Source organism: Cynocephalus volans, chromosome 4, assembly GCF_027409185.1.
Source record: "Cynocephalus volans isolate mCynVol1 chromosome 4, mCynVol1.pri, whole genome shotgun sequence".
In the NCBI taxonomy this organism is placed as follows: Eukaryota; Metazoa; Chordata; class Mammalia; order Dermoptera; family Cynocephalidae; genus Cynocephalus; species Cynocephalus volans.
The window spans coordinates 155,282,475-155,426,653 of NC_084463.1; the positions used below are offsets into that span (position 1 = coordinate 155,282,475).

Sequence of the window (144,179 nt, forward strand, 5' to 3'; positions counted from 1 at the left end):
CCATTGACCATTGCGTCAGGATGCTCTTCAGTTTATCTAGTAATTTTCTAGAAGAGATTTTCTAAGGTAACCAATTCATTGGACATGCAAAATGTAAGGCCTTATGACTTGTTAAAATTTGTTAAGCTTGTTTTAAAATGGTTAGTGCCTTTTATTGTAGAAAGCATTTTCTCTCAATCTTGTAAAACAGTGTACATGCTCTGGCAAGACAGTCACATGATGGAAGTGGAAACAGGGCGAGATACAATGACATTTGATGAGTTGTAAGAGGAGCCAGTGTCTGACGTGAGAGAGAAAGGGGAGGGAGGGCAGCAATTTCAGTTACCCAAGGGCCAGATTCTGAAGCAGTTGCACCTCTAGAGACTGAATTTTCACACATGGTGGTACGGGCCCTTTTCATGTATGGGGAGGCTTGGGATTCTGCTCAGTGTGAAACAGTATGAAGAATTAAAACAAGTTGTAGATCAAATAGAAAAAGCATCCCAGTTGGAGGGGAGGGCACTGTTTGAGGGCTGTCTCTACCACCAACTATATGACCTATGACTTTTTTAAACTTAGGTTTTGTATTAGTTCATTTCTCTTGCTTATAACTGAATACCTGAAACTGGGTAATTTATAAAGAAATGAAATTTATTTCCTACAGTTTTGGAGGCTGGGAAGTTAGTGCTACAGGGAAAACATCTGGTGAGGGCCTTCTTCTGGGTGGCAATACAGGGCGTCACGTGGCTAGGAATGGCCTGAGCAAGAGAGAGTTAACCTTCTCACTTGCTCTCCTTATAAAGCCATCAGAGCCATGCCCATTACTCTGTAAATGGATCAATCCATTGATGAGGGCACAGTCCTCACAATCTAATCATGTTTTTTCTTTTTTTAATTTTTTAATTTTTTTTTCCTAATATCCTCGTAAAGGCCCACCTTTCAAATACCATAATTGGATTTTCCACTCTTTTACTACTATTACAATGGGGGTGAAGCTTCAATGAGTTTTGGGGGGACATTTAATCCACAGCAAGTTTCCTCATTTAAATAATGGTCCTAATATAATTCTATAGGTTGTTTTGCCACTGTTAAAATGCTTCACAAATATTTGGGCATCTACCTGTATATATTTATATTCCAATGATATTATGACATTGAAATTTTGTGTAAACTATGGTACATCTAAACCAGTATATTTATAGAGGGGGAAATCCCTTGCTCCAGTGGCAAACATACTGATTTGAGGGTTAGAGAGCTCGTTTTATTTCTCCTATTTTCCATCCAATTTGGAGAGCTTATAATCAGACTTTTAAAAAGAGGTGAATCTTCCACTGGGAGAAGGGATGCTGGAAGCTGCATATTCATTGAGTTGTGTTTTTGTTGCATCTCAGAAGTTAAGATCCTACTGTATGGCATTTCACTAGATTTCTGCTTGTTAGTTGTTGCAGTGTTGACATGCCCCTCATTGCAGGAGGTGAGGTTGATAGACACCTAGGTTTCTTTTCCATGTGCCACTTCCTGTATATTTACTTCCACCACAGCAGGGGCCATGGTGCTGGGGCAGCTGACATCTTTGAAGAGGGAGCTGAGGTGGAACTTAATGCTTACACAGCTGTGTCTTGTGATGGTTTTCTATTTGGGAATGAAGTGCTGCTGGAAATATTTTATGATATCAACCTTGCGCAATCAACAGCCTTAAAAATGTGCAGAAATTGTTCATGGTTCGAGCTTCTGGGTCCTATCATCTGAGGGAATCAGCTAGTAAGAGCTTTTTACCAGAACATGCATCCAAGAGAAGCTCAGCCTGTCTCCTGAGATGGTGATTGCTTAGTGTGTGTGTTTCTCTCTTTGTCTCCCCCCCCCCCGCCTTTTTGTATTTCTTATGTTTCTTTGTTCTGTCTTTCTCTTCTCATTCTTCTGTCTTCGTTTTTCATTCTCTAGGTTTGTTCTCTCCCTTTTACATCTTACTTTCCTTCCTTCTTTCCCATCTTTCCCATCCTCACTCTGTCCTGTTCTCACTTTTGGGGGTAAAGGGTCTGACTGATAAAGTTGGCTGATCCTTTCCTCAGATTACATTTCATGGGTTTTCCTGGCTTTTCTTGACTCTGGTGTGAATCCTTCCAACCAAGATGGGAGAATGTATTCCTCTCAGGGATCAATGAGTATGGATTTTTAACGACTGCTTTTTTGAGATTATCTGACTATGGAAGGGGTACTCACTGGGCCTCTGAAGACCTTTAAGTCATCATCTTCCACAAAACCAGAAGTAAGCAGCTTTCACCAGGAGCTCTGCTAAGCATTTATCTTAACCCGTGGACATATTCTTCCTCTTTGGTGATGAAGGTTATTGTCTTTCTGATTATAGATTGAGGAAACTCGGCTGAACATTGACAAGATCTCAGAGCATGTGGAGGAGGCTAAGAAACTCTACAGTATTATTCTCTCTGCACCAATTCCAGATCCAAGTGAGTGTTTACTAAGAGCTGAGTCACCCATCGATGACCCTTTGCACTGGGGCTGAGCCAGTTGTGTTTTCCTCTTCCTGGTGAGCAGCAGGGACTGTACACATTCCATTGCACTAATGTATACCTCATAGCATTTCCTGCCTCCTTCACTCTACTGAGCTCCCACTGCCCAGTCACAGTCAGCTCTTCGCATGGTCCCACTTGAACCACTGAGCCAAACTTTCCTCTATTCCCAGCCAGTTGCTCCCGTGCCTGGCAGTGACTCTTATGCTTCTCTCATGCCCTGTGCTCTGTCCCATCTCTGAACCTTTGCTTGTACCATTTCCCCTGCCTGAAATGCTTTTCCCAAATCCTATCAGATCAAGGTCATTTTTATTTTTTTCCTGTGATGTGTTCCAAGATGGTTCAAGTTCACAGGAATCCCTTCTGTCCCTAAACTCCCATTTTTTACAGCAGTAGTTTTTACTACTGAGGCAAACTCTTTCCCCCTAATTGTTCCATATTTTTAGGGTACGGTTTAGGGCTATATTTTTGGTTTCTTAAGAATAGGGAACTAGCTGATTTTGCCATTCCACTCTTTACTTTTCTCCATGGCTCTCTACTACTTAAGGATTAAAGTAGGAACATTTTAGCAGAACATATGGGGATGATCTTGGTCACATGCCTTCTTCTCCACCCATGTCTCCTGCCTTCTCCCCTTGCTGCTTATACTTTAGCCAGACGAAACTCTGGCTTTTCCCCAAATTCTTCTTGTTGCCTCATACCTTTTACATATTGTTTCTTCTCCCTGAGCTGTTAGTCTCCTTCCCTACCTGGTTAACGCTTAGTTCTTCTTTGAGGCTCAGTCTATCTCTGGTTTTAGAAGCTTTTCCAGATCCTTCCAGGCTGTGCTTGGGGGCCTTTTGTAACCTCCCTGTGCACATCATGACCAGAACTTGTACTGCACTCCACACTGTATATTAGAACTGCTGATTTATGTCCCCCATTAGACTCTGAACACCTTGAAGGCAGAATCTGTATCTTCTCTCTGATTCCTAAGTTTCTAGCTCATTTCCAAGCTGGTGGTAGGTGCTGGAGGATGCTTTTTGAATAGATGGTTGTAGCTGATACTTATTTTGCTCTGTATATGTATGAGCAGTAGAACAGCTTTGGGCATGCAGTTGGTATATCATAAACTTCATTCTAAGTTGATGAACCTTGCTTGAAATCTCTTTTCCTCAGAAGTCCCACAGAACCCTCTTCTACCTTCTAAGCTGAAGTGAGATTTTTTTCCTCTAAAAGCAAGTTTCTCAACATTTTGCATGGGGGAGAATTACTTGGGAAGTCTTGTTAAAAAGGCAGATTCTAGGGCTCCAACCCTGGGTGTTTTTATTCTCTAGGTCTGGGATGCAGTGTCTGGAAAATGCCTTTTAAAAATAAGCTCTTTGAGATTCTAATGACAGGTTCTGGGGAGCGCATTGGAATAAATACTGCTTTGGCCATTGGGTGCTTGAGTAAGCTCCTCCTCTGTTGATTGTTGTAGCTCACAAAGCAGTTAGTGTTCTCTTTTCTGACTGATTCTACCTGTCTTTGTTTACCCAGAAACCAAGGAAGACCTAGAGCAGCTCACGACTGAGATCAAGAAAAGGGCCAACAATGTCCGGAACAAACTGAAGAGTAAGAATGGAGCAAGCCAGTCCCCACCACCATCTGTCTCACCCCCCTCAGGGTCCAAATCTTCTGAACTGAAACTCATCTGGATGAAAGTGACACCACTTGTTCCATCTTTGCTTGTGGTTTGGGCACTGTCCCTGGAATGACCTATTGTAGCTCCAGAAATCTACCTTTTCTTGAATCCTGACTATAGTGCAAGAGTCCAGAATTGAAGTTAGGCAATGAGAATTAAAATGTACTTTCAGCTACTGAATGATTTTGTGACTTGGTCCCTCAACTTTTCTCTTACTTGTTCTCTTTTTCCAGTACCTACATACATAAGAATAGTAATTTTAGAGATACATAGATGCAAGTTATATTATTCAGTCTACAGACGTTGCTAGGTGGGCTAGGTATATCACCCTCCTGTTGCATTCCCCCACCCAACACATACACACTTCAGAGCGTGGTTCATCATTCACTTCTCCTGGGGGCCCAAAAGGTTTATGTAGTTCCATGGCTTGTTTGCATTCTTGCCTGGTGTATTTGGTGAATGCATGCTGTTGGTCAGAGACTAGAAGCAGCATTGTTCAACCCAACTTATCATTTCTTCCCAAAAAACAAATTGCAATGCCTGTTTTCATTCGGATGGAGGGAGATTATTAGTTGCAGCATCCACTAATCATAGTAATAGTGTGCTTGCCACTGTGCTAAGCACTTCATTTAATCCTCACATCAGTATTGTGAAAGAGGTACTGTTATTTATTCTGTTTTACAGATGAGAGAACAGGAACATTAAGAGAGGTTAAGTGGCTTTCCCAAAGTCATACACCTAGGAAGTGGCAGGGCAAGGGTTTGAGCCAAGACCCACGTAGTCAACCATTATGCTGAGATCTAGTAACAGTCTAGGCTGTGGAATGCACGTCCGGTGGCTGCCCTGTGAGATGATCCTCTGAGATTGCACCCACCTGTTGTTAACATCTCCAGGGGCTGGGTGTGTGGGGATAAGTGAGAAAGTTTGTACTGGACAGTGTGTTACGTGGAAGGAAGAGCAGATGTGTTGCAAAAATAACCTTCCTCTCCTCTCCAGGCATGGAGAGGCATATTGAAGAAGATGACGTCCGGTCTTCCGCAGACCTTCGGATTCGAAAATCCCAGGTAACACTTCCCCTGGTCTGATGATCATCTAGTTCAGTCTTTTAACTTTTTTTTTCTTAGCTGTAGAGTCTATTTTTTTCTAATTTTTATTTTTTAAATAATATTCTTATTTGGAACTCAGTTTGAAGAACTGATAAAGGGGAACCATCCAGGTTGAAGTAAGGGTCAAGTCCAGCCCTTTGGTAAAAGGCGAAAGATTTATGCGATCTGAAGAGAAACCAGAGTATAAGTCCAGCCCTTTGGGCTCCTCTTTCATACTTCCTTTCTCTAATAGAAGACATAATCAAATGCATGGTGCTCTCAGCATTGAAAGATCTCAGGAAGAAGTTGGGGGAGCCAGAGGAGCCTGGGCCTTGGATGGTCAAGAGTACCAACATGGACAGGCTCAGGAAGCACAGTTTCTCCTCTCAAAGAGGCATGGGGGCAGAAGTGGGGCATGTGTGCATGTTTGTATGTGTGCGTGTGTGTGTGTGCGCGTGCATGTTTGTGTGTGTGTGCGTGTGTGTGTGCGTGCGTGCGTGTGTGTGTGTGTGTGTGTGTGTGTGTGGTAAGCAGTGGTGGTGGTGATAGTGATGGTGGGGTGGGAGTGAAGTGTTGCTTTGCATTGCTTCGCCCCCCACGGATTTGTTACCCCACTTCCCCTGGGTGACAGAGATGAAAGGATTACTCAAAGTCCATCTCTTCTGAGCAGTGAGAGGCCCCAAAGTGGTTAATCTCCCTTTGGGAATGCTCAAATAAGAGCCATCCCTTTCTTGGGAAATTAATGCCGAATTGGGGTTCTCTTCCTGCATTTATTTTCCAGACCAGGAAGTTACAGGAAGAGAACAAAGGTGGGGTTATAGTTTAACAATATAGGCTGGTAACTTTCAGTGAAATAAGCCAGATGACATTCCAGTAAGGCAATTAAGTGGTCCTATCAACAACAGTTTGATCTTAGCAAACATTCCTTCCTATAGCAATTTCTCAGTATCTTTACATAACAATCAGTAACTAGTCTGTCCTTGAGCCATCAACGTGCTGTGCCACAATCCTTATCTTGCAACAGAGACTTATAGCCTGAGGGAAATTTCCAGTTCTCTGCAAGGTCAATATTTGAAACTGCAAGGCTTTGGAAAACCAGGACCTGTGAAGTACATATGCTTTTTAGTATATTCCACAGTGAAGGGCAGATATGAAGAGAACAGCCTATTTGGAGAAAAAAGATTGTTGTGGGATAGAGGATGCTGTATTTTTGGTAGGCAGATGATATAGAGCCAGATTCCACAGATCTTTAAATACCTGTCTAGGGAATTAGGATCTGGTCTAGTAGCCTGTAAGCATTTGCTTCAGGCTGCAATATATTAGGAGGATGTTCTGGTGGCTATTTGAAAGCTGGATATAAGTGGGGAACAGGCGAGAAGCTGGTAGGTCCCTAGGTAGGTTTTTGCAAAGATTTTGGTCTGAATTTGTATGATGGTGTAGTAGGTTTGGAAAAAGTATAAATATTAGCGATTCTGCAGAGAAGAAACCAGTAGGGCTTGATGCTGAGAGGTGGGCAAGGAATAAGAATTATTATGAAGGTTCAAGCTTAGGCATCCAGGGCTGTTGAAAGAATACATCTAGTTGTAAGCAAGAAAAATTGGGGAGATCAGTTAGGGTAAGAACTCAAGGATTGGCAGGTATTACATGTGGGAGCGGAGTCTGACAGCTTTTGAAAGTGAGCCAAGGGTTGTGCCAGAAAAATGCTACTAGTCCTTGTGGTGCAGGGTTCAGATTCACAGAATTATCTCCTTTGGCCTCACAATTACCTTACCATATGAGGCTAGCAGGGCAGGTAAACAGATACTGATACCATGCTTTGGAAAGGGCAGTGGACTACCCCAATGGCGCAAAGCTAGGACACCATCGTCTTACACCTGGTCTTTTGATTCCAAGACCAGTGCTGTTGTAGGCTAGACTATGTGGGACGGGGGAAGTGCTCTATATCAGTTATGAACTTTCCCCCTCCCCCACCTCCTGGGGCTTACTGCATTTTACATTGTTTCCACAGCATTCTGTCCTCTCCCGGAAATTTGTGGAGGTGATGACCAAATACAACGAGGCTCAGGTGGATTTCCGTGAACGCAGCAAAGGGCGAATCCAGCGGCAGCTGGAAATCAGTATGTGTTTGCGGTTTGGTGTGAGCCCCTCCACCCCTTCCTGCCCTGTGGTTGTCTATCTCAGGTTGTGAGACCTAGGGAGAACCAGCAGCAACCTTGCTTGCGGCTTCTGCGTCATATTTGGTGCCCAAGCCCAGGACAGATGTAATAGCACATCCTGAATGCTGTATCTTAGGCTGAATGTGGCACAATGTTTATCAGGTCTAAGTAATTTTATTCCTATGGGATCCAACATTTCCTCATACATAGAGGGGAAACACTGCTAAACAATGCTGTCCTGTGGGCACTTTACATCTTTTTGCTGTCTGACAGCAAAGCACATTTATGAAATAAAAGATGTGGTGCTAGTTATGAAATAAAAGGTGTGGTGAGGAATAAGTAAATAAAGACATGCCCTTTAGAAATTTGGTAATGTGAAAGGCAGGGCCCTGCTGGGTAGAATGTGCTTCCAGTGGGAAGAACAGTGTAAGCAAGGACGTAATCAAGAAAAAGCAAATCTGTTTAGTAGTGGCAGGTTGGCCAGGGTGTGGGAAAATGGTGTGTTTGGAGAAGCAGTGTGAGGTTAAGATGGATTGAGGGATTCCGTGGCATAGTAAATGGGACTAATAAATATTCTGAGATGGGAAGTAATGTAATCAGGCTTTAGGTAGGTAATTGCTGATAATGATAATTGGATTAGAGAGAAATAGGAAAGATAAGTCAGGAGGCTATCAGGGGAGTGTTGTAAAGGCCATGGTCCTTATAGTGAAGTCACCATATTCCTACTTTTCAGGGAACTTTTCAAATGATGTTGTGCTTTGATTTTATATTTGATGCTCTACTTTTGTTATAAAGCTGGCAAAAAGACAACGGACGAGGAACTGGAGGAGATGTTAGAGAGTGGCAACCCTGCCATCTTTACTTCTGGGGTGAGGACTTGGGTGCTGGAGCAGCACGCCCCTCTCGTGAGAAGGGAGGCTGCTGAGGAGTTTTGCCTGGTCTAGCAGGTTGGGGCGGGGGGAGGCAAGAAGATCCGCGGGAGCATGTGAGGCTGTGTGCGGCAGGGGCGGCCTGTATTACAGGATGGCTGATGGCCTGGGTGTGTGGTCTGTTGTAGATCATTGACTCCCAGATTTCCAAGCAAGCCCTCAGTGAGATTGAGGGACGGCATAAGGACATTGTGAGGCTGGAGAGCAGCATCAAGGAGCTTCACGACATGTTTATGGACATTGCCATGCTGGTGGAGAATCAGGTAACCGGCAGTGAGTCACGGGGAGGGGGAAGTGAGAGAAGCTGAAGGTTTCCTGAGAACAGTGAGGAAGGGAATACTGGAGGCCAGTTGAGCTGGGTGGGAGGATCACTGGGAATTTGCATGATGGAATAACAGAATGCCAGTATCCCAGGGAGACATGCCTTCGTATCAAAGCTGACACTTTGGGCAATTGCAGCCTTGTCATTCTTGCCTGTTACTTTGGCCTCATAGTCATTTCTAGTTCATAACATGGTGTAATCTGCTCTGTCAAGTATCTAGTATCCTCCTCTCGCCCCAGCCTCAGTATCAATCTTTTCTTCTTCTTCTTCTTTTTTTTTTTTTAAAGATATGGACTTATAATGATGATGCCTTAAAACAGTTACCTAATATGAACTGTTTCACTGATGACATTGAAAACATTTGATCTTTTCTCTAGTTCACGGTGAAAACTTAGGTTTAATAGAGGTTTTAATTTTTTTCCATTTTTGTTTTTCTTTTGTGTGTTTCTAAAAATCTTGGCACTCTTTGCTAAGGAACAGTAGTAGACAACAGGAATGAAGGAATAGTAAAATAATATTTACAGAAAAACTTGCAACACTTATGGTGCTTAGTTGACAGCTTGCTTTGTCCCCAGGCATACTTGCTCAGGGATGGAATTCTATATTGCCTGCATGTAGTGTTAGTTTCACATAGCCAGATGGTTCCTAGTTCTTACGATAGTTAAATATGCCACAGTGTCATAGTGCTGTGCTACTATTATCCTGAACTTCCACCTGCTCTGCCACCTGGATAGGACCGAAAACTGCTTCCTCATTAGACAGACTGTAAAACCTATTTGAAGACGGAGCACTGCTTGACTGTTTTTTGACATTAGCTCCTTGCTCAGGGCCTAGTGCCTTTCCCCCAACCCTTTCTGGCCTTTGAGACCATCCCTCAAGTCCCTCCACCCCACTCTTCTTTTTCCCCCCACACTGCCTTGCCGAGGAACTGGCTTGAAATTCAAGTGATGGTAAGTGCCTTGCTCTGTTTATAGACTGCCATAAAGTGATGGGGTTTGTTGAGGAAGTTTTGGGTAGGTAAGGGGAATTCCCATCCTAAGATGTGTAGGAGTTAATTGGAGTGAATAAACTTCCCTGTCAGGAAGTAATAGCTAGAAAATGGTTGGGAATTTTATTTAGAGACACTGTCCGGAGGGGAAGATATACCCAAATAGCTTGGGTAAACCCAGAGTCTGTCATTAAGGGGCCTGGGAATATCTCTTAGAGAAAGCAAATGTTTCCAACCTTAGATACCTACTGAACACCTACTGTGTGCCAGGAATTATTCTACAGTAGTGAACAAACTCAGTTCAGGCTGAATGAACTTGGTTCAGGTCTGAATGACCAGGAAGAGGCCAGCATCCCGGTGATGCCCTAATAACATGAGATATTCTTATTTTGGGTCCTCCCCATGTGCTTAAGTAAAAACATGAAAAGGTGGGAAGGGGGATACCTCTGAGTATATTTATATGTAGTTACCAGGCATTTAGACAGTATGCTCCGGATGCCCAACACAGAGCCAGTCACAGAGAAGTAATTCAATGAATGTTTCTTGAATGAGTGGCCACCACAAAGGACTGGGAAGTCACAAGTAATCACATGGAAAATGTGAAAGTGCCCGGTAGAAGGCTTTCCTTCAAGATTTCTGGATGCTCGTCTTGGCACTGAAGATTATTAGAGGAGAATCCCTTCCCCACATTAGCTAGGACTGTTCTTGAGTGTGACTAGTGTCTGTTCTTTGCAGGGTGAGATGTTAGATAATATAGAGTTGAATGTCATGCACACAGTGGACCATGTGGAGAAGGCACGAGATGAAACCAAAAGAGCCGTGAAATACCAGGGTCAGGCCCGGAAGGTGAGACTCTCCTGTTGCCTTCAGAGAAGAGAGTCCATTTTGTACGCTGTCTCTTGCCCTTTTTCTCTTCTTTCCCTATCATTGTTTCCGCTGCCACCACCTCTTGCATCCGGGGAAAGGGAGCCATGATTGACCGTATTGAGAACAACATGGACCAGTCAGTGGGCTTCGTGGAGAGGGCTGTGACAGATACCAAAAAGGCTGTCAAGTATCAGAGTGAAGCCCGGAGGGTGAGCACCTTCGTGTCAGCTGGTCTTACTGGCTTCTCTCTCGTCATCCCTGCTGTGTCCTTGAGCCCATGCCTTTCCTCCCTGTACTGGCCTCATCCAACCCCCTACCTCAGCCCCTCCTAGAGACTAGCTGCCCGTCCTTCCTTCCCAGGTGTGCCTTGCATGGATCTGGCTCACGTGATCTCTACCCAAGAACCCACACTTGAAAGGCAGTTCTGTAGGTGGACATATGGTGCAGGTGTTCTGCTAGTCTTCTCCTGGGTACAGCTCATGAACATCTCAGATGTGACACTTGACTCCTTTGTTCTTCAGAAACACTCTTCATTGACTTCCACACCAGTAGGCCAAGCCCTGCCCCTGCCCGCCCCCTGCCTTTCCCTCTGCCTTATACCGAGCCCTGTGCTAACTGCTATGTAAATATTATCTCGTATCTTAGGGAGTAGCTATTATTTCTACTTTGTAAATGAGTCAGTTTAGCGTCAAAGGTTAAGTAATTGGCTTCAGGCCACCTAGTAAGCAGAGGAGCTGGGATTCAAATTCAGATGCCAGTCATGCTCTTTCTACTACACCATTGACTTTACCCACCCTTCTGGTGCTGTTGCTTGAGGACTTCTGAGCTTCTCTACTCACTGACTGTGGGTGTCCAGCTCTGGTGGCTTCTGCCTTTTAGACTGCTCTTCTTTGACTGTTTCTCTTGGGCTCTGATATTTTTGTTCTTCAGTTCTGTTTTTTTTCTTCTAACTTTACCTATTGCTTATGCAGGGTTTTAGGGAGCTGGGAAGTTATTTTACATGATGAATCCAGGCTGGGTCATACTTTTTGATGCCCCAATCAGTGTATTGGGTCTGACAGGTAGGAGTGTACTTTAGGGGACAGATGGACAGAGTTGGAAATTAGCACTGTGTCAAAAATGTCTTTGCACTCTCTCTTGAAAAGGAAAAATTGGTCACTTTATTGAATTTTTCCTTTTTTGAAAAGGATGAATTAGTTACTTGGCCAGTTGCTCTGTGGAGCTCCAAGATAGTGGCTCTGTTATGTCTGTCAGGACTGCAGTGTGAGCTGAGAGCTGATAGAAGCTCCATATTTCCATCTGCTGGCATTGCTGGCCAAGAAGTAATTTAAGAAATGTAAAATATCTGGAAAGAATGTCTTAATATAGAGATGGAGTCATCTTATTTGGATCAATAAGATGCTTTCTGTGTAGAGGTGAAAGGGGTTGGGTTTTGGATGAGTCATTATTTTTTTTGGTTGTTTGTAATAATGATTTGTTTTTGTTTGTCTTATTCCTCTCTCCAGAAATTGATAATTATCATTGTGGTAGTAGTTGTGTTGCTGGGCATTTTAGCGTTGATTATTGGACTTGCTGTTGGGCTGAAATAAGAGTGGCCTGAGAGGCTGCTGCACTGAAATGTAAGTAAATGATGGTTCTTGGGGACCTCTGGACTGGCTCTTCATGAGGAAATTGGCCTCGAATTTCAAATTCCACTTCTTTTCTCTATGACTGTCCTTAGACACACTGAGCTTTCTAATACTTTGGGTAGCCTGTGGATTCTTCCATCACCCTAAAATTCTATTCTCAGGTTCTGGCTGCAGTACGTGGGTCAGGTCTCCTGGTGTTCTGATCCTGTGCTCCCCACTTTAACTCCCTTTACCAAAGAAGCACACCCCTAAGTTGGGTACAATATATGTCTTGGATCTAAGGGTCTGTCTTCTGAATTCTTACTGGCTTTCATGGACATTGGACTATGCTTTCCATATCTTTTTCAATGTAAATGAAGCTTTGAATTGGGATTTGGGTCTGTAGAGTTTTGTTTGCGGCTAACTTGTTGGATCTTGGATGATCTGGCACAACTCAATACTCAAAAATGTTAGCTATAACATTATACAATGATATGTGTATAAGGTGTACTAAATACCTTATACACATATCATTGAATGCTCACAATAGCTTTAGGAGATAGTATTATGCACATTTTACAAATAAAGAAACTTAGTCTTAAAAAGAAGTAACAGGGCCAAGTTCACTACATCTTGGCTTCTTGTAAAACTGGCAGCTATTTTTCATTGTCTGCAAAGTCTAGAGAACCTTAGACGATAGTGACTTTAAAATTAGGCTCTTAATTTTCCTTAAAACTTGTTAAAAAGGATAGAGCTGACCACTGAATCAGGTTTAATAGCAGTTAGCAAGACAAGAATGATCTGGTTACTGGGACTATTAAGACTTTTGTGACTTTTAAAATATTTTTCTGAATAAAATATAGAATATATTGTTTTTTTAAAAGACCTGTAAAATACAGAAAAAATGAAAATAAATTATTGCTGATAACCTTGTGACATATTCAAACACTCAGATATAGTTTTAAATAGTTCAGATTATATTATCCATAGTTTTGTACCAAGTCACAAAATCATAAGCGTCATTGCCCATCTCTAAAATGTCTTTGTAAATTTACTTTTCAACATGAGATTATGGGTATACTCTTAAATATTTTACATTTCCCCAGTGTTCAAAGTTTATGTGACTATTGTGTTGCCATAACTAATAGTCTGACTAACCTTATATAATATTTTTCCCATTTTTATTTTCTGTTTATTATAAATTCATATAAGTTGGACTGCAGAGGTAACAGAGATAAACATTTTTAAGCTTTTATATGTACTTCCATGTTGATTCCCAGAGCTGATGCTTTATTTTTGCCTCAATGCGTCTCTTCTTTCTTCCTCCTCCTTCCATGTGACAAGAGGGTCTGAAAGTCTGCTTATTGTAGGACTAAACATTCAACTTTGCCTTGAGAGAGCAGCAGCAATGAGGTGATCAGCCTCATTGGCAATTCATTGGTTTTGGGGTTTTTTTTTCCCTCTTTTTTCTGGCATTTAGAATCTAGTACATGATGAGGTTTTTTTTTTTGCTTGTAATGTTTGAGTTTTGTTCTGACTCTTAACTGTTCTCTCATTAGAAAAAGTTAAAATAAGATGTCTTGTAAATTCATGGTGCCCCTTACCATTCCTAATTCTAGAAATTCAGAATGTAAATAAGTCATTTTTGAGGATGTGACTCCTCAAAGATGAGGAAACTAATTAATATATTCTTCTTAGTTGACTAAACTGACCTATAAGATGCTAAGTTGCTGAACAGATGTTAAGGTGCTTGATATAGTTGATTCTGTTCTCCCTGCCAAAGTCAGGGATGATTGTTACGTAGGTCTGGAGTCGCCCTCCCTTCCTTCTGGTCTCTGAACAGAAGAGAAGGAAGACAACCTGTGTTTATACTCTCCAGTTCTGTGCCAGCTGCTGCTCTAGGATAATATCATTATCCCCATTTTACAGATGGGGAACCTCACTGAAGCGTAGCAAACTTAAGAAACTTGCCCAAGCCTATATAGCTTGTAAAGTGGAGTAGCCATAATATGACCTCTGAACTTTTCCATTGCTTTTCATTGTGCTCTTCTGCCTTCTAAGAGAAGGGTGCGGTGGTTCATGGAGATTTCAGCACCAGAAATATTCTGAAGTTTGCATTCAAGAGAGGTGCTGCTGTGGGCCCTGCAGAGAACAGGTGTTTTCACCCGTGACTCTGCCTCCCACCGACAAGTCCTTCCATGCATGTGTGGGGGCCTGAGTGAAGGTGTATCAAGGCCTGGAGCTTTTTCTATTTTTTTACTCTCATAATAGGGCTTTCAGTTCTGGGTACAGTGGGATGTTTAATTCCAAGTGCTGTCTTGGGTTTGTCTATAGGACTTTTCAGGTGTAGTGCCGACATTCCCATTGTTTTTTTTTGCAGTTATTTCTGATCTCTCTTCTCCACCTTCTGTGTTAGTGGCTGATTCCTGCTGTTGCTTTTCACCATCATCCTATACGCTGATCAGCTCCTCCTTTCCCTGCCTCCCTTAGAACCTGATTTCACTCCAGCCTGGCATGGCCACCCTTGTCTTCAGATGGGAACAAAGTTTGGATGGCCTTCCTGAGAGCGAGTGGGACCCGTTCCTTGTTTTGTAACCATCCTTGGACCTGACTCAGCAAACAACCTAGCCCCAGAGGAGTCCAGTCTACTTGATGCAACTCTGAGTTCTCCTCACAACCTTCTCCTGCCCCCAGCTCTGAAGTACTTTCCCTCCTGGACTGCGTGTGTCAAATGCCTTGCACCTTGGAAGGCCCATGTGAGACCCTCCTAAGGTGCTGTATTTTCTACCTCATGGAATATTCTTCTCCTAGAAATTGCAATGTATTTTTTTAGGGGGGTATCTTTAACAAAGCGGAGGGATTCTTCTTAGTTTAGCAGTAGTAAGGTTTGTATCTGAGTCTTGTATCTGGCAGGATGCCAGTGCTTAGTTTGTTGTCCCTATGTCCTGAAAACACAAGACTGGCAGATGTGTTTACTCAAGGAGGGACAAAGATGATGCAGTCATCTGAGATTATCATTTGTAAATGCTGAGGGTATGGAATATTTGTTGCCATGTCTGAGTCTTAGAAACTGGCTATTCACTGTTAAAGGGTGATGCTTTGTAAAGCCACTGCCTCGAGGCCAAAAATAACCAGGGATTTTAAATTGGGCCAGGGATAAGGTGCTAGAGTCCCAGGCTCTGGAAATGTTTCATGAGACTGATGTGAGTATTTAGTCACTCATGTTCCAGGTGTATTTTTATAATTGTGTGTGTGAGATGTATGTACATATATGTGTGTCTCTCAGGAAGGAGGAAACTGGAAATGGAAGATTTTATGACCTCAAAAAAATAAAAAATAACATTGAGCTAGGCTAAAAATTAGGTAAAGGACACTTGCTTACCTGCAAATGAATCACCATAGAAATATGATCTTCCCATGTCATCAAGAAACTTGTTTTCTGGATGAGTACTGGGAAAATCAAATGAGCTCTTTAGAGCAAGGACTAAGGTGATCCCCGTTAGGTTTTTCTGCTTAATGTTTTGACACCTCTCCCCACCTGCTGCCTACTCTAGGCTTGTCCTGAGAACATCCCACAGCAATCTGATATTATTCATGTGACCTATAGGATGTCCTGTCTCCAGGGAAGAGTCAGGGTAGACTGGAGACTACAGAGTGGGTCTTCTTGCTACGGGGTGGCTTGACAGGCTCTTTGCCTCTCCCAATTCTTATCATGGAGGAAGCAACAGCCAGGAAATCTTCAAGTGTAGTGACTGCTAAGTCAGTAGTAAGCTCCTTAGATTCCCTGCTGGTCTCTGCCAGTCCTCCTGATTTTGGGTACCAGGTATATTTCAGCTTTGACTTTAATGCTTTCTATGCTTTCTAGGATAGGATGAGCATTCTAATCTAAGCACTACACTTTAGCTTCCTTTGCAAAGACTACTTAATCTCAGTCATCACCCCACACTCAGACAGAGCCAAGGAGATGCCCTGTTGCCCATGGCTATGATGTCCAACAGTGGATTGGCTCCAGCAACAAGGGGAGACAAACTCTAATCACGAGCCTTTGCTCTCCTCTGAGATGGAGGCCTGGGGCTTATAGTTTGGAATATAACATGTGAAGGGTTTTTTTTGTTGTTGTTTGTATTTTTTTTTTTTTAATGTAAACTTGATTATTTTATTGCTAACTTAAAAATAAATGACTCTATATTGATTGTGAAACAGTTCTGGCTGTAGCTCCCTGCAAAATACATAGTGATTTGGTGCCACCACGTGGTGATTTTTGTTCAGGTTTTGGCATGGGGTTAAAAATCATTTTAAGTCATATGCTGGACTAGATGAGGTTCAAAAGTTCAAATTTTTGAAATGGTTTAACTCCCCCAAATTGTAGTGTAACTGTATTTGAGTTTCAGATTTGAGGTACTTCCCTCAAAATAATTTGGTTCACTCACTGAGTATCTGGCTCTAGGAGGAAATGGGGGAGATCTGTTGTGATGTTATGTAGAAGGCACAACAACATACTAAAATGTCCTCTGAGATTCCAGTTGCTCTAATTTTTGAGTCTTTCACCTGGGAATAACATTTCTATTAACATTCTGGATTCTAGAAGCCAGATCCATCTCCTTTTTCCTTCTGGCGTTCCCGTTTCCTTCATACCCTCTTCCGTATCCAGATGCACTTCTGTCTCCCTTCCTTCAGAACTGTCTGCACAGTGACGTTGTTTCTCATGTTGTTTCTCATACTTTTTCTTTCCTTGTCTGGATGAGCAGAAGAAGATCATGATCATGATCTGCTGTGTTATCCTTGTGGTCATCTTAGCTTCTACCATTGGGGGCATATTTGCCTGAGCAAGGTGAGCCATCTGTGGGGAGGGTCAGGCTGCTTTCACTTACTTGAATCTCTTGTGTCCTGGGGGCATTCTTTGTCACCAGGTGCCCTAATGTGGGTGGGATTAAGAGCTGGAATAGATAGAGAAAACTAAGGAAAGGTATGTTTCTGAGAGAGAAAAATGAGTTGGCGGCAGGTAGTTCTGGGGAGGACAGGGGGAAAAAAGAAGGTGGCAATTTGTCCTATAACCAGGTCTGGTAGGAGAATGCCTTGTACAGGTTATGGATGTTGATTCCTGCTGCAAATCTTAGCCTTGGTATCTTGGAATGGCAAAAGGAGCAAGAATTAGTTCTTGTATTAGATTCACTCTGAATTCTTTGGAAGAGGTCCACACAGTAAACTCAAATTAAATTTCTTCCCTCCATTGTTAAGACAAGATAACGCAGCCTTGTGAGTAGTCCCTTACTCCTGCAGAAGAGGGACTTAGTGATCCGGGCCACAAACACCAGGCTATATAATCTATGACTTTTTTCTTCCATTCTCCTGTTATCTCTTTCAGCCCTCACGGATGGATCCTTGACTGGCATTTCTACTCCTCCTTCCACCTCTGTGGTGGCATCACTTCTCCACTGCAGACTTCTCAACTACTCTTTCCATTATGAAACTTCTTATGACAAAGGGCGTCAATCAACCACTTGTACAAGTTACGCAAAGGGAGAACAAGCTTATGAAAATTCATATGAAAATATGGCTTTGGGTAGGGAGCAGGGGTGAAGGAACAGGGAGTACAGTAACGTATAGCTAGTTAGGCAGATGGTTTAAAGGAAGGTACTGCAGGGTAGAGAAAAAAGCATAACGGGGACCTGTTTAGGAATTAAAACTTAGAGCCTGCACCGTCGGTATGGCTGTGAAGAGGCAGATATCGTAGCACACCCAATTCAACAGGATCTCGTTTTAAGTGCTGTGAGTTGATCAGGATCAGGGCACTGTTACTTCTGCCCCTCAGGTTCTTCTAGGTCTCACCTTCGACCACCCCTACGTCTGCTTCCTTCTTAGGGTCCAATAGTGGTCTTAAAAGTGAAGAGTATCTAAAGATAGACACCAAGCCTGCTTTGCTCACTGCTGTGCCCCTACTGCTTAGCACAGTGCCTGCCACTTACAGGTGCTCAAATATCTGTTGACTTAATTACCTATAATTAAACTCTGATTTCACTCATGCACAGGTCCTTGGATTTGACTCAAACTCTTTAAGGCATCAGTGGGAACATGGTTTGTTCCTATCAGAGGCTGTGTAAAGCCGCCTGGGAATGGGCTAATCTCCTTACACAAAAACACTACAACAGGCTCCCTCCTTACCACAACATATACTTTAAAGTGTTTTTCCATGTGCTTTTTCTCTGATAGCGGAGGTCTTTCTGTCAATAGACTCTCACTCTGTGGAGTGGACAGCTGGCCCCAGGATTGTGGTTCAGTGACTAAATACAGACCCAAAACAAAAGAAACGGGTTTACGTTATGACTGAACTCCCAACCAGCAGCCACTCAGTACCACACTCAATGAACCATAACAAAGAACAGATGAAGTTGTTAGGTGACAAAGGTGAAAGAGGTTATCACTGACTTCACTTCTTCCTGACTTGTGCTGCCAGCTGAAACTGCTGGCCAGCAATGTACATATAAGAAACTGTTCCAAATACTGTCCCCAATTCAAGGTTCAGTTGTGTTCGGCTTTAAAACTGCTATGTAATATGAGTTCTAATACAAATTATTTATGTAGTAATTAATTTCAAAAGGTTCACTAAAACACTGAAAATCACAGTACCCAACATTTGAAGACAACAGAACTGTTTAGGTAAGCTTGTACTTTTGAAAATATATTCTTATTTTCTTTGCTGGAAATCTTATTTTTTAAGAAAGTGGGATAAAAAAACAACATTTTGATCAGTATGCTGATTAAAAAAAATGACATTTTGACCACTTTAAAAAGCAAATGGTTTAATATTTCTATCAATTTGTGTTTCCTTTAGTTTAAATAGGGGATAGAAATTCTACTATCTCTGAAAATAGATTAATCTTCTTAAAGGTAAACAGGGAGCTAGAACCATGGAGATTTGAATCATATGGGGCCCTCATTCATCCAGCAGTAATAATTTGGATGCTACATGGCACTGTACTAGATCTTGCAGGAACGTAAAGATAGAGCCAAACACCCTCGTTCTTTGGAGAATTTCACACCTAGGAAGGGCCACACAATTTCAACTTTTGTTATCAGTTCCTTTTCCTAAAAAGTCAAAGGTATGTTTCTTGCCATACTGTCCAACATTCCCCCTTCCAAAATTGAGAGAAGATGGATAGCTGGGCATTAATAAATATCTGTTGAATCAATTAACCTATATGCATTGTTTTTTTCTTTGTTATTCCAGAAATGTTTGTGTTTGTAACCAGTAAAATGTCATAGAAACTAGCTCCTGAAGTATGTACATATAAAAGGCAGTATAGACATTAAGTCAGGCTTACATCATAGGTGAGGGATGCAAACATTTGCTTCATCCCTGAAGAAATTCATCTTACAACCCAGGAGAACCAAGAGCTCTTCACAATCCATCAGGCCTTATACTAATCTTTTAAGGGATTAAGAATGACTGATGAGAACTTATTTCCTCAAGTTATGCTCAAACTTTATATAATATAAATATAATGTGCTGATTTTAAAAAAATCAACAAATCTACTCCTATGCTCTTAGTTTTGACATAAGAAGAACTATCCAAAGACTTCAAGGGAAAGCCAAGGGGGATAAAAATGCAGATTCCTTCTCTCCATAGCCTCTGTACATTTATTTCTTACACTCTACACACGTTCGGGCATGAAGAACTTGCCCCAATACCGCCCCTTCTGGGTCAAGTCATATGGGCTCAGTACTTTCCGAATGCCCAGCATGTTGGCGGTGGCTATGCGCTCAAAGGTCCAGGGGTTTTGGTTGTTATGTTCTCTTTCCTCTTGATCTTTCCGCATCTTCTCTAGAGTCTCACGGCTCACAGCCTTTGCTGGGAAGGGTAACTTGTGGGCAACCTGGTTCAAGAAACCTTGTACCTCTTTGAATTCACAATGCCCACCCATCTCTACTAAGAGGCGGCCAGCCTTCACAGGTGTCACATAGTGATCAATGGCACCTTTGCCTCCCCCCATGCGCTGCCCAATACCCTTGCGGGTGATGGGCTTGAAAGGGGCTGGTACTCGCCATATAGCAAACATGGTCTTGGGGTCCATGGAGCGATTGATCGTCAGGCGCATCATTTCAAAATGGCCCCAACGGAGGTAACCACCACCCAGTGCCTAAAAGTGAATGGGAGAATTAGAAACACATGAGGTCTTAGATATTTTATATAGGTTCTTTTATATCTCTTCTTTTATAGTGGCTTCAACAATACACATTAAAATAAAAATATAAGTTCTAATAAGTACCACGGAGGAAAAGACTATGGTATAGTAAGAAAGGAGAGCAAGGGTAGACCCACGTCATTGGAGAGCCAGGGAAGGCCTCCTTGAGGAGGTGACATTTAAAGCTGAGGCCAACAGGCACATGAAAAAATGCTCAACATCACTAGTCATCAGGGAAATGCAAACTAAAACCATGTTGAGATATCACCTCATCCCAGTTAGACTGGCTATAATTAAAAAAGAAGAATACCAAATACTGGCAAAGATGTGGAGAGAAAGGAACACTTCTACACTGTTGGTGTGGCTGTAAATTAGTACAACTACTATGGGAAACAGTATGGAGGTTTCTTAAACAGCTACAGATAGATCTTCCATATGATCCAGCAATCCCACTTCTGAGTATATACCCAAAGGAATGGAAATGATCATGTTGAAGGGATACCTGCACTCCCATGTTCATCACAGCTCTGATCACAATAGCCAAGACATGGAACCAAACTAAACGTCCATTGATGGACGACTGGATAAGGAAAATGTGGTGTATATATACACCATAGAATACTACTTACTCTGCCATAAAAAAGAATGAAATTCTCCCATTTGCAACAACATGGATCAGTTTGGAGAAACTTATGTTGAGTGAAATAAACAAAGCACAGAGGGATAAATACCTCATGTTTTCTCTCCTAAGTGAGAGGTAAGAGAGAAAGAAGGAAGGAAAGAAAGACCACAGTGGTGTGTTGGACTTGAAGAGGGAGAGAACATACCTAGGGATACAAAGTGGAGTGGGGGAAGGGGGATGGGGAGGGAGGACGGGGATAACTGGGTGGGGGACACGGGGTATAATCACAGTTTGTGATAACGGGCATACTGCCAGTATGGATCTGGCCATCACATCTTGGGCATGAGTGGTGACAATCAGCTTTGTACCTCATGAATATTCATAACCAAAAATTAATAATAATAAAATAAAGTAGAGGCCAGAAATAATAAGAACTAGCCATGGGAAAAGAGAGGGGTGTTCCAGGCAGAGGAATGGTGTATGTGAAGTCCCTGACATAGCAAAAGGCTCGGTGTGTTTGAGTAGAAGCCAGTGTGGCTGGAGTGGAGTGAGGAACGGGGAGAGGGCACGAGGTTCTGCGAGGTCAGCAGGGGCTGATTACGCAGACTGTGGGAAGAAGACTTTAAAACATCACTGGGGCTGCCTGATGGAAAATAAGCCCTGCTGCACACCTGTTTGTGTAGCTACTGAAGTCTTCATGGAAGTCACTCAAAACTGAGAAAACAACTGTCCCACACCCTAAGTGGTGGACAGTTTTAGTTTTTAGCAATAGTTTCCAAAGATCTCATGGTGTGATTATGGGGCAAGTGAGGTAGCTTCTTCCTTCTCTCACTTTCTTACTTTTACATTATTTTCATCCTACATTAAAAAAAAAAAAAAAAGATAATGACTTAAATGTTTACTGGGTAGCCAGTAGACTCTGTGCACATCAGTTTAAAGAACAACTGGTGGCAGTTCTAATAAAAAAACTGTGGAGGAAGAGACTGGAATTAACTCAGAGAGTATGAGATTTTGTTAATCCCCAGCTTCCATCCTGTAGCTGCTTGATGCTGAACTCACCAAGATTGCAAAATTGCCTTCTGTGAACTCAGTAGCTTCAGTGGAAAGTCCACGTATATCCTTCAAGTTTTTAGGTTCTCTTCTTGTTTTTGGCACAAGTGGTACTCTTTCAACAAATTTAAGCTTGTACTTTTCAGGAATGGAAATACCTAAAAGGAGCACAGGCAACCAAGAATAAGTAAAGCTACACATCTCAAAGGATCTATTTTCCTCCTATAAAGATTTGTGACAATCAGGTGAAAGTCTTCAGGTTACCACTGAATAATAATTTCAAAGATGTGTCACATTCTGCTTGTGGATGCTTTTAGTGACTAATGTTTTGACTATGACAATGGTTAATGCAAATGTTTCTAAACCTTTGAAGATAGCAAAATTTTAACCTTCAAACCAAAATGCATTTATTAAATGCCTACCTGTGCTCAACACTATAACAAGGACTGTTTGGAAATCATTATTTCATTTAATATTTACAACAACTTTATAGTCTTGGTATTTTTTAAGGCTTCCTTTTCTAAAATTTTGAACTTTTTAAAGTTTAACACACATAAATCCATGCGCCAAATAAAAAAATACACAACTCAGTGAACTATCAGAAAGTGAATACACGAACACACAAATGTATCACTAGTACCGAGATCAAGAAATAAAACATTAGGTAGGCAGTATTTTTAATTTCCATTTATATAAGAGGAACCTGAGGCCTACAGACATTTTATAATTTTATCTAGGGCATCCAGTCAAAACAGCAAAATCAGACTGCATGACACCTTTTTAAAAAAATACTCCTTCCCTGGATGTTAATGAGGGTAGAGGAAAGAATACTATTGTACTACATTGTACATGAAAATACCTAGGTTTAGTTCTGCCACATTCCTGCTGGGAAACTTAACAACCTAGGAATCCTTTGATCAATGCTCTGTATTTTATATATGCAGGGGCTTTGCATGCTGGGACCTGCACAGATCCTACAATGTGCAACAACAGTGCCAGGTCATGGCAGGTGGCACAACTTCAGGCCAGACATGTGACATTTTCTGTATCACCTTTACTTAACAATTTAGAAAAAAAAATTAACTTGTAAGTCATGTACACAATTTCTATAGTGAATCAAGCATGGCTCTATGGTGGACACAAATATAAAACAGGAGACTTCAAGGAATTACCAAATTATTACGTCAGTTACAGAAACTACCCCTCAGCTTCTATGAGGGGGTCTTCAAAAAGTTCATGGAAAGATTTGTATTATCTTTCAATTCCATTTCTCCATGAACTTTTTGAAGTACCCTTGTATATGCAGCTACAGAGACACTTAGTAATGTTTTGTCTTGCTTACAAGTCAACAAGTACTTCCAGGGCACATAGTAGTTTAACGATTATGTGTAGAAGATAAGACCGTCAAATATCCAGGCCCCTGTCACTTTTTTTGAGGTTTCCAGTATAATAAAAAAAAAGAATGATACATTAGATTTACAAAATTGTGACTTACCTTAACGGTTTATATTTAAGAAGCCAATACTTTTCACATAATATTGTTCAATGACTGCATATATATGGAGAGAACATCAAAAGGTTCAAATTGGAGGTAGTCAGCCCTGGCTGAGTGGACCATCGCTTATACATCAGTGGTAAGCAGTAGGGGAGCTATCCCATTAGACATTTACTCCCTGAGAGCAGGGACTCTTTTTGGTTCCTTTTGTTCGTCGATTTATCTCTGGTGCTTAGAACACTGCTTGGCAATATAGTATGTCCTCAGTTCATGTTTATTGAATGAGTGAATGGGGACAGGAAGCACAAGAACACTCCTATGTCTTCTACCCTCTGCTGGGTTCCATCAGAGAAAAGACTTAGAGGAAAATGACAGATAAGCTCTCACCTTCAAAAGTTGGCACCGGGAGTAGCGTCTTTAGGCCAGCACTGGCGGGCAGGGCCGCCCAAGAATCTACGAAGATAAATCAAATTAAAAGATCAAGGCGACAAGGCCGGGGCTGGTACAACCTGGGCTAAAGGCACTTACTCCTGACTGAAGTGTAGGACACGGGTTCCACTAACTGGGCTCACAGGACCAGGCCCCCAAAGAGGCCAGCCGGGGTCTCTGGGCACCTCCCGGAGGAGGCTGTGACCCTTCTGTGACTCCCTCCAGTGGAGGTGGAGGTTGCGGGATAGCGCAGCCCCTAACCAATGCTTCAGCAAACTTATCCAGACACTTCTTTGGGTAGCATCGGAGGGTGGGGAAGGGAAAGAGGGCAAGTCTTTAGGCACCAAAGGGGACTTCTGACCTGACAAGGGCACCCGCAGGATCGGCGCACTGGCGCGAGCGAGCAGCCTCCACATGGTCACGCGCGCCCGGCCGCGCTGGGGTCCCCACTACCGCGACTAGGGCGCTTTCCTCCAGCCCGGGAGAGAGCGGCGCTCCTGACCCACGCCGGAACCCGCTCAGGACGCCGCTCAGCCGGGCCGGAAATCGTGCTCACGCCGTCCACGCCGCACAAAGTCCCGTCGGAAGCGGAAGAAACCGGAGCCTCGGCGCATCAGTTCCGGCGCTGGTGACTGCGGGTCAACGGCGCGATCGACAGAGCCAAGCCAGGTCTTCACCGAGGGCGGGAGGGCGGGGAGTTTTCTGGGCGGAGTACAACGCTGTTAAAGCCCGGGGTTCCTTTAGGAAGTTGGTCCCTTACCGTTCAGTACATGACATCCTTCTCTGGGGGGCCACTCAAGACATTAGGAAAATACCTGTGAGTCTTCATTGGCTTAGCATTAATGGGGCGCTTGCAGTGTTTCAGACATTGATTCAGTACCTCTTTGTGTTTAGTCATCCTAACAAATCCGTGAGGTAAGTCATTATACTTATTTTTCAGATTCCATCCCAAAGGCCAAAGAATTTAACTTTCACAGGGTCACACAACAGGATAACAGCACAGCCAGATTTTGAGCACAGTCTGTGTGACCCCAGAGACCCCAGTGAATGGACAGTATTATAAGCTGATAGCAAGTTAGAATGAAATAATGTATAATTATTCTGGGAGTATGTTGGGAAAACCATTTTTATGGACTTGAATCGTTCTAATTAGAATGAGAGAGGATCTTTTTCCGAGTTTCTAGGACACAATGGGATTAGCAAACTGAGACTGATGTTTGTTTGTATTTAAATCACACCAAAACTGTGTGTGGCCTTTCCCAGGGAATAATTTCACAGATGTCAACAAGTAAAACCTGTAATGCTTGCAGAGCTACTGGAAGAGCTTTCTCTGTTCACAATTTTATGACTTCTTGATTATCTACACACTGAATTTGCCTCAGAAGAGTTAATGGACTGTCATTTCTGTCCCAAGAGCAGTTCTAAAAAAGTTAAGGCGTAAACACTCCCCACTGCCCCCAGCCAGTGTCAGATTCTGGGCAGCTCTTCTGCACTTCCCCTTCCCCTCCACCAAAGTGGGAGATCCAGATGTGCTCATGCATTAAAAAATCTCAAGCTGAATATTGTGTAATGTTGTTCTGGGTGAAAAATAAAGCAGCAGTAAAATCAACTCTGATTGGTTTCTTTTCTTTTTTAAAAAAAGATGAACGGTAAGGGGATCTTAATTTAACCCTTGGCTTGGTGTTGTCAGCACCATGCTCAGCCAGTGAGCTAACTGGCCATCCCTATATAGGATCTGAACCCGTGGCCTTCGTGTTATCAGCACCGCACTCTCTCGAGTGAGCCACGGTCCAGCCCTCTGATTGGTTTCTAAGTCTTTAGGTGCCCTAAAACTTTCATCGTTTATTTTAAAAGAATTTTAAAAAAATGCAATCTACAGATTTAGTGCAATCTCTTCAAAATACTAATGTCATTTTTCTCAGAAATGTAAAAAAGCAATCCTCAAATTCATATGGAACCACAAAAGGCCTTAAATAGCCAAACAATCCTGAGCAAAAAGAACAAAGCCAGAGACATCCCACTCCCTGATTACAAAACGTATTATAAAGCAATTGTTATCAAAACAGCGTGGTACTGGCATAAAAAGAGACATATCGACCAATGGATGGGATAGAAAGTCCAGAAACAAACCCAGACTTCTATGGTCAAATGATTTTTGACAAAGATGTGAAAAATACACAATGGGGAAAAGACAGATTCTTCAATAAATGGTGTTGAGAAAACTGGATATTCACATGCAGAAGAATGAGACTCGACCTTTGTCTGACACCATATACGAAAATATACTCAAAATTAATTATATAGACCTGAAACTGTAAAACCACTAGAAGAAAAATAAGGGAAAATCTCCATGACATTGGTCTTGGCAATGATTTTTCGGCTATAATCCTGAAAGCACTGGCAACAAAAGCAAAAATAGACAATGGCAGCAAACTAAAAACCTTTTGCACAGCAAAAGAAACAAGTGTTGGTGAGGATGCAGAGAAGAGGGAACTCTTGTACATTGTTGGTGAGAATGTAAATTAGTACAGTTATGTAGATTAACACATTAGTTATGGAAAATGGTATGAAGTTTCCTCAAAAAACTAAAAATAGAACTACTATATGATCATGTAATCCTATCCAGAAGAAGTGAAATCAATATGTTGAAGTATATCTGCATACTTATGTTCACTGCAGAATTATTTGGAATTGCCAAGGTATGGAATCAAGCTAATTGTCCATCAATGGGTAAACGGAGTAGTAGGATACTATTCAGCCTTAAAGGGGGGGGGGGATTCTGTCATTTGCAAGTGAAATAAGCCAGTCACAGAAAGACAAATACTACATGATCTTGCTTATGTGTGGAATCTAAAAATATTGAACTCATAGAAGTAGAGAGTAGAATGATGGTTACCATAGGTTGGTGGAGAGGGAGAGGGGAAGGAAGGAATAGGGAATTGTTGATAATAGGGTCAAAGTTTCAGATATACAGGTGGACTAGATTTTCAGATCTATTGCACAACAGGGTGACTATAGTCTAATAATTTCAAGTGTCTCACCATAAAAAATGACAAGTTAGTAGATGATGGATATTTCAGTTAGTTTGATTTAATCATTCTACATTGTATGTGTGTATATCAAAACATCACATAGCACCCATAAATGTGTACAAGTATGATTTGTTAATCAAAAATAATAAAAAAGTAAAGTTTAAAAAAAGACCAAAAAATAAACCCAAAGTTCCCCATTTAACTAGTAACTATAATAATATCTATTGTTCTTTGCTAGAGTTGTGTTAGGTACAATGGAGGATACAAGATGAAAAAACAATGATCCTGTTCTTTAAGAATTTATATTTATGTAGAGACAATATGGTGAGAATACAAGTAGCTAATGTTGAGATAGAAAAGTGTAAATAAAGGGCTGTGAAAGATTGTGGGAGGGACCTGAGGTCTTTCCTGGCCATCCTCTCTGCCTACTGAAAATGATTTTTCCTTTCTTTAATTTCTCAGAGCTCTTTATTTATATGTCCCTTCTAATCTTTCAATGGTAGTTATTTGTAGGAAACTCAGGTTCAGAGATTAAATGATTAGCCACACAGCTAGTATGATGCAAAATAGGTATAAGAATGTTGATATTCTTACTTTTACTGTAATAGATTTGCTAAAATCTCCCAAAAGTTGGTCTTCAAACCCCCTGCCTCAGACTCTCTGGAAACACTCATTAAAAAAATGTAAAAATCTGACTTCTTAAATCAGAATTTCTGAAGGTGGAGTTCAGGAATTTCTTTTTGTTAACTAGCCCCATGGGTGATTCTAATGCCTAACAAAGTTGGAGAACTAGTGCTTGGTGAGCAGTTTGAAAATTTTAAAAATTAGAATATAGGTGCAAAGCATTATTTCTGCGTTAGCTGGGCCTACATCCTCTGGGATTTGTAATTTTTTGCATCTGTATAAAAAATGTTAGCACCTCAGTCTTTAATCTTTCTTATTTAAAATCAAGAGATAACAGAAACCTGTAGCAAGGTCTGGTTGTTGATGTTAATAGCGTGTGCGCGCGCACACACACACACACACACACACACACACTTTGGCATGTTCGATTCTAATAATAATTTCACAATGTAATAAATCACCATGAAACTTCCTCGCTCTGGGAAGACCACAGAATTTCTCAAGGAACTTGTCAGTATTAGTTTCCTCATCAATTTAGCTTCTATAAGGTTTAGAGCATTTCTAAAAGGGCAATGGTACCATCAGGTTTTGCCAGAACAAAATCTGATGTTCTCTAATACAATATTAATAATTAATATATTGGAGTCATTTACCGTTTACAGAGGACCTTAATATAGACATAGATTATTTTATTAGAGTCCTATTTCATAGATAATAATGGTGGAAATGGGGCACAGAAATGTTAAGATCATTGCACGGAGCTGAGATTTCCATGAAGGTGTTCGTTTACTCAAGAAACATCTGTTGAACATCTACCTTATTGCTCTGAGAAAAATTAATGCATCTACACATATTCCAGGGCTTTAAAGGTAAATCAGATTCAATTTCAACTTGAGGAGTTACTAAAATTTTACAAGAGCTATTTCCGACTGTTCTCTTTTATTAAGTCAACAGGCACGAAGAATGGATCAACTCCTTGTCTGACCAAGAAGAGGGAACAATGCCAACTCATGTTCTCGTTTTGTCTTGGCATTCACAGATTATATCCATGGTATTCGTATGAATGGGTTCACCATAATGGATGAATCTCTATTGTTGCATGGTCGACTTACTTACAAAACTGTTATTATAGACCATGCTGCAACGAACATCCGTATATATACCCTTTTGGTACTGTTCTGATGTTTCTTTTGGGCCAATCCTCAAAAGAGAATTTACTGAATCAAAGGTAATGCTCATTTTAAATCTTTTGACATCATGCCATTGTGCAAAATTGGCCTCCACCAGCAATATATCAAAGTGCCTTTTTATCAACACCCTTGCTGAGGAAGGATATTATAATTCTTTTAGAGCTTTGCCAATATGAAAGGTCGAAAACAGCTTCCAATGTTATGTTTATAACTGGATATTAAAATGGGATTGCTTCTGACTCAGTTTTGCCTGAGGCCCCAAAGTATGTGGTAATTCCTACACTCCAAAGTGAGGTGATGGGCTACCTAGGCAGAGTTAATAAAAAAAAGGCAATAGGAACTGGCTTAGATACCCATTCTCCTCTAGCCCATAAAAAGCAGTGGAAAAGCCAAGAAAGGAAGTAGAGCCTGGAGATTATGGTAAGATTTCTTTGACCGAGTTTTCGGTGTTCTGTTAGTTTCTTACCCTCCTCCAATGGTGAGGGCTGGGGGTGCTCCATGAAGCCTAGTGAGGGACATTTCCAGACCATTTAGACAGCTGGATGTGGTTCCTTTGCAGTTTGAGGGACATGGGGCATTGGTGTTTGATACAGGCTTGAGAAAATTCTATGTTTGGAGGCTGGCAGAAGTTGCCTATGGCATCAGAGTAACTACTGTTGGTTGCTGGATGAGTTTGCTAGGGCTGCCATGACAAAGTGCCACAAACTGGGTGGGTTAAACAACAGAAGTTTATTGCCTCACAGTCCTGGAGTCTAGAAGGTCTGAAATCAAGGTGTCTGCAGGGTTGGTTCCTCCTGTGGGTTGTGAGGAAGGATCTGTTCCAGGCCTCTCTGTAGGTAGCTGTCTTCTCCCTGTGTCTCTTCATCTTCTCTTTTCCTGTGTCTATCTCTGTGTGAGCAAAATTCTTCTTTTTATAAGGACGCACGTCATATTGGGTTAGGGCCTATCCTACTGACCTCATTTTAATTTTTGATTACCTCTGTGAAGACCTTATCTCCAAGTAAGGTCACCTTCCTTCCAAGGTACTGGGTGTTAGGACTCCAACATATCTTTTTTGAGGGGACAGAATTCAGCCTACAGCAGGTGCCATGCCTGGAGGGTTAGGAACGGTGTGGGATCAGGGGCAGGAAAGATCTTACTTGATTGGTAAAAGTGCGAAGTGAGGAAAAAGAGGCATCCTCTACCCACCATTTTTTTTTTTTTTTTTACTACTACTATTTCTCTACCTGGAGCAGGACTGAGCTTAGGGAGGAGATCAGCTTTACCTTTAAATGGAATTCAGAGTTGTGACTGTTACATAGCATTGGACATTTTAAGTACTGGAATGAGAATGTTTTCAATGATTACAAGTAACAACATAACTTTTTAATTTTTTAAAAAAAATTAGAGAGTTAATTATAAAATGCAACCCCCCCCAAAACCCAAAAAACCCACCCAAAACCAAAAACCCCAAAATAAAAAACAAACATACCACACACACATAAAACCCTTAATCAGCTTCACTGAGTTGGTTTGGTTCAGAAGTAGTAAAGTTGATTTCTGATAGCATTCTCCAAGTCCTACTTAATGTAACCTACATACTGGTTATAGGTTAGTTTGCATTTCTTTAATGATAAGTGATGTCAAACTTTTTCTCATGTCTTTGATTTAATCCATTTTTGTCTATTTGATTCCAGTATGTGTGATTTACTTGCTTGTATACTTGTCTATTTTTCAATCATACTATTCATTTTTTTCTTATCAGTTCAAAACTGCTTGTTATATATTCAGTATATTAACACTTGTTCAGATATATATGTTTCAATTATTTTTTTGTGTGCAGTATGTCTTAATTTTTTTGAGGTATTGTTGTTTGTAATTTTTATGCAGTAAAATCTGCCAGTAATTTTCTTAAGAGTTTTTTACTTTGATAATATGCTTTATATGGGCCAGAGGTTGGCATCTAACATAATTCTTTCTCCAAGTTGAAAATTCTCATTTAATATAAGACTTTATAATGTACAAAATTCTCACATAATTTTTTGGTCTCTTGATATTTTATTCCATGCCCATGTTTTCTCTGATCTGAGATTGGTGCTATACTGTTTTAATAACTGTGACTTTATTACACATTTTTAAATCTGTTTGGTCAAATTATTTCATTTTTTGCATTCTGAAAAAAAACATCCTGGCTATGTTTTGCATGTTTGTTCTTCAAGATAAATTTAGAACTATTCTGTTAAATTCCATACTTCCTGTTTTTATTTTCTTGGCTGGAATTCTTGTTCCTCTTTTTTTTTTTTTCATTTTAATATGAGCCATTTGCACTTCTGTGTAAGACTCCAGGCTTCTGTTACTTCAAAGCATTATAGGATCTCAGTTGGAAGAATCTGGAGGTGTTCACCTGTTTAGTTCCAGTTCCTTGAGAGTATGTGATCTTCAATCATGTATGTGTTATAGATCACTCATATCTAGTTATAGGCAAGTACCATTGCGTATAGTTCTTAAATGGAGAAACAATATTTGTCAGCATTCTTCTCTCCTTTCTCTCCTGCACGTCACAAAAGCAGTTATGCATAATTGACCATTTCCCTAAGGAAAGTTTAGGCCAGTAGAGGAGCAAAATAATCCCAGAAAGAAGTGGGCAGTTTGATTAGCATGGAAGGAACATAGAATTGGGGTCTGGGGAGTTCTTGTTTCTAATCTCTAGGTCACCATTTTCTAGTGCGTGTATCTGGATAAAAGCACTGAAAAGTGCTTATTGTCATCCATGGCTAGTAGAAGTCACAAAAGTGCTTATAGTCACTGAGGCCTGAACCAAATGCATGCAAGGAAGGAGTAGAAATCCTTCACCTTTGAAATAATGACAAATGGAAACCAACTAGAAAATGTATTGGAAATTTATAAAGAAAATTGAAATAAGTCTTGGGAAATAGGTGTATTTTATAAACAAAAGTAATGTGACTTCCTACTTCAAGGTACTCAAAGATGATTTTATTTTGCAATATTTTCTCATTCTTTTATCACTTATAACAGCCACCTTTATTTTTATAGTGTATACAAACATAAATCCATTTTAAGTTACTTCCTCAAAGCAGAACTGCATCTTATCATAGAGGACACAATATCAGCCTCATTCACTTGCCCCCAGCCCTGACAATACAAATGAACACACACATGCAGTTAAATCTTAGGCAGACAAGGTTTACATGTGTGAAACCAATCTGTGATTTCCCTCTCTTTATTGTCCCTTAATTTCCTATCATTAGAGCAAAAGTTGGGGTCAGAACTCCATACACACACACATACACACACACACACACACACACACACACACACACACATTTGCTTCTTCGGTTGCCCAGTTTATTGTTAAACAAACAAGTCATCTTTGTTTAAAATAATTTTTTTCCCATTTACCAGTTGCTCAATTATTATATGTTGAATGAGTAAGACAAAAAAACCCAACCACCAATAATTCTATTGCACAGAAATAAACACTAAAACATTCTGGCATGAATGATATTATAACATTATATAGTCTGCTTCGTTCACTTGGCTATACATCAGAATGCCTTTTCATGTCAGCAAGTTTTTATCTTCAACATGACTTAGAGTAACTTGTATGTATCCCCTCATATGGATGCAGCAGAGTTTATCTACCCATTGCTCTGTTGTTGGACATATAGATTATTTGTATTTTTTCTGTATTATAAGCATTATGATATGTTATGAGTGAGCACTTTATTTACTCTATGCACTCCTGAGGTTTCTTCCCATTACAGTGACAGTCCTGGCCTTTTTCTAGGATAGAGTGGTTTACCTAACAGGTGTGCTTAGAATGAGGACCTGGGCCTGTGCAGCTCACACCTCTTTCTCTTGGGAGCCAGACTGTTATTAGAGAGCACGTATTTGGTCTGAGATGCCAGGATGCAGGGTGTGTGACTGAGAAGTTCTAATTCTGGGGTTCAGTATTAGGAAGTGTATTGTGGCTGTGCATCCAAGCTTTCTTCTCTGATAGTCACAGCTGACATTTTGACTTTTGTATATCTACTTGTGGTTCTTATGATTCTTATGATTCTCTTATGATTCTTCCCTTTGTATAAATTTCAGAACTGGGACTTTTGGGGGTCAAAGACGGGTATTTTTTAGATATTTTGAATCAAATTTTCATATTCTTCTCTGGAAAGTTTCCTATCAGTGCTGACTCCTACCAGCGTTAGAGTTTTGATTGTCTTTGAAAGCTTACATTTTTTCCAAAGATCTCTGTCTATCCAATATATAAATATATACTGAATTATATATTGGGTATAAACTATATTTGTATATTAAATATATATACAAATTATATAAAAATATATTTTTTAAACTTGATTTTACCTAGAATAAATATTGGAAATGGCAGGGGAGAGTTATGACATAACATTGTTTACCTAATTCTGAACTATCTGGGAGTTTCATATGAAGTAATATTAGGTCATTTTATATATATGCATATACATATGTATATATGTTTTATTAAGTGGTTTGAAAAGGAGTACTTGGTATAAGGAAAAAATAGGGGATTCTAAACTATGTCATTTCATTTGTGGAAATAGGGAGTGTGTTGTTAAATTAATCAAGAGGATCAGAATGGTCTCCGAAAATATCAGCTGGGCTCTCCCTTTTCCCCTCACCCTAGGTTTACATGATGACTGGCAGTCATTGCGTTGAGAAGCTGGAAATTTTATTTTCATGGGTCACAGATATTGAGCTCCAGAGAACTTTGAGTCATTTATTCTACATAGTGGTTTTCCATGTTTTTACCAGAATATGATAGCACCCTAGACATCCACTTTGTAACATAGATTTGAAGTGAAGTGAAAAAAATTCCATCCATCCTTTGGAGATGTTTGACAGAAGGTAAACCCACCTCCTCCTTAGTACTGTGTGAAATTGGCTGTGATGTGCTCATGGTCGAAGGGTATGTAGTCGGCCACCCCTGGAAACAAGCAGAGCAGAACATGAGGTGACCACCATGGTGCATGAGACCACCCCACCCCCCATTAAATTTGTTAAAGAAATAAAATCATCCTAGAGGGAAATGGGCAGTTTGATTAGCATGGAAGGAATGGAACTGAGATTTTGGGAGTTCTTGTTTTCAGTCTCTAGGTCGCCATTTTGTAGTGCATGACTCTGGAAGTAAGCAAGCCTCTTTTTCCTCTCATATAAAATTTTGTTAATAATATTTACTCTGAAGAGTTATTTTCAGAATTAGGAATAATGGCTGCTGGCTGCCTAATACAGTACCTGACACATAATAATTGTGCAATAAATTGTGGCTGTTATTCAAATGGCCTATTTTGGTCAAAATTAGAGCATTTATAGGACGATCTCATATTCATTTTTGAAGATTTTGTTAAAAGGAAGGGCAGTAGGTGGAGAATTCTTGTCTTCCAGGACAGGAAACATAGATGATGACAATATCCATTATGTTTCAGATGTCTTCCAGGTAGCCAGAAAGAAGGACAATTCTAGTCTCAAATCCTTTTGAATTTCAGAGGCCTTTCCCTTAATCATCCTTTCTCGGAGAGAAGAAAAGCGATTAGCAGACTGAGAACCTGATTTAAGTTCCCAGGGCAATTTCTTGAGATGAAGGTGGTAGGAAAACTAATAATAATGATGACGAAGATGGTTAGCATTTTTGAACACATGACATGCAAAAGGCATTGTATTTAGTTATTTTAAACAAATTATTTCTAATCTTCACAATACCCCAAGAAATGGTTATTGCTATTTCCATTTTATAGCTGTCGAAACTGTGGCTCAGAGAAGATTCATTACTCATCTAACGCAGCTAGTTAATATAAGAAGGAGGTTCCATCCAAGGCTTATGTGACTCCAAGATATTCGTTATATGTTTTGCTACAATTCCACAAATTCTGACTGGCCAGATTTTGTTAAATACATGATAGACTCTAAGAAAAACATCTCTCCTGTTGTCACAGTGGGTAATGAAGCATCTTTACCAAGCTGCAGCCTTGGTTCTGCTGTTATTGTATTTGATATTACATCTCTGCATGGTAACATCATCCTTAGACAAAACTATAAATACCAGTACTCTTTAAGTTGGAGGATATTTCAATATTTGTGCAAAAACTTTAACGAATGTTAAGGTTTTGCTGAAGTCTGGGTTTTATTCTTCCCACTTTCTTCATACAAACATGAATGCACAGACATTCCTCTTTTTGGAGATTTTTTAAAAACCACTACAGCAAAAAGAAGCCAAAAATGAATTTTGAGTGAAGCTATGGTAGAAACCACACTTGTCCTAGAGTTTGGAAACCTGGGTTTGACTACCCATTCTATCACATGCTGGATGCTTGCCTGCAGAAGTCCCTTGAATGTCTCTAAGACTTAGTTTCCTTCTCCATAAAAAGAAAGCCACTAATACCTAGAGTTGATCTATCTATTGATCAACCTATCTAATGACTATATGTTATATACACATATATGTAATCACTGTATGCATAATTATTGTATGTACGCACACACACTCATGATTATTCATTGATTAAATAAATGAATGGCAAATAAAAGAATTAATGAATGTAGCCTTCAAACTATGCAAGAAATTCCCATTCCTTTTCTTCTCTCACCTTCATTCAAAGGTGTTTTGCCACTAAGGAACTCCCAGTATGTCTTGTGATTAACATTTTCAGCAATATTGTTGATAGAAGAGACAACAGGGCCCCAAGATGTCATTGTAGTTTCAAATCTGAGAAAAAATCATGTATGATTAATATCCCACTTTAAGTCAGGCAATAAGATGAAGGGATGGTGACATTCTAAATCTTTAAAGATCAGATAAAATCATGCTTGAAAGACAAAATGCAAGTGACTAATGCATATGAAATCACTTCATTTGGAATTAAATGAAATTAAATGGATTTTTAAAATCCCTATCAGTAAGCAAATTTTTTAAAATGTAAATGTCCAAAAGTGGGTGAAGAATTAGATGAGTAATGGATGAATATCCAAGACTAAATATTCTGAACTTAGAAAAATTGTATTTTTCAGTGATTTTTCAGTGACATGAGAAAATACTTATGCAATAATGTTGAATGAAAATATGGGATACAAATTTTACATGCAATGTCTGTCTGTCCCATGTATATGATGGATCACAACTATTTGTAATATGCATAGAAAAAAACACCTACAAAATTATTTTAAAAACTAATAGTGGTAATATTGTGGGTGGACTGTAGATAATTTTTTTCTTTATGCTTTTTTCCCTCTAAATTTCTACTATGTGTACTTATTACATTTACAATCAGAAAAAGGAAAACCACGTAAAATTAAAGCAGAGCTCAGAGAAGTAAAGTAGATTCAGAAGGTTTGAAAATTAAATATTCTTGAAGTGCAATTTTATCCTGACCTGTCTATAGAACTTAAGGAAATTATGGAGCTGTGCAGTGAGCAGCAGACACGATGTGCTTAAGATAACCCTGGGGAGCAGATCCTTATGCAGTGTCACTCAATTGTCAATTCCTTGGCTTTTGTTAGTACAGTAGTCCCTCCTTATCCTCTAAGGTTACGTTCCAAGATCCCCAGTGGATGCCTGAAGCAGCAGATAGTACCAAACTCTGTATATACTATGTTTTTTCCTATACATATATACCTATGATAATGTTTAATTTGTAAATTAGGAACAGTAGGAGATTAACAACAATAACTAAAAACAAAATAGAACAATTATAACAATATACTGTAATAAAAAGTATGTGAATATGGTCTCTCGCTCTCTCTCAAAATACTATAATGTTTTCGGACTGTAGCTGACCCCATCTAACTGAAACAGCAGAAAGTGACACTGTAATTAAGAGGGCACTACTTCATTCCTACTGGACATCTCTCTGCAGAATTTGTATCATATCATCTTTTCTTTGACAGTATCTCCTCTTTTCCTTTCCGTGACTTGGCACTTTCCCTCTACTCCTCCTATAGCTTAGACTTCTCCATATTTCTTTACTGCTTCTTCTTTTTGCAAATTGTAAGCATTCTCCAAAATTTAATTTCCTCTTCTGTGATTTATTTCTGTATTTATCCTTCCCTGACAGGGGAATAGAAAGAATATGAGCTTCAGAATTGATCGAATCTGGGTTCAGCTGTCAACTCTATTAGTTACACATTATGTGATCTTAGGAATGTTACTTAACTTCTTTGGGCCTAGGGTTCTATCTGTAAAATGGGAATAATAACTTGTCTCATGGTTTTGTTGGGTACATGTATCTGCCACCTACTGCACGCTTCCTTAACTTGGGTCATCACCTTTATCAGATGACTGTCCAATCTTTTTTTGCCTGTTCTGACCTCTTTTTCTAAGACTTCCTCTATACCTCCAAAAGCTTTCTAATGTTTTTATTTCAAACACCTATAATTAAATGTCTAAGAAATTAAAAATCTTTCTATGAAAGCCATTTTTCTTGACACACCTGTCAATAGTTTTGAAGCTTCTCTGTCTTGACTTCTACCTCTCATCACTCATGGAGCCCTGTGGAGTCTCCCCTTGGTATGTCTATTTATCCTAGATGAAGTCCTTGTCACTTCACACCTTCATTAATGTAGTCATGCCCTTGCTTTTCTCCTTGTCTCCTGTTCTCACAACCCAAGTAACATTTTACAATATGTATTTTCCTACTCAAAAACTTGCAATGCTTCTCTGCAAAATGAAGCCCAATGTCCTTAGCCTGGTATTTCAGGCTTTTTACGTTATCACCCAACTTACCCTTTCAGACGTCACTCAGTTAATTCAGTTGTGCATTCTCTCCTTTAGTCAAGCTACCCTACTCACTGACCCCCAATTTTTTACTCATTCCTATCTCAAATGCTTTGTTCTAGCCATTTCTTCTTCCTAGAATGACCCCTTCGTACGTCTTTCTAAATAGTACCTACTCTTTGTGGTCCAAAGCCATGGAGCCTTTGATTATTCTAATCCGCAATGGACTCTCTCCTCTGAATTCATGTTTTTAAAACTCCATCCTGTATCGACTTGTATAATTTATTTTTTCATGAAAGCTTTGCCTACTTACTAGAGTGCAAGCTCCTCAGGGGGCTATTAAGTAAAAATCTTTTAAATTACCAGAAGAAATAAAAAAGTAAGAAAATGAAGGAAGGGAGGAGAGAGAGAATGGGAGTTCTGGTTAGGCCTGGGGAGAATGGTGAATTCCACTCGTAACACTCACTTGAACATGGGATTTTTGCGCTCTGCTTCTTCTAGGACCACAAGTAGTACTGATCCACTTTTCACACTAACATCGATGGTCACATTGAACAGCAGCTCTACCCCCCTCAGCTGGTTATTTATGGTGTATGTGACAGTGATGTTGGTTGCTGAGGTGGGGACGGGGCTGGGATGGTTAGGTAGAGTTGGTTGCACCACATGATCTGTGAAGAACAAAGAGGCCAAAGGTACCCAGGATTATAGGGTTTGTATTATAGGTATAAAATCTCTGTTATTGGCAACTCGTCCTAGAAAACGTTTCAAGGAAGTAGCAAGTTTCAGATCATTTAACAGAGTTATGGACAAACAGTGCAGAATCATGGCAAGGACTCCATGGTCACCTTGTTAAAGTTGGTAAACCACTGGGAAACAGCCTAAGGAGTTAGGTGAATGTGGTAGTATTTGGTATGATTGGGATCGATCTGTTTGATTTTCATCTCTGTACATTTTGCATTGAGATAGACAAGGAGCTTATTAATCTCTCCTTGTCTTAGGAAGTCCGTGCAATGTAAGAGGAATAATGCTTTATATTAGTATTTGATTAGAAGACTTGGAGGAATCCATACCAAACACTAATTATCTTTGGGTGATAACATTTTATGCAGGACCCCCAATTTCTAAATGCATATTTCTGCAATTTTTGAATTGTAAATATCTCTGTTATATTTATAATTGGATAAAATAATTATATTCAAAATTAAAAAGCAGTATGCTAGGTTTCTACCCCATGCTATAGGTGTGCTGTGAGCATCAAGATTTCATAGTTAGATCTTTAAGGCTTTGTTTAAATGTTAATTCTGTTCTCCTCCTCAGCCTCCCAAACAAAATTAACGATTTGTCCCTACTCTTTTTTTTCATGTTTGTTTTGCTTTCACATTGTATGTGGCTTCAATTGCTATCTAATAGTTACCTTCTTCTTCAAAATATGGCAGTTTTTCTCTACATATCTGTCTCTTGACTTAGTAAAGAGCAGATATAAAATATGTATAATGTTTGTGGTACATTTGTCAAGTGAATAAATGAAGCTATATGTTGCTTGGTTGTTGGGACCATGGATCTTTGCCCATTATGGGTGCTCCTTAAATGTGTGCTGAGTGAAGTAGACATGGGGCTGAATTCTCAGGGCAGGATCCTTGGCTGTTTTTCAGTATAGGCTCTTGGGGATTAGAAGTCAGGTGTGGCTCTGCCCACATGGGAGTAATGAATATGACAAGCCTATATGCTACTTAACATCGGTCCACATATCATTCCTGGCTTAAGTTGCCACTTTATGACATAAGAGGAGGCAGAGGTTGAAAAGAGTTCTTACCAGTGCTACAAGTCACCTGGGGCACATCTAGGTATGTCTTGCCTTTCAGGGAAGGGAGGATTTGGGCAATGGACATGGGGTTTTTGAATTTCCCCTGCTCAATCTCATACAGTATTGTATCCATAGTCTCCTGACAGTCCCACTCCTTGTCAGGTTGCTCAGGTGTCACGGAGAGAGCCTGGGACAGGGAGAGAGAGACAGAGGAAAAGAGAGAGAAGAATTCAGCATAGCTGAGAGTTGGCGCTTATATACCTTATAAGGGATAGATTTGATCACTAATCCTTATGATCACTCAGAAGCCAAAACTGAAGCTGCACAAGGTTTGGAACTACGTTTGTCTTCTTCAATGCTATGTTCCCACCACTTAGCACAGTGTCTGTCACATAGTAGTCACAAGACAAATACTTGTGCAGTGATCAGATTCAGGGAGCACTATTGGGGCTGCCATATTTACTAACAATTCTTGGACATACAGTGAGGGTGAAAGCTGAGCAAAGCAAGCTCCAGAGTTAGCTTTAGTCTGGGACAGGGGGGCCACATAGATGGAGCAGCCTCTTTTGTTTCGCCTTGTCATGACTACCCTTTGGTGGCCTTCTCCCGCACTCTGATGTGTCAGGACTGTCAGCCAGTCAGAGGCTTCACAACCCTGGCCACAGGGGAAGACTCATGGCCTGGGCTGGGCTAATTACAGTGTGACAGTAATGGGTAGACACATGCGCTAATCAGAGTCCTTCCCTGACATGAAGATATTAGGAAAGAGAAACATTTTTTCCCTGCTGGGATTATTCAACTGGGAGCATATGAGTAAACACTGAGCTGCTAGAGATCGTCTTCTGCAGCCAGTCTGAAGACGCCATGCAGCAGAAGAGAGTGAGGAAAACCAGAGCTGGGAGGTAAAAAAAAAAAAAAAAAAAAAGTCCCTTACGTTATGATTTGAGTCCTTTATTCTGGTTATTCCTGAAACCACCTAATCTAGCCCTGGACTTCCCAGTGTATGAGAAATAGTAAGCCCCCATTTTCTTACTTAAGTAAAAATGATTTAGGTTTCTGTTACTTGAAAAATGAATCTTGATTAATACACCAAGCAATTCACTTAAGTTTGCAGAATTTTATATCTCATGGGTAAAATAGAAATCATAATTCCTGCCTACCTTTGGTGGTGGGGTCATTTGAGGTTCCTATGGGCTAATATGTGAAAGCATTTTGTAATGTGTGATGTGGAAGCTATTCCTACCACCTCCCTCCCTTTAGAATTGTGCTGACTACGGCCAGCAGAGCATGTTAATGGGTTGGGATTACTGACAACTGATTCACCGGAAGCTTGGGATGGGAAATGAGAGAAGAGAGAGAAGTTTCAGAAATGGATCTCTCAGCTTAGAGGCAGTAGTAGGAGCAACCAAACAGTTATGACAGGAGTGACCATCACTCAACAGAGGCCACTTTACACGGTAGTGTAAAGGGGCCATCAGGGAGGTACTCCTCAGAAACAATATCTTGTCCGCTTGCCATATTAACCTCCTAAATTCCACTCACCAAGATGTATACCCTTAGGATAAAACATTACCAATACCACTACTCTAGAGAGGAGTGACGCATTAAGCTGTTAGAAGTCATTAATAACCTTGCATGAAGAAGTTTATCAGATCCCTTTTCAAGGTAAGTTCCTGTCAGAGGAACCCTGAAGCAGTAGAATATTGATGGGGAAAAAAAGAGAAGAAGTTCTAGAACAGAGGCAAAGTCTCATAAGTGCTTTTGGGAAGGGATGCAGGTGACCCAGGCCACGTGAAGGGCCTGACATGCTGGATGAGGGCAAGCAAAGGCTGAAAAGGAGCTTTAATAGTACTGCTATTCTGCTGGGATGGACCATGAACAATTATTAAGTATGATATTGTATTGTGGCCTGTAATTTCTTTATACTACATTTCATTTAACCTAGTTGCAACCTCGTTATTGTGGAGAAAATGAAATTTAGAGAAATTCAGTATTTCTTTGAGATGGTGGTAGATCTGGGATTCAAACCCGAGTTGTGATAGCTCCAGAGCCCTTTGCTTTTCTACACCAGAATATTTTAGATTGGAAAAGGTTCCATATTAGATGCCTGGTAATTTCAGATTCCAGGCTGCCTGGGTAAACTCTAGATATGGGCAGTAGGGAAAGCTTATGTATCCAAACTGACATAAAATCCATGTGGCCTGTGGTATCTGGCTGTGGTGGTAGCAAAAGTTTTAATTCCCAGGTACAGCTTATCAGAGTGTACCTAGCAGGTGATAGAAACCCAAACAGAATTCACAAACGAAATTTACAAAAGTAAACCCTTTTCTGTCCGGCACTAAGTTGAACCAAGTGAGTCACAACTGCACTGCCCCCCCCCCCCAAAAAAAACCCCAAACCCCCACCCTTTGGAGTGCTTTTTTGCTTCCATAAAACTTTCTAGACCCAAGCCCTGGGAATGCTCATGTATGATTCAGCCATGGAAAAAACAGGGCTTTGTTCCGTGTTAAAATCTCATTGACCATGACATAGAAACCCACGTCATTCTTATTAGTCACTTCAGTCCATGGTTCTTTGGAGTGGGAATTTTGTTTTTACTGTTATGTTTAACAAGAGCTAATTCCTAGGCTGTTTATGCCCTCTCCTAATTTTAATGTGTGGAATACCAATACCAGTCTCTATTTTCTCCCCCAGGAGACAATTTCTTTCCAAGAGTAGTCCAGAGCTATATTAGCTTTAGGAATGGCATTATAACTTCTCCCTTTCCCAGGTTTTCTGAGTTGGGGAGTGCATGGTGCAGAATATCCCATAGGATATTTTGAGATGTTAGAGTACAAACTTCTTAGTTTGGGTTAGAGGATTTGGCCACAGGTGGCTTTTTGATTTCTGATTCTAGTTGGTTCTCTCTCCCTACTATCATTGGCACATCTGCAGTCCACGGAGGATGCTGCCCTAGTCACCTGGGGTGGGGTGAGGGTGCTGGATTTGGAACCTTCAAGTAGCATCTTACAGAATCCAAGCCTGGGGATATAATAAGAAAGCAGGGGATTGAGTATGGACTTGGCTACCAGACAAACCTGTCTGTGCCATTTACTATGGGTTTTTATGAGGTTGAGTCAACTTTCCATTATTTTTCATTAATCATTTTTCATACAAACCCACCTTTTTTGGATCAAGATAAAGGGCCGAAAAAAGAACACCTTGCTGGCAAGATTAAATCAGAAAATTCAATATTTTTTGAGGACCTGCTTTAATATCTTTGTTATTTATACATCAAACACTCAATAGTCTACAACTATTATTAATAAACCAATACATTTCTTGGATTTGTTTATTTCATTTTTATCCCAAGGAAGGGAACCAGGTTTATACAGGTGTGTTTTCACACTTTACCTGTGAGGTAGGAAGGAATTAACACTGACCTGCATTTTACCAGTAGAGAAACTGAGACACAGGCACCACAAGGAATCTACTTCAAGTCACACTAGCTGGACTTCCCCACAGATGTTAGCAGAAGCTGGTCTCTTGATCCTACAGTCAATCCATGTTTACCGGCATGGACCCAGCGCAGAGCACACAGGATGTGTTTACCTGTATGGCAAGGCCAGTACTGTAGATGTCTCCAATGATGCCGTTGTCTTTGATCCTCATGCTGATATTCTCCACAATATCCTTTAGTACCTGACCAAACAGAGCTCTGTAACTTTCCCCTGAACCTACAGAGATCTTGTTGTACATACAGGTCAGAGCCAAGGTCGCCACTGCTCCCGTGTCTGTGAATCACAGGGGGATAAGACCACAGTAATCACCACCACAAGAATATAACAGCTAACGTTTCTTGTGTGTTTACTGCATTCTAGCCGTGTGATCTCCTTTACTCCTCAGGACAACCTATGGAATAGGACCTGCAATTATCTCCATTTAAGAGATGAGAAAATGGAGGCTCAGAGAAGTTAAATTACTGCCCAAGACCACACAGCCAGTGAGTAGCAGCACCAGGACCTGAACCCAGCTCTGCACAACTCAACAGCTTGTGCTTTTAATTCATGTAGACTGACAGTTTGTTCAATCCTGCTTCTCCTGTCACAGTGTTTATCTTTCAAAACATCACCAGTTTTTCCAGGCCTAGCCATCACCACCTTTCAATGAAGCCTTCTCAGTCATCCCAGCACAAGAGAATCAGTCTCTTTTCTGAACCCCTTTAGCATCTGTTGTTTACACTTGTTTTGCAGTCTCAGTACCCTCTTTGTTGTTATGCTTGTATGATCCCCTGTAGCACCCAGCATGTGCACTTTTTCATTATTTGCGTGTGATAAACATGAAGCATTGAGAAGAATGGAGTGTGGAAGCATCGGTAGCGATTAAAAAGAGGGTGCAGAGTAGGGCTGAGGCAAGATATTGCTGTTTCATTTGGGAGCAACTTCTGACTTGAGTGACATAGTTTATTGTTCCCCATGGAGGTTCTGTGGCTGCCTGACATTTCAAGTGCTATCCTTGTCTCTATATGTTACTATCTCCCCTTCCTTCATTTATTACTTAATTCTCATGTCCATCAAGCATTTGTAAAGTATCTCTCATCTACAGATGCACTCGTGGTTCTCACTCCTCCCTGTGTAAAGTTTTCTCTCCCCCTGCCCCCTCCAGCACACTGTGCCTCTGATGTTCCTAGCTCTGGGCTGCGTTTGACAGTGGCGACCTACTCACCCACGTTGAAGGGAGAGGAATTGGCCAGCAGGGTCTTGGCAAAGCGGACTGCTGTTGTTAAGGTGGCCTCGGGGTTCTTCTGGCACAGTGCCAAGATTGCCAGACTGGGCCCATAGAAGGCTGTTGCTTCAGCATTGGAGCCTCAGAAAGAGATAGAGAACTTCAGGAGACCAACATTCACCATGATGAGGACATTTGTGAAGAAGGAAAAGCCAAACCTTTTTAATAGAAATTGCTAGAAAACCTGTCCCTAAAGAAAGTCACGGTATTGGCAAAGGATAACTTCAGTGTTCCTCAGAATATAAGAATATCATCCAGCTTTCGAATAGAATAAAATAGAATAAAAGGGGTGATGCTATCTCCAGACAGGTGATGGCCTGACAAGTCTGTGTCCTTGGGGTGGTGGCCTTGGATTGGGAGCGAATCTCTCACTTGTGGGATTATCAGAGGGACCAGAGTGGAGGCTACATTGTGTCTCTTCCCTAACTTTCCACTTTCCCCACCCCCACCCTTTTCCTTTATGGGTTTAAAATTCTCCAGATGGACCATGTGCCTCATTCTCCCCTCCCTTCCAGTGAGGTCTTACTTGAAGGTGCCCAATTCTCCATTTGGCTTTGCAGACTCAACACTTCATTCTCAGGGTCTTGGCAGGAGGAGGTGAGGGCCATAATGGTGAGGGCGAGCTGGCCGATGGTGAGATCTGCAGAGGAGAGAACAAAACAGTTCAACAAAGACGTTCTCAGGGCAGGGATCCCAGAGGCCAGGGCCAAGCTCTCTGCTTCTTATCTAGATCATTTTGATTTTTTTTTATAACATGACTAGTTTTTTGATCTGTCTTTCCAAAGACAGAAATATGGAAAAATACTAAAGGGAATATTTAATTTAGTGGACTCTGTGTGACTTGATGACTCCACCCAGAATCTCTGGTATCTGACCAGAAAAACAGTGAGAATACCCTTACAAATTTATGTATGAAAATTTACAGTTACAAGATAATTTTAATTTTTTTGTATCCAGCTAAACCTCAAGGCACCTCCTGGTAGGAAGGCAGAACAGAGATTTTCTTATTATTGCTACTGTTGTTTTTATTAGTAGTGTTAGTGTTATTGTTACTAGAACTGCCTGTATTTTGCAAATGAGGAAAATGAGGTTGAGCAGGATTCAGTGACTTGTTCAAAGTCACAGAGGCAAGAAGTGGCAGGGCCAGAGCTGTAAGCCTGCTTTTTTTGCATTAAGTCTAGTGCTCTTTCTGCTTTACTGCCATCCTCCATGAATGCTCTGACTTCATCCATATTTCTTCCCAGGTATTTTAGAAGTATGTAGGGAAAGGTGTTAAAGATGATTAAGGTACAGTCAGAGGCAGCATTGGTGGGCGACATGAAATTGGGATACAGGGGTGGCCAGTGGCCTGATTCAGGGAGGGGCCTCACCAGCAGTGTCGCTGGCCATGAGCTTGTGAGTCAAGAGCTCCTGGGCCTCCACGTTGTAGGCGCCGGCCAGGTTCATGGCAATCAGGATGCTGGGGTTTGGGTAGGATGATGCGGTCACCGAGTTCTCCATGAGCACTTGTATGCCATCCACAAAGGGCTGCTGTGCTGAGGGAACAGCTGGGAAGACAAAAGCCACTCACTAACCCCCTAACCCTTGTCCCCTCTCCTCAGAAACACAATTCCTGTGTCTTTTATGCCTTTTAGGAGAAGACTCGATTAGCATTGATATCCTAAGTGATTGAAGAGAAAAGGAGAAAATATTGAGAATTTTCTTTTGAGGCCAATTAGTTTCTACATCGCCTCAAATATCCCATATCTTTAAGAAAGTGATTTTTCATTTAGTAACTTCAAGCAATATGGCTCACAGACATTTCACATGAAATCACTGATTTCTTTGCCTCCATTTTTTTCTCACTCTTCCACAAAGAATATTAAAGATTTGGGATATGACCTGTTCTCAGCAAGTACCAGAACCTCCTGCTAGTAGCAGTGCCTGGTCACAATGGCCACTGAGTGTCTCTGTACCGTCAACCATCATTCTTGCAATAGTGCTTCAATCTCTCTTAATAAAAAAATGCTTAGACTTGACTTTCAAAGAACTTATGCTATGAAGTCAGGAAAGATGAACAATGTACACTCACACCCCTACTTACCTATTTTGGACCTCCTACAGTGATTTCTATTTTCAACCACTTTCTCTTCAGCAGACCTCAGTGTCTGAGGTCTCTGCCTCTCCCCTGGGTAATTGCTTCTCTGACCTCCTTGGAAAAAACACCATACTCACAGCATGAACTTCGGGTCTGGGTACTGGTCCCAGCTGTGGCCCAGAGGAGACTGAGTAGGTAGAAGGCAAAGCAGGCCATCTCATGCGCTCCTGTCCTGTCCTCGTCTCATACACAGATATGAGTACTTGCAGGTGGAGTATTTCTCTTCCTTCTTTTATACGTGCTTCTCTTTGCGAAACAGTCTGTCTGCCCTAACCTGAGGTCCTATGCTGGCCTCTCCTTCTCTGATATAACTAATTTCCATGTGCTTATCTAAGTTTACTTACTACAGACTGTCCAAGGTGCCTGCAGGTGACTTCTAGGCAGCACAGTCATATGAGAAACTTAGGGCTAGATATGCAGTGGAGGCAATAACAAGAAAGTGTCCTTTACCAAAATCCTGGGTCACTACATGGGAAGTTTGGCTAATGTGTGAGTATAAACAAGACTTCTCCTAGGCCTTGTTATACCCAGTCAGTCCTCCTGGCTGTTTATCAGCAACCACTTCAGTGAGGTTAGGGTGATTTGGAGGCATAAGCTCATTTTATGGTCTGAGGCACCTTCTTTATGCCCTTTTAGACTCTCAAGTGGGGGTCTGCCAGGTAAAGTCTGGGTTTATGAAATTAATTAAGCTGACATGGACATGGGTTCTAGCCTAGACTCTTTGCAGTTGAGGCAAGAAGTGGACCTCAGTTTTCCAGAAATTTTGTTTGATTTCTTTTTCCTTATCTGGGGATAAAAGCATTTGAAACGCCCCAAAGGCTTGAGGATATTATTTTTTAAAATAAGTAATTAGAAAATGTGAGATCAATTGACTATATTAAGTAAACTTTTTTTTTTCCCAGAAATGTAGTTGTATTATAAAGCAAAGTACAGTATACCTCCCTATAACAGAGAACTGGAAATAGCATTCTAAATTATGAAGAAGGAGGCTTAGTTTTTAGTTTTGTATTTTAAGGATCTCCTTTTAGGGGAAAATTCTCCAGGGCCCATTTTAGAATAAAAGTCAAAGTCCTTTTAATGACTTGCAAGGCCTTATGAGATCTGTCTTCTGGTTTCCTTTCTGACCACTTTTCTCCAACCACTTTCTCCTTTGCTCACTCTGCTGCAGCCACACAGAACTTACGTTCCTCGAACACATCAGCCACCTTTACACTTGATGTTCCCTCTACCCAGAACACTCTTCTTCCAAATATTGCTATGGTGGCTCCCTCACTTCCTTCATGTCTCCTCTTAAAGGAAAGTTTTTAGAGAGGCCTTCCCAGACCATGCCGTTGAAGGTGGCCTCACCCCCACCGACACCCACCATGCCCCTTATCTGCATGACTCTTTGCCCTGTGTCACTCTATGTGTGTAGTTGATTGTTTCTCTCTTCCTACTAGAACTTCCTCTCCAAGGGGACAGGGGCTTTATCTGTTTCACTCACTGCTCTATGCCCAGCACTTTCAGCACTGCCTAGATCGCAGTAGGAATCAAAAACATATTTTTTGAATGAGTGAATTAATGAGCAAATTTAAAACATGGGCTATAAGGAACTTTTCTCTTTCTCAGAAAACATTGGTACATGTTGGGGTGTGCCAGACAGCTTCTAACATGGCCCCACATTCCCACCTTCCGGTATTCATGCTCTTGGGTAGTGCCCTTTTCCAGAGTGCGGGCCGGCCTCACTTCTAATTAATATAATGTAGCAGAAGTGAGGGGATGAGGTTATGAAAGACTATTTCCCTCTTGCTTTCACTCTTTCTCTGGCTCTTCTTGCTTCTTGCTCTCATGAAGCCAGATGTCAAGTTGTGAGAAGCCAATGTGGTGAAGAACACAGCAGCCTCCAGCCAACACTCAGGGAGGGAGGAATTCTGCCAACAACTGTGTGAGAGAGGTTGAAAGCAGGTCCTTCCCCAGTTGAGCTTTGAGATGAAGGCTGCCCTGCCTGACATCTTGATTACAAGACTGATTATGGCATAATTGTTGCAGTTAGCAAATACCTCCCAGAATAGGAACCACACAGGCCAAACATTTCTTAACTAATACATTTGACAGACCTTGGTTAACCATTGCTGGGCTTATTTATTTGTTTGTTTTTTCTGTGGCTAATTTTCTGGTATCAAAGCACCTGGACTCTGGACACTTGTGACGTTTATTTGTAGTGATTATTTTTTGCTGTGGTAGCAGATGGACGTTTCTCTTCTCAGATTCAGTCTAGGTTCTGAAATAGTGTCAAGATTAAGGAACTTTTCATAAGGCAGATGTGGCCAGAGCTAGGTTTCATGGCCAATGTTGGTGCAATGCTCAGGGAATGTTATTTCATTAAGCCTCACGTCTGTGTTTGAAATTAAAGGCATTTCTATCAGACAGCAATGTTATGACATCCTGCTTTGGGACCACTGGGTGGGAGAAACTTGGCTCTGTTAAAAATGGAGGCTAGTAGTGCTGGAGAGGGTGTTAGAAAACACAGTGGCACAAAGTGAGTGTTGATGTTTGATCCAATCAGAGGAATTAAATGAAAACTGCAAAGGAAACCACTGTTTATTAAAGAATTTTATCTTTATTTTTAGAACAGTTCTAGTTGCATAGCAAAATTAAGAGGAAGGTACTGAGATATCCCCTATCCTCTCGGTCTCTACGTGGGTATGTCCTCCCCTATTATCTGACATGCCCCACTAGAGTGGTACATCTGTTACAACATGATGAACGTGAATTGACACATTAAACAAGAATTGCAAAGAAAACGATTTTTTAATGCTGTGATTCAATGTTATTTAATTCTGTGTCAGTATACCAATTAGAATAATCTCTCATACCACATTTGAGAAAATAGGTCTAATACAAATTGGGTGCTTTACTGGTGTTGTCCGAATATTATTGAAAGTGAGCTAGAATCATTGAGAGAGTGAGTCACAGATCTCCAGGGGACCTATTTCAACCTTGTTACATCGAGACTCAGTTTCACTGGTCAATTGCAGGGTCAGTACTTTCTGTCATTTGGTCATATTTATTTATGTTTTTTGCTTGAGCTTCTTTATTTTCTCTGGACAAAACCGACCATATATACTGGTTTTCCCAGGACAGTCCCAGTTTCTTTTCCTTTTAAGAAATTAATATTATTTTAAATTGGCAGATAATACTTGTATATATTTATGGGGTACGATGTGATATTGGTGGGGAGGGAATTGGGAAATGTTGGTCAAAGGGTACAAAGTTTCAGTGAGGAGGAATAAGTTTCTGAGCTCTATTGCACGGCAGGTGACTATAGTCAATAAAAATGTATTATATATTTCAAAGTTGTTAGAAGAATACATTTTTAATGTCTCACCACTAAAAATGATAAGTAAGTGAGGGGATGGGTATGTTATTTAGCTTGATTTGATCCTTCTGTATTGTGGAGCACCTGGAAATAATCTCTTTTTCCAGTGTAATTATTAACAGTGTTCACTTTCACTTTTTAACAGTGTCCTGGTTGGATGATAAAATTTATGGTCACACTATTTATGATGGGTGGTAATGCCAATACTAACATTTTGCATACTTGTTACCTTGAACCAACTATCCTTCAATTTCACATAGATGGTGTAGTCTGTAAACAGATCTGACAACTGCCACCCTGTGCTAACAGCACCAAGGGGCCTGGGAGAACTAACATGCCTCCCAATAGCTGTAATTTAGCATTCAAGGTGAGACACAGAGCCAAGAGGAGAGAATTTATTGCCGTCCAGTCATGAGGGCATCTGTCAAACCCAGTTAGTGAAGGCCAGGGCAGAGGTGAGCCTGAGAGCTGAGTATCAGTCAGTACCAGAAAGCAGAAGAAGAGGATTCAGTCTCTGACAGTGTAGCAGGGTTGCTGCTGGAGGGAGGAAGCCTAGATTATCATGAAAAAAACACAAGGAGTGATAAGGAAGACATTGCTAAAATAATTTAACTAAATCTACCTGAAGACAACTTTCTTTTGGTTTGGGGGTTACTTTACATGGATTACTTTATGCTTTATATGAAGCACCTTTAGCCCTCTGATGCCTTAAAGAGACTTCAAGTTCCTGACAGTATCTGCATGTAGCTAGGTACTCAGTATAAACTGCAATCCAGCTCATGCTGCCTAGACATGATTCAACTTTTTTTTTTTTAATGTGAATTCTGTGGAAATGAAGATCAGAGGTGATTGTGTGTGTGTGTGTGTGTGTGTGTGTGTGTGTGTGTGTGTGTGTGTGTGTGTGTGTGTGTGTGTGTGTGTATTTTGGTGATGTGAATAGCAGGGTGATTTTATGGGGAAGTAAAAGGAAAATACATGTAGGAGAAGAACAAGTAGGATCTAAGGGAGACAGCTGGAGGAGGGGATGGGATTGTTCCTACAAACTATGGACTGACTTTTATGTATAAGCCTCACATTTCCCCCTTTCTTCTGAGCAACATTTTTCTCTTTATCCAATGCCTGTATGAATTCAACATGACCAGTGGTTTCTTTCCTTGCATTTGGGCCTCAGAGAGCTCAGTCTCCCTAGAAACTTCCTGTGGATTGCATCGGTTGCTGCTAGAACCTTATCTCCATTTTCCCCAGTTGCCCAAGGTCATACAGGTAGTTAGTGGGGGAACCTTTCGTAGAACCCAGCTTATTAGACACGTGGTCTAACCTCTTCTTCTCACTTCACTTCTTCCTGAGGTGGTCTTCCCTTCTAATAACTTTTAAAATCCTTTTAAAAAAACTGAACCGATTAGAACAGGCTCTTTTTTGTATAGTTGTTGATCTTTTATTGAACACGCAGAGAGAGAAGGGGAGGTTATTGACTCTCCTGTTGGGAATGGGATAAATGAAAAGGAATGCATGAATTCAATTTCTGCATGGAATTCCACTGCAAAAGCTAAGGAAGGTTTGGACTGATTAGTATTTGCTCCAACGAACCTCCAAATTTTCTCCATTGTGGACAACATAACTACCAACTCCTGAAAAGGAAGAAGAAAGAGATGTGGATCAAATAATTTGGTCACTGAATCACCAAATAATGGATATTGTGTCTCCCAGCCCCTTGGTCCATTCCCCACATAAGTTTACACCCTCACACTTGAATGCCTTGGGCATTTTCACCCTGTGGGTGTTGGCATCTCTCACCCTTACCTTGGCTCAGTGGTTTGCCTCCACTCAGAAGTTCCCAGTAGGTTCTGTCATTACTATTGGCCCTTAGGCCCTGAACAGAGGTGATATAGGGGCCCCATTAGCTTTCCTCCATTGTGAAACTGTGGGGGACAGTAAATGAGTTACAGGAACTTAGAATGTTCAAAGGAAACCCTGGCCCAGCATTTCTCAAACTTTAATGTACTAAGAATTACTTCATGACATTACTAAAAAAATGCAGATTTCCCCAGATTCTTTGATTCCATAGGCCTGGGATAGGGGCCAGGAATCTGCACATTTTATTCACATTCCATGCTAGGTTAGAGAAATGATGCCCATGCTTTCTGTTCCCTCTCCTGCCATCATAGACGCTTCGCAGTCAACAGCTTCAACCTTCCACCCCAAGATAGTAACTACTGAAGATACTGAAGTAGTAGAAGAAAGTATTAATCTCATGTCCTGGAGGCACCATAAGTTAGTGGGTTTTCCCTTAGGAAAGAGAATTAGGACAGAATAATATTTCATGTTGTGCTTATTAAAAAGTAACACAGTCAATGTCTGTTTTACATTCCTTACTCATATATCTCTATTTTCCTGAAAGCCGTTGAAGGCAGCTTTTATAATATATGTTATGTCACATCATATTATTATTTTGCTCTCCACTATAGCATCCTACACCATGTTGTTAGACACAATAGATAATTGTCAATTATATTTCAGGAGCCAAATAAATCATACTTTTTGGAAGCAAAGTCAGTATTTTATTTTTAATATTTAACCTCCGTAGGCCAGGAAACCTTAGTTTAGGGGTCCATGAATTTCCTGAAAGGGAGGCTATGGGGAAGCTTCAGGGCATGTGTGGAGCCCCCAATTTAAATGCCAAATTTTGTATGTATGTTCACTTTTCTGGGATGAGTATTCATTGTATCCATCTAATTTTCAAAGGGGTCCATGATTCAAAAATAAAGAACCACTGTTCTAGACACAATATATCTGACTTAAGAGGTTCTACTTATTGAAGAAGTTTTGCTGAAAAAAGAGAGAGCCCTGGAATTCATTAATCCATTAAGTGAACATTAATTTAATACTTATTCTGTGCTAGAAGATAAAATATCTCACCTCCTTTTTTTAAAACCCTTGCTATGAGACGTAGATAGATAGGAAAGGTACCGATCAAGGAGAGTTTTAAGTGTACTTTGTATTCAGGTGCAGATGTATTCCTACGGAGACTTTAGAAATCCTGGTAAATACCTTAACCTTAGGTTATGTACAGACATACCCAAATATAGTCTCATTTTTTTCCTGAGCTTCCTCCATCACAACTAGAAAGACGGAACCATTTGTCACTGTCACGTTGGTCGAATATGTTTCATTGATTATCACCGAGTAACGGACTGAGATATTCAAAGGTGGGTTAGGAGTTGTCACAGTTATAGGTGCCTGAGTGGAGATGCTGAAGTTACCTGGCAGAGAGAGAAAAGCAGAGAGCAATATTCACAATAATAATAATGATGTTAGAGTTTGCATACCTATCAAACCCCTGTCCAAAACTCCTTTCCTTTAGGCGGAGAAGAATTTGCCTCAAGGAGCAAATATCATCAATCAAAGAGCAGATTTCATATAATAAAGCAGAAACTAAAGCCAGAAACTCACCAGCTTGTGAGCGCTATTTAAGCAATTCAGTTGCCCCAACTCCCATTTCTCACAGAGGCGCCTAATTTTTTTGTTTTTTGCTTTGGTACAGCATACAATAATGTTTGCCTTTTTTTCTTTTTATTTCTTAACATTTACTGATTCTTTTTATTTCTTAACATTTACTGAAAACATTAATTTCCAAGTACTGTACTAATAATTTTGCATGGATTATTTTATTAAATCCTTGCAAAAACCTGATATAGGAGATGCTCAGTTTTCCTGGGCTCCAGTTTCAGGACATGCCTCTGGGTTTTTGGCCACTCCCCAGGTCTCAGGACTCTTCCTCTTGGCTCTCCCTCAGAGGAAAGTTACTGTTGCAATTTAGACCTATTTTCAGCACCAACATGGGGAAAATGAGACCATAAGGAGCTGGCTTATGAAAATCCAGTGGCTGGACCTGCTCAATAGAGAGCAGAGAATACTCTTGAATATACCTGGTGCATGTGATAGGGTCTGATCAATGAACATGCTCCAGGAAGAGACCAACTGAGCATGTGCAAGACTAAATGTTATATAACTGGGAGCCACCTCCTTAACTGAATATTCATTATATAGAGAAACTATAAAAGCCAAATCCCAGGCAGGGTTGTTGCTCACTTTCTTGGCAGCATTCCACACTTGGCTGGCTGAGTTTTGTTTATTTTACATCGTATCACACTTACTTTCAGCAGGGCTGCTCACTCTCTTGAGTCAGCCTGCACTTTGTACTAAACTTTAAATATGTTTTTCTTGCTTTTGTGTTAGATTTGATGTCCATACTGAACTTACTGAGTTAAACTTGGTGTGGGCCCTGTTCAATCTTTGGAGCTATGCCACATTCTCTCTGTGGAACCTATGTTTCTTATCTTTTATATTAAACATGTTCTTACTATCTACTGTGACTCTGCCCTTGAATTCTTTCCTGTGGTGGAGTCAAGAACCTGGTAAGTGGGCTGAGTGGGTTGGGATCGACTATCAGGCCCCCCAGACCCAACCTTCAAAATCAAACCTATGTTAGACATTGTTATCATTCCCCTTGTTTATATTAGAAAACTGAAGCTTAGAGGTTAAGCATTTTGTCCAAAGTCCCTGAACCTATAAGTGGCTGAACCAGGAATGAACAGAGAAAGAAGGAAACATCTCCATTCTTTCTACCCTGTTGCAAAATCCCTTGCTCGGATAAATGACTCATACTACAATTTTCTCAGAATACTGCCACATTCCTTCCACATAGATGTCTTATTTCCCTGAGGAATCACTCAGTGTGGATAATGGAAACTCAGAGGCATGATACAGATCCTCTATACTTGGCTTAGAATGGGAATGATGCTCGGATCTCTCTATACCCAACAATCGGAAATCATATCATGAAATCTATGTCATCCCTTTGGAGATAGACATTGTTTAATTAAGTCCACTTTGTTTATCAATGCTTGAACCAAGAACGATATCTACTACCCTGTTAAGAACAAATTCTCAGGTGGTTGTAATCCCTGATAATGTAATGAGAACTGAATTCTATTTAGGAACTGTTATGCTTTGGAGATTTAGCTGGTCACTTTTGGTCCCTAACGTCACCCAAATCTCACATGCTTTCGGTGTTACGTTGAAAGGCAAAACAGTTTTCTATTTAGTTCTTATACCTGAATAGACACAAGAAGAGTTTTCGTTAACATCCAGGTAGGTCTTTCCCATTAAGGCAGGTAAGATCTGGGCTGCAGCAATTGGAATACTGAATGCTCCCTGAGAAATTTCCTTGAGTACCATGTTAAGAGTTTGTTGGCAATCCCATTCATCTTTTTTGTAATAGTTTGATGAGACAAAGAGGGCCTAAAGGGGGGGGGGGTGAGAGAAAAAGAGGAGAGAGAATGAGAGACACTTTAAATAAGAGGGAAGCCTACATCTAATTGAGCAAATATTTATTGAACATTGACTACATAGGAGACACCTTAGATAATTAAAGTTTCTTTCCTGCCATCAAGAAGCTTGTGAACTAGTTTGGGTAGGTAGGAAATTGTTTAATAATACATCTGTAATAGCTCCAAAGAAAACAGACTTTCTAGTCTGTATTTCTATATCTCAACACTGGAAAAATACCTATCATACAGGGGACACTCAATAAATATTGTTGACAAACTATTGTAAAAGGATCCCTAAGATGAATGCCTTAAGAGAAACATCTAGTGGCATGGCCTTTCAAAAGAGAATAGTTGCCCATAAACATTTAGTGAGGTTCAGGAAAGGATTCACAAAGAAGGTAGTACTTGAGGCAGGTCTTGACAGTGTGATGATATTTGGGTACATGAGATGAGGAGGGAGCTGTGTAGTCAGAAGGAACAGCATGAGCAGAGGTCCAAGGTAGGAATGTCCAGGGCAGGGCCTGGAAATAATGAGAATATCTGCATTTAAACAAAATCCCCAGAGCATTCTTCCCTGTCTAGGAGGACTGGTGTGTAGGGAACACTCAGGTCAATTGTGGAAGAACAAGCTGGAGATGGAAGTTGGGGCCAGATTGGTAGATGCTTGAATTTCAGGGTGATGTGTCTGACATCATTTGATTGACAGTGGGGAGTCTAATGGTTTGTTGAACAGAAACTATCCAGGCAGCAGAATGTAAGCTCAATTGAAGGGGCGGAATTGTGAGGTAATAAATCTTAGGAGGTATCAGAGTGAGCAAGACAAGAACTAAATTGGGCCGAACATGAACATGTTGCTCTGTCATTTCCCAGGGAAGGGCAGTTCTCCTTTTCATGTCTTCTTGAAAGCTCTTAAAGCTAATCAAACAGTCAACAAGCATTTGTGGGATATTAAGAAAAAAAGCGAAACTGATCATATTACATCTCCTCTTAAAAACTGCCCTGTAAGCAAGTAGCTCTCAATTCTTCTGTGAATTAGTATCACTTGCATGCAAGACTTTTAAAAAACCCAAGTCCCATGCTTCACCTCTAAATTTCTGTATTAACTGGCTGGTGTCGGGCCTGGACACTAGTGCTTTTAAAAAACTCCTTTAGGTGATTCAAATGTGCAGTCAAAATTGGAAACCACTGTTTTTACACAGTTGAAACTTAGGGAGGCAAACAGCATAAATAGTAACAACAATGATACAAACAAACTGATAGTTGGGCCTCTGCTTCCATCACCAGCCTCATGTTTCCATGGATTCTATGCTGGCCATGCCAAACACCTTCATCTAAAACATGTGATGTTCTTTTGTGCCTTTGTGTCTTTGTCCTTGCTATCACCTCTCCCTTGAAAGTCCTCCCACCCCCAGTCAGCCTGGCAAACACCTATTTATACTAAATGACTCAGTGAGATTTCCCTAGTGAATTTCCAATGACTACAAACCTTTCTTAACCTCTTCCTGTACCTACCCCCTTAGAGTTGTGTAAATCAATGTATAAATACAGGAATAAAGTTCCAGACCTCAAGGAATGTTGTGTGCACGACAGCATAGGTGCTGAGTGTGAGTTTTGAAAACTAAGTCTCATCCCCCTCTGCAACACCTTCTGACTTTGTAATATTAGACAAGTTACTGATACTAACTCATGCTCCTAATTTAGAAAACGGAGGTAATAATCTTTCCTCATTGGATTGTTGACAGCATTAATGAGGTAACAGTACTCAATAAATACTAGCTTCTGTTACTTATTACTTCTTCAACAATAATCAAAGTAGGAGGTAAGAGGAAAGCACAAAACAATAGTATATGGTAAAGTGTAAATTTGCATGTGACAGAATGACAAGACAGGTTGTAGTAAACTCTAGAATTTCTTAAAGAAATTGTAGTTAGGAAGAGCTTAATAGAAGCATCGGAGATAGAAAGGTAAAGATTGAAGGTGAGAAGAGCACATTTCAAGCAGGGGGCACTCACACGGACAACGTCAAAGTTAGTCCAGGAAACACAGAGTGGATAAAAGAACTCAGGAGGCCAGCAAGAAAGGACAAAGATACTGATTTTCTCCACGACTCCCTTCTCTGCCTCCTGTTTACCCTCTGACTTACCTGCATAGCTTCTCCTGTACTATATATATTTCCAATGAGACCATTTTCTTTTTTCTCAGACAGAATCTTTTTTACCAGTGACTCTGTATGATTATTGATACTCTTTAAAGTCTCTTCATCGTCTTTGATCTGCTCCTTTGTTAGTCTCCTCTTCACACAGGTCAGAGCCAGGACAGACAATGCACCGGTACCTGTCAGGAAACAAAACATCGTTGACAGGCTGACCAACCATCCCAATTGGTCCTGGACTGAGGGGTTTCCTGGGACGTGGGAGTTTCAGTGCTGAAAGAGGGACAGATCCAGAAAAACTGGGCTGGTTGGTCATGCTAATTATGATGGGAGAGAAGGATTGCAAGATTTAGCAATCATCCTTTCAGCACTAACCACCCAAATATTTCAAGATACCATTCCGATGTTAAGTTACCGTGACCCCTACACTCGGTACCTTATACCTGGGTCATAAAAAAACACATGTGGATTTGTAGGTGCATATATATGGACAGTCTTCCACTTTTACATCTTGGTTGCTCTCATCTTTTCTATATTTCTCCAAACTTTCAGCCATGTTGGGCAAAGGAATTGATAAAACCCAGGATAATACACCAAAAAAAAAAAAAAAAAAAAAAGTATGTCTTGGTAAGGCTCTGAAGGGTGCCATAGAGAATAGCACTTAACAGAATTGTTTCCCAACAGACCTCTTTAAGGAAGAGAACGAGGCAAGAGACTGGAAGAAGGGAACATAAGGGCTTCTTTTCTGGCTTGGTATTTGGTTCCCCATGTCTATCGGTGTGACGCCTTCCTTCTCTCGTAGGAAAAGGAGTATGAGAAATCTCGCATTCCCCTTACTATCCAGAAATACTGAATGGTGATTTGCTTTGAACCTCTTGGAGAAAGATGAGCTTGTGTATCTGGATCCACAGGGGCTGAGTACCAGTAATAGCCATCTAGGGGGGACTTCTTTTTGGATGTTTAAGATAACACAGTGGGAAACTTTTTGTCCTTCTTCATTGTGAATACACACTTTATTGATCAAATTATTGAACCCTGTCACTGGAGAGGTTGTGTTGTTCAAGTTAACCCATGTATTCAAAGTGTCCCAATAAATTAGAGAAAGAGGGAGTTGTTAAATTAATTCTGCTGCATTTTCTTTCTCTAACACTTATACTTCCTAGTATATTTTCTGTGAAAATTCCCATGCTCTATCCTCATTTTACAGATGGGAAAACTAATGTCGAGGTCAAGCGTTAACCTCCATTGATTATATAACTCAAAGAAGAGCTGGGGTAGGAACCAAAACTTTCTATAAGAAAAGACACACATCTAGAAAGAGGCTTAAATGCCATCCATTCTTCTAAAAAAAAAAAAAATTCTCTTCTGCGGGAACTAGGACAAAGGGGTTAGAAAAAAAAAAAAAAAAAAAAAAAAGATCCAAGAACTTACTGGTAGAAAAACTCAAAGGGCAAGACCAGCTAGTGACCATGTTCTCTGTATCAAGGGAATTGGATTTAATGACTCACCTACTGAGAACTGTCCAGCAAGATAATAGTTTTTATTTTCAGGAGCGAACAGTTCAGCAACTTTGGCAGTTGAGTAATTCCCACTGAACATACACAAAGCCAAAACATCCAGGCTGAGCTGGTAGTAGTCAGTCAGCGGATTGCCATCATGTGTTTCTGGCAGAGAGAAGAGAATACATGCCTTACTCATGGAAGTGGTGCTGGAGTAATTCATTTTCAATCTATTTTTATTTACTTTATTCCCATCTCTCTACATGTAAGGAGAGGTAAGTAATAGATGAAGGAGCTCACCTATAGAATCAGCAAACCTGAGAAATTCAAAGGCTCTTAGGGGCCACCAAATTCAACTAAACTTTTTCCATTTTATAATCGAAGAGATGAAGCACTAAAGAGATTAAAATACTATTCAGATATTCAGTGGTTACAGAGCTAGGATTAACACAGGCTTCCCAGCCTCAAGCCTCTTGCACTTTCAAAAGTAATGCACTGAGACTATAAGTAGAAGCATGGGTCAGAGTCCACTCACAGGAAGATGAAATTGGAGGGACTTAATGAGTAACAGGATAAATATTGGTTGGGAGTTGAAATAAGAACAATCGGCCTCACTAGAAGCCACCATAGTCAACTTATTTTTCCCAGTGGTAAAGTACTTGGTCATCTTTAGTTCTTATACTGGTATTAAATGCCTTGGTACTTATGACACAGTGTCCTGTATTGTTCAGCTATTTCTTTCTTTCTTTCTTTACTCTTTATTTATTCTATTTATGGAGAGGTTGACTAAGAACAGGCAGTGCTTTTATTGTTGAGCTATTTCTGGTGTAACTAATTATTTGTCTAAAAGCCAAACTCCTGGAAGACTAGAAAACTGTGTGTGTGTGTGTGTGTGTGTGTGTGTGTGTGTGTGTGTGTGTGTGTGGAAAGTGAAGGAAGAATGGTCAGGGCCCCTCAGATGTTTAGAATCTTGCTGAGCATTTTATGTAAATAGGCAGGTGCGCCCAGGTGTTCCTTGGTTATTGTCTAATTTAATTGTACATGTGCACCCAGGTGTCCTGGGTTGTGACTTAAGTCTAAAAGATGAATGGCTCTGAGCCATGGTGCCCCTCACCCCCAGAATGCCCCCAGGGGGCCCACAGGGAGGCCGCTACTGCTGCAGAAGGCTGCCAGAGCCCCTGTTATGTCCCAAGAAGGCCACTGCTGCCACCACTGCTGCTTCTGCTGCTGCGGCTGCTGCTGAGGACTGAGCTCATATCGTCTGCCAGTGGCTCCCAGGATCTTTCCCAATTACCTAGCATGGACCTGCGTGAGAAGGGTCTGGTGACCCAGCCTGGCATGTGAGGGGTGCATGACTCAGTCTGTACAATGGGTTTGAAGGGTCTGAGCCCTAGCCCTGACAATACAAATGGAAACAGTATAACTAAAATAATGAAATGTTTTGGCTGTAGTTGTGAAATGCCTAGCCATACAATTAGCGTAGCTATTGCCTCACTCTGACAACTGGCGTAGTCGTGTACCTTTACGGCGTGTCTGCCATCACATGTAAAGTAGTGCCTGACATTGGGTCATTGCCCAGTTGAACATATTTATAAAGAATGTTCAAGATGCATGCTGAAAGAGGGATGAAAGGTAATTAGCAAATCCATCACCTCATTGTACCCCATAAATATGTACAATTATGCATCAATTAAAACTAAAATAAAACTTAGAAAAGAGGGAAGAAAGCAAAGTGACCTGCAAAGATATAGTGAGATGAATGGAACGAAGAGGAGAAGGAAAGAGTGGAGGGAAACTTCATGCAGTTCTGAATCAGAACTGGAGGAGAAGACAAGGGAGTTTAGGGTCTCTGAACATTTGGTTCTTACCCATATTTTTATTTCTGCTTGGAATTTATTTTCTAGACGTCTGACCAGGTGATGATCATCTATAAAGGCTTCATCAGTGTTATTACACGCTCCCAAAGCCAGTATAATCAAGGCAAGCTGTCCCGAGCTTAAATCTGACTCTGAAAAGGAAAGTATTCAAGTTTAACAAGGTATATGCTTGGGATTTTTTTGGCCTCCTGTCTTCTTTTCACTTATATCACCTGTCACTTCTTTCTTCTGTTCCACTCTATACTAATATTTTATTGTTCTCTCTTTATCCCAAAGGCAGAGCCTTTTACAGCAATACTATATAAATGCAAGCTAGACCTTAGTCTTTTCCATGAAACCATGGGATCTTTTAGGAATCATGCAATTCCTATAAAAATGAAAAAAAGAAGGAAAATAAATAACAAAACCTTGAGATTTTCTCTCTTTGTGGTGCCATCGATTTTTGTGTTCTGCCTTATAGAGTATCAAAACTATCCGGCTTCTCATAAACCTTAAAATAATATTACAGGATAGGTAAGGGTGGTTCCATTTCCCCTTTAGACTAATTAGAAAACTAAGGCTCAGTATTGGTGTGACTGGCTCAAGGTTGACCCTGGACTAAAACCCAGTCCAAATCTCTATTGCTCCCTGGTTGCTTCTCTACCGTCAGCTTTCTTTCTTTCTTTTTTTTTTTTTTTTAATTTTTATTCTGTCGATATACATTGTGGCTGATTATTGCTCCCCATCACCAAAACCTCCCTCCCTTCTCCCTCCCCCCCTCCTCCCCAACAATGTCCTTTCTGTTTGCTTGTCGTATCAACTTCAAGTAATTGTGGTTGTTATATCTTCTCCCCCCCCCCGGTTGTGTGTGTGTGTGTGTGTGTGTGTGTGTGTGTGTGTCTGTGTGTGTGTGAATTTATATATTAATTTTTAGCTCCCACCAATAAGTGAGAACATGTGGTATTTCTCTTTCTGTGCCTGACTTGTTTCACTTAATATAATTCTCTCAAGGTCCATCCATGTTGTTGCAAATGGCAGTATTTCATTCATTTTTATAGCTGAGTAGTATTCCATTGTGTAGATGTACCACATTTTCCGTATCCACTCATCCGATGATGGACATTTGGGCTGGTTCCAACTCTTGGCTATTGTTTTTTTTTTTTTTTTTTGCAATTCTATGGCTTTTTTTTTTTTTTCCTCCATATTTTTATTTTTTATTTATTTATTTATTTATTTATTTAAATTTTATTTTGTCGATATACATTGTAGCTGATTAATGCTCCCCATCACCAAAACCTCCCTCCCTTCTCCCTCCCCCCCTCCCCCCCAACAATGTCCTTTCTGTTTGTTTGTTGTATCAACTTCAAATAATTGTGGTTGTTATATCTTCTTCCCCCCCCCCTCGCGGTTTGTGTGTGTGTGTGTGTATGTGTGTGTGTGAATTTATATATTAATTTTTAGCTCCCTCCAATAAGTGAGAACATGTGGTATTTCTCTTTCTGTGCCTGACTTGTTTCACTTAATATAATTCTCTCAAGGTCCATCCATGTTGTTGCAAATGGCAGTATTTCATTCGTTTTTATAGCTGAGTAGTATTCCATTGTGTAGATGTACCACATTTTCCGTATCCACTCATCTGATGATGGGCATTTGGGCTGGTTCCAACTCTTGGCTATTGTAAAGAGTGCTGCGATGAACATTGGGGAACAGGTGTACCTTCGACTTGATGATTTCCATTCCTCTGGGTATATTCCCAACAGTGGGATTACCGTCAGCTTTCTTAGTTGTGGTCTTTATCTCCATGTGGTTGTGAACTCAGCTAGCTTATATAACAGCAGCAATGAATAAAAGTCCATATCTTCTTTTACTTTGCCTTCTAACCTCTTGAAGAAAAATGGTTTTTAGGTCCCAAAGAAGCAAGAGCTAGTCTAGAGTGAGTGGCAGGGGATTGATATTTTGAGGATTTTGAGGCACATTTCTGTCACCTCAAGTTTTATATAGCCATGATAGACATAGCAGGAGTACTTTGGACACATAATTTTTAGGATTAGCTGGAGTTAATCTTTCAGATAGTTAGATCTTTTTCTAAATCTTCCAGCGAATACAAGCACTCACCTTTCCTTTCCACACTGTATTCGACCTGTTGGATCAGCTGTTGGGTTTGGTTGTGGATCCCAACAAGTCTGAAGGACAATAGGACATTGGCAGCTTCTTTTCCCCTGGTATATGTTGAATTGATCACTGTGTTCACCAGAGGGCTTAGAAGGAAGTGGTTTTGTTCACTTACTTCTGTTGCAAGGGAGGGAAGAAATAAGAAACACATACTCAGAAAATATTACAACTAGAAACAGAGGTTTATTAAAACACGTAGCAACAGGTAGGGCACAGATCTAGACCAGTCCAGTGGCCACTGGCTGTGTTGGTGGAACAATACAAAGGTGGGTCTGGAACACCCACTTTTCTTCACTTTAAACAAAAAAGGCAAGAAGATATGAAAGGAGTGATTGTTGAAAGGTCATGGTTTGTTGCAAGCACAATGGGACAATTGTGAGTCACCTCTCTTGAGATTTTGGGGAAGCATGCAGTTCAGAAGAATTTTGGGCACCGAAACAGACTTTTTAGATCCTGTTCAACAACTCAAATCCACTTCCTTGACTGCTAAGGACAAAATTAATTATTTTGCACAATGAATTGAACTCCAAAACCTCCATATAGATCCCCTATTCTAAGGACCTGTCAAGGGAAATGACAGTCCAGGAAGAAAAATTAGACTTTGCAGATTCTGTGCTTTAGCTAGTATGAATACAAGTCTGTCTTGTATGGTGTTGATCTCTTTTTATTGGCTACAGATCACCAGGAAGATGTAGCCACAGATGGTATCACTTACTCAACTTTGGACTTGTTTGCAGCTCAAGTCCGGATGAAAGTCTCATGAAAGAGAAATTGTGCACCTGAGGGCTATACCAGACTTCAGGTAATCATTGGATTCAACACCCTCTCTTCATTATCCTTCATTTATGGATGAAGCTAAAGAAATCCAGAAACACTGGGTCATTCAACTACTAAGGGGTCAATCTGGACCTGAACCCGGTTTACCTTTCTCTTACTTTATTATTCTTTAATAAATCTACACAGTTAGTGGAGCCAACACCCAGAAGAAAGAGGATGGGACTTTTACTCATGTCTCATGGGCAAGAGTTGAAGGGAGGACGATAATGCATCTTGGAATATCTAAACTCAATAATGACAAGAGTAAAGTCCTTATTATTTGAAAGAGATTATTATTTTTGTGTGTGTGTAGTTACAAGGGGTTAACCCAAAACTCATGGTTGAACTTCAGAAAACTAGATACATCTCAAAACCAAAAGAAAACTTTCCATGATCTTGAAAAGTTTCTGAGATCATAAGCTTTCTGTCATTGGAAATTAATGAGAATAGACAGTATTGGTAGGGATGCTGTTCTAGAGAAAAATCTGAGCATAGGAACAGTGGTTAGGCAAGTCAACACAGAATCTATGATCTCTCTTAAAACAACATGCATCGTGGGACTTTCCTTACCATCTCCTGATGTCCTTTGTATCACTCAGAGTCCAACCATGTATGGAACTGGAATAGGATCTTTTCTCAGGTAGCTCTACACAAAGTCCCCTGGGAATAGCCTTCAGGAGACTTATTGCACTAGAGTAATTTTAGCTCAAAGTGTACTCACCACAGATCTCGCATAGCTGGCTTGGAATAACAGAAAGCAATAGAAACCCCAGGAGGGGCAGCTGGTGTGATTGTCTCATCTCTCCACCGGTGTACCAGCATGTTGAGGGCTTAGCCGACTATTTATTTGGTGATGAGCGGAGAGCTCCTCCTTCAGGTTGCCTCGGCCTCTTTCACTCAAGCAAATATTGAGCAATATTAGGAGGTGTAGTATTTGTCCACGTAATATGATAAATCAGGAAGAAGACTTGAAAGGTATGGTTAGGGCAAATGAGGAAATAGTTTTCTTTTGTTTCCTGTCCTAAACCTTCAGGGTTCACACTTATTACTTGCCTTTAGCCCAATGTACATGAATTATTTTTCTTTTCTTTTCTTTTTCTTTTTTTTCTTTTTTTTTTTTTTTTTGTCTTTTTCATGACCGGCCATTCCTATAGAGGATCCGAACCCGCGGAGGGAGCGTCGCTGCGTCCCCAGTGCCGCACTCTCCCGAGTGCGCCACGGGCTCGGCTCCCAACGTACATGAATTAGTTGAATGTTTTCAATAATGTTTCTCTCTTTTCTGTTCTGCCTTGTTTATTTTATGTCTCTTGAGAGATCAGATTTGATGGGGCAAGTGCATAAAACATATAAAAATAACAGTAGAAGTTATGTCTGAAATTGGAGCAGGCAGGATTGGGAAGCCTGGCAAATGGGAGAATCTTTGGCATAGTGGTTTTTGATTTATGATTTTCTCCTAAGATAGAGGCCCCAAGAGTTTACAAGCCCAGGAGAAAAACCAGAGAGACTTAGATTACATATGAATTTCCACCCTGCCAGGACAGTCACTGCAGGCTACATGTGAGAAGTGTTCCCTATCGTTCTTCCAAGAACTGTCAGAGAATACTATCCATCCTGGGTAAGAACTTCATCACGACTTAATGACACATTATTTGCATTGGACCTCTGTGATGGTTAATTTTCTGTGTCAACTTGACTGCAGAAGGTGCCCAGATTAAACATTATTTTTGGATGTGTCTGTGAGGGTGTTTCCAGATGAGATTAGCATTTGAACAGGTGGACTCAGTAGATTACCTTCCCCAATGTGGATAGATGTCATCCAATCCATGGACAGCCTGAATGGAAGAACAAAAGGTGGAGGAAGGAGGAATTTACCCCTTTTTGCTTTCTGCCACCCTGCTTGAACTGGGATCTCCAGTCACCTTGAGACTGGAATTTACACCACTGGCTCCCCTGGTTTTCAGACTTTCAGCTCGGACTGAATTACAACACTGACCTTCCTGGGTCTCCAGCTTGCAAACAGCAGACTGTGGGACTTCTTATTGCATGAATCAGTTCCTCATAATAAATCTCTCTCTCTTCTAGTCTTTAAATAGTTTAAGTTCTGTAATTTAAATTTGTCAATATAGTTTGGTCCCCACCAAGTGTAGGACCAATGGTACTGTTCCTTTTTTGCTGACCCTTATTTCACTCGTGTCCTTTTTTCTATGAATATTTAGATGACTTTCCATGATTCATCATTATAATCTCTTCCTTGAATATATCCTCAATTCCCTGGTCTCTCTCTTGCTTTATAATACCTTCTTGGCTCAACCCGGGTTAGATCTAACTCTGTTGTCTATTCTATGTCTGAACCCACATAGCTTAATGAGGTTGCTATAGTCCTATAAATATGTGTTTCCCCAAAATTCATAAGTTGAAATCTCTGTCCCAAAGATGATGATATTAGGAAGTGAGGCCTTTGGGAGGTGATTAGGTCATGAGGGTGGAGCCCTCATGAATGGGCTAAGTGCTCATTAGTGTTATAAAACAGGCCCTACTGAGAGCCTTGTCCCTTTTACCATGTGATGACACAGCAAGAAGGTGCCATCTATGAGGAAGCAGGCCCTCACCAAATACCAGATATGCTAGCACCTTGATTTCAAACTTTCCAGCCTCCAGAACTGTGAGAAATAAATGTTTTTTATTTATAAGCTACCCAGTTTGTAGTATTTTGCTATAACAGCCCAAATGGACTAAAACAGATACTGAAGAAAAATAACCAATTGTGCTGATTTGGTTTACTAACCTCAATTCACACTTACTAATCACAGGTATATCCATAATGCTCTCTGGCAATCAAACTATCATTCCCTACGCAATCAATTTTCCTTTTCTCCTTAATAATGGTACCATATCATGACCTCTTTCCTCAAACTTCAAATGTCTACTCTCCCACCCTCATTCTCAGCTGATGACCTTGCTTTCTATTTTTATGAGATGATTGAAAAAATAAAAAGATATTTCTATAAGATCTCATCACCTCCATATGGAAATCTGTGTCCACATGCTCTGCCTCATCTCCTATTATACACAGGGTTTGTCCTTTCTTGACCTCTATTTTATTTTCATTGTGTATTAGTTTACTAGGGCCATCATAACAAAGACTCACAGATTGGGTACCTTAAACAAGAGAAATTTATTTTCTCACAATTTCTGGAGGCTAGAAATTCCAGAACAAGATGGTTGGTTTCTTTTAAGATCTCTCTCCTCAGCTTGCAGATAGATTTTTCTCCCTGTGCCTTCACATGGTCTTTCCTCTTTGAGTGTCTGTGTCCTAATTTCCTCTTCATATAAGGACACCAGTCATTTTGCACTAGGGCCCATCCTAACGGCCTCATTTTAACTTAATTACTTCTTTGAAGACCATATCTCCAAATACAGTCATATTCTGAGCTACTGGAACTTTGAACATATGAATTTCAGGGGGGACACAATTCAGTCCATAACACATTGCCTCCAGAATATTTTACCTTTTGTCTTTTGAGATTCATTGAGTTTTCTGAATCGGTGTGTTGATCATCAGTTTGGGGAAATTCTCAGCCATTATCTCTTCAATTATTTCAAAAAATATATGTGTGTGTGTGTGTGTGTGTGTGTGTGTGTGTGTGTGTGTGTGTGTGTGTGTGTGTGTGTGTGTGTGTACCACATTTTCTTTATCCCTACAAACACATAGGTTGTTTCTTTGTTTCGGATATTGTGAGGAATGCTGCAATTAGCATGGGAGTACAGATATCTCTTTTAGGTAATGATTTTGTTTTCTTTTTATGCATACCCAGAAGTTGGATAGTTGGATCATAGGATTCTTCTATGTATAATTTTTTGAAGAACTGCTGCACTGTTTTCCATAATGGTTGTACAAATTTACATTCCACCAACAGTGCACAAGAGTTTCCTTTTCTTCACGTCCTCACCAACATATATTATCTTTGTCTTTTTGAAAACAGTCAGCCTAACAGGTATGAGATGATATTATAATTTTGATTTGTATTCCTCTGATGGTTAGTGATGTTGACCACTTTTTCGTGTATTTGTTGGTTATTTTTATGTAGTATTTGGAAAAATGTCTATTTAGGTTCTTTGTCCATTTTTAGGTCAGTTTTTTTTGTTTTTTGGTTTTTTTTGCTATTGAGTTACACAAGTTCCTTATGTATTTTCAGTATTAACCATTTATCAGATATATGGTTTGCAAATATTTTATCAAATATTTAATGGATTGCCTTTTCAATTGTTGACTATTTCCTTTGATCTTTCTAATTTGAGAGAAAAAGCTTTCAATTTTTCACTGTTGAATATGATGTCATTATATTTAACATTATATTATATATTATTATATATTATATATATTATATTCAACATATATTGTCATATATGACCTATATTATGTTACATTGAGGTACGTTTCTTCTTTACCCAATTTATTGAGAATTTTTATCATGAAAGGATGCTAAATTTTGTCTGCAAATGCTTTTCCTGCATCTATTGAGATGATCATATAATTTTTATTCTTTATTCTGTCAATGTGGTATATCACATTTATTGATTTGTGTATGTTGAACTATTCTTGCATCCCATGGATAAATTCTACTTGATCATGGTGTTGTATTGTTCTTTTAATGTACTGTTGAATTCTGTTTGCTAATTTTTTGTTGATGATTTTTATATCTATGTTTATCAAGGATATTGGCCTATAATTTTCTTTTCTTGTAGTGTCCTTATCTGGCTTTGGCATTAGGGTAACACTCACCTTGTAAAATGAGTTTGGAAAAATCTACCCTATTTAAATGTTTTGAACAGTCTGTGAAGGATTATCATTAATGATTCTTTAAATGTTTGGGAGAATTCACCAGTGAAGCGATCTGGTCTTGGGCTTTTCTTGTTGGGAGGGCTTTGATTACTGATTCAATCTCCTTATTCATTATTGGTCTGTTCAGATTTTCTATTTCTTCATGATTCTTGATTGGTTCTATGTTTCTAGGAATTTACCTATTGCTTCTAGGTATCCACTTTGATGGTGTACAATGGTTCATAGTAGTCTTTTAGGATTCTTTGTATTTGCATGGTAGCCGTTGTAATGTCATTTCTTTCATTTATAATTTTACTTATTTAAGTTCTCTCCTTTGTTTTCTTGGTTAGTCTAACTGAAGGTTTGCCAATTTTGTTTATCTTTTCAAAAAAACCAACTGTTAATTTTGTTGATCTTTTCTATTGTTTTTCTATTTTACATTGTATTTCTTTCTGCTCTGGTCTTTGTTATTTTCTTCCTTCTGACAACTCTGAACTTAGATTGTTCTTTTTCTAGTTCCTTGATGTATAAAGTTAGTTAATTTGAGATTTTTTTTCTCAATGCAGATATTTATAACCGTAAACTTTCCTATCAGAATTGCTTGTGCTGCATCTCATATGTTTTCAGATGTTGTGTTTCCAGTATCATTTGTTTTAGGATTTTAAAAAATTTCTTTTTTGATTTCCTCTTTCACCCATTGGTTGTTCAGGAGTTTTTTTTTTTTTTAATTTCCATATATTTGTGCATTTTTCAATTTTCCTCATAATATTGATTTCCAGTTTTATACCATTGTGGTCAGAAAAGATATTTGATATGATTTCAATATTCTTAAATTTTTTAAGACTTATTTTGTGGCCTAACACATGCTATATCCTGGAGAATGTTCTGTGTGTGCTTGAGACGAATGCGTATTTTGCTGCTGCTGAATAGAATGTTCTATATATGTCTGTTAGGTCCATTTGGTCTATAGTATTGTTCACATATGCTGGTTCCTTACTGGTTTTCTGTCTGGATGACCTATCCGTGGTTGAAAGTGGAGTATTAAAGTCCTCTACTATTATTGTATTTCTGCTTATTTCTCTTTTCAGTTCTTTTAATGTTTACTTTATGTATTTAGCTGCTCCAGTGTTGGGTGCATAAATATTTATAATTGTTATATCTTCTTGATGAATTGACTGTTTTTTAATTATATAATGACCCTTTTGTCTCTAGTGACAGTTTTTGCCTTAAAGTCTCTTTTGTCTGGTGTAAGAATGAGCCCCTCCTGGTCACTTTTGGTACCATTTTCATGGAATATCTCTTTCTAACCCTTCACTTTCAGCCTTTGGGTGTCCTTACAGCTACTGTGAATCTCTTGTAGGTAGCGTATCATTGTATTCTGTTTTGTTTTGTTTTTATAATCCATTCAGCCACTCTGCATCTTTTGATTGGAGAATTTAATTCACTTAATTTTAAAGTAATTTTGTTAAGTAATGATTTGCCATTACTTTAATAGTTTTCTGACTGTTTTGTAGGGTGTTTTTTCTTTTTATTGTTCCTTTCTTCCTCTCTTGTTGTCTTTCTTTGTGATTTGATGACTTTTTTAGTGGTATACTTTGATTCCTTTTTCTTAATGTTTTGTGTATTTAATATAGGTTTTTCTAAAACTGGTCTTATCAACATCACAAGTTACTTCTACTTTTCTGCCTCCAGTGGTGATTTTAGAGTCTCATTTTACTTGACAGGTAGTTGATTACTTTCTTTTCCTTAAATACTTAACTTCACTTGGCTGGAACACATCCTTTTCTGGAGTTCTTTATACATTCCTGGTTACTCTTTTTTGTTCCTTTCTTGCTGGTTTCTCCTAATATATCTGACTTCTAAAAGTTGCAATCTCCTGGGGCTCAGTTTCTGGAATGCTTCTTTCTCCTTTGTTGATCTCATTTAATCCCAAGGCTTTAAGTGACACCTATATGGTAATGTTTCTAAAATTTAGACCTCTCTATAGGACATCTCCCTAAATCTAGACTTGAATTTGGGCCTAGTCATGTGACTTACTTGGGTCAATAGAAAGTTAGCAAATATGACTGATAGAGTTTGGACATGTTGTCCCCCTAAACCCATGTGGAAATCTGATCCCACTGTGGCAGTGTTGGGAGCTGTTTGAGTCATGAGTGCAGATCACTTATAAATGGATCAATACTCTTCCTGGTGGGTGGGGTTAGTGAGTGAGTTCTTGCTCTGTTAGTTCCCACAAGAGCTGGTTGTTTAAAAGACCCTGTCACCTCTGCCCCCCCACCCCTTGCCTCCTCTCACCATGTGATCTGCCAGCTGCCTGCTGCTTTCCACCATAAGTAGAAACAGCCTGAGGCCCATGCCATCTGCAACCCTTTCAGAATCATAAGCCAAATAAACCTCTGTTCTTTATAAATTACCCAGTATCAGGGATTCTGTTACAGCAACACAAAACAGACTTATACAATGACATAAGTGAACATTTAAAAATTACTTTGCATTGTGTTCTGCATTTTAAATCCTATGATCCACAATATGTATAAACCTAAGATAGTCTTCTGGAAAGGCAATATAGAGGAGAACTGAAACATTCTAGCTGTTAGCCTGCCAATGCCTGAGATTGAGTGAGTAATTTTAGATGGTTTAGCATTTATTGAGCCACCAGATGACTAAAGTCACATGAATAATGCAGCCTAAGACCAATAGAAGAAGTGCCTAGCTATACCTAGCCCAAGCTGCTAATCCGTAGAATTGTGAGAAAATGATTGTTTTAAGCCACTAGATTTCAGGGTGGTTAATTATGTACCTAGAATTTTCTCCAGTTATGTAGTTCAAACAATATTTTAGCAAACTGACTATCTATCTCATTCCTAGGTACTTTATGATTCATTAGCCGATGTCATAGATCCTTGTGGGTAAAAATATTTCTAATGTTGCTCTGGTTCTGTAGTCAGTTATGGTAATTGCTGTCACCTGTCTTTCATGATTAAGTACTATCATCTAATTTTGCCTAATCTAGGATCATATTGTAATGACTGAGATAACTTCAATGGCTAAATCTCTCACTGTCATTCTCAGCCACTTTCCCTCATTAATTCATGTGTTAATGTTATATTTAATTTTGGGAGCATTCTCTGGGCCTTTTCAGGGAAGAAAGAGACCAAGTGAGTTGGAACAGACTTTGCATTTGTCTCCTTGGGGCATACTGGGATCCAATCTCAGTGGTGGTTCTAGACTCAATTTATTATTGTACATAATAAATCTTCTACATTCCTATCTCTCAGCCTTTGGAAACAAATTTCTGGCATCTCATTGAACTGAAGTGCATAGTTCAGTGGGTTTTAGTACAAATTTTAGAACATTTTCATCACCCACAAAGAAACCTCATACCCATTAGCAGTCACTAACCAGTCTTCCCAGACTTAGGCAACCACAAATCTACTTTCTGTCTGTATAGATTTGCCTATTCTGGAAATTCATATAAGTAGTCATACAACATATGGTCCTGTGTTACTGGCTTCTTTCACTCATCATAATGTTCTCAAGTTTCATCTATGCTGTAGCATGTATCAGAACTATGTTTTTATGGCAAAATAATATTCCATTATATGGATATACCACATTTTATTTATCCCTTTATTAGTTGATGGACATTTAGGTTGTTTACACTTTTTTTTGGCTATTATGAATAATGCTGCTATGAACATTCATGCATAAATTTTAGTGTGGACATATTTTCAATTGTCTTAGTATATATTTCAGAGTGAAATTACTGGGTCTTATGGTAACATTATATCTACCTTTTTGAGGAACTGCCAGGCTGTTTTCCAAAGTTTCTGCACCATTTTACATTCCCACCAGCAATGTGTGTATGAGGGTTCCAATTTCTCCACATCATATCCAACAATTTTTATTGTCTGTCTTTTTGATTATAACCACCTTAGTGGGTGTGAAGTAGTATCTAATCGGATTTTGGTTTTCATTTCCTTAATGACTAATGATGTTGAACATCTTTCATGCATTTATTGTCCATTTGTAAATCTTTTTTAGAGAAAAGTTTATTCAGAAACCATTGTTTTCATTGGGTCCCCATTTGTGTTTTTATTATTGAGTTATAAGAGTTCTTTATATATTCTAGATACAAGCTCTTTATCAGTTATGTGATTTGCACATATTCTCCTATTCTGTAGATTGCATTTTCTACCTGAATTCTTTTTTTTTTTTTTTAAAGATTCAAACCCAGGTTTAAGTCTACCTGAATTCTTAAAAGCATGGAATATAGTTGATTTTTTCTTCTAATTTAAGACACATTTTCCCCTTGTCTTCTCAGACAATACCATCAACATCCAACACCCTAATTTTCCTCCAAGTTTTTTTTTTTACTTCTTTGTACTCACTGCCAATTTTTTTTTTGAAACTTTAAACATCGTATGATCTCTGGGCTTTGTAATAAGGTATTATTTCTCATATTACATATTCTCTCTAGGTGTACTCATCCATGTCCAAGCCTTCAAATTTTTGCTTCTATCTTGGATGCTCTTCTGAGTCCCAACTTATAGCCAAATGCATTCTCTGCATTTCTACTTGGATGACTCATAGAAATTTCAAAATCAGCACATCCAAAATCAAATTCTTAGTCTTCGATCATATACTTGCTTCTTCATTAGTGCTGTCATCTTTGCCATTTTAATAGCTGTGGGAACTTAGATAAGTCCCTTAATGTCCTTGTCTCATCAGTCCTTATCAATAAAATGTAGAAAGTAATAGCTCATATCTCCCAAATTTTCATGATGATTCAGTGAGTTAATATATGGAGGGTGCTTAAAATAGTACCTGGTACATAATAAGCAGTGCATAATTGATAGATATTATTATCTCACTAATAACCATCAACTCATTTGTACTCACCTGAAATCTGGTTGTTATGCTTGCCTCCCTCCATCACTAATCTAATCAATCATTAATGTCACACATAATACCTTCTGGAACCAGTCTGATTCTCTCTGCCTTTACTGCCACTATGCTGGTCAAAATTACTATAATTTTCTGCACCACTGAAATAACTTCCCAATTTGTGTCTTAGTGTTCACTTGTACCCTTTTCCAAGCCATTCTCTACCCAACTTCTACAGCAGCACTTCTAAAACTTGATTAATACATATACCACATTTAAAGAAAAGGAACTCTCAAGGGACACAGTTTGAACTTTATTGCCTTAAGAGTTTTAATCTATGAAAATCTAAGTTTTGAATTTTCTTTGCAACAGAGATATGTTGTTATTGCACTGATATTTTTAAAAAATATTTAAAATCTTCATTCTTGATTAAAACTTTGAAGGCTTCCACTGCATTTTGAATAAAACGCCAGACTTTAAAGGTGATCTCTAAGAGCCTATACCTTCTGGCCTTTTTCTACCTCTCAAGTGTTATTTCACTGTCTTGTACATTATGCTCCAGCTTCTCTTTTTCAGTTCCTCTAATGTGCCAAGTTCCTTCCTGCCATAGGGCTTTTGCATGTGTGCTTTTCCTCTCTTGAGTTCTTGCTCTCAGATGGTGCTGCTTCCTGCCCTCAAATGGTCCACCCATCCTTTAGCTGAAATGCTATTACCTCAGGGATCTCTCTCTGCACTGCAGACTTGATTTACCTAATTTATCCTTATGCTTGGGAAAGAGCTATTTTTTATTCTTCCTTCTAGATGTAGCTGCTTTCTATTGTGTAACTCTCCACTCCATTTACCCTACCTGGGAAAGAAGACTTCTTTACTTGAGGTTTCAACTTGCTCTTCCACATCCCATGCCAATCGCCTGCTCATAAACCAGCCACCTGCCTCATGTCATGTTTTTTTGTCTCCTGTGTGATCGTTTTTAAGTTGAAGCTGTTGCCCTTGTTTCTAGCCTGGCAATTCATGATTTTAATTTCATGAATTTATTTCCACAAAACTGGTTGTGCTGATGATCAAGAGCCAGGCTGAGTGATTTCCTTTCTTTTCCTTTTAATTAATTAATTAATTAATTAATTAATTAATTAATTAATTAATTAATTATTGAGGCATAGTTGATTGAACATATCTGTGAGGTACAGCATTGAATATCAATACCCGTGTGCAATGTGTGATGATCAAATCAGGGTAATTAGTGTATTCTTTATTATATAATGTAATCAATTTTCATGGCCCAATTCTTCTTCTCGCATCCCCCTTTCCCACCTCTGGTAACCTCAATTCTGTTTTCTTCTCTTAGAAGTTTAATGTATTATTGTGATTCTTGTATCTTTCTTTTTAAATTAATTTATTAATTTTGTATTAGCTCCCACATATAAGTGAGGACATGTGGTATTTCTCTTTCTGTGCCTGGCTTATTTCACTTAACACAATTTTCTCTACATAATTTTATCCATGTTGCTGTGAATGGCAGTATTACATTACTTTTTATGGCACAGTAGTATTCCATTGCATAAATATGCCACATTTTTCTTATCCAGTCATCTGACAGTGGACATTTAGGTTGGTTCCAACTCTTGGCTATTGTAAATGCAGTAAACCTGGTAGCATAGGTGTCCCTTCGACATGATGATTTCCATTCTTTGGGTGTATACTCAGAAGTGGGATTGCTGGGTTATATGGCAATTCTATTTGTAGTTGTTTGAAGAACCTCCATACCATTTTCCATGTGGCTGCACCATTTTACAGTCCCATCAACAATGTAGGAGTGTTCCCCTTTCTCTGCATCCTCGCCAGTTCTTGTTATTCTGTCTTTTTGATAATAGCCAGTCTAACTGGAGTGAATGATATCTCAATGTGGTCTTGATTTGCATTTCCTGGATGCTGAGTAACATTGGTATTTTTTCACATGTTTGTTGGCCATTGTGTATCTTCCTTTGAAAAATGCTTATTCGGCTTCTTTGTCAAGTTTGAAATAGGGTTACTTGTTTTTTATTGTTAAGTTGTTTGAGTTCCTTGTATATTCTGGATATTAATCAGGTGCATAGTTTGCAAATATTCTCTCCCACTCTGTAGGTTGTCTTTTCACTCTGTTAATTGTTTCTTTTGCTGTGCAGAAGCTTTTTAGTTTGATATGATCCCATTTGTTTATTATTCTTTTTGTTTCCTGTGCTTTGGGGGTCATATTCATAAAGTCTTTGCCCAATCCTACTTCCTGAAGTGTTTTCCCTATGTTTTCTTTTAGGAGTTTTATAGTTTCAGGACATGTATTTAATTCTTTAATCCATTTTGAGCTGATGTTGGCATATGACAAGAGGTACAGGTCAAGTTTCATTCTTCTACATATGGATGTACAATTTTCCCAGCACCATTTATCAAAGAGGCAGTCTTTTCCCAAATGTATGTTCTTGGTGCCTTTGTCGAAGATCAGTTGGCTGTAGGTATATGGGTTGACTTCTGGGTTCTTTGTTCTGTTTCGCTGGTCCATGTGTCTGTTTTTATGCCAGCACCATGCTGCTTTGGTTACTATTGCTTTGTAGTATAATTTGAAGTCGGGTAGTGTTATGCCTCTGGCTTTATTTATTTATTTTGCTTAGGATTGCTTTGGCTATTTGGGGTCTTTTGTTAGGATTTTTTTTCTATTTATGTGAAGAATGTCATTGGTAATTTGATGTGGAGTGTGTTGAGTGTGTTGAATCTATACATCACTTTGGGTAGTATGGACATTTTAAAATACTAATTCTTCCAATCCAAGGGCATGGAATATCTTTCTATCTTTTTGTGTCCTTTCATTTCTTTCAACAGTGATTCGTAATTCTCATTGTAGAGATCATTCACATCTTTGGTTAACTTTATTTGTAGGTATTTTATTTTTTTGATAACTACTGTAAATGGGCTAGTTTTCTTGATTTCTTTTTCTGCTACTTTATTGTTGGAATATAAAAATGCTGGTGATATTTGTGTGTTAATTTTGTATCCTGCAACTTTGCTGAAATCGTTGAGCAACTCAGAAGTTTTTTTGTAGAGTCTTTAGGCTTTTCTATATCTAGGATCATGTCATCTGCAAACAGGGACTTCATCTTTTCCAGTCTGGATGCCCTTTATTTCTTTCTCTTGCCTGATTGCTCTGGCCCTGTCAGGAGGATGTGACTAAGGGAGTGGCATATCATTAGATCTCAAATCAACCCTTTGAATTTATAACAGAATAATATGGTTGGGATAGATCTAAATAGACATCCTGTTCACTTGCCCTTCTCAGCTCTCTATGCTTCTGGTAGGTTTCAATTTCTACTTACTCTTTTCCAAGTAAGCTTACAGGCCACAGTACTGCATATAACTTGGACCAGCTTTCAAAAGTTGATTATTAAATAGCTATAGAAAACAAGATTGGCAATAACCTTACTCCCTTCCTGGTAACTCAGACCAGCAGCTTAGAATTAAATTAATTAAATTTATATTAGCTAAATTATAGATACAATAAATACAGGGATACAATAAAGTGTGTCAAGTTTTATTCATGAATTTGCGATCGACCACATTAAAAGTTAAAAACGCTGATGGCCTCTTCTCAAAGGCATCATGAAGGGGATTACGATAGATTAAAATGAATTAAAAACACACAAATATATAAAAATGAAATACCATATCACATCATTAAACTGGGTTCCTTTATGTTGCTGCTGAATGTTCAAGGACATGAGCTTCTAAAATTTGAAGATGAAAGAATGGTCCAAATGTCTTTGAAGTGAGTGATTGCGTGGCCCATAAAAAGGTCTTGACTGTGGGAAAAGAAAGTTCATAAGCAGCTGATATATGGTATTTATAAGACTCAAGTTTTAGGGATATTGTTCAAAAGAGGGGGAGGACTCTCTGTGAGCTCACACCTGTGGAAATTGAACCAGTTAAAATACACCAGGCTAATTTCAGGATATAATTTTTTAAAAAATAATTCCCAGATATGAGCTACATTGCGGATAGTCTTGGGATAGTCCAAATTTTAAGAATAGAAGCAACATAGATCCTGTCTCCTAAAAATTATAGAAAAAGAAAAAAATCAAAGCAGTCCTGTATGTTTGAAAAAAATTTTTTGAAATGGACTCAGTGGTATAATCCATACGATTTAGCCTGTACGTTTCCTTCAAAGGCCCCTCCCCAACCTTAAAACATTTGGTCTCTTTGTGAAAAATGAGATGTTTGAAACTGGCCACTCCTGGACATATTGACCCCTCCTTCCATTACAGTTATGGGTTTTGGACTCAGATGTTCAGTTCTGAACTCTGTAAAATGAGATTCTTACTGCTAAGGAAAAACATCCTAGGGTGAGGAGAAAGTTATGAGACTGGTGAATGTCCGGTCTTGCTTATGTTAGTACCAAATACGGAGTGATACGAGCTACAAGAGGGGACTCCATATACTCCCGTTTGTACACCCCCACTACTGAGTTGTATGTCATCCAGGCCTCAGCGGGGGGTTTATACGTACCTGGTTTTTTACTTGCCCCTAATACATTTTTTTGGTCATAAAATACCTGATTGGGTACATTAAATATTGGCCTTTGTAGGTATCCTTACCCAGTTATCTCTGAAGTGAGCATAGTCACATCTCACACAGAATCTGTACTGTATCAAGAACTAGTGTTGAGGTTCCGAAAGGGGAACGGTGTACATGCTGCTCAACAGGGCGTTGTTAGAAGACTCATCAGGTAAGACATAGGAGCTTTCAAAGAAAAAAAAAAAAGGAATTATAAAGCATTACAAAGGCTTCAGAGTTGTCATTCCTGGGATTGAACTTTGGGCTCAGGTACTACCAGGCCTTGCTTTAACAGCCATAACTTTTTATTTTGTTCAACACTCTCACCGAATCCCCCACTGTGAGATAATAAGTTATGGACACAGAAACTGTTCTCTGTTGAATTAAAAAAAAAAAAATTCAAGCAAAACTATCTTTAGAAAAACTTCCACAGTGTGTTGTAGTAATTATTGCTGGAAGATAATTAGTCTCGGGCATGAAATTCCTAGAATCTCTTGAAGTTTATTTACTAGGTTGCCAAGAGTTACTGAAGTCCTATTACTTTTGTTCCAAAGACTATGTCAGTCAGGGTCCAGTCAGGTTGGAAGATAAGAGACCAGAGCTTATCAACCAGCACAGAACGGGAGAGCATAGTGATGTAAAATAGTTGTTTGAGCTATTTTGCCTAGAATTAAACCTGGGACTTTCTAGCTGTGTGAAGTTGATGAATCATTTAATGTGTATGTGCCTAAGTTTCTAAGTCATTAAATATGGATAATATTAGTGACTTGTGCATAGGGTTGATAATGAGGATTAAAATGCCTGAAGCTCATGTAAACTTGTGGTTATCACATAATAAAAGTTCAATAAATGAGGTTATTGTTATTAGCAAGGGCCAAGCAGCACTTTTGCTCAAAAGTTGTTGCCTAGCAGAATCTATGCTTAGCAAACATTCTAATCTCTTCTCCTTATTTAATTACAATTTCCTTATAAGGAATTATATACTTACTGCTTAAACTAGAGAATTTTATTTTTTCATTTTGTTTAATGGAGTGTTTTAATTTTTTAAGTTTCCAGAGAAGAAAGATTTATTTTTGGTCCACTCTCCAGGAGTGGAAACTATAGGAGGAGCAGTTTTATCTTCTCCAGGCCTTCTCCCTTAATTCTCTTCAGTGTAACAGGAAAGCATTATTTCGTAGTGAATTTGGGTGAAGGAACTGATCACTTTTAGTTCAGTCTCCCTGAATTTTTGGAGACAGACTTTCTTCAGAGGGCCACATTCTGGTCTGCTCTGTGGCCAGAAGGTCAGCTTACTAGGCAGGCTTTTTGCACTCAAGGAAGACTTGTAATTATCCAATTCTTCTTGTTCCTGGGTCAACAAATTTATTTCACGGTGGGCTTGTAGGAGGAGTTCTAGCTGTGGATCTAAAGCGTCATTTGCCTATCGGCTTTATTAGAAATAAGCTATATCTTCTATGCAATTTATTACCTAATTGATTTCAAATTCAGGAGGGGAAATGAATTGTTATTTATTTAACAAACCCCAACTCTTCTGTACAACTCAGAGCCTTTTGAATTGTGGAGTCAAAGCCAACCCGCAAACTTCTACAGAAACCTCTGTAGACACTGTGTGTCAAATGTCGGTGTCATGAATTAGGGTTGACAGCATGTCCTCACAATCTGCAGGAGAGTAGATAGAAAGAATCAAGGGTATAGAATAAAGAGGCAAGGTCCACTCCTGACTTTGTAATTTTGGGTAACTCATTTGGTCTGAGTTTTGACCTCTGAATAGTGGACTGCAGTAGAAATTAAATAACATGGGCAGACGATGTAAGGTTGAGAACCTATAAAAAGTCATGATTTTCAGTGTCTCTGGCTAAGAGATGATACATTTCAGCAAAAAGCTATTGGTATTTAAGGAAGAAGCCAATGGATATTTTTGACTGACCTGGGAACCATACAATTCAAACGAAGTTCAGCAGAAATTAATTGATTCCTTGGTGTGTAGGTAAGCCAGGATTGAATGACAACTCTATCATGGAAAACCTGGTGGGAAAAGAGACTTTTGAAATGCACGTTCATTTGCCACACATATTTTAGTATGTCCAAATAAAAAACTGGCTACTCCAGTATCTCTAGAGATCAGATATTTACTCCAACTAAGGTGATTATAGTTCTCTCTGGCAAAGCAGAAGCACTTAGCTTAATCAGGAAATAGAACAAAAACACATGGCATATAATTTTTGAATAGAATTGGCAGCTAAGGGTCAGTTGACCTTGAAGGTTTTTCATTAGCCTCCTCAGATCAGAATTCTAGGGAAAAAAATTTTCAGAGCTACTTAGGGGAAAAATTGTTCTACAAGAAAAGGGTTTAAAATGCAAGACAATAAAATACTTTAATTTGAAATACTTTATGATATCTCTCAGTTGAAATATACTTTCTCTTTACTTCTGTTTTCCAAGTCTCTGAAAACATTAGCCAAAAGGAAGATAGCTAATTAGTATTGTATGTTTGTGCTAATCAGTTGTGTTTTCTTAACAGAAAATATGTACTCCCCATAGAGAGCATTTGAAATGTATTTGGTGCTCAAGAAATGAGATGCAGTATATCTATGATCATATCATCGTGGGCTCGATTCTGTAAGTATTTGATTGTATTTCCACCTGAGCCTTCTGTTGTTTGCATTATTGAGATCACACTATTATGTATATTTTCTTTTTTCCAACTTCAATAGAGAGATTCCAATGTCATTAATTATTGCATAAATTTATTAGCTACATAATATCCTACAAGACAAATGGCTCATATGTTTCCTGGGGTCTAAATAAATTATCTCATTCAGCTATTTAAATCAAGAGGTAAGACAGAAGAAAGGCAATTTAAAAAATATGGAATGCCCTCATCTGGATTGTATAGCAATGACATCAGAGTTTAAGCTGTTTCAGTTTTAATGATTCTAAGCTCCTTAGAGAAAGGCTGCTTAGAATACCGAGGTAGGAGAGAAGGCAAGTGTGATGATTGAGACCATCCTTGTTTCTCATCTTGAGACCATGTTTCTCATCCTTGACACTATTGGCATTTTACGCTAGATAATTCTTTGTTGTGAGGGGCTGTTCTGTGCCCTGTAGGGTGTTAGGCAGCATTTCTGGTCTCTACTCACTAAAGGCCAGTGGCATCCTCCCACTAGTACTGACAACTAAAATTGCCTCCAGACATCGTCAAATGTTCCCTAGGTGGCAAAATCATCCCCACTTGATAACCACTGGGTTATGCTGTTGCCAAAAGCTCTAGGAGTGACAGTTGCTTTTAACCACTAAAAGTGCCTCCAAATGCCTTTGGATTTCTTCATGGCAGATGTTTGAAGGATATGTGAGTCATAAACACCTTGCTGGGGTGGACACAGGGCTGGTGGAATTGTATGTTCTGGGCAAGCATAAACTGTGCTCTCAGGCCATGATACTTATGGGTCAGTGGAGAGGACTCACTGAAAGAACATCATGTCAACATATCCAAGGTTTCCCTTACTTGTGACTTGAAGGGCAGATCGATGGCAGAACATATTTAGCCCCGTGTATAAAGCAGCACAAATTAACACAAGGTAAATTGGATATGTTACGCTCACTTTGGGTGCAGTAGAAACCTACTGTATTGAAACCTTCCCCAAGCTCTTCTTACTCTGATGTTGAAATACTATGAGTATATTTTCAATCATCTTTGTGATATAGAGAACAAGTAAAGTCCATTTCTGAGCAAGAAATAGACATCTCAGAACCTTCTTTTCTTTGAACTCCCTGGGGTAATTTCTTTTTACCATTGTTGTACATTCTATCCTACTTATCCCAGAGTCATAATTCAAAACAAAACAAAACAAAACAAAAGGCTTATTAGAACAGGCATCAGCAAACCTGGTTTCTGTCCCTGGCTCTACTGTGTATTAACTTCTTAAGTTTGGTTACATCTCTGGCCTTTGTGCCTTAATTCCTTAATCTACATAAGTGGGGATAACAATAATTTTATTTTGTATTATTTTATATTATTTATAATATATATTTTATATTAATTTTACAAGCATTAGAAAATACGTGGAAATGCTGGATACTCTTTCATGCTATACATGTAATGCATGCTGTATCCCAATAGGTTGTAATCCTCCTGAGAGAAAGGTCTTTGAGTTTCTTATTCACTCTGAATCCTACACAAAGTAGGTCTCTGGTGAATGAATGAATATGGAGAAAAGGTTCTTCATGTTCCTCCTAGGCTTGCACCCAGTCTATGGCACCAATTGGCAATAACAGTAGCATAATATAAGAAGAAGAAACATTAAACAACACTTCAAAGACTTTACAGATGGCAGTAGGTTAAATGATTACTTCTCTTACCTGTGTTTCAATTCCGCAGAGACTAACAGGATAGTCAAACTCAATTTCATCTGGTCTCACTCGAATTGCCTGACAGCCAGTCCCTAGAAACAATTTATCAGGACCTACAAATTCATCTCTGTAAAATAGAGCTCTTTTAGCTATAACACGAAAATTAAGACGGCTGCATTCCACCAACACTGTTAAAACAGGAGAAAAAAAAATCAATTTGCAATTCTATTTCAATGAACTGCTCAAAGTGGGCTGGCCCATTAACTCAGTTTTGGATAGAACAAGGTGCTGATAACACTAAGGTCCAGGGTTCTATACCTTTATCAGCCAGCCACCCCGACCCCCACCCCGCAAAAACTAAAACCACGTCACATGAGGGAAGACTATTTTTAGCTAAAAGAAATGGAGTTTTGTGTAAAAATTATTCCTTTCATAGTACTACTTCCCTCTTTTTACCCTTCTGAAACAGTCCCCCTTCCTCCATGACACTCCCCAAATAGCTAGACTCAGTTGCACTGCATTCAGAATTTTTACTGGAGAAAGAACCATAGTGGCCATCCCTTTAGTAGAGCAGAATAGGTTCCATCTTTATTAGGGCACTCAACGAGTTACTAAGTTCCCCCAAACCTAGTGTCCTTGTAAAACTTGAGCCCTTTGAAAGTAGGTCCTATGCTGTGTGCCTCATGGGAACAGGTGTGCAATACATATGGAGAGAATCGAGTGACTCATGCAGGATCACAGACCTAGTAGACAGCTGGGACTGGAAACCAGGCTTGGCTCACTGCTCTTTGGACTATACTATGTTACCTTCGATTATGAATTCAGAGCGTACAATTTACTCCTGGATTAGACTCCTCTCCTGAGTTTTAGAGGCATCTCTCCAATTTCCTTCTAGATATTCAAGAGGATATTTGAAACAGTTGTCTCAGTAGGCGCATGATCAATACAGAACTTTTACCCTACTCTCATATTTGTTTTATCCTTGTCCAATGTCCAAGCCCAAAGACCCTAGGATTTATTTCTAATTATTTCTTTTCCTTCATACCCATATCTGGTCTACCACTGAGTCTTCTCACTTTTACCTTCAGAATTTATTTACATCTATTCACTTCTTCATGATCAATAGCCTGTCCCAAACTACCACTTCCGGTAGTTTTTCTCCTGGACTACCTCAGTAGCCTTGTGAAGAAGAGCCCCACCTTCAGTTTTGTTCTCCTTCTAGATCAACTGCAAACACGGATGCAGATAAGATCATTTCACCAGCTTGCATACAACTTTCTAATTGCTTCCCATTGCAATTAGTATAAAATCTGAAATTCTAATGGCCTGTAACACTCTTCTCGCCCTGGTCCCCGAATCCCTTTCCAACTAACCTTTCTTGATTTGCTAAGTGCTAGTCCAGAGAGTCTCAACTAGAAGACCCAGTGCTCTAATTTTACAATAGCAATTTTAGTGCATCCTTTATTATTCCTAAATAAAATCCATAGATAACTAATTTACATATATATTTTTAAAAATCACTATAATTCACTAATTATAAAATAAATAAAAGGAAAACAGTTTAAAGTAATATGTATATCAATTGGTAGAGATTCAGGCAGACCTTTTGAAATACCCTGATATGTATGTACTATAGAGTCAGCAAGCTTGAGACTAACGCTAATACAGATAGAGATTTCAAGTACCAGAGTAGCCTTCCATTCAGTGGTGAGATTTTTCCAGAAAGATGAACAACTCAGTAAAGTTCCAAGCAAAACTATGTATGATTTTCCCTTGCTTTGTATATATAACTTGTATAAAAAGACTCTGTGTTATGCAGAATGAATAAGTTCTGGAGCTTTAATGTATGGTGACTATAGTTAATACGGTATCAAATACTTAAAATTTGCTAGGAGAGTAGATCTTAAGTGTTCTCACCACAAAATGTAACTGGGAGATGATGTATAATTATCTTGGTAGTGGTAATCATTTCACAATGTATACTTACATCAAAAATCGTGTTGTATACCTTAAGTACATACATTTGTTATTTGTCAATTATACCTCAATAAAGCTGGGGGAAAAGACTGTTTATATGTAAATGAAAGGTAAGTTTTAGGTTCAGATCATTACAGATTTCCATCTACATGAATGAAGGAAATAGGTGAAATTCATGTGGGACATGGGCAATTCTTTGCTGTAAGTGATTGCTCCTTGAATTTCAGACTGTATAGCATACCTTCCTTCCCTCCAATCTTATTCAGAACAAAGCAGTATAAATTTCCAAAGTGACCCAGGGAGCAGTACCTTTTTGTTTTAATAGGTACTCTCTAGCCATACCCACCTCCTTTTGGTTCATCAAGGTTGCCACCCTCCCAGTTTCTTATACCCAGACTGCTTTTCCTCTGGATTTTTACCTTGCTGACTTTTATTTCATGTCCCAGTTCTACATCACCTTCTCAGAAGACCTTACACTGAGTGTCCTATTCAAGTGGCTTTTCTTTTCCATAGTTATATCCATGTGACATCACCCTATTTATTTCTACCAAAGCCCTTATCGTCTGGAATTATCAGTTATCTACTTTCTGAAGTGTTTTTCTCTCCAATTACAATTGAAGATCCATGTAGGTAGAGGCTGTTTACTGCTCCATTTTTACTGCCAGCAAGTCAAGCACACAGTAGATAAATAGATGAAGAGAGAAATGTGAAATGGAAATTGAGAATTCTGGTACCACCCACTACACCTGTGCTTAAAGCTGGAAGGACAGAAACAGAAGTATAGCGTGGACCTTGCTGGCAGGAAAGGGAGGAAAGCTCTGGCTCAGGTTCTAGCTTCTCGGGAGGAACCTGAAATATCGTGGTGTTTCTAGAGACAGTAATAGAAAGAGCCCATATAAAGCTGCCTGAGTTCACTAGGGCAAGATTCCATACTTAGGGTGAATATAACATATAGGAATTTTACTAACGTTACTCATCATCAGTGAAAAAGCCTAAGGGATACTTGACAATAAGCTCTAATAGCCTCAAATGCCTTTTTTTTTGCTACCAGGTTATACCCTTCTACTGGGAAAAAAAGACAACTGTTTCAATTTATTATTTCGATTTATTACTTTAAAGTTGAACTTTTTAATATCCTTTGGAAATTAAAAAAGCATTCTTTACCTTTCATAGTTGAGAAAAATAGGGACTCAAGGGCTTCTGGTGACCAAGTTTATAATCTGGTCAGGAGTCAACCTGGCCCTCAGGCTGGGGCTCCACCACATCGGGCAACCTGTTCGCAAGAATTCTGTTTAGAATTCTACCTTCTGCAATCCTTCATCTATCTAAAGTAGTTTTATGAGTGATGGCGGCGGGTTGGTGGAAGGCATCAGGTGAGGCTTTGAAATTGACATTATACGCAGTTGAGACCTTGTCAACCCCAATACAACACACACTTAGCACACCATTCTCCTGATTAGGGTTTCCATTGTAAGTAGGAAAAGATAAAAGTTTTGAACATGAGCTATTAAGACCCTGCTCCATCTGGTACCTGCAATAGAAGCAAAGCCAGGCCCTGATACTTAGGATAGTGTGCATTAGGGCAGGGCCAGATGGCTTTGGGGAATGGGCAGAAAGTGTGCTGTTTGTTGTGGGTGTCAGCACAATGGGGATTTCCTCTTTAATTCTCTTTTCTATCTGCCTCACTTCTGAGTCTTGATGCTTCAATCACAAACCAAATACTCTATTTCTAGCTTTCACATGACTTCTATATTTTCCACCAGACCTCAAATAACCACTACCTATCAGAAAGGCTTATTTTAGAGAACACCTTGTGCCAAGGGAATTGTCCTGCTTAACACCCCTTCTGTATCTCAAAACTCTCCACTGCTCTCTCTACCCCTTTCGTTTGCTCAAATAACTTTTTTCAGCCTCTTTATATTTCATTCATCTTGGTCATATTTCAGAAGCTTGGACACAGATTACTACCTCTGAAACACATTTTGCACAGCTCTTTTTTTTTTGGTTTAAGGTAAAAAGGGAGTGTTTTCTGCTTCCCAACACCCAAACTTCCACCTAAGCAAAGACAATATTATCCCCAAGATCTTACTTCAAATAGGACTTCTCCAGGAAACCTCTTCTGTCCCCCTAGGACACCATCAATTCTACTTGTTACTTGCATTCACGATCTATCTTACTTTTCCTCTGAGCATTTAGAACAGTTCATATATCTGCAAGATTTTTAAATTAACGTCTGCCTCCTTTGAGATGGCCACGGCTCTGTGGTCTGCATGGCCTGAAGATGTTGGAAGGTTCTACACCGGAATCTCTCTGGGTGCAGGAGAGAGACCATGCAATGTCAGTGGAGAAACAAGCCATCTGAAGTCCCTCCTGAGTTCTTTGGGGAGCAGTCAGAAACCTGGATCTGAGGGTAGCTTGAGGTCAGTCTTTATAGGATACTGAAAGCCAGTCTTTGCTTCACACAGGGCTGCAAGGAAGTACTGGAGTGTTTTAGAAGGGATTTAATAGAATTGTATCTTAAGAAGATTTATATAGCGATTTTCTGGAGGGGAAGAGAGGCAGTTAGAGGAGGGAGGCCACTTAAGAATGTGTGGTTGAACAATTCAGGTGAAAGAACAGAGGAGGTACCAGCAATAGGAAGAGAAAGAGTCATGTGGAAGAGCAGCTGGCCCAAGGATGAATTAGTGGGAAATTCCAGTAGCTCTAAGTAGGACGAAATGGGAGAAGAGGAGAGACTGAGAAACCTCAGAGAAAATAACAGCGACTTGAGTTCAACACTCCTTCACTCATTTAACAGTATTAACTGGACCCAAGGAGAGAGAAAGCATGCGGCTAATGAGAATTACTGAGTTCCCAAACTTTTAAGGTGGGGCAACAAAATCCTAGCAACCATGACTCATGGTCCTTGAGAAACTACCCCTTTAGGGTACCAGCAGGCAAGGTCCACTCTTATACCTGGCTCTTGCCCAGAACTCATCCAAGTCAGGGAAACAAGTGAAAGCAGCAGTCCTAACACCTCCGAGGCCTTCATTTTGCTGGATCTGGGACTAAGACCTCCTCAGACAACAGGAAGTTAAGAGGAGCTGGGAAGCTTGAAGTGCTTTTATAACAGGGGCCACACTCAGATGTATTCAATTAGCCCAATTCAGAGACAGAGAAAAAACCTGTAACATATTGTCAGCTCCAGCCCCGACCCTTTCTTGATCATTTGGGCAAAGTAAACCAGTGTGTCAAATAAAGCAAATACAGCAAAGCATTGTGTAGTGCCCATAGAACTGTCTGGGACAGTTTCTAGGACCTCTGAAATGTTGGAATAGATGCCTTTCGCAGGCCAGTTTTTGAAACTATATGGGTTGATTTAGGGATTCCCCAAAGCTCTGACCTGATGATGTGCTTCAACATCCACTGCTGGAGCCATTTTCCCCAGTTTATTTTTTATATATTATAAGAATAATATATAATAAATATTATATATTCATTTTATAATATATTACACATGTTACATATTTTATATATTATAATATATTTACTATATATTGCATATAATTATACTACATATAGAATATATATATTTTTTACAAATTGACTTGGGGTGCTAGTAGGGGCTGCACCAGTAGCTGCAGAACTTGCCCAATATTATCAGCCTAGGAAGGAGAAGCCAACAGGGCCAGGAGGTTCAACCTTGACTACTACATTTTGTAAAAATTAACCTTGACAAAGTCCTATTTTAAGTGATTTTTTTGGGAGGGAGGTGGCTGACCGGTAAGAGGATCTGAACCCTTGACCTTGGAGTTCACAACCCTGAGCTCTACCAAGCAGGCAGCCCACCTCGAGTAATTTCTTGATGTCCTCCTTAGGTGTCCTAAGTCCGACCCTTTGATATCTTTTTCTTTTCTAACCAGGTTTTACATATCCCCAGAGATACATCGTGGTGTACCAAGAATGAACTATATAAATATAGTTTTCTAGAGTATATGTGTATAGCACAATATCACAACCAAGATTATAACACTGATGCAGTCAAGATACAGAAGATTTCCATCACCACATGGATCCCTGATAGTGCCCTTTTCGAGTTACGTACATTTTCCTCACACCCCAGCCCTTTCTTAACCCCTAGCAACCACTAATCTGCTCTACATTTCCACTTCATCATTTCAAGAATGTTTTATAAATGGAATCATACAGTATGTTGCCTTTTGGGGTTGTCTTTTTTCACTCAGCATACTTCTCTGGAGATTCATTCAGGATATTCCAGTGAATCAATAATTTGTTCCTTTTATTGCTAAGTAGTATTTCATGCTATAGATTAGTACAGTTTGTTTAACCATTCACTCATTGAATATCTGGATTGTTTCCAGTGTTTTGCTATTACTAATAAAGCTGCTAGGAACATTTGTGTGCAAGTTTCTGTGAGAAAATAAGTTTTCATTTCTCTAAGACATACATCTGGCATATTAGATGCTCAATAGGTATTTGCTGAAGAAATGAGTTAGTGAGATAAAATAGAAAACAAAGTGTACCACACATAGTATTTTCATTCATTTACTAAATAACCTGTGTGTGAGAATTTACCGTTCCATTAAAGGGGTCATTAAATTAATATGTCAAATTTCTGTACAAACACACAAATCTTGTCCTTGGCTCCACAGTTCCTATACTGTGTACTGAGGAGCCCAGAGGCACTTCAGTGAGCTCACAGGACTACCAGGGGATATTTTTAAATGTTCAGAGAAACAGTGATACTTTGACAACTGTCAGGAACTGTGCAAACTACTAGCTCAAGGTGGTCCACAGTTCCAAAATTTAATGGTGCTACATTCCTTTTTATTAGTTCATACCTTTGTACATCTGGGGGTTCAGTGGTTGCTTTGATGAAAATCAATGTGGGAAAGTCAGTGCCGTGGAAAAATCAATGTGGAACAAGAAATGAGGGTGGAGATGTCCAATCTCATTCCAGTATTTGAGAAACTGTGCAGTGTTCAATGGGCAAACACGTTCTATTGGTAAGTAATTGTGGTTATCTAAAGAGTAAAATACAAATATGTTTTTTTGTGTGTGTGCGTGTCTTTTTTTGTGACCAGCCGCACCGCACTCAGCTAGTGAGCACACTGGCCATTCCTATATAGGATCTGAACCCGCGGCGGGAGCGCTGCTGCGCTCCCAGCGCCGCACTCTCCCGAGTGCACCACGGGGTCGGCCCTCAATGTATGTTTTAATGTTTTCAAATGGTTGCTAAGTTGTTAAGGCATAACTACATATTGTTTTTCTCACATAACTACTTAATAAACAAAGATGTTACATATTTCTTTTGACCAAGAAATGCTGTACAACTACTGTACAAAAAACCCCTGCTGAGCCATTAAGAGCACTATGTTAGTGTTTGGGATGTTGTGCTGTAACTAGTCATCTTTCCTATAAATTTTCCAAGGGGAATAATTCTTTTCATAAAAAAACCCCCCAAAAACAAAAAAATTGGCAAAGTAGAAATGGAGCTCTCTAAACGCAAGGCAAGAAGCAGGGAGGATGCACACACAACTAGGAGAATTATGGTCTCTTTAGCGTCTGAATAGGGAAGGCTGGCTGAGACCAAATCCAGAGATTATTGAGGGTAAAACTGAGGTCTTCTGCTTCCCTTTCTCAGGGAGATAGCTCTGTAGGCGAGACCACTGAGTGCCTCAGATGGTGAAGGGATTCTTCTTTTTCTTTTCTTATTTCTTCCTGTTGAAATACATGTATTAATGAGACATAGCTGACATGTTTACTGTTACTAGCCACTTAGCTGAGAGTTAATATGAATCAGTTAGGTGCCTGGGGATCACATTGGATAGAAACAAACAAATGACAGATGGTTAATAGAGAATTACTGGCCCTGCACTGGTCTCACTCAATCTAAGGAAAATGCTTAATGTGTGTTTAGTCTGCTTGCATTGATTATTTTATGAGCTAGGCATGAGTGAGTCTGTTCCAATTATGACTCAAATTCCAGAAGCAATAAGTAAAATGTGACCAAATAAAATTTGAAAAAAAAAATTAAACAAACTGATGGCAAAAATACCAAGGAAAATCAAAGGACAAATTACTGCCTGGGAGGCAGTGACTTGCAAATGACTACATCTTATATTACACATAAAAGGATAATGTCTCTGATATATAAAGGGCTCTAAAACATAAAAAGGAAAATCACTACAGAAATGGACAATGAATAAGATATATAAATGTTCTTAAAATTATGAGATTTTTTAACTTCACCACAGGGACAAACATCACCTGTGATTTATTCTCATCCAAAAGGTTTAACGAGTTTAATTATGAGGAAGTAACCAGATAGATTCTGAATGTCTTTACTCAAGACAACTACCCAAGACTCTTCTAAAAAGATGTTTTCATACAAAACAAAAATGTCAGGAGGTACAACTCAATAAGATGAAAAACAACTCAATAAATATGAGCAAGATATTTCAACAGACACTTCAAAAAAGATATGCAGAAGGCAAAGAAGCACATGAAAAGTTGTGAAACATCATTAATTAATAGGAAAATTTAAACCACAGTGAAAGACCCCTACATATATACTAAAATGGCAAAAATTAAAATGGCCCACAACACCAAATGATGGTGAGGATATGGAGCAACTAGAAATTGCCTTCATTTTTGGTGAGATTCCAAAATGATGCAGTCACTTTGGAAAACAGATTAACAATGTTTTTTTTTTTTTTTTTTTTTTTTTTTTTAAATAATCATACACTTAAACAACCCAGCAATCCTATTGCTGAGTGTTTACCCAAGAGAAATAAAAACATATTACTGTGCAAGGATCTTTTTATTTATTTATTTTTCTTGTAACAAAGGTGATTGTACATACCTGTGGGGTACAGAGTTGAACATCAATACTTGTGTGCAATATGTGATGCTCACATTAGAATAATTATTATATTCAATAATATGCACTATCATTGCTATTCATGGCCCTTTACCCATTCTTCCCTCTCCCCTCCCTTCCTGCTTCTAGTAACCTCAGTTGTCCTTTTTTAAAAATACATATAATAGACAAAGTTTATTATTAAGAAACTTTAGCAGTAGGTTTTTAAAAAGAATGTTTTGATTTTAGAATACTGAAAGATGACAATCCACGACAGGACATATAGTAACCACGATATTAAAATATTAAATACTATCTAAATGAAAAGACCATAATTCAAATTGCTAATTTTAATCTCTGTGTCTTGGTAGAAGCACCTGTACTTACCCTTCATGAAATTCACCCCACATTCTCATGAAGACTACGAAGCATCACCACAAATTATTTAATTTACAGTAATCTATGCTGAGTTTTCTCTGTGCTTAAGCATGCACTACCCAGAAAACACAAAATCTTATTTACAGGGATTTTAAATTTTCTTTAAAATGCCATTTTCGAAAATTGGGAAGGTCCCAACATTAAGTGTAGTTGCAGCCACGGTGTCAGCCTTTGCCATGGAATCCCAGGTGCCCATGTTGGGATCTGAACCAATGATGCTGGGTTCACCCACATCGCCAAAGCCGGGAGTTAATGCCCAGTTCTTACCTGGATTTTTAATGGGGGATTTGCCAGATCCAGTGACTCTGCAACCTTGATCAATTAGTGGCCCTTCTGTAGGAGTAATGGAGATGAGATCACCTCTACTTGCAGGTGGGTCACCACCACAACCAGTTGTACCAGCTCATAAAGATAAAAGTGTAGCTCCACCAGTTTGAAGTGTATATGATGACATTTCCAGCCCAAGACTTGAGTCAACACCTTTAGCTTCAAGAAGATAGCCAAACATTGCAGTAATGCAGAGTCCTCCTGTTGGGGTTACAACTACTACTCCTGAGACAGCGCAAAGTGTGTTTATTCCTGCAAATATTGCTCAGCCATGAAAGACGACATTATCTCCTGCCCAGTTGGATCCTTTTTATACTCAAGGAGATTCTCTGACTTCTTTTTTTTTTTGGCAATTCAATGGTTTTTAGTATATTGACAAGGTTGCACAACAATCACCACTAATTCCAGAACATTTTCATCATCCCAGAAAGAAGCCCTGTATCTATTAGCAGTCACTCTCCATTCCTTTCTCCCTCTCAACCCTCAGCAACCACGAATCCACTTTCCATCTCTATGGATTTGCCTATTCTGGACATTTCATGTAAATGGAATCATACATGTGATCTTTTGAGTCTGACATTTTACTTAGCACAATGTTTTCAGGGTTCATCCATGCTGTAGTATGTGTCAGTACTTCATTTCTTTTCAGGGTTGAATAATATTCCACTGCATAATACCATGTTTTATTGATCCATTCATCCATGATGGACATTTGGGTTGTTTCTAGTTTTTGGCTGTTGTGAATAGTGTTGCTGTGAATATTCGTGATGTCCAACAGTGGACCAAAGGCAAAACATCCACCAAACTGAGAAGATATCTTGAGACCAAAGAATGAAGCAGTCAATTCCATGTGGTAAAGCAAAGAATTTATGAAAGGGTAACTTACATACAAGATGATAGATCGGATGGGCGACAATCCAGAGGCATAAGCAAGGTTTCTCTGTGCCTTCTTAGTCAAGACTGAGTTTATTTTTTTAATTTATTTTTTTCCCATTTTCTCCCAGTTTTATTTTCGTTCTTTTTATTTTAAATTTTATTTTGTCGATATACAATGTGGGTGATTATTGTGGCTCATTACTGAAACCTCCCTCTTTCCTCCCTCTCCCCCATCCCACCCAAAAATGTCCTTTCTGTATGCTTGCCGTGTCAACTTCAAGGAATTGTAATCGTTATGTCTTCATCCCCCCCCCCGGGTTTGTGTGTGTGTGTGTGTGTGTGTGTGTGTGTGTGTGTGTGTGTGTGTGTGTGTGTGTATGAATTTATTTATTTTTAGCTCCCACCAATAAGTGAGAACATGTGGTATTTCTCTTTCTGTGCCTGACTTGTTTCACTTAATATAATTCTCTCTAGGTTCATCCATGTCATTGCAAATGGCAGTATTTCATTCGTTTTTATAGCTGAGGTGTATTCCATTCTGTAGATGTACCACATTTTCCGTATCCACTCATCTGATGATGGACATTTGGGCTGGTTCCAAACCTTGGCTATTGTAAAGAGTGCTGCGATGAACATTGGGGAACAGGTATACCTTCAACTTGATGATTTCCATTCCTCTGGGTATATTCCCAGCAGTGGGATAGCTGGGTCATATCGTAGATCTATCTGCAATTGTTTGAGGAACCTCCATACCATTTTCCATAGAGGCTGCACCATTTCGCAGTCCCACCAACAATGTATGATAGTTCCTTTTTCTCCGCAACCTCGCCAGCATTTATCGTTTAGAGTCTTTTGGATTTTAGCCATCCTAACTGGGGTGAGATGGTTTCTCAGTGTAGTTTTGATTTGCATTTCCCGGACGCTGAGTGATATTGAGCATTTTTTCATATGTCTGTTGGCCATTTGTATATCTTCCTTAGAGAAATGCCTACTTAGCTCTTTTGCCCATTTTTTAATTGGGTTGCTTGTTTTTTTCTTGTAAAGTTGTTTGAGTTCCTTGTGTATTCTGGATATTAATCCTTTGTTGGATGTATATTTTGCAAATATTTTCTCCCACTGTGTTGGTTGTCTTTTAACTCTGTTAATTGTTTCTTTTGCTGTGCAGAAGCTTTTTAGTTTGATATAATCCCATTTGTTTATTTTTCCTTTGGTTGCCCTTGCTTTTGGGGTCATATTCATAAAGTCTGTGTCCAGTCCTATTTCCTGAAGTGTTTCTCCTATGTTTTCTTTAAGAAGTTTTATTGTTTTAAGGTATATACTTAATTCTTTAATCCATTTTGAGTTGACTTTAGTGTATGGTGAAAGGTATGGGTCTAGTTTCATTCTCCTGCATATTGATATCCAGTTCTCCCATACCATTTGCTAAAGAAGCAGTCTCTTCCCCAGTGTATAGGCTTGGTGCCTTTGTCAGAGATCAGATGGCTGTAGGTGTGTGGGTTGATTTCTGGATTCTCTATTCTATTCCATTGATCATTGTGTCTGTTTTTATGCCAGTACCATACTGTTTTGTTTATTATAGCTTTCTAGTATAGTTTAAAGCCAGGTAGTGTTATGCCTCCAGCTTTATGTTTTTTGCTCAGCATTGCTTTGGCTATGCATGGTCTTTTGTTATTCCATATGAATGTCTCGATAGTTCTTTCCATTTCTGAGAAAAATGTCATTGGAATTTTGATGGGGATTGCATTGAATTTGTATGTCACTTTGGGTAGTATGGATATTTTGACTATGTTGATTCTTCCAATCCAAGAGCATGGGATATCTTTCCATCTTCTTGTATCCTCTCTAATTTCTCTCAGCAGTGGTTTGTAGTTCTCATTATAGAGATTTTTCACATCCTTGGTTAACTCAATTCCTAAGTATTTTATTTTTTTGGTGGCTATTGTAAATGGGCAGGCTTTCTTGATTTCTCGTTCTGCATGTTCACTATGAGAAAAGAAATGCTACTGATTTTTGTGTGTTGTTTTTGTATCTTGCTACTTTGCTGAAATCATTTATTAACTCCAAGAGTTTTTTTGTAGAGGCTTTAGGCTGTTTGATATATAGGATCATGTCATCTGCAAACAGGGACAATTTGACTTCATCTTTTCCAATCTGGATACCCTTTATTTCCTTCTCTTCTCTGATTGCTCTAGCTAGTACTTCCAACACTATGTTGAGTAGGAGTGGTGAGAGTGGGCATTCTTGTCTGGTTCCTATTCTTAAAGGAAAAGCTTTTAGCTTTTCCCTATTCAGGATGATATTGGCAGTGGATTTATCTTATATGGCTTTAATTATGTTGAGATACTTTCCTTCTATACCTAACTTATAGAGGCACTTTGTCATGAATGAATGTTGAATTTTATCAAATGCTTTTTCAGCATCTATAGAGATGATCATGTGGTCCTTGCGTTTGATTTTATTAATATGGTGTATCACATTTATTGATTTGCATATGTTGAACCAACCTTGCATCCCTGGGATGAATTCCACTTGATCGTGGTGAATAATTTTACATATGTGTTGCTGTATTCTGTTTGCTAGTATTTTAGTGAGGATTTTTGCATCTATATTCATCAAGGATATCGGCCTGTAGTTTTCGTTTTTGGTTATATCTTTACCTGGTTTTGGTATCAGGATGATGTTTCCTTCATAGAATGAGTTTGGGAGATTTGCGTCCGTTTCAATCTTTCGGAATAGTTTGTAAAGAATCGGTGTCAATTCCTCTTTGAATGTTTGGTAAAATTCTCCTGTGAATCCATCTGGTCCTGGGCTTTTCTTTGTTGAGAGCCTTCTGATAAGAGCTTCAATTTCCTTTACTGTTATTGGTCTGTTTAGATTTTCTGCGTCTTCATGGCTCAGATTTCGGAGCTTGTGTGTGTCCAGAAATTTATCCATTTCCTCCAGATTTTCAAATTTGTTGGTATATTGTTGTTTATAGTAGTCTTGAATGATTCCTTGTATTTCAGATGAATCAGTTGTAATATCACCTTTTTCATTTCTAATTTTTGTTATTTGAATCTTCTCTCTTCTTTTTTTTTGTTAGCCATGCTAATGGTTTGTCTATTTTATTTATCTTTTCAAAAAACCAACTATTTGATTCATTGATCTTTTGTATTGTTTTTTGGGTTTCAATTTCATTAAGTTCTGCTCTGATCTTAATGATTTCTTTCCATCGGCTAACTTTAGGTTTGTATTGTTCTTATTTTTCTAGTTCTTTAAGGTGAAGTGTTAAGTAGTTCACTTGCCAGCTTTCCATTCTTCTGAGGTGAACATGTAATGCAATAAATTTCCCCCTTAGTACTGCTTTTGCAGTATCCCACAGGTTTTGGTATGATGTATCATTATTTTCATTAGTTTCAATAAATTTTTTGATTTCTTGCTTGATTTGTTCTTGGACCCATATGTCATTAAGTCGAATGCCATTTAATTTCCATGTGTTTGTATAGTTTCCAGAATTTTGTTTGTTATTGATTTATAATTTTAATCCATTGTGGTCTGAGAAAATACATGGGATAATTCCAATTTTTTTGAATTTGTTGAGACTTGATTTGTGATCTAATATGTGATCTATCCTGGAGTATGATCCATGTGCTGATGCGAAGAATGAATATTCTGAGGTTGTTGAATGGAATGTTCTGTAGATATCTGCCAAGTCCAATTGTTCTAGAGCATTGTTTAGATCTTGTTTTTCTCTGCTGATTCTTTGCCTAGATGATCTGTCCAATATTGACAGTGGGGTGTTCAGGTCCCCTGCTATTATGGTATTAGTGTCTATGTCCTTCTTTAGGTCTAATAGAGTTTGTTTTATAAATCTGGCTGCTCCAACATTGGGTTCGTATATATTTATGATTGTTATGTCATCTTGAAGGATCAATCCTTTTATCATTACGTAGTTGCCCTCATTGTATCTTTTTATGGTTTTTAGTTTAAAGTCTATTTTGTCAGATATAAGAATAGCTACTCCAGCTCGTTTTTCTTTTCTGTTTGCATGGTAAATCTTTTTCTATCCTTTCACTCTTAGTTTATTTGAATTTTTATGGGTGAGGTTGGTCTCTTGAAGGCAGCATATAGTCGGATCCTCCTTTTTAATCCAGTCAGCCATTCTGTGTCTTTTGATTGGGGAATTTAATCCTTTTACATTAAGAGTTGTTATTGAAAGGTGTTGATTTATCCTCGCATTTTATTGATTGTTTGGTTGTCTTAGGTGTCTTTTGTTCCTTGCTTTCTGATTTACTGTTTGTTTTCTGTGTTTGTTGGTTCCTTAGGTTGTAGATAGCATTTTTGTTTTCTCCTGATGAATGCCATTTTTATTATAATAGTGGGTTTTGATTTTTCTTGGGTTTTTATGGCAGTGGTAGTTATTTTTCAGGCACCAAACTCAGTATTCTCTTGAGAATTTCTCGTAAGGGTGGTCGTGTGGTGGTGAACTCCCGCAGTTTTTGTTTGTCTGAGAAATATACTATTTGCCCCTCATTTCGGAAGGATAGCCTTGCAGGGTAGAGTATTCTTGGCTGGCAATCTTTGTCTTTTAGTATTTTGAATATATCATCCCATTCCTTTCTGGCTTTTAGGGTTTGTGATGAAAAGTCTGATGTTAGTCTGATTGGGGATCCCTTATATGTGATTTGATGCTTCTCCTTTGCAGCTTTTAAGATTCTCTCTTTGTCTCTGAGTTTTGCCAATTTGACTATAACATGTCTTGGAGAAAATCTTTTTGGGTTGAATACGTTTGGAGATCTTTGAGCTTCCTGGATCTGAAGATCTGTGATTTTTCCTATACCTGGGAAGTTTTCTGCCACTATTTTGTCGAATATGTTTTCAAGGCAATCTCCTTTTTCCTCCCCTTCTGGAATACCCATGTCTCGGATATTTGAGCGCTTAAGGTTGTCTGATATCTCTCTCAGATTTTCTTCAATGCCTTTGATCCTTTTTTCTTTTCTTTTTTTTGTCTGCTTGTGTTATTTCAAACAGCCCATCTTCAAGTTCAGAGGTTCTCTCTTCAACTTCTGCAAGCCTGCTGTTTAAACTCTCCATTGTGTTTTTTATTTCATTGAATAAATTCTTCAGTTCGGCAAGTTCTGCTACATTTTTTTTCAGGGCATTGATTTCCTTGTACATTTCCTCTTTCAGGTCCTGTATACTTTTCCTCATTTCATCATGATGTCTAGCTCAGTTTTCTTGTATCTCATTCAGTTTCCTTAGAATTATCATTCAAAATTCCTTGTCAGTCATTTCAAGGGCTTCTTGTTCTATAGGATCTAGAGCTTCAGAGTTATTACCCTTTGGTGGTGTACTTTCTTGATTTTTCATATTTCTGTTATCTTTTCTTTGATGTTTATTCATTGTGGCAGGGGGTTCCACAGTTTACAGGTTTGACACTATTGTCTGACTAAGATGTTGCTGGGGTTGCCAATTTGGTATGGGTACCTCAGTGACTGATCAATTGTCCACTAGTGCCTTGCGTGTGTGGTTGCCTCAGGTCTTGGGCCTCTCTGGGGAGCCACCTCTCTGGGGAGTCACCTCTCTGGTCAGCTTTGATTCGGCTGGGCTGCTGGGTCACGGAGTGTTACCGCAGAGTGTGTGGTCTCTGCTGAGCTTCTACCTCCTTTGCTGGACGTCTCCCTTTCTGCATGCACTGGGCCAGGCTTCTGGAATGTGTGGAGGCACTATAGAGCGTGTGGTCTCTGTGGAGCTTTCCCTTCCCCTGCTGGATGTTTGCCTGCTCCGTGCATGCTGGGCCGGGCTTGGGATGGAGCCGGGTGGTGGCGGTGAAGCCTACCAGCTGCTGGATCATGTGGTGGTGGCCCCCCCACAGGGTGTGTGGTCTCTGCGGAGCTTCTGCCTCCCCTGCTGGATGTCTCCCTGCTCTGCACGCACTGGGCCAAGCTGCTTGATCGCATGGCAGTGGTGTGGTCCCCGTGGTGTTCCCACCTCCCCTGCCAGACATCACCCTGCACCGTGCGCACTAGGCCGTGCTGGGAATGGAGCCGGCTGCCTGCGGTAAAGCCTACCTGCTGGATCATGCAGTGGTGGCCCCACAGGGTGTGTGGTTTCTGCAGAGCCTCTCCCTCCCCTGCCGGAAGTCTCCTCAGTCTGTGCACACTGGGCCGGGCTGGGAATGGAGCTGGGTGGTGGCGATGAAACCTATCTGCTGGATCGTGCAATGGTGGCCCTGCAGGGCATGTGGTCTCTGCAGAGCTTCAGCCTCCTCTGCTGGATGTCTCCCCATTCCGTATGCACTTGATGTTATGTTTTTATAGTTGTAAATCAGTTTATTTGTGGGAGAGAGTGATGCTAGGGACCGTCTATTCCACCATCTTTGTACCACTCCCGATTCTCTGACTTCTGAAGATCACCTTGATGACACTTGGGTGACTGTGTTTGGGTTTCGTCAAGCATCTGCTTCCTATATATTACAATTTGCACAATATGGGAATATCATATAACATGTGATGTCTAACATGGGAAATTGGATGCATATTCGTTATCAGTCTAAACTGCAGGCCCGGAAAGCCTTAAGCAAAGATGGGAGAATTATTGGCAAATCCATTATGACTGGTGTAAGACCATGTATTGATAAAGGTGTTATGGAAAACAGTGACAGATGTGCTTTATCATCTCCATCTCTAGTCTTTACACCACCAATCAGAACCTTAGGTACACCAACACAACCTGGAAGTACTCCTAGGATTTCTACCAAGAGACCTCTTACTACAGCATACAAAGCTTCTACTAGTGACTATCAGGTTATTTCTGACAGACAAATGCCAAAAAAGATAAAAGTCTTGTATCTAAAGCAATGGAGTACATGTTCAGCTGGTAGTATAATAAGAGCTAAGAACTACCAAGGAGGAGGTTGCTACACTAAAAGAGTTAGCACAGTACTGCTGGTTTCCTTCAGTTAGTTGTATAACCACTCTTGGCAGTATAGGATAGCTAGCTTATACTTCTTTTCGAAACCTTTTTCATTAAGGATACAGTGTATTTGTAGCTTGCACTTTAAAAGATGCTTGAGATGCTCAGTTGTCCTTTTGAAAGTTCAATGTATTATTGTGAATGTTGTATCTTTCTTTTATTTATATGTTTATTAGTTTAGCTCCCACTTACAAGAGAGAATATATGGCATTTCTCTTTCTGTGCCTGGCTTACTTTACTTAGTGTGATTTATCCATGCTGCTGTGAATGGCAATATTTCATTATTTTTTTTTATAGCAGAGTAATATTTCATTGTGTCTATATACCACATTTTCCTTATCCAGTCATCTGATGTTGGAAATTTAGGTTGGTTCCAACTCTTGGCTGTTGTAAATAGAGCTGTGATAAATATGGGGGTGCAGGTATCTCTTCAACATGATGCGTTCCATTCCTTTGAATGTATACCCAGCAGTGGAATTGCTGAATCCTATGGCAGTTCTATCCAAAGTTGTTTAAGGAATCTCCATACTGTTTTCTATGATGGCTGCACCAATTTACAGTCCCACCAACAGTATAGGAGGGTTCCCTTTTCTCCACATTCTCACCAGCATTTTGTTGTTCTCTGTCTTTTTGTTGACATCCAGTCTAACTGGGGTGAGATGATATCTCAGTGTGGTTTTGATTTGCGTTTCTCTGATGCTGAATGATATTGAGCATTTTCTCATGTGTCTGTTGACCATTTGCATATCTTCCTTTGAGAGATGCCTACTCAGTTCCTTTGCCCATTTTGTAATTGGCTATTCTTTTGCTGTTAAGTTGTTTGAGTTCCTTGTATATTTTGGATGTTAATCCTTTGTCAGATGAGTAGTTTGCAAATATTTTCTCCCATTCTGTAGGTTGTCTTTTTGCTGTTAATTGCTTCTTTTGCTGTGCAGAAGCTTTGTAGTTTTATATAACCCCATTTGTTTATTTTTCCTTTTGTTGCCTGTGCTTTGGGGGTCATATTCATGAAGTCTGTACCCACTCCTACTTCCTGGAGTGTTTTCCCTCTGTTTTCTTTTAGGAGTTTTATAGTTTCAGGTCTTATATTTAAGTCTTCAATCCATTTTGAGTTTATTTTGGTGTGTGGTGAGAGGTACAGCTCTAGTTTCATTCTTCTACACATATCCAGTTTTCTCAGCACCATTTATTGAAGAGGCAGTCTTTTCCCCAGTGTATGCTATTGTTTCTTTTGTCAAAGACCAATTGGCTGTAGGTTTGTGGGTTGATTTCTGGGTTCTCTGTTCTGTTTCATTGGTCTGAGTGTCTGTTTTTATGCCAGTACCATGATGTTTTGGTAACTATAGCTTTATAGCATAGTTTGAAACCAGGTAGTGTTATGCCTCCAGCTTTATTTATTTATTTATTTTTTGTGCAAGGATCTTTACATAAATGTTCACAGCAGCTTTATTTAACTAGCCAAACACTGGAAACACCCTAAATGTCTAACAATTCATAAGTGATTAAACAACATGTGGTACAGCCATGCAATGAAATACTACTCAGTAGTAATGAACAAACAACTTGAACGAATGTCAAAAGCATTATGCTAAGTGACAGAAGCCAGATACAAAAGTTTACATCCTGTACGAGCCCATTTAAATGACAATTTGGAAAAAGATAAAATTATGGGTATAGTAAACAGATACATGGTTGCCTGGGGCTGGGGTGGAAGAGCAGCTGACAACAGAAAGGCATGCAGGGACCTTTTGGGGTGATGGAAAAGTCTTATATCTTGATTGTTGTGGTTACATGACTATATACATTTATCAGGACTTATGGAATTGTATACTTAAAAAGAGTGAATTTTATTGTTTGTAAGTGATGCTTTAATTTTTAAAAAATAAAAAAAAACCTTAAACTGAAAAAGAAAGTTGGAGGCCAGACTTTAGTACATTATAGAAAATTAAAGGGATGTAATAACCAAAAGCACTGCATGAATCATTACTGTATTCAGAATAAAATGTACAGAAATAGCCAGAAAAAAGACTGGGAGGGAAAGGAAATGGGGAGAAGTAGGTCAAAGGGTACAAAGTTGGCATTATGTAAAATGAATAAGTCTAGAGATCTCATGTACAGCATGAGGGCTATAGTTAATAACATTGTATCATATACTAAAAATTTGCTACCAGAGTAGATTTGAGGTGCTCTAACCACAAAAAGAAAGGTAAATATGGAAGGTGATAGAGAAGTTAATTTGCTTGACTGTAGAAATCATTTCACTATATATATATGTATATCCAAATATCAGGTTAAACCTTAATATATATATACAATAAAAAACACATATTGAGGGCAACTGGAAAACCTTAAATTTGCCCTGCATATTAGATGATCACCCTCTCAATAAATCTGGAGGTTTCTAGAACTGCAAACACAGTAAGGAAAGAGGGGTAGGTGCTATCTTGCCTTCCTGCTGTTTCCTATGCTGCCTCTTGTTTAGCCATTTTCCTCTATAAATTGAAATATTTTCTCACTAAGATATATATGAGGGTACTTCAAAAAGTTCATGGAAAAATAAAATTAAAAGATAATACAAATCTTGCCATAAACATTTTGACGTACCCGCATATTATTAGTGTATTTAGTTTTTGTAAGTACTTAAAATGTAATTTAGAACATTAAAAGAAAGTATTTAAAACAGAAAAAGGAGATTTTTCACAACATGAAAGAATTGGGAGTTTATTGCAAAAAGAAAAAAACAATAACAACAGAAAAACAGATCATGAGTGTCTGAAGATAGGGGCTCATGAGTAGAAAAAAGAAAAATAATAAATATAGAGCCATAAGAAACTATCTTCAATGCCTCCATCTTCACCCTGAAAGCATTGCTCTCCTAGAGACTTGACCAGGAGATTTTAAGATTTAAACCACCTATTTCTTTACCAGTTAATAAACAATTTTCTAATAATGGTAGTTATTTTACAGATTGGCAAATATTGGAGGCTAAAATTGGGTTACTGAAAGTTGGAGATGTTGCCTTGGTGCACAGGCAGAAAGTAGGTACCTGTACAGAAGGCTGTGACCTTCATTTGGACTGTTGTTTAGCATTTTCTGCCTGTATAGCAATATCTCTGAAATGATGTTTCAGTATACTTTTGTTACCGAACTGAGAGGGGTTCACCATCCACTACCCAAATATCTAAGAAATCTCTCAGTTCAAAGTTTGCAGTGTTAAAAATTAGCATTTGTGTGAATGTCATTCAAAGGAGCCTATGGTAGCCAAAGGAGCTTTTAAGACCCTAGACTCCCTGACAGCTTAGAGTCACAAGCACTTTTATAGAGCAGAATCATGAGCGGAGGTCCTGGGAGTAGTGTGTGAATCTAATTGGTTGGCTGTGAGATAAGCATAATTATTTCTGGCATCTTGACTGATATTTTTCATGGTGCCTTAGGGTCCAGGGGGTGTGTGCTATAAAGCAGGTTTGTAGTGTGTTATCTGCAAAGACAACTCAAGATTGGCATTGTAGATGTTATCTTAAGCCATAAGGCATTTTTTCAAGGAACAAACATTCTTCAAATCAAGTCTTCAAATCACGTCTTCATTCTGACCTCCAGATTGATCTTATCCTTAGGAAGTTTGTTTAATCAACTCTACTCTTATTATTGTTATTCCTAGGAATCCAACCCATCCTGCTTGGTCAAGCAGTTTTTCTTTAGCTACTCCCTTTCTCCCCTGAGACTAGGGTCAGGGGAACAGCTCGGAGAGATAGAAGTTCATCCTCTTATTTCACTTTTATTCTAATACACATAAAATTCAAAAAGCATAATTATTAAAGTTAAACTAAATCTGTATCTAAACTACAGATGGAATGTAAACATTTGGTACTAAGTAGAAAAAATGCTAATTATACTTTTTTCTATTTATTGTTCCATCTCTTATTGTCCACCAGATTGGCCAAGTTCTGGGGATACAAAAATACATGGAAATGGTTCCTACCCTTGAAGAGCTCATAATTTAGTGGCCTTTTAGAAACTTTAGAACAGACTGTAAATGTAATAATAAAATTCAGACAATACCAAGGACAGTCAGATGCATTTATCTAGTCATTTCTAATTTCTGTAAGCTTCTGCTTTCCATGTTCTATTAAAATAGTACATAGTTGCTGAACCCTAGTTACTGGTGATCTAGAAAAAAAACCAATATATTTGAACCAAATATTCATTTAGGCACCTTTTTGTAGTGAGATTTTGATTTCTCATTTTAAGTTGGTATCTTCTGTTTTGAAGAAAGGAATCTAAGTGTACATAAAGTGTCTTCAGGTTTTGCTACTCAAAATGTAGTCTACAAACCTGTATCATCGGTATTACCCAAGAATTTGTTAGAAATGCAGAATTTCAGCTCCCACTCCAGACCTTCTGAATTAGAATCTGCATTTTAACAAGATGATCAGTTGATGTGAATGCATCTTCATGTTTGGGAAGCAAGCACTCTTACTGAGCATCAACACAGCATGAACTCTAAAGACAAAATCCTTTAGACCAGTGATTCTCACTCATGTCACCTCTCCCAGGGTGAGGGAGAGGCAAAGGAAGACTCAGAGCCCATTTCTCCAGACCAGTGAGAGGCCCAGAAGGGGTTAATCCCAGGAACAGTTTCTTCAAGTGAGAAGAATTCCTAGGAGTAACTCCGGATAAGGTTTTCTCTCCATTTTTATTCTGCAGGCAAGAAAGTTACAGAAAAGGACCATAGGTGGTTACAGAAAGAACAATGAGATACTCATCACGGTAACACTCAGTTCCCTAAGAATCTCAAAGAAACAACTGAAGGCGAGATGAGGAACAACCCTCAACTATAACCTTGAAGTTTTTTTTAGCTCACATACTTTCCCATCATTAGGTTTGGCTGCACCAAGGACGACTGCCCTTAGAGCCAGCATTTTTGCTGTTACAATTTTTTTTATCTACAACAGAGACTTTAGTCCTGGGAAAGTTTTCTGCTTTTCCCAAGCTTAGCATTTCTATGTGTTAGGCCCTGTGAAATACATTTGCTCTATTTTTGTTGGTATCCTCCACATATCCCCCTTATTTATTTAATTTTTAAAAAGGCAAAAGCTATAGATCAGTGTTTCACAGTTAAGACAAAAACATACTGTTAAAGCAAAGTTAGTATCATTTTAGCATGGCAAGTCTTTTTAATTTATCCCAGGTGGGGACTGATGATGGCATTGTCTCTCAGGGCTGTCACATCGGCATCATCCCTGGTGGTGTGAATTGGGGTGTTATTGCCAGTTGTTGAAACTCTGGAATGGGGTTCTGTTCCATGTAATAATCTTTGTACATCTTCCCACGAGGTAGAGGAAATAAAAGGAACAGAAGTTATGGACATGGAGCGATATCCTGCATCACAATTAAGTTGATTTTGAGTCAAGAGAGTTTGTTGGTGTTCACCCATCCAGGACACTGCTGCTTCCAAAGCATTTAATCTTTGTAAAATTTCTTGATCAATTACAAATCCTTTGGTTAGGAACAGGATGTCTTCTCATCCAAGTCATGAGCACCCCCTTCAAAGCTGTGAAACTTTAGAGAACTGCTTTTGTAGACAAGATATTATTTCCCCCTTTACGATCAAAGCATTCCTCATAAAAGCACTGATGATCAATTTTCTGACTGAAAAGGTTTCACTTTTCTTTGTATTGGTCCCTTGGCACTGGGAAGGCTCATTCCCAGGTTGTCATGTACCACGTCAGGGTAAAAGGTGAAACAGCAGTTAGGCCAAATTAGGGCGACATGAAGAGGGGTCAGGAACTTAGAAGAGACATGTATTTTTTAACCAATCTTTCCAATTTACCTAGTTATAAAGAGAGAGCAAATTCTTATTACATTTATTTAAATAACCATATTGCCATACAAATCAGAAGGATACTCACAAACAGTTTTCAAGTTTTGGAGGAATCAAAGAGAAATTTTTTTTAAAATTCCGTCTTTGTTTATAAAGTACATTTTACCCAATTGCTGTGAGTTATAGATAGCTGAGAGACAAAGTTTTTTAAATCTGGAAAACAAAACATTTAAGTAAAGAAACAACAATGAAAGTCACAAAACATTTTTATCAGTTATTTAACTTCATGTAATTAATTTTTGCTTTGCTTGGTCTTAATTAGTAGTTTTATAAACTCATTAGATTTTTTTATTAGAGTTTTGAAAAACTTTTATTCTGTCCATTGATCTTATATTTGAAACTTGTGTTCAAGGGTACTTGTCAGAGTCTTTTCCATGAATCTGATTGCAGATGCCAGCAGATGCCTTTAGAGAAATATCAAAACTTTTGCAATTTTATTAAGAATTTGATCTATACTTAAGAAGACCTTGTTCTAACATAGGGGAAATACAGTTCTGTTTCAAACTCTTTTTAAATCTCAAAGTTCAATTTTTAGAAAGACAACTAATTCCCTTTAAATTATAGCCAACTTAATCACACACAAAATTCTTTCATAAATTTACCTTCCACATAACAGTATTTCGACTTAGACTTTTGACGACAAGCTTTAGGACTTTTCATTTTGTCCTATACTTCCTACTTTTTGAATAGCCAGTTATTTTACTCCAGGACAAAAATACGTTGTACTAGATGCTTTCTCACATAAAAATATTTTCTTTCCTTTATCCTTTATAACCACAACTACATCTTTACATCCATAGCTTTTTTTACATCTCTTATTTTACATACTGATTTCTTTCTCATCAACAATACTAAATTAGCCTTATTTGCCTAAAAATTTCATAATCAGAGATCACTTTGTTATAGGGTGGGTTCATAAATTAAAAGCCTCTGGCAAAGACATATATAATACTGTTTGATTAGTAAACCAAACATGAACTAACAACAAGGCATGTGCAGGGCTTTGGCAGAAACCCAGCAGACATCACTTTTATAGCTTTTAGTCCTTAAACAAAAATTAAACAAGTACCAAACATATCACAAAATGTGGTGACCTAAAGGCAAATTTAGGCAGAAGGTTTAAATCAAATTTTGGAAACATTTATTTTATCAAAAGTTTAGAAAATTAAAGTCACATGAACTTGAAAATTATAATTATTTATTTAATGAACGTGCATTAACTTTAAGCCAATTTGGTACCATGTAGGCAATACAAACACATATAGACATGAACACATGAACATGTAGACATAACATACATTTATGTACATATATATGTAAATATAAGCTGACAGATAAAATAGAAAACTCACTAGTATAAAAGGACAGTTAGATATGCATTTTCTTTTCCTTAAAAATGTCTAAATTTATCTGTGAGGCTACACCCTGTTTTAGAGAAAATAAGGTAACAAAACAGTTTGATTTTAGTTTAGTTTTCTGTTTTTCAAATGGGTTACAGAGTTAAAGGCTGAGCAAAAGAGCAGAGATAGATAAGGCCATAGACTTTTGGGGTTTCAAGAGAAAGGCAGAAGACCCAAAAGGAGTTCCAGTTGGCACACCATGGCTGTGTTTCTCAGGAAGACTCAGAGTCTCTGGCGAAGAAGAGAAGCACATGCAGTTAAGAAAAGTAAACATGCTTAAACAAAATTAATGTTGCAAAGAAATATTACCTTCTTTTACTTTAGTTTGTCCAGTTTAAAGTTCTTTCAGTCACTGGCAAAGATTAAGTTTTATTCTTTTTCAGTGATATAATCATGACTTTGTTTTTTGTTAAGGTCTAGAATAGGTCTCAGAGCGACTTGACATAGATTGCAAACTGTTAGGTGGGAAGCCTTGATGAGACCCATTGCATTTTTTAACCAGTGACCAATTCATTTCCAAATTTTTATGTCAAGTCTTCTTTCCTTGTGGTACCAAGGACATTGTTGTCTAATAACCACTAACAGTTTCACAAGTTGCCTTTTAGTCACTTTACAGCTAGCTGCTTTAAGGAGACATTGGAGTTATAATTTATGTCGATTCTCCTCTTTAGATAAAGGACTTCTTATATTTTGAAAGTGAAAGAAAAACAAAACCTTCAGGCTGAAAAGACCTAACTTAACCTGCGGCAGGTGTGCAATGCTAATTGAGAGCCACCTATGATTCCCTTACAGGGATGTGTTTTCCTTACTGGGATGCATAAATATATATGTATATGTCAGACATCCTTTAGTTTCCAAGTCTTGGCAGGTCAGTCTCTGATCGGTGGAGTCATAAATGCCTCACACAGGGCACCATTTGTCACTTCTCTCGGGGTGATGGAGATGCAAAGGATTATTTAAAACTCATTTTAAGTAATGAGGCCCAGAAGGGGCCCAGTGGGAGGCCCAGAAGGGGTTAATCCCAGGAACAGTTTCTTCAAGCAAGAAGAATTCCTAGGAGTAACCCCAAGTTAGGTTTTCTCTCCATTTTTATTCTGCAGGCAAGAAAGTTACAGAAAAGGAATATAGGTGGTTACAAAAAGAACAGTGAGATATTCGTTATGGCAACACTCAGGTCCCTTAGAAACTCAAAGAAACAACTGAAGGTGAGATGAGGAACATCCCGCAACCATCAACTTTGAAGCCTTTAGTTCACATACTTTTCCATCATTAGGTTTGGCTGCACCAAGGACGACTGCCCTTAGAGCCAGCATTTTTGCTGTGTTACAATTTTTTTTTTTTAATCTACAACAGAGACTGTAGTCCTGGGAAAGTTTTCTGCTTTTCCCAAGCTTAGCATTTCTATGGGTTAGGCCCTGTGAAATACATTTGCTTTATTAATATTAGTTGGTATCCTCCACAACTAAAAGTGTGGTCTCTGGATGGAAAATATCAGCATCACCTGGGAACTTATTAGAACTGTACATTCCCAGGTCCCATCCCAATCTTACTGAATCAGGAACTGGGTGGGGCTCAGCCGTCTGTGTATCAATAAGCTCTTCAGGTGATTCTGATGTCTGCTGAGTTTGAGAGCCACTGTTTAGAGGCTGGTTGGTGGAATAAAGTGAAGGTAGGTGAGATCAGTATTTCAATTCCTATGTTCTCAGGGCTTTGCCTTCTGAGATGCCCAGAATAATTAAACTCTCTTATGGTTATTTCTTTAGTGTTCATATAATGCAGATAGGAATAACAGGTTAATATGGAGTTTTAATAAAGCAAACCTTAGTGCATTAAAAATAACTCTATATTTGATGATACAGACTCTAAATAAGTCAAGAAGAGCCTTCTATTGATCTTTGAATCACCTCTCAAAGACTTGCCTCTTATAGTTGAACAGTCATCATTAAAAGTTGTGTGTGAGTTTCAGAGGGACTCTTGTAGGCTTGTGGTTCCATGGAAAAAACTCAACTAGCACATTTTGCTTTCTGTTTGCTCTCATTCTTTGATAGTTGAATAAAAAGTGTTAAGTTTTAGAAAATGAACTGATAATATATTAGTTGCATATGTATGCTGTCCATAGTGGTAGTTAATTATTCACTCCTGAGTGTGGCTTTGGCTATTTTAGCATAAGGCTGCCTACTCCTCCAAGCTTCCTGTTTCCTGATTGTAATTTGGTCTCCAATCAGGGCAAATGAAGAGTTTTCTTTGGTTAAGAGGGCTGTTTCTCCTCCTTTCCTTGATGTAGACTTGTGCTGGGGATTGGTCGGGTATTACACATGGTTTGGAGAACGGGACTTTTTAATAAGTGATGAAAGTGGCTTTTGGATTTTTTACAGTTTTGGTCTGGTTGAATCTTAGTAATAGCTAAGGATACATGGGGTGTGTGTCTCTTTCAGATACATGATCTTGGGATGTCATGTTTCTCCTCTTGAATACTAACACTGAATCTGGATTGCCCTAATTTGAGAGCTTTTTTCTTGTTCCAACTCCCCTTATCTTTTGACCCTTTTCAGACCGTATCATGTTCTTGGAGCTCAAATAATTTGATTGAATATAAGGAGTTTGGAATGACTTGGAAAGCAGAAGAGGCTTTCATGGGGTTTGGAAAGAACTCAGGGCTCTGCAGAGTGTGACATACAGGAAGGAAGCCTTATTACAGGCTTAGCTGTTTATTACCTTACCTTTCATAGTTCCATTGTATTTGAGAGGGAGTGGTCAGCTCCCCCTAACTGACGCAACTGTCTAAATTTTTTCAGTATTTTCCCTATTTTAGCCCTGAAAATTTCCTGTCCTGAGTAAACTGGGATGGTTGGCCACCCTAAGTATCAACTTGGGCTGTCAGTTTCTCGATGTTGAAATTTCAGAGTTGTAATAAAAGGTTGTGTTCTTCTCAAGTAAACTGGTCAATAAGATGACCCCTGCCATGTGAGCACTTGTAAGGATCATAGTGTATTTATTATGATTTTTTTCTTTCTTTTCTTAGGAACCACTTAAAAATAGACAAGTATAAGGAGTCATTTTAATATCCACTAACCCACTTTCCAGCTTTTCTAAATCTATAATAATTTTCTACATTTACTTAAATTTTCTTCTCTTTTAAACATTTATTTGTACATATTTGTGGGCTACAGAGTGTTGTTTCAATACATGCATATGCTGCACAATGATTCATTTAGGGACTTAGGGTAGGTTGCATAGTTTTGTATCCATTAGTCCACCATTTTGTCTCTGCCCCACTCCCCACCTCGGCTAATTAGTATTCTACTTTCTGCTTCTATGGGAACCACTTTTTTTTTCTTCTATATTCCACATGAGTCAAATCATGTGGTATTTGTCTTTTTGTGTCTCACTTACTACATTTAACGTAATGGTTTCAAGTTCCATTCATGTTGCTGTAAATGATAGGATCTATATAGCTGAATGGTATTCCATTGTGTATATATACCAAAGTTTTTTACCCATTTATCTGTTAATGGATGTTTAGGTTGATTCTGTCTCTTGGCTGTTGTGAATAGTGCTGTGATGAACATGGGAATACAGGTGTGTTTTTGATCTATTGATTTCATTTCCTTTGGTTATATACCAAGTAGTGACATAGTTCGGTCATGGGATGGATCTATTTTTAGTTCTCTGAGGAAGCTCCATATTGTTTTCTACAATGGCTGTACTGATTTACACTTCCACCAGCAATGTTAGAAGAGTTCCTTTTTCTCCACATTGTTGCTAACATTTGTTATTTTCTGTCACATTGATAATAGCCATTTAACTGGAGTGAGATGACATCTCATTGTGGTTTTAAGTTGCATTTCTCTGATTAAGGATGTTGAGCATTTTTTGGTGTGCCTGTTGTATGTCTTCTTTTGAGAAATGTCTGTTCAGGTCTTTTGCCCATTTTTAAATTGGGTTATTTGGTTTTTTTTGCTGTTGAGTCATTTAAGTTCCTTATATGTTCTAGATATTAGCCTCTTGTCTGATGTGTGGTTGGCACTTTATCCCATTCTGTAGGTTATCTCTTTATTTTGTTGACAGTGTTCCTTGCTGTGAAGAAGATTTTCAATTTGATAATAGTACCATTTGTGTATTTCTGCTATAGTCACCTGGGCCTTTGTAGTCTCGCTCAAAAAATCTCTGTCCACTCTCATTTCATGTAGCATTTCCCTTGTGTCTTCTTCTAGTAGTTTCATAGTTTTGAGTCTTAAATTTAGGTCTTTGATCCATTTCGAGTTGATTTTTATGCATGGTGAGAGATAGGGGGCTAGTTTCAATCCTCTGCATGTGGATATCCAGTTTTGTCAGCACTGTTTGGACAGGCTGTCCTTTCCCCATTGTATATTTTTGGCTCTCCTGTCAAAAATCAGTTGGCTCTAAGTTCCTGGGATTATTTCAGGGCTCACTATTTTATTCCATTGGTCAATTTGTATGTTTTTATTGCCAGTATCATACTGTTTGGGTTACTATAGCTTTATAGTATATTTTGAAATCAGGTAGTGTGATGCCTCCTGCTTTGTTATTTTTGTTCAAGATTGCTTTGGCCATTTGGGGTCTTTTTGGTTTCATACAAATTTTAAGATTTTTTTTTCTATTTCTGTGCAAAGTATTATCGGTATTTTGATAGGGATTGTGTTGAATCTGTAGATCACTTTGGGTAGTGTAGACATTTTGATAATACTAGTTTTTTCAATCTTTTCATTTATTTGTGTCTTTTTAAATTTCTTTCATCAATGTTTTATAGTTTTCATTGTAGAGGTCTTTCATCTCCTTGTTTAAATTTACTCCTAGGTATTTAATTTTTTTGGAAGCTATTGCTAATGGGATTACTTCCTTGATTACTTCTTTGGCTATTTCATTATCGGTGTATAGGAAGGCTATTAATTTGTATGTGTTGATTTTATATCCTGCCACTTTACGGAATCCATTTATTAGTACTGGTAATTTTTTGGTGGAGTCTTTAAGGTTTTCTGTATATAGGATCATGTCATCTGGAAATAGGGATTGTTTGACTTCCTCCTTTCTGATTTGCATACCCCTTTGTTTCTTTCTCTTGCCTTATTGCACAGGCTAGAACTTCCAGTACTATGTAGAATAAGAGTGGGGAAAGTGGGCGTCCTTGTCTTGTTCTAGATCTTAGAGGAAAAGCCTCCAAATTTTGTCCATTCAGCATGATATTAGCTGTGTATTTGTGATGTATTGCCTTTATTGTGTTGACGTACATTCCTTCTATACATATTTGTTGAGTTTTTTTTTTTTATCATGGAGGAGTGTCAGATTTTATCAAATGCTTTTTCTGCATCTATTGAAATGATCATATATATATATATATATTTTTTTTACTTCATTCTGTCAATGTGATGTGTCATGTTTGTAGGTTTGCATATGTTGAACCACCCTTACATCCCTGGGATGAATCCCACTTAATCATGGTGTATGAACTTTTTAATGGATTGTGGGTTCTGTTTGTGAGTATTCTATTGAGGATCTTAGCTTCTGTCTTCATTAGGAATATTGGTATTTATTTTTCTTCGTTGTTGTTATATTTTTTTTCTGGTTTTGATATGAGGGTAATGCTGGCCTCATAAAATAAGTTTGGAAGTATTTCCTTCTCTTCAGTTCCTTGGAAGAGTTTGAGAAGAATTGGTGTTCTTTAAATATTTGGTAGAATTTGGCAGTGAAGCCATCTGGTCCTGGGGTTTTCTTTGTTGGAAGACTTGTTATTACTACTTCAATTTCATTACTCATTCTTGGCCTGTTTAGGTTTTCTGGTTCTTCATGATTGAACTTTGGCAAGTTGTATGTGTCCAGGATTTATCCATTTCTTCTAGGTTTTCCAGTTTGTTTGCTTATAGTTGTTTGTAGTAGTCTCTTATGGTCCTTTGTATATCTGTGGTATCAGTTGTAATATCCCTTTCTCATTTCTGATTTTATTTACTTGAATCTTTTTTTATTAGTGTAGCTAAAGGTTTATCAATTACATTTATCTTTCTGAAAAACCATTCTCCGTAGGTAAGCAATACTCCAGCTACAACTGTGTTTCTCAAAAAGAGGTGTAAACACACACTTTCTTGAATGAGTCACACAGATTTTTTCTCTTTCAGCTAGCAAGTGTTGGTTGCCTTTTATGGACAAGAATTGTGTGAGATTTTACCTCATCTGTTCTTTTAGGAAATAGCCATTTCACATTCACAGATGCTGTTTCTTGTTTAGTGAGAGTGTGACCATTCTTCGAGAGTTTAAAATACCTATAATTTTCTATGCAAATCCCTTTCAGTTTCCTGAGATACTTGAGATGAACATCTGTTTAAAACCTTTCTTTGTCCCCGTAGACTATTCAGGAAATTCTTCTGCTTAAAAATCAAGTACATCTCAAGAAACTCTACCATCCAATCTGAAGTGCCTCTGTTGTGTGTTATCTGCAAGTAGGTGTGGTATACCAGACTCCTGTCCTGGCCCCCAGCCCAATCTTTGTCTTCCAGATAAGAAACCCAAACCTGAAACATTAAATGACACAATTTGGGCAGGGGGCAGTTGGGGCAGCGGGGAGATCAAACCCTAATGGGAACATCAATCTCTCGATCCTTGTCCCTATATTTTTCAAACATTATTACAACTGTTTCCTAGACTATAAGAATATCAGGAAGACTGAAAAATGGAATGATGATTTTTTTTTTTTTTTTTTTGATGCAAGTGTCAGGGTCACTGAAAACCTGATAGATCTTAGCCAAGTAAATCAGGTTATTTTTGTTTTAAACTTGAGCCCACATTTGAGATTCCTGAATGCAATAAGCAAGAAAATAAGGTCTGAAAGATGCCAAACTTAGCAGGGAATCGAGATTAGCATGCACAATGTGGGGCTGAAGCTGTGGGGAGAGAGATGGAACAGATTAGAACAGGATCCATGGGTTAGATTCAATCTTTTTTTGTACCTTATTTATTGACTTTTTTTTTTTTTCTTGAGAAAGTCTAAGACAGTCTTTAGATTAATAAGCACTTTGATCAGGCCTTAGCAAAACTCTGATGTTCTTGGCAGGACTTTCTTTGTGCAATTTTTCCATTGGGTTTTTCTGGTTAAAATTTTGAACTGAAATTTTTTCCCCTCAGTAATTACAGAAGAGACAATCTGCATTAATACTCTTCCCACAGATAATAATAATTATAATAGCAGCTAGCATTTATTGATCACTCACCAGATACCTGCACTGTTCCAAGCACTTTTCTTGTATTGAATGTGGTTGGTTTGTTCCTCATGACAACACAACAAAGTAGATGATATTATGCCAATTTTCAGGTGACCACATCGAGATGCAGAGAAATTAAGTTACGTGCCCAAGATCACTTGCTGGTAGGTGGTGGAATTAGGAAGTAAACCCAGAAGTTTGGTTTCTAAGCCCATGCTTCTTAGCCCTAGAAAGACTGCCTGTGCTATTCTGGAAAAATAAGCAGAAATCAATACATCTACTGGTAACAGGAATTTGGCCCCTAAATTCGGACTCCTAACCACTAGGATCTGAATAGATTGTAAGCTCCATGTGACATTTCTCTATCTTCTCTCAATTTAGTCTTTTAAATGAAGTTGGAAGTAGAGATGATAAAAATGGCAATGTTATCAAATGGGAAATAAGGGTGAGTAGACACATCGTGAATGAAGACATGGAAGTTGCTTCTGCAACATGGCCATGGTAAGAACACTCAGAGCCAGCATCTTATGATTTTTTCCAGACATGTCCTAGATAAGAGCCAATACAATTGTCTGGGAAATGGCATGTATTTGTATTATAGTGCGTTGTGTGGGGTTTAATGATATTATAGTGCTGGAGTGGGGTTTAATGATATTTCAGTTCTCATCCATTTTAAAGAAACTAGTATGCAATTTTAAATAAAATGCCATGTTGCCTTCTTTTTGAAAAAGGGCTACTGCTGCTATTAACTTTATGAAGTCTTATTTATACATAAAGTTTGTTCTATTACATGGCTGTTTCTGATTATTAAAGGGCTGACTCCTGTGTCATTTTAAGCTTCAATGCTCACTATACAGAGGTTTTTAAGGGTAAAATTATTGACTCTCCTCAGTTGCTGATTCATGCCCTTCGTCCTCGCTGGATCTGGTAATAGTGCATAGTCACTTATTAATTCCACAAACATGTCCTCATGGGCTTCGCCTTTTAGTAGGAGGAGAAAGTGTGAACACAACAAACAGTGTATTCTATAGTATTTAGGAAAGAGAAAATTGGGAATATTCATTTGAGTGTTGAGATTCTAAATCCGGTATCAGGGAATGCCTAGTGAAAAGGTGATGATTGAGGAAAGACCTGACAGAAGTGGGGGAATGAGTCATGCAGATCCTGGAGGGAAAGTTATTCAAGACTATGGAGGACATTGTGCTTAGTGAAATAAGCCAGGCACAAAAGACAATACCACAAAATTTCCCTCATATGTGGAATCTAAAAAAGTTGAACTCATAGAAGTAGTGAGTAGAATAGTGGTTACCAGAGGGGAGTGAGAAGGAGGTGGATTATTAAAAAGAAAAGTGGATCAAAGGGTACAAAGTTTTAGGTAGACAGGAGCAACAAGCTTTAGTGATCTATTGGCCTGAATGGCGACTATACTAAGTAATAATGCATCGTATATTTCAAAGTTGCTTAAAGAGTAGATTTTAAATGTTTTTACTACAAAAAAAGTGTGTGAGGTGATGGGTTTGTTAATTCACCTGATTTAATCATCCCAAATTGCAAACATATGTCAAAACATCAAATTGTACTCTATAAATACATAAATTATTTGTCCATTAAAAAGAAAAATTCTGGCTTTTCAAGATGGCGGCGGCTGCGGCGGCTGGCGCGGAGTAGCTGAGGTGGAAAAGGCGGCCACTGGGACTCAGGCAGCTGGAAAACTTGTGGTCCTTCCTCTCGCCATCTCTTAAGGGAGGACTGCTGCTGCTGACCGGTCGTGGGGGGTGACCGCCACTTGGCCCCCGGCAGGAGAGGCTGCCTCATTTACAGACAACAGCTTTAAAGTGTGGAGCAGGAAAAGAACTGTTTCTTAGCTGCAAAAGTGAGTCTCGAAACAGGGAACACGGCGCCAGGGCTGCTGTGGATGCAGCCAGGATCCCGGAGGCCGGGGCCGTGCTGAAGGCGGCCAGCTGCCATATTCAGGATTCGAGGTTTCAGGCCGGCATTAAAGAAGATTCCTGGGAGCGCCCGAGCCGCGCCGCGACTGAACAGCCCGAGGCGGCAGCAGCCGAGAACTGGGAAAGGCGGCAAACCAGAGACAGAGAGCGAGCACCCGACCTGGCACAGCACTGTGAGTGATCCCTGGCACAGCTCTGTTCGGGGGGTGGATGCCCAAGCGGCCCCCGCCTGCACCACCAGCCCACTCACCGCCCGGTGCTGCCTCCATTTTCCCAGGTGCGGGCAGCTCCGCCCTGCTCGGCCATCACTGAGCCCTCCCACTTGCTGGACTGGCGCCAGGCTTTCCGGAGCTTGCGGACCGGCCTTGGCTCCCACTCCCTCCGCGGTTCTCTGGCGGGGCTGGTGGCGGAGGGCGTCCCGGGCCAGTTTCGGGAGGGCAAGGAAGTACGGGCGGGCCGACTGTCACTCCACCATACCCTGGACTCCGGCCCCAGGTAAACTCCCTGTTACTGGGAGGCAGATACCATCTGTGCAGCCACCAGTTTGGAAAAAAGCCTAACGAATTTCTGGTTGGGAATAGTGTGGTAGGAAAGTTCCCAGGTCCGCTTGAACCTGCCGGAGACCAGGCTGCAGGTGGGCGCTAGACTCGGTTTATACTGGGGGGATACAAAGGTGAACAAGACCCGAGAAAGATCTACATAGTGCCACAAAGGCACCCAGAGAGACCGGTCGTCTGTGCCCAGCAGAAACCTGGTAGACTTCCTGGGCGAGGCGGTACCGAGCAGGGTCTTGAAGGCCCAGCTGTTAGACGAGGGGTGCAGAAGACATGCCCCAGCCCAGCACAGTGCGCACAGAGTGGGGAGACGTGCGGCCAGGGAGGCGGAGACTCGACAAAAACCACACACCCGGTGGGGTCGCTACTGTACGATCTAACAGCCTGGGCCAGAGCACACGGAACAGGGAGAAGTCCTGCACAGGAAGTGAAAGCTCAACAGAGATCACACACCCTGTGGTACGTGACCCACCAGCCCAGCAGAGTCCAAGCTGACCAGAAAGGTGGCTCCCCGGAGAAGCCCAAGACCCGAGGCAACCACACACACAAGGCACTAGAGGCCAACTGAGCAGTCACGGAGGGAGCCATACGAAATTGGCAACCACAGCAACATCCTAGTTAGTCATTAGTCTCAAACCGGTGGACTGTGAAACCCCCGGCCACAATGAATAAACACCAAAAAAAAGACACCAGAAATACAAAAAATCAAGAAAGTAAACCACCAAAAGTTAATAAATCTCAAACTCTAGAGCCTATAGAACAAGAAGCCCTTGAAATAACTGACAAGGAATTTCGAGTGATAATTCTAAAGAAACTGAATGAGATACAAGAAAACTCAGCTAGACATCATGATGAAATGAGGAAAAGTATACAGGATCTGAAAGAGGAAATGTACAAGGAAATCAATGTCCTGAAAAAAAATGTAGCAGAACTTGCTGAACTGAAGAAGTTATTCAACGAAATAAAAAACACAACGGAGAGTTTAACCAGCAGGCTTGTCGAAGTTGAAGAGAGAACCTCTGAACTTGAAGATGGGCTGTTTGAAATAACACAAGCAGACAAAAAGAAAGAAAAAAGAATCAAGGACATTGAAGAAAATCTGAGAGAGATATCAGACAACCTCAAGCGCTCAAATATCCTAGTCATGGGTATTCCAGAAGGGGAGGAAAATGGAGATTCCATTGAAAACATATTCAACAAAATAGTGGCAGAAAACTTCCCAGGTACAGGAAAAATCACAGATCTTCAGATGCAGGAAGCTCAACGATCTCCAAACGTATTCAACCCAAAAAGGCCTTCTCCAAGACATGTCATAGTCAAATTGGCAAAACTCAGAGACAAAGAGAGAATCTTAAAAGCTGCAAGAGAGAAGCGTCAAATCACCTATAAGGGAGCCCCAATCAGGTTAACATCAGACTTTTCATCACAAACCCTAAAAGCTAGAAAGGAATGGGATGATATTTTCAAAATACTAAAAGACAAAGATTGCCAGCCAAGAATACTCTACCCTGCAAGGCTATCCTTCCGAAATGAGGGGCAAATAGTATATTTCTCAGACAAACAAAAACTGCGGGAGTTCACTACCACACGACCACCCTTACAAGAAATCCTCAAGGGAGTACTGGGTTTGGTTCCTGAAAAATAACTACCACTGCCATAAAAACCCAAGAAAAATCTAAACCCGCTAGTATAATAAAAATGGCACTCATGAAGAGAAAACAAGCTAACAAAAACACTATCTACAACCTAAGGAACCAACAAACACAGAAACCAAACAGTAAATCAGAAAGCAAGGAACAAAAGACACCTAAGACAACCAAACAACCAATAAAATGCTAGGAATAAATCAACACCTTTCAATAACAACTCTTAATGTAAAAGGCTTAAATTCCCCAATTAAAAGACACAGACTGGCTGACTGGATCAAAAAGCAGGACCCAACTATATGCTGCCTACAAGAGACCCACCTCACCCATAAAGATTCACACAGACTAAGAGTGAAAGGATGGAAAAAGATTTACCATGCAAACAGAAAAGAAAAACGAGCTGGAGTAGCTATTCTTATATCTGACAAAATAGACTTTAAACTAAAAACCATAAAAAGAGACAATGAGGGACACTACTTAATGATAAAAGGACTGATCCATCAAGAAGACATAACAATCATAAATATGTACGCACCCAATGTTGGAGCAGCCAGATTTATAAAACAAACTCTATTAGACCTAAAGAAGGAAATAGACACTAATACCATAATAGCAGGGGACCTGAACACTCCACTGTCAATATTAGACAGATCATCTAGGCAAAGAATCAGTAGAGAAACACAAGATCTAAACAAGACTCTAGACCAATTGGAATTGGCACATATCTACAGAACATTCCACCCAACAACCTCAGAATATTCATTCTTCTCATCAGCACATGGATCATTCTCCAGGATAGATCACATATTAGGTCACAAATCAAGTCTCAATAAATTCAAAAAAATTGGAATTATCCCATGTATCTTCTCAGACCGCAATGGATTAAAACTAGAAATTAATAACAAACGAACCTCTGGAAACTATACAAATACATGGAAATTAAACAGCATTCTACTTAATGACATATGGGTCCAAGAAGAAATCAAGCAGGAAATCAAAAAATTTATTGAAACTAATGAAAACAATGATACATCATACCAAAACCTGTGGGATACTGCAAAAGCAGTATTGAGGGGAAAATTTATTGCATTAAACGCTCACTTCAGAAGAATAGAAAGATGGCAAGTGAACAACCTAACACTTCACCTTAAAGAACTAGAAAAACAAGAACAATCCAAACCTAAAGTTAGCAGACGGAAAGAAATCATTAAGATCAGAGCAGAACTGAATGAAATTGAAAACCAAAAAACAATTCAAAAGATCAACGAATGAAAAAGTTGGTTTTTTGAAAAGATAAATAAAATTGACAAACCATTAGCATGGCTAACAAAAAAAAGAAGAGAGAAGACTCAAATAACAAAAATTAGAAATGAAAAAGGTGATATTACAACTGATTCATCTGAAATACAAGGAATCATTCGAGACTACTACAAACAACTATACGCCAACAAATTTGAAAATCTGGAGGAAATGGATAAATTTCTGGACACACACAAGCTCCCAAAACTGAACCGTGAAGACGTAGAAAATTTGAACAGACCAATAACAATAAAGGAGATTGAAGCTGTTATCAGAAGGCTCCCAACAAAGAAAAGCCCAGGACCAGATGGATTCACAGCAGAATTTTACCAAACATTCAAACAGGAATTGACACCGATTCTTTACAAACTATTCCAAAAGATTGAAACGGACGCAAATCTCCCAAACTCATTCTATGAAGCAAACATCATCCTGATACCAAAACCAGGTAAAGATATAACCAAAAAAGAAAACTACAGGCCAATATCCCTGATGAATATAGATGCAAAAATCCTCACTAAATTACTAGCAAACAGAATACAGCAACACATACGAAAAATTATTCATCACGATCAAGTGGGATTCATCCCAGGGATGCAAGGTTGGTTCAACATACGCAAATCAATAAATGTGATACACCATATTAATAAAGTCAAACACAAGGACCATATGATCATCTCTATAGATGCTGAAAAAGCATTTGATAAAGTTCAGCACTCATTCATGACAAAGACCCTCTATAAGTTAGGTATAGATGGAAAGTATCTCAACATAATTAAAGCCATATATGCCAAACCCACAGCCAATATCATCCTGAATGGGGAAAAGCTGAAAGCTTTTCCTTTAAGAACAGGAACTAGACAAGGATGCCCACTCTCACCACTCCTATTCAACATAGTGTTGGAAGTACTAGCCAGAGCAATCAGAGAAGAGAAGGAAATAAAGGGCATCCAGATTGGAAAAGATGAAGTCAAACTGTCCCTGTTTGCAGATGACATGATCCTATATATCGAATAGCCTAAAACCTCTACAAAAAAACTGCTAGAATTGATAAATGATTTCAGCACAGTAGCAGGATACAAAATCAACACTCAAAAATCAGTAGCATTTCTTTTCTCCAATAGTGAACATGCAGAAAGAGAAATCAAGAAAGCCTGCCCATTTACAATAGCCACCAAAAACATAAAATACTTAGGAATTGAGTTAACCAAGGAGGTGAAAAATCTCTATAATGAGAACTACAAAACACTGCTGAGAGAAATTAGAGAGGATACAAGAAGATGGAAAGATATCCCATGCTCTTGGATTGGAAGAATCAACATAGTGAAAATGTCCATACTACCCAAAGTGATATACAAATTCAATGCAATCCCCAGCAAAATTCCAAAGACATTTTTCTCAGAAATGGAAAAAACTATCCAGACATTTATATGGAACAATAAAAGACCATGCATAGCCAAAGCAATGCTGAGCAAAAAAAATAAAGCTGGAGGCATAACACTACCTGACTTTAAGCTATACTACAAAGCTATAATAACCAAAACAGTATGGTACTGGAATAAAAACAGACACACTGACCAATGGAATAGAATAGAGAATCCAGAAATCAACCCACACACTTACTGTCAGCTGATCTTTGACAATGGCATCAAGCCTATTCAGTGGCGAAGGGACTGCCTCTTCAGCAAATGGTGCTGGGACAACTGGATATCCATATGCAGGAGAATGAAACTTGATCCATACCTCTCGCCATATACTAAAATCAACTCAAAATGGATTAAGGATTTAAATATACACCCTGAAACAATAAAACTTCTTAAAGAAAACATAGGAGAAACACTTCAGGAAATAGGACTGGGCACAGACTTCATGAATACGACCCCAAAAGCACGGGCAACCAAAGGAAAAATAAACAAATGGGATTATATCAAACTAAAAAGCTTCTGCACAGCAAAAGAAACAATTAAAAGAGTTAAAAGACAACCAACAGAGTGGGAGAAAATATTTGCAAAATATACATCTGACAAAGGATTAATATCCAGAATATATAAGGAACTCAAACAACTGTACAAGAAGAAAACAAGCAACCCAATTAAAAAATGGGCAAAAGAGCTAAGTAGGCATTTCTCTAAGGAAGATATACAAATGGCCAACAGACATATGAAAAAATGCTCCACATCACTCAGCATCCGGGAAATGCAAATCAAAACCACACTGAGATACCATCTAACCCCAGTTAGGATGGCTAAAATCCAAAAGACTCTGAACGATAAATGCTGGCGAGGCTGCGGAGAAAAAGGAACTCTCATACATTGTTGGTGGGACTGCAAAATGGTGCAGCCTCTATGGAAAATGGTATGGAGGTTCCTCAAACAATTGCAGATAGATCTACCATACGACCCAGCTATCCTACTGTTGGGAATATACCCAGAAGAATGGAAATCATCTAGTCGAAGGTATACCTGTTTCCCAATGTTCATCGCAGCACTCTTTACAATAGCCAAGAGTTGGAACCAGCCCAAATGCCCATCATCGGATGAGTGGATACGGAAAATGTGGTACATCTACACAATGGAATACTACTCAGCTATAAAAACGAATGAAATACTGCCATTTGCAACAACATGGATGGACCTTGAGAGAATTATATTAAGTGAAACAAGTCAGGCACAGAAAGAGAAATACCACATGTTCTCACTTATTGGAGGGAGCTAAAAATTAATATATAAATTCACACACACACACACACACACACAGACACACACACACACACACACGCACACAAACCGGGGGGGGGGAAGAAGATATAACAACCATAATTATTTGAAGTTGATATGACAAGCAAACAGAAAGGACATTGTTGGGGGGGAGGTGGGGAGGGAGAAGGGAGGGAGGTTTTGGTGATGGGGAGCAATAATCAGCCACGATGTATATCGACAAAATAAAATTAAAATAAAATAATAATAAAAAAATAAAAAAATAAAATAAAAATAAATAAATAAATAAATTTAAAAAAAAAAAAAAGAAAAAAAAAGAAAAATTTAAAAAGCTGATGTATAGACCCTGAGGGGAGAACATGCCCAGAGTGTTCAGAGGAAGAAGGCCAGTGTGGTTGGAGGGGGAAAGTTGTGATAAATGAGGTTTTTTTAAAAACCCACTAAAATGATGGGAGTGGAGTAGATACTCTGTTTCCCAAAGTTGATTGACAAACTTGGCTTTTATTTGAAATAAGATGGGGAACCCCTAGAAAGTTTCAAATGGAGGAGTGATATGACCTGAGTTGGATTTTAACCAGCATCACCCCAGCTGCTGTATGGAGGACAGACACCAAGAGGGAGCAGGAAGTGAAGGAGGGAGACCAGTTAGATGATGACCCTTAGGCCAGTGGTGCTCATCCAGGGGTGATTTTGCCCTCCAGGGGGCATTTATGGAGACAGTTTTGTTTGTCACAAAGGGGGTGATAAAGTGGTACTAACATCTAGTGGATTAAGCCAGGGATGCTGCTAAACATCTACAGTGCATAGGACAGACACCGACAACAAAGAACTCTCTGGCCCCAGATGTCAGTAGTGCTGAGGTTGAGAACCCTGGGCTAGACGAAGCAGTGTAATTCATAAGAAGTGTCAGATTCTTCTATCTATTTCTATTTATCTATCAGAGAAAGATTTTCAGACAGACATGAGGTATGAGAAAGAGGGAAATCCAGGCGAGTTTGTAATTTGTGACCTATTACAATGTGCAAGATTCTACTACCTCAGATAAGAGCATGGGATATGGTAGTTCAGAAACTATTTTGAGGAACCCCCATACCATTTGGTGATGGGGAGCAATAATCAGCTACAATGTATATTGACAAAATAAAATTTAAAAAAAAAGTTTAATCATGATGACACTATTAACCATGGGTTAACATTAATAAAGTTTCTGAAAATAAAAAAAAATAAAATAAAAAATATGAACTACAAAATAAATAAATAAATAAATAAATATCAAAAAAAAGAAAGAAACTATTTTGAAAATGTCAGGTGTAAGATATTCATTAGCTCCCTAAGAGGAGATAGCAAGTGGGTATTTGAATATATAGGTGTGGAGTTCAAAGGGGGAGGCCCAGGCTGGATGTAGAAAATTTGGATTCGTCAACAAAAAGTAATATTTAAAGTCGATAAAAATGGATGAGTTAGAAGCAAATAAATGAGGAAAAAGAAGGGAATTGGTCCAAGGCTTGAGTCTTGGCATTTCCAATGTTAAGAGGTAGCTGAGAGGAGGCAGAACCTTCAAATGAGCCAAAGATAAGTCAGTAAGGTAGACTGTAACTAAAACTAGGATAGAGTGGGGCCATGTAGGTGGAGCTGTCAACCACATCAATTGTTGCTGAAAGGTTAAGAAGGCAACGCGCTAAGAAATGGCCACGAGATCTAGCAATGCGGAGGGCACAGATAACTTTGACAGAGCAGTTTTGGTGGAGAGGTGAAGGTGAAATTCTGTCGATCAGGTTTTAAAGAAGATAAGAAGAAAGGAACCCCAAAGAGTGAGTATAAATGGCTTTTTTTAAAAATTTTATTTTGTCGATATACATTGTAGCTGATTATTGCTCCCCATCACCAAAACCTGCCTCCCTTCTCCCTCCCCCCCTCCCCCCCAACAATGTCCTTTCTGTTTGCTTGTTGTATCAACTTCAAATAATTGTGGTTGTTGTATCTTCTTCCCCCCCCCCCGGTTTGTGTGTGTGTGTGTGTGTGTGTGTGTGTGTATGTGTGTGTGTGAATTTATATATTAATTTTTAGCTCCCTCCAATAAGTGAGAACATGTGGTATTTCTCTTTCTGTGCCTGACTTGTTTCACTTAATATAATTCTCTCAAGGTCCATCCATGTTGTTGCAAATGGCAGTATTTCATTCGTTTTTATAGCTGAGTAGTATTCCATTGTGTAGATGTACCACATTTTCCGTATCCACTCATCCGATGATGGGCATTTGGGCTGGTTCCAACTCTTGGCTATTGTAAAGAGTGCTGCGATGAACATTGGGAAACAGGTATACCTTCGACTTGATGATTTCCATTCCTCTGGGTATATTCCCAACAGTAGGATAGCTGGGTCGTATGGTAGATCTATCTGCAATTGTTTGAGGAACCTCCATACCATTTTCCATAGAGGCTGCACCATTTTGCAGTCCCACCAACAATGTATGAGAGTTCCTTTTTCTCCGCAGCCTCGCCAGCATTTATCATTCAGAGTCTTTTGGATTTTAGCCATCCTAACTGGGGTTAGATGGTATCTCAATGTGGTTTTGATTTGCATTTCCCGGATGCTGAGTGATGTGGAGCATTTTTTCATATGTCTGTTGGCCATTTGTATATCTTCCTTAGAGAAATGCCTACTTAGCTCTTTTGCCCATTTTTTAATTGGGTTGCTTGTTTTCTTCTTGTACAGTTGTTTGAGTTCCTTATATATTCTGGATATTAATCCTTTGTCAGATGTATATTTTGCAAATATTTTCTCCCACTCTGTTGGTTGTCTTTTAACTCTTTTAATTGTTTCTTTTGCTGTGCAGAAGCTTTTTAGTTTGATATAATCCCATTTGTTTATTTTTCCTTTGGTTGCCCGTGCTTTTGGGGTCGTATTCATGAAGTCTGTGCCCAGTCCTATTTCCTGAAGTGTTTCTCCTATGTTTTCTTTAAGAAGTTTTATTGTCTCAGGGTGTATATTTAAATCCTTAATCCATTTTGAGTTGATTTTAGTATACGGTGAGAGGTATGGATCTAGTTTCATTCTCCTGCATATCGATATCCAGTTATCCCAGCACCACTTGCTGAAGAGGCAGTCCCTTCCCCAGTGAATAGGCTTGGTGCCTTTGTCAAAGATCAGATGGCAGTAAGTGTGTGGGTTGATTTCTGGATTCTCTATTCTATTCCATTGGTCAGTGTGTCTGTTTTTATTCCAGTACCATACTGTTTTGGTTATTATAGCTTTGTAGTATAGCTTAAAGTCAGGTAGTGTTATGCCTCCAGCTTTATTTTTTTTGCTGAGCATTGCTTTGGCTATTCGTGGTCTTTTATTGTTCCATATAAATGTCTGAATAGTTTTTTCCATTTCTGAGAAAAATGTCTTTGGAATTTTGATGGGGATTGCGTTGAATTTGTATATCACTTTGGGTAGTATGGACATTTTCACTATGTTGATTCTTCCAATCCAAGAGCATGGAATATCTTTCCATCTTCTTGTATCCTCTCTAATTTCTCTCAGCAGTGTTTTGTAGTTCTCATTATAGAGATTTTTCACATCCTTGGTTAACTCAATTCCTAAGTATTTTATTTTTTTGGTGGCTATTGTAAATGGGCAGGCTTTCTTGATTTCTCCTTCTGCATGTTCACTATTGGAGAAAAGAAATGCTACTGATTTTTGTGTGTTGATTTTGTATCCTGCTACTGTGCTGAAATCATTTATCAATTCCAACAGTTTTTTTGTAGAGGTTTTAGGCTGTTCGATATATAGGATCATGTCATCTGCAAACAGGGACAGTTTGACTTCATGTTTTTTCCAATCTGGATGCCCTTTATTTCCTTCTCTTCTCTGATTGCTCTGGCTAGTACTTCCAACACTATGTTGAATAGGAGTGGTGAGAGTGGGCATCCTTGTCTAGTTCCTGTTCTTAAAGGAAAAGCTTTCAGCTTTTCCCCATTCAGGATGATATTGGCAGTGGGTTTGGCATATATGGCTTTAATTATGTTGAGATACTTTCCATCTATACCTAACTTATAGAGGGTCTTTGTCATGAATGAGTGCTGAACTTTATCAAATGCTTTTTCAGCATCTATAGAGATGATCATATGGTCCTTGTGTTTGAGTTTATTAATATGGTGTATCACATTTATTGATTTGCGTATGTTGAACCAACCTTACATCCCTGGGATGAATCCCACTTCATCGTGATGAATAATTTTTCGTATGTGTTGCTGTATTCTGTTTGCTAGTATTTTAGTGAGGATTTTTGCATCTATATTCATCAGGGATATCGGCCTGTAGTTTTCTTTTTTGGTTATATCTTTACCTGGTTTTGGTATCAGGATGATGTTTGCTTCATAGAATAAGTTTAGGAGATTTGCATCTGTTTCAATCTTTGGGAATAATTTGTAAAGAACTGGTGTCAATTCCTCTTTGAATGTTTGGTAAAATTCTGCTGTGAATCTATCTGGTCCTGGGCTTTTCTTTGTTGGGAGCCTTCTGATAACAGCTTCAATCTCCTTTATTGTTATTGGTCTGTTCAAATTTTCTACGTCTTCACGGTTCAGTTTTGGGAGCTTGTGTGTGTCCAGAAATTTATCCATTTCCTCCAGATTTTCAAATTTGTTGGCGTATAGTTGTTTATAGTAGTCTCGAATGATTCCTTGTATTTCAGATGAATCAGTTGTAATATCGCCTTTTTCATTTCTAATTTTTGTTATTTGAGTCTTCTCTCTTCTTTTTTTTGTTAGCCATGCTAATGGTTTGTCAATTTTATTTATCTTTTCAAAAAACCAACTTTTTCATTCGTTGACCTTTTGAATTGTTTTTTGGTTTTCAATTTCATTCAGTTCTGCTCTGATCTTAATGATTTCTTTCCGTCTGCTAACTTTAGGATTGGATTGTTCTTGTTTTTCTAGTTCTTTAAGGTGAAGTGTTAGGTTGTTCACTTGCCATCTTTCTATTCTTCTGAAGTGAGCATTTAATGCTATAAATTTTCCCCTCAATACTGCTTTTGCAGTATCCCACAGGTTTTGGTATGATGTATCATTGTTTTCATTAGTTTCAATAAACTTTTTGATTTCCTGCTTGATTTCTTCTTGGACCCATATGTCATTAAGTAGAATGCTGTTTAATTTCCATGTGTTTGTATAGTTTCCAGAGGTTCGTTTGTTATTAATTTCTAGTTTTAATCCATTGTGGTCTGAGAAGATACATGGGATAATTCCAATTTTTTTGAATTTATTGAGACTTGATTTGTGACCTAATATGTGATCTATCCTGGAGAATGATCCATGTGCTGATGAGAAGAATGAATATTCTGAGGTTGTTGGGTGGAATGTTCTGTAGATATCTGCCAATTCCAATTGGTCTAGAGTCTTGTTTAGATCTTGTGTTTCTCTACTGATTCTTTGCCTAGATGATCTGTCTAATATTGACAGTGGAGTGTTCAGGTCCCCTGCTATTATGGTATTAGTGTCTATTTCCTTCTTTAGGTCTAATAGAGTTTGTTTTATAAATCTGGCTGCTCCAACATTGGGTGCGTACATATTTATGATTGTTATGTCTTCTTGATGGATCAGTCCTTTTATCATTAAGTAGTGTCCCTCATTGTCTCTTTTTATGGTTTTTAGTTTAAAGTCTATTTTGTCAGATATAAGAATAGCCACTCCAGCTCGTTTTTCTTTTCTGTTTGCATGGTAAATCTTTTTCCATCCTTTCACTCTTAGTCTGTGTGAATCTTTATGGGTGAGGTGGGTCTCTTGTAGGCAGCATATAGTTGGGTCCTGCTTTTTGATCCAGTCAGCCAGTCTGTGTCTTTTAATTGGGGAATTTAAGCCTTTTACATTAAGAGTTGTTATTGAAAGGTGTTGATTTATTCCTAGCATTTTATTGGTTGTTTGGTTGTCTTAGGTGTCTTTTGTTCCTTGCTTTCTGATTTACTGTTTGGTTTCTTTGTTTGTTGGTTCCTTAGGTTGTGGATAGTGTTTTTGTTAGCTTGTTTTCTCTTCATGAGTGCCATTTTTATTGTACTAGCGGGTTTAGATTTTTCTTAGGTTTTTATGGCAGTGGTAGTTATTTTTCAGGAACCAAACCCAGTACTCCCTTGAGGATTTCTTGTAAGGGTGGTCGTGTGGTAGTGAACTCCCGCAGTTTTTGTTTGTCTGAGAAATATACTATTTGCCCCTCATTTCGGAAGGATAGCCTTGCAGGGTAGAGTATTCTTGGCTGGCAATCTTTGTCTTTTAGTATTTTGAAAATATCATCCCATTCCTTTCTAGCTTTTAGGGTTTGTGATGAAAAGTCTGATGTTAACCTGATTGGGGCTCCCTTATAGGTGATTTGACGCTTCTCTCTTGCAGCTTTTAAGATTCTCTCTTTGTCTCTGAGTTTTGCCAATTTGACTATGACATGTATTGGAGAAGGCCTTTTTGGGTTGAATACGTTTGGAGATCGTTGAGCTTCCTGCATCTGAAGATCTGTGATTTTTCCTGTACCTGGGAAGTTTTCTGCCACTATTTTGTTGAATATGTTTTCAATGGAATCTCCATTTTCCTCCCCTTCTGGAATACCCATGACTAGGATATTTGAGCGCTTGAGGTTGTCTGATATCTCTCTCAGATTTTCTTCAATGTCCTTGATTCTTTTTTCTTTCTTTTTGTCTGCTTGTGTTATTTCAAACAGCCCATCTTCAAGTTCAGAGGTTCTCTCTTCAACTTCGACAAGCCTGCTGGTTAAACTCTCCGTTGTGTTTTTTATTTCGCTGAATAACTTCTTCAGTTCAGCAAGTTCTGCTACATTTTTTTTCAGGACATTGATTTCCTTGTATATTTCCTCTTTCAGATCCTGTATACTTTTCCTCATTTCATCATGATGTCTAGCTGAGTTTTCTTGTATCTCATTCAGTTTCCTTAGAATTATCACTCGAAATTCCTTGTCAGTTATTTCAAGGGCTTCTTGTTCTATAGGATCTAGAGTATGAGATTTATTAACTTTTGGTGGTGTACTTTCTTGATTTTTTGTATTTCTGGTGTCTTTTTTTTGGTGTTTATTCATTGTGGCCGGGGGTTTCACAGTCCACCGGTTTGAGACTAATGACTAACTAGGATGTTGCTGTGGTTGCCAATTTGGTATGGCTCCCACCGTGACTGCTCAGTTGGCCTCTAGTGTCTTGTGTGTTTGGTTGCCTCGGGTCTTGGGCTTCTCCGGGGATCCACCTTTCTGGTCAGCTTGGACTCTGCTGGGCTGGTGGATCACGTACCACAGGGTGTGTGATCTCTGTTGAGCTTTCACTTCCTGTACAGGACTTCTCCCCGTTCCGTGTGCTCTGGCCCAGGCTGTTAGATCGTGCAGTGGCGACCCCACCGGGTGTGTGGTTTCTGTCGAGTCTCCGCCTCCCTGGCCACACGTCTCCCCCCTCTGTGCACACTGTGCTGGGCTGGGATGTGTCTTCTGCACCCCTCGTCTATCAGGTGGGCCTTCAAGACCCTGCTCAGCACCGCCTCGCCCAGGAAGTCTACCAGGTTTCTGCTAGGCACAGACGACCGGTCTCTCTGGGTGCCTTTGTAGCACTGTGTAGATCTTTCTCGGGTCTTGTTCACCTTTGTATCCCCCCGGTATAAACCGAGTCTAGTGCCCACCTGCAGCCTGCTCTCCAGCAGGTTCAAGCAGACCTGGGAACTCTCCTACCACACTATTCCCAACCAGAAATTCGTTAGGCTTTTTTCCAAACTGGTGGTCGCAGAGATGGTATCTGCCTCCCAGTAACAGGAAGTTTACCAGGGCCAGAGTCCAGGGTGTGGTGGAGTGACAGTCGGCCCGCCCGTACTTCCTTGCCCTCCCAACACTGGTCGGGACGCCCCACACCCCCAGCCCCGCCAGAGAACCGCGGAGGGAGTGGGAGACGAGGCCGGCCCGCAGGCTCCAGAAAGCCCCGCGCCAGGCCAAGCAAATGGGCTCAGTGATGGCCGAGCAGGGCGGAGCTGCCCGCACCTGGGAAAATGGAGGCAGCACCGGGGCGGTGAGTGGCCTGGTGGTGCAGGCGGGAGCCGCGTGGGCATCCACCCCCCGAAACAGAGCTGTGCCAGGGATCACTCACAGTGCTGTGCCAGGTCGGGCGCTCGCTCTGTCTCTGGTTTGTTGCCTTCCGTGTTCTCGGCGCTGCCGCCTCGGGCTGTTCAGTCGCGGCGCCGCTCGGGCACTCCCAGGAATCTTCTTTAATGCCGGCCTGAAACCTCGAATCCTGAATAGGGCAGCTGGCCGCCTTCAGTGCGGCCCCAGCCTCCGGGATCCTGGCTGCATCCACAGCAGCCCTGGCGCCGTGTTCCCTGTTTCAAGACTCGCTTTTGCAGCTAAGAATCAGTTCTTTTCCTGCTCCACACTTCAAAGCTGTTGCCTGTAAATGAGGCAGCCTCTCCTGCTGGGGGCAAAGTGGCGTTGAGCCCCCACGACCGGCCAGCAGCAGCAGTCCTCCCTTAAGAGATGGCGAGAGGAAGGTCCACAAGTTTCCCGGCTGCCTGAGGCCCAGTGGCCACCTTTTCCACCTCAGCTACTCCGCGCCAGCTGCCGCAGCCGCCGCCATCTTGAAACTCCTTCCTAAATTGCTTTTCCTGGTAGTATGGCTGTAAGAAGGATATAAATGGGTAGTTGTAGGGGAAAGTGGAGATAGAAACTAGTGTACAGGTGGAGGGAATAAGATAAATTGCTGAAATGCTGACCGTAAAAAAGGTTGTGGGTGGAAGGTTCAAGCACATCAGTAAGTCAGGTGGAGTCTCCTTATGCTGCTCAAATTACCCCTACAATGACAGATCTGAAAAATTTTTTTAAAAACATGGTGTGAGAATTACGCATACTTTCTTCCCTGTCACTAACATAGACCTAGAGAAGAAACAGATCTCTGGGCACAACTAATTTTCATGTTCACTTTACCTATTCTCTTGAAATTTAGAACCCGTGTGATTGGTGAAGGATCAGATTTTAGGAAATTGGACATACGTAACACCTGAGTTCATTGTGGGGTATAAAGTCACGTGAGGTAGCCCAGCTTCTTTTTATTTTCTGCCTCTGGTGGGGCCGTTGCTTTGGATCTGGTGTCATGGAGACTCTCTCGAAGTTAGCTTTAGTTCATCTTGTTGCTGTGACGTTGTTTGGGAATGAAGCACCAGAAGGTATAAAACAGAAATTTGAGAAATTTGCTCGGAGATAGCTTTTTTGTTAACATTGGGCTACTTGACATGCTCAATATGTGTGTTGAACGAATAAACTGCATTCTTCCTTGATTTTCTGATTCATATTGTTTTGGCTGGATACTATCAGGGAGTGATTAAAGATTTTCTGGTTCTAATTAGACTCCAGGACAAATAAGTGGTACAGTCTTATATCCTTTCTACCAGCTAACGTGTTGAACTTAAATGGTATTTTTACATTTCTGAAACACTATCAGGTGTTTTCTTCTTAACTCGAGTCCATATTTTCTCTCCCACATTTGGTCCCTCGTGCCAGACAACTTTCAAGAAATCTCTCACTGGTCTCTACAGACCCGATTGCCTAATTCTCATCCAGGATGCTCTTCCTAAGATAATTTTCTTAGCCTGCTTATCCTCCAGCATCTGCAGGAACATTTTATATTAATTGAAACCTGCTTCTCCATCTTTATCTCCCTGTCCTCTTGCATGTAATAGATCAGTAAATGACTAGTTAGCCTTGGCGGTGAGCAAGTGAATTGGAAATAAGTAACTGTCTGATACTCATTCTCTATGTAACCATAGGAGGTAGAGTGACATCTAATTCTCGGGGTGAGGAGAATGAAACGTGGGGTCTCATTGCTGACCTTGTTTACAGACATGTCTGCAAAGTGGGTTTGGCAGATAGGACTTAAGGCAATTAATTATCTTGAGATAATTTGTAATAAATCAGTATGACTAAACTTGGAATAACTCAATTAGACTTTAGACTTTGGTGTTATTAATCTAGAATTTCAGTGGCAGTTACTTTAAGTTTATTTTATTTTTTTGTTTGACAAGAATTTGTTGTAACTGTTTTCCTCTCTGTGAATGCAGTGGATGTGATTAGTGAGCAAGACGAGGGTAGAGAGATTTGGGAATTAAGAGATGCCTGGCCCAGGCAGGCCACATAGAGTTGAAGTATAACGAGAATATGGTTTTGTGGACCTGAATCTTCAAGGGCCAAGCCCTCAATCAAGCACTGTTGACAGTATGTGATCCCTAAAATATACAAATCCTTAGATGGGTTCTCTCTTTCTGCCTCCTTGCTTAGTTATAGAAATAGACATGGAGCAATTTCCTGGGACCACAGTGAATGCAAGTTCTTTGTGCCTCATAGTCAGAAACAGTAATGTGAAGAAAAATAGTAAGTTTTTAAAACTATGTCCAGTTAGTTCTTTAAATGTTTTTTCTTAGATATAATGACTTTTAAGTATTAATTGAGGAAGGCTGGCCACTGGCTAACAGAGTCTTAGTTTAGTAGGTTAGGTCTTATGGAGACAGATATGTCTGAGTGCGAGAAAGGAGCCAGCCAGTGGTAATTCCATTATCTCAGCTATTTCAGGTGTAGGAATTTTAATTACTCTAAATTTACAGAATTTTTTTCCTTAACTTCATCTGAGGGCTATTATACCTAAGAACTGACACTTTAAAAAGTGGATGTGGGTTCCTTTAAAAAGGAAGAGGGGAGGTGGAGAGGAAGGAGGGTTAATGAGAAACTGGTTAAGGGACATAAGGAATGATTATGTATTGTAATGATGAATAAGCTAAACATCCTGATTTGACCATTACACATTGTGCAAGACTATTGACGGTCAACTTTGTAACCCACAAACATGTATAATAAAAAAGTTTAGTATTATTAAAAATAAGTTATTAACTTAAATACACATAAAAGTACACAAAGTATTGCTTAATGAATTACTTTAAATTGAACACTTAAGTAACTGCTACCCAGGTCATGAACATGACCAGCACCCCAGAAACCCTCTCACAAAGCTTCTTCCCAGATATAATCCCTGCCACTCCTGCCCTGTGAATCTAACCACTACCTTGAATTTTATGGTGATTGATTCTTGCTTTTTAAAGTACTCTTACTAAGTATGCATCCCTAAGCTTTATCAGTTAGTTTTGTACATTTTCACCCTTAAAAATATGATTCTTCTCTCACTCAACATGAGAGTCCTCCATGTTGTAGTTTATTTGTTGTCAAGCTTTAAAGTATTGTATAAATATACCACAGGTTATTAATCAATAATTTATATTCATTTTGGGTTATGAACACTCTTGCATTTGTTCATAGCATGCACGCATACGTACAGTTTTGGTGTTTGTGTACCTAGAGAGGATTTGCTGGGATACAGGGAATGTTCAACTTTCAGATACTACAAAACAGTTTTCTAAAAGTTTGCATAAAGGTTATAGAAGTTCTGGTTGCTTCACGTCTTTCACCAAACTTGAAGTTGTCAGTATTTTTCATTATAGGCACTTTAGTGAGTGTATAGTAGTATTTCAGGGTGGCTTTAATATGCATTTTCTTGTTGAAATGAAGTTGGTCACATTTTCATAAGTTTATTGGCCATTTGAAATTTTTTAGAAGTGCCTGTACCAGTCTCTTGTCCATTTATTTTTCTGAGTTGACCTCTCCATAGGAGTTTTTAGGACTTCTGTATGTATGCTGGATGTGAACCAGTTATTTATGTGTTACAAGTATTTTCTCCCACTGTGTTGCTTGACTTTTTACATGCAAAGCTCTTAATGTTACCTTCACTTATTCTATTATTCTTTTCCTTTATAGTTAGAATCATGTTAAGAAATCTTAGCTTACCCCGGGACACCCACAGATTTCATTCTCTACCAGCTCTGTTTTGCTATTAACATTTGGCTCAACATTGTACCTTATATTTACCTTTGTGCATGGTGAGGATAGGGCATCAAGTTGTTTTTATATGAATATACAGTTATCTCAATCCTAGACATTGCAGTTTGTCTTGCCCTTTCTATCCTGCAATGTTACCATTGTCAAAAAAATCAAGTGTCCATAAATTCATGGGTATTTTGTTCTCTTGATCTGTTGATATCCTTGCACCCTAGCTTAATTATGTCTTTAAAATAAGTTTTGATATCTAGTGCTTCATTTTAAATAACTGAACAGCTTTAGATTCTACAGATACCAAATATAAATTAGTGGAATGATAAAAATATTTTTTATCACAGGATATTGTTGATTTTAATTAAGGTAGAAATTGCTTGACTGAGCAATCCTCTGGAACTAGTAAAGCTGATTAGTTTTTGTAACCTGATTGGTTAGCAAGTTTGAGGGTTTTTTAAATTGTAAATATGGAAGCATGATTTTGGAAACTTGCCCAAATAGTGGTTGTCAGGTAAAAAAAAAAATTCTGTTAATCTTTGCAGCCAAAATTATGGGGCAGCTAGCTTCTACTGGGTCATGAGAGCCAATAGTAGATATTTCTTTCCAACTTCATGTTCAGCAAATGCTTGAAATTAGTCATGTTGGGAATATTTATACCATGGAAATTGGTAAACACTGAATACTTGTACTTTTCCACCCCAGAGAGTCAGTGGTTAAAAATTTATCATCGCACTGTTGAGTATAATGATAGTGGCTAATATGAGCTGATGTACCAAATCTCAAAATACAGTGAACTGGATAAGAGAATTTATTTTGCTGAAGGATAAGTCCGGAGATAGAGAACATCAGATGGTCCACAGCATAGACATGACTGCTCTGTAATTTCATTCCACATATTAAGTCAGCACTGAAGTCTCAATGTTGTAGCCAACTGACTGCTGCTACTACCATTTCTCAGCCAGTAAGAAAGGGGGATGAGGATATCTAGGACAAGTCATTTGTCTTCAAAGAAATGACCTGGATATTGCAAACATCCCATCACATTGTCCAAGTCCTAATTTTGTGGCCACGCATAGCTGTAGCAAAAGTTCGGAAACATGGTCTCTGGCTACACAGCCTCCTTAAGCATCAGTGTTCCATTACTAAAGGCAATACTGAGTACTGGGGAATATGTGGAAGTCTCTGACGTAGTCTCCCTGGCCACACTAATAATGATACACTCCTTTCTATACATAGAATATACTCATTCCTCCTTAAGGGAGACCTAAAATCCTACAAGTAGTTACTATGATGAAGTCTAGGATCTGTGGGGATGTGCTGCCCTCTCAGTTTGGTTCTCTTATGGATTCTCTTATATGGTGATCTATGAACTAAAATATTCCATTTATTCGCAAATATATGCAATCGTTTAGGAGAAACAGGATTACTGTTGTAAAAACTCTCATGGAGAAAAAAATGGAGAGTGTGCATTTCCCAATTAAATCCTGCAGGGCAGGAATTGCATAGACTGCCTCTCCTGAAGTGGAATTAAATTTCTTAATCAGACGCTGGCTGTTTCCAGAAAGCAAATTCTTTAGCATTGTATTCTCATGGCCCCTAGCTGTACCTTTTGGATGATTATTCCTTGTCTGTTATTCTAAATGGCCTCATCTGAAGTGGTCATTGGGGACTACTTCTGTGAGGGGAATCTGCATAGTATTCACTGTAAACATTCTCCTAGTGCAGGTTTGGGGGCCTAGAATTGCTTTAGAATTAATCAATAACATTTTTTTAAAGGCAAATTTGTGGTTTACATGGCAATAACATTATCTAGAAATTTGAGTAGGAATGACTTCTGCTTCTGGCTGTGGTGGAGAAAGCAGCTTGTAGCAAACCAATACTCTTACTGACAAAACCAAGAAAAGCCAGGTCAAGTACATATTTACCTGTTTGAAGGCATTGGACAGCTGGCAAGGTAGCCAGTAATTGAAGGGTAAAATCTGAGAGAAACTCATTGAGGTAAACTCAATATTCTGCACACTTCTCCCGTCATGACATTTGGAATTTTTTTACCATTGACGGTGGAAAGGAGATGCAGAGAAACCAGAAAAATGTGGGACTCAAGAGAAAACTAGAATTCAAGGCTGCCAGAGCAATTGGAACTTGGGCTAAGCCTCCTGAGAGGAGGAGAGCATGTAGAATGAGCCTGATACTTAGAATGTTTTCTTCTTGAAACATTTTCCAAAATCTTCAGCAGTACAAGTGAGAGTATAATAAGTCAAGAAAAGAGAGAAATCGAGCAAAATGCCCATAGTCATCCAATAGGAAATGAAAAAGTGGAAAGCAATTCTAAGTGAAAATAGACGGTGTTCACTGACTATCTGTAAACATTGCAAGACCACAAATCCGCCACCCTATCTGTTAAAAGAAGCTCATGTAAGTGAGGGGAAAAATGAGAAGTTTTGAACTTCATTAGTTTCACAATTGATCTATATCTTGATGCGTGTACAGATAGGCATAAAATTAGAGTTAACTGGGTCATGGTTGTATTCGGCACATACAGCCAAGTGAGAGATGACAAGGGAATTGAGGAATGGAAGTTATGTTTGACGGAAGAATTCAAGCTGGGCAGACACAATGGTGATTAATAGAAGATTAGTAGGATAAAGACTGAGGTCCGGGAGTGTTAAAGAATTGTTAGTGTCAGAGTACTGAGAGAATGAGGTAGAAATTAGAACGACAGAGTGTGTAGTGTATAAAATCAAGGTCATAGAGAGGTTGGATTTCTTGGAGATGACAAAGTCTAGGGTAAGATCTTGAGGATAAGTGGGTAGATATAGGGTAGAAGATAGGAGTTTTTATTTTGACATAATTTCAGACTTAGAGAAAAGCTGCAAAAATACTACATAAAATTCCTATATGCCTTTTCTATGATTTCCCAAATATTAACATTTTCCTACATTTAATTAATTTTTCTCTTGTGTGCGTGGGTGCATGTGTGCACATGTGTACATGATGTGTATTTTTTCCCTTTGCCATTTGAGAATAAATTGAGGACATAGTGACTTTTCACTGCTAAACACTTCAGTGTGTATTTTCTTTATTCAAAATATTTTAATATTTACTTGTGCATATTCATGGGGTACAGTGTGATATCATGCAGTATTTGTCTTTTTGTGCCTGCAAATAGAGAATATGGCTGCAAATGATAGAGTATCATTTCTTAAAAATAGCTGAGTAGTATTTCGTTGTGTATATATATCAGTTTTTTTTTTTAATCTATTTGGCTGTTGATGGACATTTTGGTTGTTTCCATCTTACTGTTGTTAACAGTGCTGCAATGAACTTGGGAATGTAGATGTCTTTTTGATCTAATGATTTCGTTTCCTTTGGGTATATACCAAGTAGTGAGATAGCTGGGTTGTACGGTAGATCTACTTTTAGTTTTCTGAGGAACCTCCAAACTGTTTTCTTCAGTGGCTGTATCAGCTTACACTCCTATCAATAATGTTAGGAGAGTTTCTTTTTTCACATCCTTGCCAATGTGTGTGATTTTTTTTGGGGGGGGGCACTTGTTGATAATAGCCATTCTAACTAGAGTGAGATGATATCATTGTGGTTTTAATTTGTATCCTTGATAATTAGTGATGTTGAACATTTTTCATTTGCCTGTTGGCCATTTATATGTCTTGTTTTGAGAAATGTCTGTTCAAGTCCTTTGCCCATTTTTTAAATTGGGTTATTTGGTTTTTTCCTGTTCAGACATTAAAGTTCCTTATATATTATTATATATTAGCTCCTTGTCTGATGTGTGGTTGGCAAACACTTTCTCCCATTCTGTAGGTTGTCTCTTTACTTTGTTGACAGAGTCCTTGCTGTGCAGATTTTTAGTTTTATGTAGACTTTTATGTATTTTTGCTTTAGTTGCTTGTGCCTTTGTCATTTAGCTTCAAAAAGCACTGCCCACTCCCATTTCAAGTAGAATTTCCCCTGTTTTCTTCTAGTAGTTCCATAGGTTTGGGTCTTAAATATAGATCTTTGATCCATTTTGAGTTGATTTTTGTGTATGGTGAGAGATAGGGGTCTAGTTTCAGTCTTCCGCATGTGGATATCCAGTTTTCCCAGGACCATTTGTTGAAGAGGCTGTCCATTCCCCATTGTGTACTTTTGGAACCTTTGTCAAAAATCAGTTGGCTATAAGTGCATGAGTTTATTTCGGAGCTCTCTATTCTGTTGGTAATTTGTTTTTATGCCAGTACCATGTACCATGCTGTTTTGGTTACTATGACTTCGAAGTATATTTTGAAATCAGGGAGTGTGATGCTTCCAACTTTGTTCATTATGTTCAAGATTGATTTAGCTGTATGAGGGCTTTTATGGTTCCATACAAATTTTAAGATCATTTTTTCTATTTATGTGAAGAATGTCATTGGTATTTTGATAGGGATTGCATCGAATATCTAGATTGCTTTGTAATATGGACACTTTGATGTTAATTTTTCTAACCCAAGAACATGGGATCTTTACATTTGAGTCCTCTTCAATTTTTTCACCAATGCTTTGTAGTTTTCATTGTAGAGGTTTTTCACCTCCTTCATTAAATTTACTCCTAGGTATTTTATTCTTTTGCTAGCTATTGTGAATGGGATTACTTTCTTGATTTCTTCTTGGGATATTTCATTATTGATGTATAGGAAGCCTATTGATTTTGTATCCTGCCTCTTTACTGAATTCATTTATTAGTTATAGTAATTTTTTGGTGGAATCTTTAGGGTTTTCTATGTATTGGATGATGTCCTTTGCAAATAGCGATAGCTTGACTTCCTCCTTTCTGATTTGGATACCCCTTTGTTGCTTTCTCTTGCCTTACTGAACAAGCTAGCACTTCTAGTACTATGTTGAATAAGAGTGGGGAAAGTGGGCATCCTTTTCTTCTAGATCTTAGAGGAAATGCCTCCAAATTTTGTCCATTCTTATAATATTAGCTGTGAGTTTGTCATGTATGGCCTTCCTCATGTTGAGGTACATTCCTTCCATACATAATTTGTTGAGTATTTTTATCACAAAGTGGTGTTGGATTTTATCAAATGCTTTTTCTGCAGCTATTGAAACGATCATATTTTTTTCCATCATTCTGTCAATGTGATGTATCACATTTATAGATTTGTGCATGTTGAATCGTCCTTGCATCCCTGGGATAAATCCCACTTGATCATGGTGTATGATCTTTTTAATGGATTGCTGGATTCTGTTTGCAGGTATTTTGCTGAGGATCTTCCCGTCTGTGTTCATTGGAGATACTGGTCCGTAGTTTTCTTTTTTTATTATGTCTTCTTCCGGTGTTGGTATGAGGGTAATTCTGGCCTCAAAGAATGAGTTTGAAAATATTTCCTTCTTTTCAATTTTTTGGAAGAGTTTGAGAAGAACTAGTGTTAGTTCTTTAAATGTTTGGTAGAATTTGGCAGTGAAGCCATCTGGTCCTGGGGTTTTCTTTGTTGGAAGACTTTTATTACTGCTTCAATCTCATTACTTGTTATTGGTCTGTTTAGGTTTTCTAGTTCTTCATGATTCAACCTTGGTAAGTTTTATGTGTTCAGGAATTTATCCATTTCTTCTAGGTTTTCCAGTTTTTTTGCATATAGTTGTTTATAGTAGTCTCTTATGATCCTTTACATTTCTGTGGTATCAGTTATAATGCCCTCTTTTCATTTCTGATTTTGAGTCTTCTATTTTTCTTTTAGTCAGGGTAAAGATTTATTGATCTTTATTTTTTTGAAAAATCAGCTCTTTGTTTCAATCTTTCATATTGTTTTGTAAATCTCTAATTCATTTATTTCTGCTTTGATCTTTATCACTCTCCTGATGTGGGGGTGTGGTTTGTTCTTGTGTGTCCAGTTCCTTGAGGTGCAATGTTAGATTGTTTATTTGGAGTCTTTCTTCTTTTCTCATTTGGCATTTATTGCTATAAATTTCCCTCTTAGAACTGCTTTTGCTGTATCTTATGGGTTCTGGTATGTGGTGTTTTTGTTTTCATTTGTCTCCAGGAATTTTTAAGTTTCCTTCTTGATATCTTCTTTGACCCATTTGTTGTGTAGGAGCATATCATTTAATTTCCACATATTTATAGAGTTTCTGGGGTCCCTCTTGTTGTTGATTTCTAATATTCCATTGTGGTTGAATAAGGTCGTTGATATGATTCTGATTTTTTAGAATGTTGAGACCTGTTTTGTGTCCTAACATAAGGTCTACTCTAGGGAATGTTTCGTGTGCTGCTGTGAAGAATGTGTATTCTGCAGCTGTTGGATGATATGTTCTATAAATGTCTGTTAGTTCAAGTTGGCCTATAGAAAAGATCAATTCTGATGTTCCCTAGTTAACTTTCTGTCTGGATGATCTGTCCTTTGCTGAAAGTGGGGTATTAAAGCAGGCCAGGCTTTTTCCCGCACTTCTGTGGGGCAGGTCGTGTACGTGTCTCTCGTGATAACTCACTAACTCTCTTTTCCCATCAGTTGTGGCCACTTGTTTCTATGGGGGCCCTGAGTGGAATCCTGCTAGCGAATGTTATAGCCTGTGGGCTGTTGTGGTGCGCTCTGAAGCCATTTTCTCCCCTGCAGACTGCAAGCAGGTTTATGTGAAGGGTGCTGCTGCAGCTTCCGGCTTAGATCTGTGTTTGACAGTCAGTAACCCCCTGCATACGAGTATGGCTCAGAAAAGTAGGTGCTGTCCCTACACCCTCTCACCTTTGCCTCTCCCATCTTCATGAACTCTGCAGATCTTTCCTCCTCTTCCCCCATCTCTGGTGGTTACAGGTTGGCAGTCTTTGCTTTTTAATAGTTGTCAATTGGTTACTTGGAAAGCGTGATGCTGGGAATTATCTATTCTGCCATCTTGAAGACGTCATTCCTGGGGAGTCTCAGTGTGTATTTACTAAAACCAAAAGCATTCTCTTATGTAATCACAGTGCAATTACCAAAATTAGGAAGTTAAAAACCATACAGTATTATAATATAATCTATCAACCTATTTACATGTCCCCAGTTTTCACAATGATGGCCTTAATGGCAAAAGAAAAAAAGCTGGTTCAGGACTTAATCCAGAGTCACATGTTGCATTTAGTTGCCATGGTTCTTTAAAATCTTCAGTCTGGATTAGATCTTAATATTTTTTGTGTATAGGCCATTCAGCTTGTAGAATGTTTCTCTATTTGGGCTTGTCTAATATTTTCTCATCAGTAGCTCCATGTTCTGCATTTTTGGCTGAAATACCCAGAAGTGATGATGTGTCCTCCATGCATTTTCTCAAGAGGTACATGATGTTTATTTGCCACATTACAGTATCCTTTGGTTAGGATGGTGCCTGCCATGTTGTAAAGTTATTTGTTATTCATCGTAAAGTTATTTATCAGAGGTGAAAAATAGTATTTTGTTGGGAGACTGTTTAAATATCCTCTTTATCAAATTTTCAGTACTTTTAGCATCCATTGTTTTTTTTTTTTGTCTCAAGTAATTATTAATGTGTCTGCAAATATTGATATTTTTAATTGATCATTCCTTCCATTAGTTGGCATTCTCAGGTAAGTTAGAACTCACCTTTACCACTCTCCATTTTCTCTGATGCATCTGTATTCGTACACATTTTTCTCTGGTTAGTATGTGTAGTATGTCTACCTTTTTCCATTGGTTGACATTCATATTTTTCTGAATTCATGTTTTCCGACTTCATATTTTAAGTGTGACCATTTCCTCCAGAGAGTTTGCTTCTACTTCTCCCTAACTTCTTTCTGCTTTGGGACTACTGCAGCCTCTTGATGGTCTGGCTTGGAGTAGGAGTGCCAGATTGAGCTTCCTTACCTGCTGTTGTGAGTTTTAATATTTACACAGGACTTTGGCTGGAGCAATTGGACCTAGAGAAACTTCTCCCTTGCTGACTTCTTTCTTGCTCAATTTCCTGCTGCCTAGACCCTGGTCCTCTTACCTTGCTGCTTTGCTTCTGATTCTCTTTATGGTCTCTCTTAGGTCTAAGATATAGTTTTCTCTATGTAGATAAAGAAGACAGTTTATAGTTTCCTTGTAAAATTCTGAGTTGTTTCTTAGGACACAAGTGTATTGACATGTTCTCTTCGGATTTTCAGCCCTTCAGGTACAATGTAGTCTCAACTGGCTCCACGTCAAACTTAAAGCACCAGTAATTGGTGATTGGTATTTGCTTTCCGATGAGGTGTTTTTGGGACATGGATGTCCTGTAACCAACGTGTGGCAAGATTTATATATGTTTATATACCCTACAAGTGACTGTGGCATCCAATCTTGGGTAAGAGCAATTGCTATTTTAGCTGGTTGAGTCATTTAGGCACACTTTATCAGTCGCAGAAACCAGTCAGAGATGGTTTTGTAGCAAGGCTAGTCTGAGTTTTACAAATGTTTTTATTCAGAACATGGGGAATCAACATATAATATCAGTTGCATGCTTATCAGTCAGAGAATTATACCTCTTAAGCAGATTGAGAGGGGTTGGCAAACTTTTTCCTGTAGAGGACTCCATAGTACGTATTTTATGCTTTACAGAACATATGGTCTCTGTTGCAACTACTCACCTCTGCCTTTATAGCATGAAAGCAGACATACATAGTATGTAAATAGATGAGTGTGACCACATTTGTTCTGATTAACTTTGTTTACCAAAACAGGTGGTGGGCTGGATTTGGCCGTTGGGCTGTAGTTTGCTGAACCCTGCTCCTGGGGATGCTGAGTTACATTGAATGCAGAACTCGCTCTGAATTGTTGACAGTTGTATAGGGAATATAGTTTTAATTTTTTTAACAAGATAACAGCTCATCAAGTGATTTTAAATTCAATTTTTTATTTTTTTTATTTTTTTAGCAACAAAAGATTTCAATTGGCTTTATTGTGATTCTAGAATTGGGCAACATTTTATCCCATAACATAGAATTGTGTTCCAATGAGTTGAGCAAAAGAGGTTGATTATATAGACAGAAAAAGGGCTAAAAAGCAGAAACAAAAGAACAAAGAGTGGATTGTTCATTTTAAAGTTACTTTCCTTTTAAGGTGGGAAGATTGTACCCCATAAACATGTACAATTATAATGTGTCAATTAAATATATTTTAAAAACTCCAATAGGCATTATAATGAGGTTTCCTCTACTTTAATCCTTACAAAAAAGAAGTCGCCTGAAATACCCAAATGTTAAATTCAATTTGATTCTTGTAATTGTAGAAGCGAAGTCAGTTTTCCACTAGGGAAAAGGGAAGGGGCAATATGCAACCTTCTGTGAAGAATATCATCTCTTATCTTGTTCACCCTTTCTTTGAGTTCATGCTATTTTCTCAGGAGTTGGAATGAGGGAACTACGGTTTACAAGACTTCTATGTGATCCTCATATAGAATTCTCCAAATATACATCCATACTTGTCAAACTCTGAAGCCCAGTTGAGGTGTGGGCATTGGTTTTTTTTTTTTTTTTTCTTTTTAAAATCATGTTCTCTCGTTTGTCTCCTGACTTTTACATGCAAAAAAACTGATATTTTCCTAAACTGAACTATAATATTCTGCCTTTACCCCAAATAAAATGTAAGAAAAATTAAGTGACTTGATTTTAGAAGTCAAGGACTTTCCTTTTTATTAGGCAATGAGAGAGAACACAGAGAGCTGCTATATACAATTATTATTAAACTGAGCCTATTTCTAAGTAACGGTATCATGGGGAGTTTATTCATCTATGTATTTTCCAGCACTTTAGAATTAGCATACCTTCTATAAAGAAAGCACAATTTAAAAAATACATTATGGTTTATTTTAGAATGAGATAATATTTATTAAGTAGCCAAAGGAAATCTAGGACCCAATACCTCATAGAAAATAAAATATTTCAATGTATTTATTTTACAAAGCATTTCATTAACCGTTAACTATCTTAATTCAATCTGCTTTCAGTCTAATTGTAAATATTATTTATATTGACATGCTAATACCTTTATAAATTTTGTTTAATACAATGCTGTGAGTCTGGTATTACTCCATTTTCAGAAGGAAAACCATGGCTTTTGGGAAGACAGAAAAATAGTAAAATATTTAGGGAAAACCCAAAATTTAAAACAGATAAACATAATTGTAAAATAAATGGCTTAACTTCTTTTTAAGTAATGGTTTTTGATGAATTATGTTGTATCTTAGAAGGAATAAATTCAGATTCAGTTACAA

The 144,179-nt window shown here is 39.0% G+C and overlaps 5 protein-coding genes and 1 pseudogene across 8 annotated transcripts in view; 2 read left to right on the forward strand and 4 right to left on the reverse strand.

Annotated features, from left to right (window-relative positions):
* STX3 (syntaxin 3) overlaps nt 1-18,818 on the forward strand; it is a 54,708-nt gene extending 35,890 nt beyond the window's left edge. The window contains exons 3-11 of one of the 4 annotated variants that reach the window (XM_063095930.1): nt 2,345-2,444; nt 4,026-4,100; nt 5,167-5,234; nt 7,264-7,372; nt 8,207-8,280; nt 8,469-8,603; nt 10,386-10,496; nt 12,023-12,136; nt 14,615-14,675. In XM_063095930.1, the coding sequence (XP_062952000.1) occupies nt 2,345-2,444; nt 4,026-4,100; nt 5,167-5,234; nt 7,264-7,372; nt 8,207-8,280; nt 8,469-8,603; nt 10,386-10,496; nt 12,023-12,106 (756 nt within the window). In that variant the 3' untranslated portion in view covers nt 12,107-12,136; nt 14,615-14,675. Of the gene's footprint in view, nt 1-2,344; nt 2,445-4,025; nt 4,101-5,166; nt 5,235-7,263; nt 7,373-8,206; nt 8,281-8,468; nt 8,604-10,385; nt 10,497-12,022; nt 12,137-14,614; nt 15,516-16,872; nt 16,956-17,489 lie in introns of those variants that run through there. The other 3 variants (XR_010023437.1, XM_063095929.1, XM_063095928.1) reach the window with 3 other exon arrangements.
* Nucleotides 18,819-18,907: 89 nt separating this feature from the next.
* MRPL16 (mitochondrial ribosomal protein L16) lies at nt 18,908-24,481 on the reverse strand. Its single transcript, XM_063095931.1, has 4 exons — nt 24,266-24,481; nt 23,863-23,928; nt 21,990-22,138; nt 18,908-20,263 (listed from the first exon to the last, which is right to left on the reverse strand). The coding sequence occupies exons 1-4, from the start codon at nt 24,318-24,320 to the stop codon at nt 19,778-19,780; spliced, it is 756 nt and encodes a 251-aa protein (XP_062952001.1). The 5' UTR covers nt 24,321-24,481; the 3' UTR covers nt 18,908-19,777.
* A 9,167-nt stretch (nt 24,482-33,648) lies between these two features.
* Nucleotides 33,649-46,351, reverse strand: CBLIF (cobalamin binding intrinsic factor). The gene is made up of 9 exons (XM_063092411.1): nt 46,273-46,351; nt 45,429-45,605; nt 44,585-44,698; nt 43,999-44,139; nt 42,886-43,067; nt 39,304-39,481; nt 37,957-38,158; nt 35,368-35,486; nt 33,649-33,710 (listed from the first exon to the last, which is right to left on the reverse strand). The coding sequence occupies exons 1-9, from the start codon at nt 46,349-46,351 to the stop codon at nt 33,649-33,651; spliced, it is 1,254 nt and encodes a 417-aa protein (XP_062948481.1).
* A 4,768-nt stretch (nt 46,352-51,119) lies between these two features.
* TCN1 (transcobalamin 1) lies at nt 51,120-64,178 on the reverse strand. Its single transcript, XM_063092533.1, is given in 10 exon segments — nt 51,120-51,181; nt 51,354-51,472; nt 52,630-52,813; nt 54,668-54,854; nt 57,027-57,217; nt 58,544-58,699; nt 60,403-60,411; nt 60,414-60,542; nt 62,506-62,679; nt 64,100-64,178. Coding segments are annotated over 10 exon segments (1,290 nt in total).
* Nucleotides 64,179-76,444: 12,266 nt separating this feature from the next.
* LOC134376654 (oocyte-secreted protein 3-like) lies at nt 76,445-87,020 on the reverse strand. Its single transcript, XM_063095139.1, has 6 exons — nt 86,945-87,020; nt 82,022-82,200; nt 79,590-79,687; nt 77,940-78,000; nt 77,704-77,763; nt 76,445-76,504 (listed from the first exon to the last, which is right to left on the reverse strand). The coding sequence occupies exons 1-6, from the start codon at nt 87,018-87,020 to the stop codon at nt 76,445-76,447; spliced, it is 534 nt and encodes a 177-aa protein (XP_062951209.1).
* Nucleotides 87,021-91,456: 4,436 nt separating this feature from the next.
* LOC134377250 (nucleoporin NUP35-like) lies at nt 91,457-99,354 on the forward strand (annotated as a pseudogene).
* The last annotated feature ends 44,825 nt before the right edge of the window (nt 99,355-144,179 follow it).

What these genes read in the sequence shown, in the direction of transcription:
- MRPL16 (XM_063095931.1), bottom strand. Translation starts at nt 24,320, where the DNA reads ATGTGGAGGCTGCTCGCTCGCGCCAGTGCGCCGATCCTGCGGGTGCCC. An exon ending in CCCGGTGCCAACTTTTGAAG is followed by an intron (nt 22,139 to 23,862) that starts GTGAGAGCTTAT and finishes TGCTCCTTTTAG; the next exon opens with GTATTTCCATTCCTGAAAAG. An exon ending in AAGGCAATTTTGCAATCTTG is followed by an intron (nt 20,264 to 21,989) that starts GTGAGTTCAGCA and finishes ATTCACTTTTAG; the next exon opens with GCACTGGGTGGTGGTTACCT.
- CBLIF (XM_063092411.1), bottom strand. Translation starts at nt 46,351, where the DNA reads ATGGCCTGCTTTGCCTTCTACCTACTCAGTCTCCTCTGGGCCACAGCT. An exon ending in CATGGCCAGCGACACTGCTG is followed by an intron (nt 44,699 to 45,428) that starts GTGAGGCCCCTC and finishes TCTCCTCTGCAG; the next exon opens with ATCTCACCATCGGCCAGCTC. An exon ending in CGCAAAAATCCCATGTTCAA is followed by an intron (nt 35,487 to 37,956) that starts GTGAGTGTTACG and finishes ATTTTTTCTCAG; the next exon opens with ATTTGAAACTACAATGACAT.
- LOC134376654 (XM_063095139.1), bottom strand. Translation starts at nt 87,020, where the DNA reads ATGAAGGCCTCGGAGGTGTTAGGACTGCTGCTTTCACTTGTTTCCCTG. An exon ending in GAGTTCTGGGCAAGAGCCAG is followed by an intron (nt 82,201 to 86,944) that starts GTATAAGAGTGG and finishes CTGTTTTAACAG; the next exon opens with TGTTGGTGGAATGCAGCCGT. An exon ending in CTCACTTCAGAGATAACTGG is followed by an intron (nt 76,505 to 77,703) that starts GTAAGGATACCT and finishes TGTTTTCTATAG; the next exon opens with CTATTTAATAATCAACTTTT.